General features: G+C 48.0%; 2 protein-coding genes across 6 annotated transcripts; both read left to right on the top strand.

Annotated features, from left to right (window-relative positions):
* Positions 1-37,890: 37,890 nt before the first annotated feature.
* Positions 37,891-42,364, top strand: MYCL (MYCL proto-oncogene, bHLH transcription factor). Of its 2 annotated transcripts, XM_040974434.1 has the most exons (3): positions 37,891-37,971; positions 38,327-38,831; positions 41,697-42,364. In XM_040974434.1, exons 1-3 carry the CDS (start codon positions 37,891-37,893, stop codon positions 42,308-42,310), a joined length of 1,200 nt encoding a protein of 399 aa, XP_040830368.1. In that variant the 3' UTR covers positions 42,311-42,364. The 2 variants fall into 2 exon arrangements, with proteins under 2 accessions (XP_040830368.1, XP_040830369.1); XM_040974435.1 differs by lacking the exon at positions 37,891-37,971 and having other exon boundaries at positions 38,088-38,831.
* Positions 42,365-59,233: 16,869 nt separating this feature from the next.
* Positions 59,234-104,673, top strand: TRIT1 (tRNA isopentenyltransferase 1). Of its 4 annotated transcripts, XM_040974283.1 has the most exons (11): positions 59,237-59,427; positions 80,618-80,758; positions 87,514-87,612; positions 88,330-88,475; positions 91,059-91,201; positions 94,665-94,776; positions 95,108-95,220; positions 95,453-95,530; positions 99,962-100,071; positions 100,382-100,499; positions 103,552-104,673. In XM_040974283.1, exons 1-11 carry the CDS (start codon positions 59,254-59,256, stop codon positions 103,716-103,718), a joined length of 1,401 nt encoding a protein of 466 aa, XP_040830217.1. In that variant the 5' UTR covers positions 59,237-59,253; the 3' UTR covers positions 103,719-104,673. The 4 variants fall into 4 exon arrangements, with proteins under 4 accessions (XP_040830218.1, XP_040830217.1, XP_040830220.1 ...); XM_040974284.1 differs by lacking the exon at positions 95,453-95,530 and having other exon boundaries at positions 59,234-59,427; XM_040974286.1 differs by lacking the exons at positions 99,962-100,071; positions 103,552-104,673 and having other exon boundaries at positions 100,382-100,822.
* The last annotated feature ends 37,168 nt before the right edge of the window (positions 104,674-141,841 follow it).

Here is a 141,841-nt window from a genome sequence, read left to right as displayed (position 1 = left end):
CTGGGGTCAAGTTAGGTCCCTTACCCCAGCCCCTGCTTTGTGTAATGTCTTGAAGCTACAACACAACAATGTCTAATGTCATCTGGCTCATTCCGGCCTGTTGAGATGGTTTTGAATGCCTGCTGTTTTCTCTCGCTGTAACTTTAAATCCAGCCTGTCCTTTGCAATGCCAACTCCACCGTCCATTTTATCTATCAGCCCCAAGCCCTGTGATGCGCCACTTTGTCCTCGTTGAACCGTATCAGGGTGCTGCTACTACAGCAATCGTTGAACATCCACTGTAAGCTGAGCAAAGTTTGCACTAAATGCTTTTCATATATCATCACATTCACTCCTGCCTTGTATTTTTTTTTACCCCCATTTTATAGATGAAAAGGCTGAGGCTAAAAGAAACAAAGCATGGTGTTCAATGTTATAAACTCCTTTTTCTGATGAACAGTATAGCAGTAGGCTTGTTACTGATTGGCGTCAGGTGTCTACTGATCAACCACAGCACCCTCTGCCCCCGCACCTCCCCCCCACTATCCTCCTGCCCACCTGCTTGCCCAAGCCAAGAGGCATTGCTGAGGTTTCAGACTATGGTGACAAGAGAGTAACTCTGCCAGTATTGTCCACCTTGGGCCTATCCTTTAGAGCAATGCTCTGTCTAGCTAGAGCATCGTGAGACCAAGGACTTGCACTGAAGGGGTAGTTAGCTCTCACTTATGAGGCGGAACCACCCTCCACCGTCTGTGACCCCTTCTGGGTCTAGCCTAGCCTCACCCTAGAGAATAAACAAACCTTAGAGCTCTTCTTCACTCTGTCCACCTCACTGTGCCCCTAGGGCACCCAGCCCAGCCTGGTAGACTTTTTCCTTTGCCGTCATCTACTCCTAGGATGGCCACTGAGGAGGCCACCAGGCCCTCTGAGCTTCCTGCCAGGCCTAGCAGTGAAATGTAAAGACCTCCCTACCTGCCCCTCCTAGCTGATTGCATAGCCTGTCACTACTAAGATAGTTTGTCCTTGGCAAGTACTGATTCTGTCTGAGCCTCAGGTCCCTACAGTCAAATGGGGGGAGGGGCAACATTGTGCCTGTCTACTAGGGTTGGCATGAGGATGAAGTGCTTGGCACACAGTGAGTTCTTGAGAAGATTATTGTTATGTTTGTTGTGCCTAGAATCCAAGGCCACTGGGATCAGAGGGGAGAAAATTTGCCAGTCAAAAGTTTGGGGCTAGCTTTGTGTGTGATCACTCATGGTGCTGTTTCCAAAGCAATGGGGTTGCTGCTGGGGCAGGATTATCAGGTAGAGCTGTTGGGATGTTGGTGCCGGGAAATCGTTGCTGAGTGAGTGTATTGCCAGAGTCAGTATTGTTAGGTGGGAAGATTTGAGGTCTCATCTAGTGATAACATTAAGGCTTTTGTAGAAAAGGAGGGACCAAGTCCAGGCCTTGGCACCTGCTGGGCAAAAAACAAATTTACATTTTGGCTTGTAGGGTACCAAGGGAATGGTCAAGTTAAAAAGGGAAGGGTTGGGTGGAGCCTGGAACGAGAGTTTTCCTGGAACAGCCACTATGATGGAGGATGCCTCACCTATTGCCATCTTGTATCTTTGTTTGCCCTGTGGGGAGGAAACAGGGCAAAAACAAAAAGTAAATAAAAATAATAGGATGGAGGGACTCTTGAAGGTCCCCAAAGAATCTCTGAGGGCCCTTGAGCTCACTAGAGGCTGCTCATTCCTCCCTGGATGTTGGTTGGGTAATTGTGAGGCAGAAAATGCTTCGAGGCTAACCCACCTGATCTGTAAGCTGTGGACCACTCCCCAGGGAGATCTCTGGTGGACAGAGCAGAGTGGTGGGTCTGACTGACTTCTGTGTCTTGGTTCTCAGGCAGAGTTATGGGACACAGAGAGTCCTTGAGACAGCTGCTACTGCCCCACCCCCGATGGCCAGAGTCCCAGCATCTTGGCAGCTTAGGCTTCACCAAGAGGTCAAGGTCCTCTGCAGGAGAGACAGCCACACTCTGGCAGGAAGGCACTGACTGCTAAAAGGTGAGAATGATAGCGTGCAAGAAATTGTGTGAGGTCAGCCTTGGCTCAAAGAGCCACGCTGTTCCAAGGTTGTAGAAGAGTTACACACACATACACACACACACACAAAAGGCACCGCAGGGTAGGACACAGCTGCCAGGTGGCCACAGGACCCATTAGGTCAGGTGAGGTACTCCTTGGGCAAGAGCCCGGTGCCTGGCCTCTGTGGAGAGGGTGGGGACAGATGCCTGAGCAATACCTCTCCATTCCTGGCTGGCCAGAATTCTGCCCTCCTCATGCTCACCCCATGTTCCTACAAGGAAGCTCTGCCTTGGCTTACTGGCTTCAAGCCTCTCAGAGTTGAAAGGGTCTTTCAGAGTAAGAGAGTTGCTGGTCTTGCGCCAGAGTACCAGTAGCAGAACCTGCCTTGGGCAACCTTGGAGTCCTGCCCCACTTTGGGCTTACTTTCACTCATCTGCATTAAAGAGCATGCTGGCCCACCTGTGCTACGTGATGCTGCTTCTGCTTCCACTCTGGCTGGACCAGGACCTCCGGCTTTGAGAGGCTGGCTTTAGACCTGCCGGCTTCAGACCTGCCTAGTAATGCTGTGATCTCAGACTGATTAAGAGTCACAGATAACAGGACAGCCAAGATTCTTCACGAGTCTGGGCTTGGAGTCAGGCTTCCAAATGTATTTATTTATTTTTAAAGATTTACATATTGGGCCCGGCACAATGGCGCAGTGGTTAAGGTCCTCGCCTTGCACGCCTGGGATCCCATATGGGCGCAGGTTCTAATCCTGGTGGCCCCACTTCCCTTTCAGCTCCCTGACTGTTGCCCGGGAAAGCAGCAGAGGACAGCCCAAAGCTTTGGGACCCTGCACCCGCGTGGGAGACCCGGAAGAGGCTCCTGGCTTCGGATCAGAATAGCATCGGCCCGTTGTGCTCACTTGGGGAGTGAATCATCGCACGGAAGATCTTCCTCTCTGTCTCTCCTCTCTGTATATCTGCCTTTCCAATGAAAATAAAATAAATCTTTAAAAAAAAAAAGATTTACATATTTATTTGAAAGGTAGGGTTCCAAAAAAAGAGAAAGAGATCTTTCATCTATTGGTTCATTCCCCCAATGGTCACAATGGCTAGAACTGGGGCAGGCCAAAGCCAGCAGCCAGGATGCAGGGACCCAAACACTTGGGTTATCTTCTGTTGCTATCTCCTGCACATTAATAGGGAGCTGGATTGGATGCAAACCACCTTGGCTTTGAATCTGTGTCCATGTGCATGGGCTGGCTTTACTTGCTAAACCACAATACCAGACCCTGCCCCCAACCCACATAAAGTTTTAATCCAGTTGTGTCTCTAGCTAGCGAGGTGACCTTGGATATCTCACTTCACTTCTCTAACTCTCATGTATCTAATTTGTAATAATACCTCCCAGTGCTATTGTGAAGACACAGAGAGTCAATGTGTGTATTTAAAACAACCTTCACTTGATCAGGACCATCGGAGCATGCCCCACATCGGGGACCTGGGATGGTAGGGAAGCTGGGTGTGACTTCTCCCTTTATCTCTCCCCTCTCCCCAGATACAGGAAGGAAAAAAGAGAATGTCAAAACAATATTGTCACCTACTTTCCTGTAGCCCTTGACCCTTCACACCCTAATGAAATATGTAAAAATTATAAAAAATAAAATTTATACAATTAAAAAACTAATAAAAAATAAAACAAACTTCATGGTGGGATTGCTACATACCTTCCCTCTGATTGGCAGGCTATAGGATGATGAGAAATAAACTCTGACTGCATTCTGAGATTGAAAACTTAAAACACAAGGCTCTTATCCTTAAAAACAAAGCTTGCTTATCAAGAAAGCCTTGTCATTGCATTCCTTGACCCTACTCCAGGCTTCCCCAGCAACTCGGAGATGAACTAGACATAAATATTCTTGTCCACTGGGAGGTGGGAGACATCCAGTCATGGAGACAAATTCAGACAGACTGTTACAAAATGATGTGGCAGGTGCCTGAGATCTGCCTACGTGCAACATGGAGAGCATCAGAGTCTGAGGGAAGCAGTTCAAGGAGGGTCTCATAGAATGCGAGAGAATGGAGCCAGTTTCCACGGGCAGTGTGGGAAAGGGCACAGCACAGATGTGGTGGTGTCTGGCAGGAAGGTGGGTACAGAACCAGTGAGCCCCTTGCACTGGCTAGGCACGTTCTGGGTGAGAATCAGTAGGACTGAGGAGACCGGAGACCCTGGATTCACATTGGGGTGATAGTGGGCATCTCAGGCCAGAAGGAGACTACCTACCTCTGTGCTTTATAAGAAAAGACACGGTGAGGGGTGTTTATAAAGCTGCCTCTTACATAGTAGCATGCAAATTCAAGTCCTGACTGATCCACTTTGATCCAGTTAATGTGGGAAGGTTTAAGTACTTGGGCCCCTGCCACCCACGCGGGAGTTCCTGGCTCTGGCCTGGCCCAGACCTGGCTGTTACAGCCATCTGGGGAGTGAATCAGCCAATGGAAGACCTGTCTCTCTGTGTCTCTTCCCTGTGTGTTGTTCTGCCTTTAAAATACATAAATTTAAAAAAAAAAAAAAAAGAGAGAGAGAGAGAGGGAGACACTGAGAGTTGGGTAATGTGACAGAGTAGGTTAAGCTGCCCATGTTCCGAATCAGAATGCCCAGGATCAAGTCCCACATCCACTTCCAATCCAGCTTCCTGTTAATGTGTATCCTGTGGGGCAGCAGATGATGGATCAAGCACTTGAGTCTCTGCCACTCATGTGGGAGACCCAGATGGAGTTCCAGGCTCCTGGCTGTGCCCCGGCATGCCTTGGCTGTAATAGACATTTGGGGAATAAACTAATAGATGGAAGATTTTCTCTGTCCTTCTCTTTCTCTCTGCCTTTCAAATAAATGAAAAAGAAAACTTTCATCCTCTTTGGCATAATCTCTGGGTCCTCTGTTGCAGGTGGCAGTGGACAGCCTGCCTGCTCAGCTTTGTCATATTCTTCTGGAAGGCACGCTTGTGTGGGTTACTGCAGGTGGTGGAGATGGCAGCAGCTCCAGCCCACCTCCATTGTGTCCCCTCACTGTCCCTGCCACTGCAGCCGTCAGTCAATGCTTGGCGACTAGGAGAAGCAATGAGAAAAGGGGCTGCCAGAAGCCATGCTTTCCCCTGTATTTCTGGGTCTTTGGGGCCAAAGTACCTCTCTAGTTCTCTTCTGTGAAGAATAAGAGTCAAGAGGGAAAGGGACTTGCCCAAGATCACACAACAAATCAGTAGCAGCAGCAGCTGAACTCAGCCTTCGATCCTACTGGGGTTCTGAGAGCCAGCCCTTATAGAGCCAGCCCGGGGCTACTATGTTTTGCTTCATCTCTGAGGCCCCACAGACCAGAGCTAGACGGCCCACAGGAAACTCCCTTTGCCCCATACAGCTCTTTGTCTCCTCCCCCAGGCAGTCTGACTTTTAGCTTAGGGATGTCAGGGTATGAACTGGGTGTAGGGTATGGACCCCAAGTGCAAGTAAGCTGAGCTGGGGTGCTGGGTTGCCCTGGGCTCTAAGCTTTGGGTCAGGGTTAGAGCTTTGTGGTTCTCTAGGTTCTGGGTCTGTGAGCTAGGCCTGGCTCTGTGAGCTCTTGTCTTTGGCTCTGGCTGAGTTCAGGCTTGGCCTAAGACATGCCTCACTTTTTTGAGCTCCACTCTGTAGTTCTTTTGGTTCTGAACTGGACCCCCAATGAACATTGATCTGGCTCAGGCTCTGGGCTGTGTTGTGAGCCATGGGTTGGGTCTTGAACTCTGGGTGTAGGCTTAGGCTGGGCATGGAGCTGGGCTAGGTTCTAGAGCTAAAGCTGGAGCTGTGGTTTCCTTTCTTTTCTTTCTTTCTTTCTTTCTTTCTTTCTTTCTTTCTTTCTTTCTTTCTTTCTTTCTTTCTTTCAAGATTTATTTATTTTTATCACAAAGTCAGATATATAGAGAGGAGAGAGAGAGAGAGGAAGATCTTCCATCCGATGATTTACTCCCCAAGTGAGCGTAATGGCCAGTGCTGTGCCAATCTGGAGCCAGGAGCCAGAAACTTCCTCCAGGTCTCTCCCACACGGATGCAAGATCCCAAAGCATTGGGCCGTCCTCGACTGCTTTCCCAGGCCACAAGCAGGGAGCTGGATGGGAAGTGGAGCTGCCGGGATTAGAACCAGTGGCCATAGGGGATCCTGGCACGTTCAAGGCAAGAACTTTAGCCACTAGGCCACGCTGCCATGCCCATAGACTGGAGTTGTGGTTTCTGAACTCTGGGTTTTCCCAGTGAGGGGAGGACTGTAACAAGAGAGGAGCAATTTGTCGAGGCTCTCCCGTAGGACCTGTAGCTTTGATGAGAGGACAGAGAGAAGGAGGCAGTAGGCTTCCTTGACCTGCCCGAGGCCATTCTTGGCCACCAGGAAGAAGTGAGCAGGGAAGGGTGGAACAGGTGGCACATGGGGTCTCATCCTGCTTATACCAAGACCTTTCTCCCCAGCAGAGAGCTGCCAGGAAGCTCAGGCATGGCCACCAGCTGGCTTTCCCGGGGAAAGGCATGACAAGGGGAGATGGGGTGGCTGGGCAGTGGCCTCCAAAACCTGGGCCCCCCACCTCTCCTACCTCATCCCCCTTTATCCCACCATCCCTTTCAGCCAGAAGTTGGGTTGTAAGCCCTAGGACCCCAGAAGCAGCCCCTGGCTGGGGGCTCACCCTGACTGCATGAGGTTTTATCACCTTCCATCCAGACCCCATCCATGTTAGCTTCCCTTCAAGGTTCCCTTCCTCCCCCTGCCTGCTCTCAACCCAGCAAGAGCCTTCCACAGCCTGACCACCATGGTACTTCCTCAACAGTGACCTCCCAGAAGCTTCCCGGCCAGGCTACCCCTCTTCACTTGCCTCCACCCCCTCCTTGGCCTCCTCCAGCCCTGGGAACCCCAGGCCCAGGACGTATGTGTAGCCAACTTCACCGAAGGGACAGGAATTCCTGTAGGGAAATACAACTGTAAGAAATCATATAAATGGTAGCGTCTCACATAACTGCCCCAGGGGAAAACAATCAAACCTGTCCAGCTTTTTCACAGGATGTCCCTCATGAGTACACTCAGTTCCTACCTTTATTCTTCTGTCTCAGATCCTCCTTCCCTCCACTGCCAGAACGAGACCACCTTGTCAGCTCTCCCCTGAGCAAAACCTCCATGAGGTTTTTTGCCGGAAACCTCACCCCCAAAGCCACATGGGATAGGATCAACAGGATAAGGAACAGTAAGAACATTTCCGCAAGTCTGGGTCCCTTGGTCTAGAATAGCACCCAGCAGGGGGATGGAGGGAGGGGCCCAGGACGCCCAGGCTTTAGCTCAATAGCCTAAAATGGGCTTGGTCATTTGGATTCTTGAGGTCCTTTCCCTTTAAAGTCTTCCCATCAATGGGAAGTGATTAACTATGCCTCCACCTCACTGTCCAGAATTGGAGCAAGTGGTATTGACAGTAGGGTGGTTAAATGTGGATCAAGTATACACACTTGGGTCGGGCGGCGTGGCCTAGCGGCTAAAGTCCTCGCCTTCAACATGCCAGGATCCCATATGGGCACCAGTTCTAATCCCAGCAGCTCCATTTCCCATCCAGCTCCCTGCTTGTGGCCTGGGAAAGCAGTCGAGGACGGCCCAAAGCTTTGGGACCCTGCACCCGTGTGGGATACCCGGAAGAAATTCCTGGATCCAGGCTTCAGATTGGCATAGCATCAGCCGTCATGCTCACTTGGGGAGTGAATCATCGAACGGAAGATTTTCCTCTCTACCTCTCCTCCTCTCTGTATATCTGACTTTCCAATAAATAAATAAATCTTTAAAAAAAAAAAAAGAGTGCAGCATCATTGAACTCAAATGCTCTGTTATGGGACATGGGTATCTTCACCTTTGGGCCACATGCCTCTGCCAAATTATTTTTTAAAGCCATGTCCAGCCTTCTGGGTATGTTTTTGAGCTTCCAGCCTGTACCCCTGGCTCCCCTGCATGAAAGAGAGGCCTCGTTAGAGCTGTGGTATAGCAGGTAAAACTGCTGCCCGTGATGCTAACATTCCACGTGGGTGCTACTACACTTTCCATCCAACTCCCTGCTAATGGCCGGGGAAAGCAATGGAGGATAGCCCAAGCCCTTCGATTCCTGCACTCACATGGAAGACCCAGAAGACACTCCTGGCTTTGCTTCAAACAGTCCCAGCTCAGTCCAACAGATGAGAGTTAACCAGCAGATGGAATCTTTCTCTCTGTCTTTCTTCTTCTTCTTCCCTCCCTCCCTCTCTCCCTGTCTCTGTAACTCCAGGAATTCCGAACAAGCCTGGCAAGGAGCATCTGTCTATGAGATCCTATAGGAACTATGAAACAATGAGTCCTTCACTCTAGATCAGATGAAAATTTTGGGTTGAAGGCCAGAATTCAACCAACTTCTAAGCAGAGCACTGTAGGAACAGGGAGCCCTGGATCTTCCAAAGACATTCTCATTATTTCCATCTCCATTCCGAGCCTCACTCTGAGTACTACATCCTCCCTCAGAGCTCTGTTGGTCTCTTCTGGAAAAAGCCTGGCTCGCGTGAACTTGTGGTCATGCTTCAAACACGTTTGACGTGGGTTCACTCTGTTTCCCAAGCCAGGCTGGGAGTCTTGGGGATGCAGGAATTAGGCCACACTCCCTCCACGTCAGGCCCGACTCTGGGTCAGGCGAGGTCCTGGAGGAGTTCAGAGTCTGAAAAAGCAACAGTAAATCAGTGATTACAATAAAAGTATGATAAAAATGACGACAGAGGGGAATGGCAAAGATATGAGCAAAATGGCCACGTGGCACAACTCCAGGGGGTCCATGTGACTGTCCCCTCTGTGATTGTGCAATGAGATGGCTCTGGTCATAGATAAACTCGGAGAAGGACTCATCAGACAAGTGCCTTTAGGAAACCAGGCCTGAACCAAACCTCAAAGGGTAAGTTCACTAGGCTAAGGAGACACGAAGGGCAAGCCAGGCTGAGCACAGCTCATGTGCAGAGCCACTGAGGGGTGAGGGAACACGGGAAGTGTTGGGAAATCTCAGGAAATACATGTTGGCTGACGTGCTGGGCCCATGTGGGGGGAATGCCTAGAGGTTGTTTGTTAAATAAAAGTTAATGAATGCAAGGACTGTAATAACAAAAGTCATAATCATCAACATTTGTTAATACCCACTGTAGGCTAGGCAGTGTGCTAAGTGGCTTGCGTTCATTTTCTTATTTTAGCTTCATAATAAACTCAGGAAGTAGGCTCTTTTTTTATCCTCCTCCATGCACCCAAGGAAACTGAGGCTCAGCTGAGTGAATCAACTTGCTCAGAGTCACAGAGCTAGTGACCAGCTGTGCAAGGAAAGAAACCCACATCTCCAGAACCTGGAACCCTGAGCCCTGGTTCGCTGCTTCCTACTTCCCTTCAATGAGTGTTTTTGACCTTGGCCATTAGTGCAGACCAGAGGACCATGAGTAGTCCTGTCACCTCCCCCTGCTTCAAGCTTGGTCAGCAGCCATACCTTCCCTGGATCTTGGCATTGACATGGATCAGGCCTTCTGAGATCTTGAACACAGGGGTACATGGGGAGAGTGCTGCAAGCCAGTTTTCCAATGAAGAAGCCTCCCCACCCCCCAGGTTTCCAAGGTTTCCTGAAGGAATCTGAGGGAGACAGAGACACTGCAAAGCCAGGAATGCACTCGCCAGTGACTTGAATCTCCTTGTGTGTTGTGGCTAGGTTTCTCCCCAAATGGCAATCTCCTGAGCTCTTCCCATCTGCATTCTTTCCCACACCACCTGCTCTCCAGGACTTCCCATCTCTCCGTCAGCCTCCCTCAGCCTAGCACCTTCCCTGATTCTACTCCATTTTCCCTCTTGTGGAGCTGGTATACACTGTCCGCTACCCTCATCCTGGCTCAGGCCCAGCCAATTCTTTTCTGTTCCTGTCCCAGGCTGTTTGTGGGCTGAAGGAGGAGGCCAGGTCCTCACAGAAAGGGGCGTCTGGGCACAGGTGTCCACCAGCCCTTTGCCTGCTTCTTGCTGCCTGTCTGAGCTTTTCTGAGCCTTCTTTCAGGGTTTTTCCTTCTCCACATGACCTTAAATGGTAGAGTTCAGAAGGATCTCTTCTTTGAACCCATTTTTCCCTTCACCCCCTCTTCTTCCACTTTAATGACCATAATTATCCCAATAACTCCAAATGTGTGTCTCCACCCACCTCTGCATGCCTGAATCTGTATCCCTCCCGCTTGTTCACGTACCTGGAATTTTTTTTTTTTTTCAGTTTGTTAGACACACCGTGCTTACAAGGTGACAATGGCCTTGCCCTTGTGAGTTCACAGTCAAGTGAGCACAGGGAACCAAGCAATTAGAAAGCAGTGTGTTGGCAGAGGGCGCTGAGATGACAAGACAGCTGATCCCAGCAAACTGTGTCATTTCAGCTTTGATTTGCCTGTGGGTGGCAGAAAATCCCACATCACAGACACTACAGCCAGTTACAAGCCCAGAAATAATCAATCCAGAGCCAGTGGGCTGGGTCCCTGATGAGCGCCCTGGTGCTTCCCATTTCATTGCTGTACCGTCCTCAAACAGTGTTCCTAGCTCATGGTCCAAGGTGGTCGCTTCGTATCCACGTTCTGGTCACCCCAGCTGAGCAAAGAGTGGGAAAAAAGTAGCACCTGAACAGTTCCTGAAAGTTACACAAGACACTGCTGGCAACAGGCTGTGGGCCAGCACTTAGTCATATAACCACACCTAGCTGCAAGGAATTCTGGCTGTAACCAAAAATGGGGCCTCTATGACTAAGGGAAAACAAGAAAATGAACAATGGGGGACACCATAGTTGCAGCCACAGAAGGCATGCACATTGTGCTGAATCCTGGGTTAGCACACATTTCAAGAGATGGCTCCATTTGGCCAGGCAGGGCTGGGTGTCTTGGGCAAGAGTACATTCTTGAGAAGGCCAGTGGTTCAGGGCAGCTCCAACATGGAGTGCAGATGGGAGTGTGGTTAAGAGGCCCGGAATGGATGAGGAGCCAATCCTAGAATGTGAGGGAGCGGAAAGGGAAGGAGGGGAGACAGAGAAAAGGCACAACCGCACACCTAGAGATGGAGTGGGGAGGTGCCAGCCTAGGTTAAAATCAGTTTCCTTTGGGCTCGGCAGTGTGGCCTAGTGGCTAAAGTCCTTGCCTTGAACATTCCAGGATCCCATATGGGCACCAGTTCTAATCCCAGCAGCTCCACTTCCCATCCAGCTCCCTGCTTGTGGCCTGGGAAAGCAGTCGAGGATGGCCCAGAGCCTTGGGACCCTGCACCCATGTGGGAGACCTGGAAGAGCTTCCTGGCTCCTGGCTCTGGATCGGCACAGCACCAACCGTTGCTTTCACTTGGACGAAATCATTGGACGGAAGATCTTCCTCTCTCTCTCTCTCTATCTCTCTCTCTCCTCCTCTCTATATATCTGACTTTGTAATAAAAATAAATCTTAAAAAAAATTAGTTTCCTTTGAATGGGGAGCCTAGGTGTTTCTTGATCCTAGAAGTCCCCAAACTCCCTCCTAGCTGGCAGAGGTGTCCCCAGAGGTGCTGATTTGCCTGTAGGCCAAGTCTCCTGTGCTGGCAGGCATTAGAGGCCGTGGAGGCAAGCTGAGTTGTGGAGGTCATGGGCCCCACCAGCTGCAGTTGTTGGTCAATGGCAGGAAAGCAGGGGCAGTTGATCCCACAGAAGTGACCAGCTGGGGCCTCCCCTGAGACACGTTACCAGGCCTTCCAAAGGTTGTGTTTATTTCCCTTGAGCATTCACAGACGCGGGGGGGCAGGGCAGTCAGCTGGGTGTGGGGTGTCTGGCTCTCGGGAAGAAGGGACTCAGTCGCCTTAGCTCTGCCCCAACTGCCCTTGCCTCTGTTTCTGAGGCAAGTAAACAGTGACCTCTGCCCAGGCCAGCTCAGAGAGTTCAACAGAGAGTCCCAAGTGTTCCAGCACCTCTTGACTCCCCACTCCGAGCTTCCTTCCTCTGTCCTGGAGTTCCCCTCCAAGAAACACACATGGACTCCCAATAAATGCTGCTTATACCACATACTCAGTCCTCATTGGTCTCTATTCACATATCACATGCCTGCTACATGTAAGCAAAGCCTTCCCGCTACACACATATAGACAAGCAGACTATACACATGATATCCTAACACACATGCTCTCCATAATGCGATGCCATACATACACACCTCACACATACATCCATACCTATTCGCTCACCTACATACCACACTTAGGCTCTATCAGTGTTGATATTTATGTTTGGAGGGCAAAGTCCCCAAGTTCTCTGAAGACTTTGCCTGCTAAGCTTGGACAGAACAGAGACCCAAACAAACAGTTGAGGTAGAGAAGGAAGTGCCATTGTATCCCCAGTCCAAAGGCTCAGGCTCCAGCAAGGAGAGGAGACTGGCCTTTCCCCCACTACCCTGTGGACCCATATTTGCCCCTGACGTCAGGGACGTGCAGTCCTGGCCAGGGGATCCAGTATGATGTCCTGGCTTTGCCCCCACTGCCTAAGATGCCCTAGGGATAACACGCCTGGCTAGCAGGCCAGCCACACCAGGCCTCCCTGAGTTATTGTGGTAAGAGAAGCACTTATATAACAGATACTACAGAATACACAGGGCACCTGCAGCAGCCGACCCCAACAGACCTCTGGAAAGGGTGAAAGGGAAAGGCCTTTGTGGTTACTGACATCTACGGTGTGCCAAGTACTGCTCAAACAACTCTACAGTTGTCATCTGTCATGCTCACATGTGTGAACAAGCACACTGGGACCCAAAGCCACACACCCAGGGAATGGGAGGGGTAGCTTTGAACCTGGAACTCTTTGTTCCCACAGCACAGGCCAGCACCCTGAGGATGGGCTGTGATGCTGTAGCAGGGTAGTTCTGGATGAAGGACAATGATCCTGGACTTCCTGGGGCTCTGTCCTATGCTGCTCCTTCCCTCCCTCTCTCCCACTGATTGAGAACACTGAGACAGAAAAGAGAGAGACATTTGCTGACTTGCCAGTTGACACCCAGTACCACAGGCTAACCCTGTATTAGTCCTAGATATTGAACCAAAGCTGTCTGTAAGCCAAGAGTTAGAGCTATAGTTTGAGACAACTCAAGGCTAGAGATCAGAGGTGGAACTGAGCCAGGCACTAAGTCAGAAATTGCTGCTGCCACCACTGGAACAGATCCAAGCCAGGGCAAGGGGTTGGCCCTGAAGCCAGGGTCTCTGTGGAGGGGAGGGCAGATAGAGAAACTCCCCAACATGCCAGGCATTATGTGGAAAGGGTCTACAGGACTCATACTGCTCCACAGGGAAGAGTGTGAGTCACACACACACACAAAAAAATGTTAATCCAAGGCCCGCCAGGCTCTGGCTAAAGGGCTCTCCGTAAGGGTAAGCTTTGGACAGTGGCCAGAACTCTCCATGGCAGGAATGACTAAGACCAGACTGTGGTAGGAAGAGTCAGTGGCCAGAACAAAGGCTGAGAAGCGGAAGAGCCCAGTCCTAGAGCTGACCAATGGAGGATGATTGAGCATGTTATCTGGCTTGAGTGCATGGCCAGCCAACAGAGCAGTGGGCATAAAGCTTCCGGCATTGGTGACAAGGGCCCACATGATCTGGTGACCTGCCTGGGAACTTGAATTGCATCCAGAGGGCAACAGGGCAGGAGTTCAGGACAGTGACGTGGTCAGTCTTGCGTTGTGGACAAGCCCTGGGGCTGCTGATGTGGAAGATGGCACTGAGCAGGGAACAGGGAGACAGAAGAAACTGGAGTGTTGGCTAAGATCAGGAGGCCCAAACTGGGAGAGGGAGCCAGGAATGCGGGGATGGGGACAGATGTAAGAGCTTAGATAAGACAGGCAGATTTGCTAAGCGTTTGGAGGCTAAGTGGGAAGGCAAAGGTAAAGGATGAGAAGACACCAGGGTAGAGCCCAGAGTGAGAGCAACTGAGAGCCAATTGCTTGGATGAGGTCACCCCAGTCTGAGCTCCAGCATGGTCCTCCCAACTCTGCCTCTCCCAGCTGTGAGCGCACAGCCTGTGACCAGCGCTCACTGGACACCAGTTTCACATCTGTAAAATGGGAAGTATAGGATTTCCAGGAAGATTAGCCCTAACATATATGGGGGTATCTAGAACATGGCAGGAGTCACTACCTTAGATATCTGGCTCCCAAGCAAGATGCTAACTTCTCTCTGTAGCACCAGCACCCACAGCCAGCCTAGCATCCTACCAGGGACAGTCTGAGGAGCTAATTAAGTACCCTTGGTCAGCTGGTCTCCCAGCTTCACCACAGCTAAGAGGGTCCTGTTTGCTCACTCTCCCGCTGGTGAGGCCCAACTGGTCCTTCCTCAAGCTCCCCTTCTCAGTACTGGCCCAGAGTCCCAGAGGCCTTCCAAATGGCTGCAGAGGGCAGGAAGGAGCTGTTGAAGGATACTTCAGAGCCTGAACTGGCCCCAGTTCACCTTTACCTGTGACTGCGGACTCTGGTCACAGCTATTCTTCCCTACCTGGTGCTCACTCTAGCTGTGTACTACCCAAGGTTCTGGGGAGGGGCCAGCCTACAGTGTGGAGGCTGGAGCCACCTGGGCAAGCTGGTACCTTTCAATCTCTCCTCTTCTGATCTCCTTCCCTCTCCCCTAAAGGCAATCTCTTAATCCCATAGATGTAAATGGATGCTCACAGTCTTTACAGCCTGTTCTGAACCTCTGGCTATGCCTAAAACATAGGATTCCTTCCACAACTCCTTGATCCCTGTCTTACCAGTGATGGATCTTAAGCCCAATCCCTCTTTTGAGGACCAGGCTCCAATATTTCACCCATCTCCTGAGGGCTGACCCAGGCTCTCAGCTCTCCTTAGATCAGTGAATGGGCCCACTTCCCATCATTTTCCCCAGTTCAAAACCCCAAAGTCAACCCTCTCCCCTTTCACTAGCAGACCTCACAGCCTGGCAAACTGATTTTCTGCACACTTGTCCCCGGTCCACTCCTCTCCATCACCTCTCCCTTCCAGGTGAGATGGCTACCTTCTGCCCCAGGCACTCACTCTTCTGGCCTCTGACTTAGCTGGGGCACACTTACAGGCCTACTGTGGTTCTGGGTGCTCAAATGGCATGAGCTGCTCCCCTCTGCCATGTTTGAGAACTCTTCTATTAGAAGTTGTCCCAGAAGGCAACATTTTAAAACTCAGGCAATCAAGAATCCCAATGAAATAAAATATCTGCCTTTCTGAATAAGCTTGCCTTTTAAATTCTCACAACAGGGGATTGCCCAAGATGGTTTTTTTTTCTTGTACAACAACAATTAACACCACTTTGCAAAAGGCATACAAAAATGCGTTATTGAAAAAAGAGATGGCCTCCAGCACAGTGCCGAGAGCTGTGTATAAAAAGCAAGCTTCCCAGAGCCTCAGTCTTTTCAAAAGGAGCCAAATCTGAGTTTTGATGAAATTTCACAACTTTTCAATGTTGGCAATCAATGTTACAAACATTTTTTTTCTAAGATTTATTTATTTTTTATTGGAATGTCAGAGAAAGAAGAAGATACACATAGAAAGATCTTCCATTCACTGGTTTACTCCCCAACTGGCCACAACAGCTGGAGCTGAGCTTATCCCGAAGCCAGGAGCCAGGAGCTTCTTCCTGGTCTCCCACATGTGTGCAGGGACCCAAGGCACTGCACCATTCTCTACTGCTTTCCCAGGTCACAAGCTCCCAGGGAGCTGGATGGGAACTGGCATCCATATGGGATCCCGGCGCTTCCAAAGTGAGGATTTAGCCAACTGAGCCATCGCCACCTCTCTCGGGTAGAATTCTTACCATCCAACACTCCACCAAAGAGTGGTAAAACGTTCCTGCTCACTCCCTGCTGAGACCCACCGCGAATTCCTAGAAGGGCCAGGACTGAAGATCCGTGGAATCACAGACTATTTGGTGCATTAATTGCTGCCGCAGCTCGACAACGGAAGCCAACATGAATAAGGGAACACAGGAAGAAATTAATTCAAGCGCATGTCCCGCCTGTAAACACCGGCCTGCTAGCCAGCTGCCCCCACCCCAGGAGAGCGCGCGCTGGGGACCGCGGCGACTCAGCAGGGAGCAAGGCTCGCACAATTGCAGGTGCCGGCCGCTCCCTCCCTTCCGCCGCTTTGAGGCTACTGCTTCCTGCTAGCATCCCCGGGCCTGCTACGTCCAGCTGCCGACCCTCCCGCCCGCCCGCCCCTCGCACCTTAAGCCGAGATAGGGAAGGAAGGCAGAGGGATGCGGAAGAAGCTCCGCTTGTCAGGCATCGAGTATTCTGGCGAGCACATGTGCCAACGGTGCCATGCAGATTTAGCTCCTTGTCCTTCTCCTCCTGCTCCCCAGGCTCCCAGCCTCCCTTCCTCCTCCACACCAGGGAATCAGGGAGTCAAGCAGCAGTAGGAGCCCATTGAAATTCAGCATCCTCCTGCTCCTCACCCCCACAACCGCAATGACCAGGAAGCCTTGCCTTGGCTGGACAACTTCTAGCTAGCTGGATGGAAACGCCCAGCTGAGAACTTGGTGGGGCGGATGCCTTTCATCTTCCCAGCAGCGAGGCAGGATGAATCCTGGTCTCCCTGTTCTACCCTTAGGAGACTGAAGACCAGAGAGGTTCAATGCCTTTCCCAGGGATGACAGCAGAAATCTAACTGCTGTACCTTGCCTGCTGCAGCCAGTAGGCTTGGCGATGCAGATCCAATCGGGTGCTTCTCTAGCCCTCAGGAAGCCCCTCCAGGTAAGAAGAGGCAAAGTTACTAGTGCTGGTTAGTCTAGTATCCACAGGTAAATGGAAACACAAACATGAAAAGATTTCAGGCAGAGGGAGCAGCTTAGTGCAACATTTCCAAGCCAGGATCCAACAGCAACCAGCAATGGTCTGCTCAGTTCCCCATGCACAGGGCAGCTGTGTGTGTGTGTGTGTGTGTGTGTAAACCCTACAACACCTGATATAGGCAAGGCCTGGGCAGTGATGTCGTGGTGAACATCTTGTAGCCTGCAGAGGAGGCACAGACTAATGTGGAGTGAGTGTAACTTTTTTTTTCAAGATTTATTTATTTTTTTATTGGAAAGGCGGATATATACAGAAAGGAGAGACAGAGAAGAAGACCTTCCGTCTGATGGTTCACTCCCCAAGCAGCCGCAACAGCTGGAGCTGAGCCAATCCAAAGCCAGGAGCTTCTTCCAGGTCTCCCATGCGGGTGCAGGGTCCCAAGGCTTTGGGCTGTCCTTGACTGCTTTCCCAGGCCACAAGCAGGGAGCTGGATGGAAAGTGGAGCAGCTGGGACATGAACAGGCACCCATATGGGATCCTGGCCCATTCAAGGCAAGGACCTTAACCACTACACTATCACACCAGGCCCATGAGTGTGACTTTCAATGGAGTAAGTATTCTGCATTGGCCCATTTCAAGACTCTGAAGTTCAAGTTGGACTGGGCCACACCATCATGTAGTCCTGCTAGAACAGACACAATAGACAGATGATAGTGAGATACTATCCAATAATCAGAGCATGATGGTTTGCAGTCTTTGTTTTTAATGCAGTTTAAGTGTAAGTTTATATAACTCAATTTCTACCAGGTTTACAGCCAGATCCCAAGGACCCCAACAATGTAACCCTAGACTTGTCAGTCAGATGCCAACACAGGACCCAGGTTACTTAGTGCCTAAGGCCGTCCTTCCACCTCTTCCTCCAGCCTCAGGGCTCGCAGGCCTAAGATGCCCCATCTCTCTAGCCTGGGTTTCCCTCTAGTGGACAGAAGAGTCAATTCCAGGTGATTGTCTCGCTCCACCTAGGCCCAGAGCTGAGCACGCAGAGGAGGGAGTGGACTGACTGCTGTGGCTCCCCGCAAGGATTTCACAGATTTCCTCAGGCACTGGATAGCTGGTGTGGTGAGCCTATGAGGGGCAGTGCCAGGAAGCCCCCCATCCCCGAGCTTCAGTCACTGTTACACTCTCAGCAATCTCATCTCATCCCCCATGGGAAGACTTGGGCTGGTAACATTAACCTTTCAGGTTTGGGGAACACCCTTCCTGACCGAGCATCAGATCTGTCTCCAAAAACGCAAACTGGAAGCCCCAGTTGAAACATTCATTCAACACACAAGGCACTGGGGAACAAGCTAGAAAATACGCAAGTGTTGGATGTTGAGGCGAAAATGGAGGTGTCAGATGCAGAGCCAGTGCTCAGGACCTGCTCTTCCTGAGTGACTCTCCTGGACTCTCTTAACCTGCTGGGATTGTCCACTGCTTTCAGCTGTAGTCTCTCCCAAGAAAAGAAAGAGAAAAAAATCTGACATTTGTATAACTCACCTGTGCATAGGTACCGCGTGGAGTACTTGGTGAACAGGTTCAATTCATTCTCCAGTAATGTGGCCAGCGATTGGAAAACTGAGGCATTAGTACCCACGGACTCGGGGACGCTGCTGCAAAGGGAGCACTCTCTGTGTTTCCAAGCTGCCCTGAGCTCGCAAGGCCTAATCCCTTCCCTTCCAGGTCAGCTGTAGAATAAAGTGCAAACTCGCTAGAAACCCTTTTTCACTACACTTAAGACAAGGCCACAGTCCTTAGGGTGCTATGCTAGGATTGCTTTTCAGCAAGGCCAGATTCACAGAGCCACAAAAAGGGAATAAGAAACCAGGTTTAAACTGGTTACATTCTTCTGGTGCTGACCCCAGAGTCCTCCCTCCCCCTCCCTTCCTCCTTTCTCATCCTCTCCACCTCCCCCACCCCCGCCCCCCACACTTCATCTTTGCTGCCCTGGAATCCCAGACATCTTTAAGGCTCAGATCAAATTTCCCTCCTCCAGCAAGCCCTCTCAGACCACCTGGCTCTGGGAGCTGGGGAATCAAAGTAAGACTTGTTGCAGTTTGAAAGGAAGGGCAGATTTCCGGCAAGGATTGATCGCATGTGTCGATCTCCACTCGCTCCCGAAATTCCACTAAAGCAACAGCAAATGGATTAGAAATAAAAATTTAAACTCACAAGGACACACACACACAAAGATGGAAAGTTGGACTTTCACTCCACATACTAAAACATTAACTCAAATGGATTAAAAACATTAATGTAAAAACTACAACTTTAGGGACCGAAGCCATGGTGTAGTAGACTAAACCTCTGGCTGTGGTGGTGGACATCCCGTACAGGTGCCAGTTTGTATCCCAACTACTTCACTTCCAATCCAACCCCCTGCTTATGGTCTGGAGAGCAAATGGAAGATGGCTCAAGTCCTTGGACCTCTGCACCCACATGGGAGACCCAGAAGAAACTCCTGGCTTTGGATTAGCTCAGTTCAGGGTGTTGTATTTCTGCAACTCTGCCTTTCAAATAAAAACAAATAAATCTTAAAAAAAAAAAAAAACAAGCTAAAATATTTTTCTGCCTCTCCTTCTCTCTGTAAATCTGCCTTTCTAATTTAAAAAAATTAATAAGTTTTTTTTTGAGGAGAAGGAGGGCGGTGTGATTGCTCAACTGGCTAATCCACCTTCAAGAGCCAGCATTCCATATGGGTGCCTGTTCATGTCCTACTTCTGATCCGGCTCCGTGTTTATGGCCTAGGAAAAAAAGCAGAGGATGGTCCAAAAGCCCTGGGACCCTGCACCCACATGGGAGACCCAGAAGAAGTTCCTGGCTTCAGATCTCCAGCCATTGTGGCCATTTGGGGAGCTGAACCAGTGGTTGGAAGATATCTTTCTCTGTAGCACCACCCCACCCCCCAACCAGTGAGAGTTGGAATGGGTTCAGGCCTGTCAGGCAAGGCCATAGCACCCACTGGTGATTGCCAAGACTGGAAGTGGGCCCTCTAAGGCTGGGCTGAGCACCCACCAGCACATGGAAATTGGGTAACTCAGCTCATGGCTCTTGATCATGAGCAGGAGACCCAATGCTAGGGACAGTCTAGGTCAAGGTGGACTACATCGTTTGTTGTCATATATGTGGACTAGGCCTGGGAGTGGACAGTCCACAGCACCTGTTGACAGGTATGAGAGCCAGGACAGGATGTAGACTGGGCTGGGTTGTGCCACAATACCTACCAGTTTGCATGAGAGCTGGAACTGGGAACTGGATGGGCTGGGCTATGCTGCAGCACCTGCCAACATAAGCTGCGACTGGGGACAGACTAGGTAGAGCCAGACTGCAACACCCACTGGTGAATGCCAAGGTGGAGAAGACCATGCCAGACTGGGCAGCAGCACCCACTGACAGTACAGGACCCAGGGCTGGGGCAAGCCTGTCAGTGGAACTTCAGGAACTCCCTTGCTAGGCTACTGCTTCCACTGGTGAGCATGAGAGCTAAGCCTGGGGGTGGTCCAGGCTGAGCAGGACTGCAAAAACCCATCAGCCTGCATATGAGCTGGTTTTGGGGGTGCGGGCTGGGCTAGGCCACTGTATCCATTGTCCCATGCAAGAGCCAGAATAAGTACAGGTCAGCTGGGCTTTACCATAACACCCACTGGCAAGTGCCAGATCTAGGTGCAAGTCATGGCAGGCTGGACCACAGTGCCCTCTAGCAAGCACAAGAACTGGGATTGAGAATGGGCCTAGTAGTGGAACTCTGAGCATTCCTCAGCTGGGCTGCGATTCCTGCTGGTGAGCATGAGAGACAGACCTGGGAACAGGTCAGGTTGGACAAGGTGACAGCACCTGTCAACATATGTACGTGCTAGGTCTGGGGGTGGGTTGGGCTGAGCTAAGCTGCAACACCCATGGGTATGTATAAGAGCCAGATGGCATGTGGGACAGATCAGACTAGACTTGTGCACATGCCAGGGCTGGGGGCAGGCCTGGTGGGAGGTTATTAGGGGTTGCTCCAACTAGGCAACAGTTCCTGAGAGTATGTATAAAAGTTGGACTTGTGGCAGGCTGCACTGGATGAGGCTACAGTGCTTGTGAGTTTGTATGGAAGGTGGGATTGGAAGCAGAACTGACTAAGCAGCTGCATCCACCTGTATCCATGTTGACTGGTGCAGGTGACAACTGAACCTGACCCTGCATCAACTGGCATACACAAGAATCAAGTCTGAGATCACTCCATGCAAGATTTCTTGAGGGACTTCCTGATCAAATTGCTGAACTCAAACTCCAGCCACAGGGAAAACCACAGTATATATGGTCCAACTTGAAGTGCATGTAACACAACTGGATCTCCTCAATTGATGATGCCTGTGCAGTGAAGAGCAGGCTCAGATGAGCATGGGAAACATGTCCCAGCTCATTTGTGACTTCAGAGAATGTCAAGTGCCTCTTCAGAAGATGGAAAACAGAATAGGTTGGACAACTCTCTTGGCAAAGCTTTACATCAAGTATCTGAGTCTGTGGATGCACTAAGGTGGCCTTTGTTAATCATTAGACTTGGAAAGATATTTCCAACCCTGGAAATTTTTTCAACATTTCAGAACTGTCAAAACCACTCAAGTAACATCCTTGGAACATTCTCCCCCATATTGAGGTCTCTAAGATGACATCAAGGGCCAGGCGCAATAGCGTAGTGGTTAAAATCCTCACCTGGCATTCACCAGGATCCCATATGGTCGCTGGTTGTAATCCTGGTGGCCCCGCTTCCCATTCAGCTCCCTGCTTGTGGCCTGGGAAAGCAGTCAAGGACAGCCCAAAGCTTTGGGACCCTGCACCCAAGTGGGAGACCTGGAGGAAGAGGCTCCTGGCTCCTGGCTCTGGATTGGCTCAGCTCCAACTGTTGTGGCCACTTGGGGAGTGAATCATCAGATGGAATATCTTCCTCTCTGTCTCTCCTCCTCTCTGTGTATCTGACTTTGCAGTAAAAATAAATAAATCTTAAAAAAAAAAAAAGAAATACACATTTTTTTTAAAAAAGGTGACATCAAATAACCATTCCCAGGTGTTGCTGTAGTTTGGCAGCAAGAAGTGGCCCCCTCCGCTTTCACCTGCTCTTGCAGACATAGGAGGAAAAAAAGAGAGGAAAAACATTTGTCACATCCTCCTTCCTCCATATCTGAACCCTCCCCACATGGGCATTTATCACCCTCAACTATATATACAACATTAAAAATAAATTAATTTTTAAACCAATTTTTCCATAAAAAAGAAACAAATTACCCAATTAAAAAATGAGCAAAAGGTTTGAATGGCTATTTCATCAAACAAGATGTACAATTAGTGGTTAAATATTCAGGTGAAAAGATATTCAACATTATTAATTGTTAGAGAAATCCAAACCAGTCTCACATTCATTGAAGGTGGCGATAATAATAAACCTGAAAATAACACATAATGGTGAGGATGTGCAGAAACGGAAGCTCTCAGGGTGGGCATTTGGCATGGTGGTGAAAACATCATTTGGGATACCCTCATCTCTTACCAGTAATAGCAGTTCCAATTTCTTTTTTTTGTTTTTTAGATTTATTTATTTATTAATTTTATTTGAAATAAATATACAGAGAGAAGAGACAGAAAGATCTTTTATTTTCTGGCTCACACCCCAGTGGCCACAATGGCCAGAGCTGAGCCTATCTGAAGCCAGGAGTTTCCTCCAGGTCTCCCACATGAGTGCAGGATCCCAAAGTCTTGGGCTGTCCTCCACTGCTTTCCCAGGCCACAAGCAGGGAACTGGAAGGGAAGTGGAGCAGCCAGGATACAAACCAGCACCCATTTCAGATCCTAGCGCACACGAGGCAAGGACTTCAGCCTCTAGGCTATTGCACTGGGCCCAGCAGCTTCACTTTTGACCCAACTTCCTGCTAATTCATAACCCAGGAAGCAGCAAATAATGGTTCAGTACTTAGATGCCTGCCACCTGTGAGGGTGGTCTTTGCACTGAGTTCCCAGCTTCTGATTTGGACCCAGTCCAACCTAGCTGTGTATGATATTTAGGAAAAGAACCAGCAGATGGAAGATCTCTCTTTGTCTTGCTACCTTTCAAATAAATACATACTTTGGAAGGCAGCTATGCTCACCACTATACCACCAACGCTTCCTTATAAATACATACTTTTAATTAAAAAAAGAAATTGGAATCCTTATAAATTGCTCATTGAAGGTAAAATGGTAGAGCCACTGTGGAAAAGACTGGTCATATTATCCACAATTCCAGCACTTCAAGAGAGTTGAAAATATAGATCTAGATATTTTAAAGATTGGTTTATTTTTATTTAAAAAGCAGATTTACAGAAAGAGAAGGGGAGGTAGGAAGTGAGAGAGAGAGATTTTCCACCAGCTAATTCACTCCCGCAATGGCTGCAAATCACAGCGGAGCTGATCCAAAAACAGGAACAAGCAAATTTTTTTTTTTAAGATATATTTATTTTTATTACAAAGTCAGATATACAGAGAGGAGGTGAGACAGAGAGGAAGGTCTTCCGTCCAATGATTCACTCCCCAAGTGGCCGCAATGGCCAGAACTGCGCCGATCTGAAGCTAGGAGCCAGGAACTTACTCTAGTGCAGGATCCCAAGGCTTTGGGCCATCCTCAACTGCTTTCCCAGGCCATAAGCAGGGAGCTGGATGGGAAGTGGAGCTGCCGGGATTAGAACCGGCAACCATATGGGGATCCTGGCGTGTTGAAGGTGAAGACTTTAGCTGCTAGGCCAACGCGCCAGGCCTGTAACAAGCAACTTCTTTCAGATCTTCCACATGGGTGCAAGGACCCAAACGCTTGGGTGCAAGGACCCAAACCCATGGGTGCAAGGACCCAAACGCTTGGGTCCTTGTCCACTACCTTCCCATGACCTAGCAGGGAGCTAGATTGGAAGTGGGACAGCTAGGACTAGAACCTGAGCCCATGTGGGATACCAGTGCTGCAGACAGAAGCTTGCTAAGCCATTGTGCCATCCCCGAACACATATTCAAACAAAAACTTGTACACTGAGGTTGACAGCAGCATTATTGATAAGAGCCAAAATGCAGAATCTATCCAAATGTCCATCTGTGGATGAATGGATAAGAACATGTCATCCACATGTTCAAGAGCTAAATGACATGTGGGATAGACTGAACAAGTCTGTGGTACATACTGGCAAGGGGGAACCAGGGTAGGGGGGCCAGGCCTGGTGGGGGTTATGGGAAGTCACCCCAACTAGGCTGCAGCTCCCACTGGTTTGCATGAGGGCCGAGCATGAAGTGGGCAGGATTGGGGTGGACTACAACACCCATTGGTTTACGTGGAAGACAGGGCTAGAAACAGAACTGACCCAGTAATTGCAACCACCAGCATGTGCATAAGCTGATTGGGGTAACGGACTGTGCCGGACTCTGTACTGGCAAGCACACACAAGAATCGGGTATGGGATCACCTCAGACGAAGTTTCTTTGGGGATCCCTCCAACTGAACTGCTGATCTCAGAACTCCAACCATGAAGAGACTGTCAGCAAGTAGATTCTGAAGAGATTTCATCAGCTTGGAGCGGCGAGATTGGCAGCAATTCAGAACTGTTAAAGTATCAAAACTGCTTGTGCAGGTTCCTCAGAGCATGCCCCATGTTGGGGACCTGGGATGGGTGAGAAGCTGGGTGGGGCTTTTCCCTTTATCACTTTCCTTATCCCAGATAGAGAAAAAAATATATTAATATGGAAACAATGGTCCCATCCACTGCCCTGTAGTCTTTGACCCTTTGTGCCCTAATCAACTATGTAAAGATTCCCAAAATACAAGAATAAAAAAAGAATATGTCATCCCTTCACAGTGGCATCAATATTCACCCACCAAAAGAAATGAAATTGTGGACGCAGCATGGTGGTTTAAAGTCCTCACCCTGAACGTACCGGGATTCCATATGGGCGCTGGTTCTAATCCCGGTAGCCTTGCTTCCCAACCAGCTCCCTGCTTGTGGCCTGGAAAAACAGGAGAGGATGGCCCAAAGCTTTGGGACCCTGCATCCATGTGGGAGACCCAGAATAGGATTCAGACTCCTGGCTTCGGATTGTCACAACTCCGGACATAGCTGCCGTTTGGGTAGTGATTCGGTGGACAGAAGATCTTCCTCTCTGTCTCTCCTCCTCTCTGTATATCTGACTTTGCAATAAAAATAAAATAAATCTTAAAAAAAATCTAGGACTTGGCCAGACTGAAGCCAGAAACCTGGTATTCAATCTGGAGTTCTGTCACCAGTGGCAGAGACCTGCGTACCTGAGCCAGCGTCTGCTATTTTCCAGTGTGCACAGTAGCAGGAAGCTGGAATCAGGAGCATACAGGACTTGAACCCAGGCACTCTAATATGGGAAATAGGCCCCCACGCAGCATCCCAATCGCTGCTCCAAACTCCCACCCCACCTCATTCTGTAATACAAATAAGAACCAACACCCTGGGACCACAGATATCCTACTAGAACTTATTACAGGGCCCAGCGTGGTGGCCTAGCGGCTAGAGTCCTCACCTTGAACGTGTCAGGATCCCACATTGGCACTCTACTTCCCTTCCAGCTCCCTGCTTGTGGCCTGGGAGAGTAGTCGAGGACGGCCCAAAGCCTTGGAACCCTGCACCCACGTGCGAGACCTGGAGGAGATTCCCAGCTCCTGACTCCGGGTCGGCACAGCACCGGCCATTGTGGAAGATCTTCCCCTCTGTCTCTCTTCCTCTCTGTTTATCTGACTTTGCAATAAAAATTAATAAATCTCTTTTTTTGCTATTTTTTTTTTTCATTTCATTTTATGACATCGTTTCATAGGCTCTGGGATTTCCCCAACCCCTCCCCATGCCCTCTCCCCCATGGTGGATTCCTCCACCTTATTGCAGTATTACAGTTCAAATTCAGTCAGGATTCTTTGATTGCAAGCATGTACCATGCATAGAGTCCAGCATCTTATTGTCCAGATCAATTCAGCGATTTCTTGGGGAGATCATCTCTGGGCAGAATATTGTCCTGACCAATTAAAAGCCATAACATAGCATCAACAACAATTTACAACATTATGCAATTATTTGACATGGTATTGAGTAACCAATATGTTAGAAAATGCAAGTTCTTAACCACATCCTGTGACTACTTTATTGACATTTCAATTTTAGTTTATATACAACTGGCTTCTATCCACCTTAAAGGGTACTATTCAGCTGACTCATGTCTATTTTCATTTTTTGTATTTAGCTGTTTATAGTGTTAAAGCATAATTTTTACTGAACTTGGCAGATTTTAGGATAGTTTAAACTGGCTTATAACTTTAACAAGGCATATGTCAACAGTTGAGGCACAGAACAGTTTTAGAAGGGGTGTGCAGAGAAATCTTCAATACCCCAGTTATGAGTAACTTATTTTCGTTTCCTATCTTTCGTGGTCACTTGAGGGATGAATCATCAGATGGAAGGTCTTTCCTCTGTCTCTCCTCCTCTCTGTGTATCTGACTTTGCAATAAAAATTAATAAATCTTTTTTTTTAAAAAAAAAAAAAAGAACATATTACAAAAACAAAGAGCAAAGCGATGGGGAAGAATCCAGAGGAAACAGAAAACAAGGAGCAGAAAAAAACTAAAATACAGCCTTGTCTGAAAATGTCAAATCAATAGAAGGGCTGGAAGTTACAAAACATTACTGGAAAATTCAAACAAAACATAAAGGAGCTGTATTTAGGTGCCATAACGGGTAAGCCACTGCCTGCCACCTCAGAGCTCCATACAGGTACCAGTCCGAGTCTCAGCTGCTACACTTCATATTGAGCTCCCTGTTAATGTGCCTGTTTTCACGACAGAGAATAAGCCAAGTGCAAGGGGCCCTGGTCCCAAGTGAGATACTTAGATGAAGCTCCTGGCTCCTGGCTTTGGCCTGGCCCAGCCCCAGTCAGTGTAGCCATTTGGGGAATGAACCAGTGGATGGAAGAGCTCTCTCTGTGTGTCTTAGATGGGTAGGCATTGTGGTCCAGCAAGGTAAGCTACTACGTGGGATGCACACATCCTGTGTCAGGGTGCTGGTTTGATTCCCAGCTACTCTGCTTCTTTCTTCTTTATTTATTTAGTTTTTATCTGAAAGGCAGAGTTACAGAGAGAAGGAGAGACAGAGAGATTTCCAACCACTGATTAACTCCCCAAATGGCCACAATAGTTGGAGCTGAGCCAGTCTGAAGCCAAGAGCCGGGAACTACTTCTAATCCAGCTCCCTGTTCATGCATCCAGGGAGGCAGTGGATGACAGCTGAAGTGCTTGGCACCCTGCCACCCATGTGGGAGATCTAGATGGGGCTTAAGCCTCTCAGCTTCTGCCTGGTCCACCCAGGCAGGCATTTGGGAAATAAACCAGTAGATGGAAGATTTCCTGTCTGTCTCTCCCTCTCTCTGCTTCTCAAGTAGACAAAAAGATTTATTTTTTTGAAAAGCACAGTTAGGCAGGGAGTGAGAGAGTGATATTCCATCTGGTAGTTCACCTCCCAAATGACCACAATATCCAGGGCTGAGCCAGACTAAAGCCAGCAGCCATTAGCTTTTTCTGGGTCTCCCATATGGGCACAAAGGCCCAAACAATTGGGACTTCTTGCATTGCTTTTCCAGGCATATTGCCAGGAAAATGAGAAGTGGAGCAGCCAAGACTTGAACTGCCACCCATTTGGCATGTTAATGTCACAGGCAGTGACTTTACCCACTATACTACAATGACAGCTCAGGTAATTACCTTTATTCTAGTATTCTATACCCAACCAAACTATCAAAGGCTGGGGTCCAGTAAAAATCATTTCAAGAATGCGAGGTCTCCAATTATTTTTCTTCTTGAGACAAGTGCTGTGATGCAATGGGTTAAACTGCTGCTCAGAACATCCCTTTCCCAAGCTGGAGTGCCTGGTTCAAGGCTCTGTTCTTCTGACCAGCTTCCTGCTAATGTGCCCACGACAGTGTTCAAAGTACTTCAGTCCCTGCCATCCATGTGCGAGACTCAGATGAAGTTCCTGGTTTTTAGCTTTGGTCTGACTCTGCCCCAGTTGTTGCAGGCATTTGGAAAGTAAAGCAACAGATGAAAGATGCATCTTTCTTTCTTAATCTCTCTCTCTCCAAACAAACAAATAAGTCTTTTTGAAAATGTACTTCACAAGCACATTTTCTCAGGAAGCTTTTGGAAGATGTGTTCCACCAAATGAGGAAGTCGGTCAAGGAAATGGAAGAAGCGAGCTGAACTCCAGAGAACAAGGGATCCAACATGGCAGACAAGCAGAGGGAATTTCCAGAACGGTGGTTTGCAGGATGACAATTATAGAGCAGGACAAGAGAGATCCTAAGTTCAAATTGCAGCAGGAAGAGGCAATTGCAAGAGGTACTGTTCCAAGTAAAAAAAAAAAAAAAAAAAAAAAAAAGGAGAGAGAGAGAGAGAGAATGTAGGGCAGGCTTCATGGTGCAGAGGACTAAGCTGCCTCTTTGGACACCTAAATCCCATAACAGAATTCCTACTACAAGTTCTGGCTACTCTATGCTTCCAAGCCAGCTTTTTGCTAATGTGCCTGATTGGCAGTACATGATGGCTAGACTACTTGGGCCCCTGCCACGCACATAGGAAATCTGGATAAAGCTCCAGTCTCCTGGCTTTGGTCTGGTGCAGCATTGTCTATTGTAAGCATTTGTGGAGTGAACTAGGAGATAGAATATCTGTGGGTGTGTCCCTCCATTTCTGTCACCCTGCCTTTCATAGAAATAAATCTTAGGAGCCAGTGCTGTGGCATAATGTGTAGAGCTGCTACCTGCAATACTATCATTCCATATGGGTGACTTATTCGAGTCCTGACTGTTCCACTTCTGCACCAGTTCCCTGCTAATGGCCTGGGGAAAACATCAAAAGATAGTCCAGATGTTGGACCCCTGTCACTCATGTAGACTAGTACTAGATGAAGCTGTACTGGACCCAATAAATGAAATTTTTTGAAAATGTAGTTGATAGATCGATTTTCTGGCATATTTGACTATATGGAGTAATCGTTGTAGTTCTGGTGGAAATGTGTAGCGTTAGATTTGTAATAGATATTTTTAAATCTAAACAAAAGTAGAAAAGTGAGACAACTTAACTGTGAAAAGTTTTTATATAAGAAGGAAAATGTGGGGCCCAGCACAATGTTTCACAATTGGTTAATCCTCCACCTCCAAGGGTTGGGATCCCACATGGGTGCTGGTTCATGTCCCAGCCACCTCGCTTCCCATCCAGCTCCCTGCTTGTGGCCTGGGAAAACAGTAAAGGACAGCCCAAAGCCTTGGGACCCTGCACCTGCGTGGGACTCCCGGAGGAAATTCCAGGCTCCTGGCTTCAGATTGGCTCAGCTCCAGCCATTGCAGTCATTTGGGGAGTGAGCCAGTGGATGAACTTCTCTCTGTTTATCTACCTTTCCAATAAAATTAAATAAATCTTTTTTTTCAAATAAAGAAAATGTGGTCATGGTACATCATGCTATGAACATTTTATATTTATTCATATTTATGTTTTAAAGCTTTATTTATTTTTATTGGAAAGGCAGATTTGAATAGAGAGAGAGAGCAGAGAGAAACAGAAACCTTCCATCTGCTGATTCATTCCCCCAAAATGGTCACAACAGCTGGAGCTGTCCAAAGCCAGGAGCCTGGAGCTTCCTCTGGATTTCCCAAATGGGTTCCAGGGCCCAAGGACTTGAACCATCTTTCACAGCTTTCCCAGCACATTAGCAGGGAGCTGGATTGGAAGTGGAGCAATTGGAACTTAATAAAATAATATCAATGCCTTTTTATTTTTATTTTAAAATTTTATTTTATGATACAGTTGCATAGGTTCTGGGATCTCCCCGCTCCTCAATTAAAATAACTAATTAATTAATTTAAAAAACCATACACAACAACTCTTGTCATATACCTAGTTGATTTTTTTAAAAGTTTATGTATTTATTTGAACATCAGAATTACAGAGAGAGAAGGAAAGCCAGGGAGAGAGACAGCAAGATCACCCATTCTCTGATTCATTCCCCAGATGGCCACAATGACCAGCACTCAGCCAGGTTAAGGCAAGAAACCAGCAGCTTCATTTGGGTCTCCCTCACAGGTGGCAAGCGCCCAAGTGTCTGAGCTATCCTCTGTTGCTTTTCTCAGGCCATTAGCAGGGAGCTGGATTAGAAGCAGAGTAACTGGGACTCAAAAAGCACCCAAATGGGATTCTGGCTTTGAAGACAGCAGCCCTACCTGCTATGCCCAAATCTCTTTGATTAAAAAAAAAATTCTCTAAAGAGTTATTTGTTTTTATTGGAAATGCATATTGACAGAGAGGAAGATCTTCCACCCACTGGTTCACTCTCCAAATGGCCCCAGCAGCCAAAGCTGAGAGAAGCTGAAGCCTGGATCCAGCAGCCTCTTCTGGGTCTCCCATTTGCTGGCAGGGTCTCAAGGCTTTTTGAGCCATCCTCCTCCTCTGTTTTCCCAGGCCATAAGCAGGGGACCAGATTAGAATGAGGTGATTGACTCAGCTATTAAAAAAAAAAATGCAGTGCTTTGTGGCCAAATGGACCCAACTGGAAACCATTATGCTAGGGGAAATGAGCCAATCCCAAAAGGTTAGATACCACATGTTTGCCTTAATTTAAGATGAAATTATGTCAATCCCAAAAAACAGTACCTGTAAACTGTAATATTACTTCAACCCCAAACAGCCTGTATCTCCTACAATAAGATATTGTGATGGAACCAATGAACCAACGATCAATGTGAGTCAGACTGCTTATGATCAACACCAAAGCATTGTAAAACTTAATATACTTTTAAGACCCTCTGCTACTTACAGACAACAGACTCAAATCAGCATTGGACAATAGTGAAACTACAAAAACATACAGGGGGAATCAAGAGTGATCCTGACAGCCTCTTAACAGGAGGTCATATGCACAGAGCAGGAGGGGACCCCAGAGTGGAGCAGGTGGACAGGAGGAGGCTTGTATTCTAACCCTGGAGACTCCTGGATCCTCACCAAGGGCTATCAGTACGGGCACCGAGGACTACATCCCAACTGCCAAGGAGACCACGTGGAATTGGAGTGCCTTCAAGGGCTGAGAACTCTGAGGTCATCCACCCTCATTTGGATCTCCCACATGGGATGGAAGAAGCCCCAATCCTTCCTCACAGGATCCAAGGTCATCGGAACAACAGCCAGGAGCCCTGAGCGGTCCACAGAAACAGAAGAACAGTAAACTTCCTACGGACCAGGGAGAGGAGCTTTCACTGGTCCTTACTTAGTTCCAACTTTGGATCCCCACCCTCTCTTGCAATGACCATCAGGGTCGTTCTGGAAGCCCTCCCCCTAAAAAACCACACACACACACACACACACACACACACACACACACACACACACACACACACACAAATTAGAATAGATAGAGAACAACAAAGAAAGCTTAGAACCAGACAGGAAACAGTCAACGTGGACTCACACATACCTTACTAGGTAGCACACAAAGATTAGTTTCTCCTCACTAAGGTATTGAAGATTTCTCTGCACACCCCTCCTAAAACTTCTCTGTGCCTCAACTGTTGACATATGCCTTGTTAAAGTTATAAACCAGTTTGGACTATCCTAAAATCTGCCAAGTTCAGTAAAAATTATGTTTCAATACAATAAACAGCTAAATACAAAAATTGAAATAGACAGGCCCGGCAGCGTGGCCTAGCGGCTAAAGCACTTGCCTTGAACATGCCGGGATCCCATATGGGCCGGTTCTTATCCCAGCAGCTCCACTTCCCATCCAGCTCCCTGCTTGTGGCCTGGGAAAGCAGTTAGAGCGGCCCAAAGCCTTGGGACCATGTACCCGTGTGGGAGACCAGAAGAGGCTCCTGGTTCCAGGCCCTGGATCGGCACAGCACCTGCCGTTGTGCTCACTTGTGGAGTGAATCATCGGATGGAAGATCTTCCTCTCTGTCCCTCCTCCTCCCTGTATATCTGGCTTTGTAATAAAAATAAATAAATAATTTTTAAAAAAACTTAAAAAAAAATGAAAATAGACATGAGACAGCTGAATAGTACCCTATAGCCATTTTAAGGTGGATAGAAGCCAGTTGTATATAAACTAAAATTGAAATGTCAATGAAGTAGTCACAGGATGTGGTTAAGAACTTGCATTTTCTAACATATTGGTTACTCAATACCATGTCAAATAATTGCATAATGTTGTAAATTGTTGTTGATGCTATGTTATGGCTTTTAATTGATCAGGATGATATTCTACTAGCTCTGCCTTCAGACCAGAGTTGATCTCCCCAAGAAACTGTTGAATTTATCTGGACAATAAGATGCTGAACTATATGCTTGGAACATGCTTGCAATCAAAGAATCCTGACTGAATTTGAACTGTAATACTGCAATAAGGTGGAGGAATCCACCATGGGGGAGAGGGCATGGGGAGGGGTTGGGGGAATCCCAGAGCCTAGGAAACTGTGTCACATAATGCAATGTAATTAATTAAAAAAATAATAATAAAGAAAAAAAAGTGAGACAATTGGAACATGAAGTGGCATTCTATAGGGGGTAAAAGTAAATATTAAAAACTATAGCAATAAAAGCAAGTACACATATTGGTGCTGATATTGTGGCATCGTAGGTTAAGGAACTGCTTGTGATGGTTGCATCCCATATGGGGTGCCATTTCAAGTTCCAGGTGTTCTACTTGTGATCCAGTTCCCTGCTGAAGGCAAAGGAAGATAACGATAGTACTTCAACATCTGCCGCCCACATGGGAGATGTTAAGGGAGTTCCTGGCTCTTGGCTTCAGCCTCATCCCCCTGGCTCCTGGAGCAATATAAAGAATGAACCAGCAGAAAGAAGATCTCTTTGTCTCTTCCCCTGTCTACGTCACTCTGCCTTTCAAAAGCAATACATACAAGAATAAAAATTATGTACATAATTATTGTGATTAAGATATATTTGTTTGAGGTCCCAGTCGGTAGCCTAGTGGCTAAAATCCTCACCTTGCACACACTAGGATCCCATTTGGGTGCTGGTTCATGTCCCAGCCACCTTGCTTCCCATCCAGCTCCCTGCTTGTGGCCTGAGAAAGCTTTCGAGGACGGTCCAAAGCCTTGGGACCCTGTACCTGCCTGAGAGAACCAGAAGAAGCTCCTGGCTCCTGGCTTCGGATCGGCTCAGCTCCAGCCGTTGTGGCTGCTTGGGGAGTGAATCAATGGACGGTATATCTTCCTCTCTGTCTCCTCATCTCTGTATATCTCACTTTCCAATACAATTTTTTAAAAAAAGATGTTTTTGTTTGAAAGGCAGAGACAGAGCTCTCGCCAGTCATTTCGCTCCTCCAAATGTCTGCATTGGCAACGGCTCGACCAGACGGAAGCCGGGAGGCAGGAACAATCCAGGTCTCTTTTATGACAGGGACACAATGACCGAGTCATCACCTGCCACCTCCCAGGATGTGAATTAACAAGAAACTGGGATTTAATGAAAGCAAAGCTGGATTCCTGAGACTCTGATGTCGGCACGCACGTGTCTTAACCACTATGTTTTCAGAATAATAACAGAGGGGACACTGTTGTAGCACAGTGTGTAAAGCCACTGCCTGTGATGTCAGCATCTTAGGGATGTTGATTTGCTTCACTTCCAATTGAGTTCCCTGCTAATGGCCTGGGAAAAACAGCGAAAGATGGCCCAAGTGCTTGGGTCCCTGTTGTCCACTTGAGAGACTTGGATAAAGGTCCTTGCTCCTGGCTTTAGCTTGGCCCAGTCCTGGTTGGTGTGGCCCTCTGGGGAGTGAGCCAGCAGATGGAAGATCTCTGCCTCTGTCCCTGTGCACATCCCTTGACTTACATTTAAATGCACAATCTTTTAAAAAATAATAATAGCAAAAAAAAAAAAAAATAGGGTCAGATGGCGTGTCCCTAGTGTAGCATTTGTTGCCTGGGTGCGTTTAGCTCTGTTCTGGGCCCAGACATTAGCTCAGAGACCAGAGCTGTGAGTCCTAAGAGCGACAGCATCTCCCAGAACAGACAGACGCACGTTCACCACGCTCATGAGACTGATATTTCAAATCAGATGCCACTTCACTCATTTCCAAGGGGAAGCAGGACTTGAAGCAGACAGGAAGCTGTTCACCCGAGTGCATTCTCTCCCTGTGGGTGGATCTGCAGGGGAAGCAGAATGGTTTTTGGAGGGTTGCCTGGTGATCCAGTGTGTGACTAAGAAGGGATCTGAACTGACTGGCTTCAGAGGGATGTGTCCTTCTTCCTGCCAGCATCTCTGTCCCAGGATGGTAACAGGATGGATACTGCTGATTACCTTGGCAACTCACCATGGTCTCTGGTTTCCTTGGCTACCCTGACCATCCCTGCTGCGTGAACAACCTTCACCAGGTTACAGCGTGCACTGGGTCTGACGGTTATCCTGACATACATTGGTAAGTCTCTACATTTTTTATTTAGTTTTTTGTTTTTTAGATGAATTTCTTTGAAAGGCATAGTGACAAAGAGAGGGAATGGGAGAGAATAAGAGATTCTCCCATCTGCTGTCTCAAATAGCCACAAGGTCTGTCAAGGCCGAGCACTGGGCTCTCCAACTTGGGGGGCCAAAGCCCCTGTACTTGGGTCATCTTCCATGACCGAGCTGGACTGCAAGAGGAGACATCTGGACTGTATCTGGCACTGGAATGCTGGTGTTGCGAGCTGCAGCACTGGTGACCTAGTCTGTTGTGCCCCAGGGACAGCTCTGCCACCTCTCTACCTCAGTATTAGGGGCCTTGTTCAGCCAGGCAGCACATTTCCTAACCACTCAGGCTGTGATGGGCTCTGTTCTAAGCCCCAGGCTGACGGTGAGAAACAAGACTAATGTTTGGCCTTGCTGCCTGGAGCTTGTGGTCTGCTGAGGAAGACAGACCTCACACAAATAATTAATAAGTATGCAAAGTGAAGGAGCAGCCTGACTCTCAGAAGACAATGTAATTTCCTTTTTCCTGTCTTTTAAGGGGGCATATCTTGGTGTTCCTAGAAATCACCTATAATCTTGAACTCATAAGCCTGCACTCCTGAAGCAGAACCAGTTCTCCAAGCACAAATCTCCAACCTCCCATAAAATCTGTACTCTCAGATTCCCCTAATAAAGTTGCTTTCTGCTTGAAAATTTTTTTCTTTTTATTAGAAAGGCAGATTTAGGTAGGGCCCAGCACAGTGGCCTAGCAGCTTAAGTCCTTGCCTTGAACGCACTGAAATTTGATATGGGTCGGTTCTAATCCCAACGCCCCCACTTCCCGCCCATCCAGCTCCCTGCTTGAGGCCTGGGAAAGCAGTCGAGGATGGCCCAAAGCCTCGGGATCCTAAACCCACATGGGAGACCTGGAAGGGCTCCTGGCTTCGGATTGGCTCAGCTCCAGCTGTTGCGGTCACCTGGGGAGTGAACCATCGGAAGGAAGATCTTCCTGTCTCTCCTCCTCTCTATATATCTGACTTTGAAATAAAAATAAATAAACCGTTAAAAAAAAGAAAGGCAGATTTACAGAGAAAGATCTTTCATCCATTGATTCATTCCCAATATGGCCACAATAGTTACAGCTGAGCTGACCCAAAGCCAGGTCTCCCAGGTGGCTGCAGGATCTCAAGGCTTTGGATCATCCTCCTTTGCTTTCCAGGGTCATAAGCAGGGAGCTGGATGGGAAGTGGAGCAGCTGGGCTATGAAATGGTGCCCTTAAGGGATGCCAATGCTTGGAGGTGGAAGATTTGCCAATTTAGCCATTGTACCAGGCCCCACATTTTCTTTTTTATACAACTCTTCAGAGTTAAATTGTTTCATTTTCCCCCTCTTTTGTTTAGATTTTTGTGTATCTATTTACAAATCTAACCCTATACATTCCCATCATAACTAACAGTATTATTCCATATAGTTAAGGACTTGGGCCATCCTCCACTGCCTTCCAAGGCCACAAGCAGGAGCTGGGTGGGAAATGGAGCAGTACAGACATGAACCGGTGCCTATATGGGATACTGATGCTTGCAGGTGGAGGATCAGTCTGTTGAGCCACCGCGTCAGCACTGGGCTTTGCAATTTGTTACCAAGAGCAGTACCAGTTACCCTAGCGATTCAGATATCTCTGAACCGCAGAATAAGTCACTAAAATTTGCTGAGAGCCTCTGCCTCTGAATTCTAAAGCTAGAACCCTTCTGATACGTGCCTTCTATTCAGGTTACAATGGGCAGCACAGTCAAGGACAAACTTGAGGCCAGTTCACCAATATTTACCCAAAGCTACCACAGGTCCTGAGCTTGTTGTGACTGAGGGTGTCCCACATGCACCTGAGACCCAGCCAGTCCCAAACTCAGGGTACCAGCTCCCCTCCCACCTGCATTCCATAGTCTAACAACCTGTATTGACTCACCTTCTACACTTGTTTCGGTATCTTTTAAAAAAAGGTTTATTTACTTTTTTATTTGAAAAGCAAATGAAAGAAATGACCACAGAGGGCAGAATCAATCTGAAGCCAGGAGATTCTTGCAGGTCTTCCATGTGGGAGCAGGGGTCCAAGGTCTTGAGCCATCCTCCGCTGCTTTCATAGGTCATAAGCTGGATTGGAAGTGGAGCAGCCAGGACACGAACCAGTGCCCTATGGGATGCCAGCGCCATGGTGGCGGATTAGCCTATTATGCCACCAGACCAAGCCCCTAGTTTGTCTAAAAGGGTCGGAGGAAAACACAGCCAACGGGCACCCTGGAGAGGGTTAGACAGACACCAGAACATTCTAGATGTATTGGCTGCTATCCCCGGTTATTTTCCTTAAGCCTAAATCTCCGACTGGCAGTAGAGTTTCAGTTTTTCCTCTTTTACCAAAGGCAGTCTATGCACGGAAGACGCAAGGAGTTGCAGTCTGTCCTGGCTACTCACAGAAAGTTTAGATGTCTACCACGCTGCCTTGGTGTGAGTCAAAGCTTCGGACAACTTAATAACTTGATCCACAGGGAGCAAGTGGCTACGCAAGGATGTGTAGGAAGCTTCCAGATTCCCGCTGTGCCATTTCCTCTCCTTGGCTAGCAAGCCCTTGACCAGTGCTAGTTGTGGCAGGCGAGGGTCTTAGCCCTGTCCATGCCTTGGAGGAAATGCTCCTTCCTGGCCCCATCAGCATCACCACGCCCCTTCCCCAGACAAAATCCAGACACCAACGCTGCGACGCCAGCTTTACCAACCCTTCGCCTTCCAGAGGAGACTGAGCCCCCTAAAGGTCTCGGCTCTGGTTCGCAAGTCCGCAATTTCCCTCCACCTAGCTGTGGTCCAGGTTTGGGCCACAAAGCTCAAGAAATGGACCGAAGGAAGATCAGGCAGACATTGCCACGAGCCTCGAGGCCGAGAGCCGCCAGGTGGCGCGGTGGAGGTGCGGCTGCCCCCCGCCGCGGGCCGGACGCACCTGAGCCCAGCCGGGCGCGCCAGGGGAAGCCGGGTTCGCGGGACTCGGCGGGGAGGAGCTCGGGTACCCAGCCCAGAGGTGGCATTATTCAGGGACTGGATCTGCCCGCGCCTCGCTAGAACCACGCTTCAGCCAGGCGAGGGACTGCCCGGCTCCCCAGCTCTCCTCCTGCTCCGCGCTCGCCAGGGTGCAATTTATTTGGGGCGGGGGGTTGGAGGGAGGCCGAAGGGAGGGCTGCCGGCGGGGGGTGGATGGAATCCGGCGGGCGAGTCCAGCCAGGAGGTGGGGCCTGCCCCACCTGTCCACCGCCGGGGGCGGGGCGGGGGGCGGGGCTCGTCCCCTAGGACCCGCCCCTCGGTCCCTGGGCTCGGGGCGCGCGACGAGATATAAGGCAGCCGGGAAACAATGCGCCTGTAGCTCGCGCTCCCGCGCCGATCCCGGTAGCGTCCGGGCCGCCGTGCGCGAGCTGGGGGGCGGGGGGCGCGCGCGCTCGGGAGTGCGGGCCGCGCGCTCGGTGGCGCGCATGTGCGTGTGTGCGGGCTGCCGGGCTGCCCCGAGCCGGCGGGGAGCCGCTCCGCTCCAGGTGGCGGGAGGCGGGAGCGTGGTGAGGCTGCGGGTGGCCAGGGCACGAGCGCTGGTCCTCGAGGGGCGGGCGGACTGCGGGCTGCCTTCAGGGCACGGCGCGCCCCCGCCCGGCCCGGCCGGACCCTGGGAGCCGCGCTCCGGGCGGCGCTGGCAAAGTTTGCTTTGAACTCGCTTCCCCCGCAGCCGGGTCCGCGCACGGTGAGCGGCTTCTCCCGGCTCTCCAAGCCGCGGCCAGGCTGCCCGGGTCCAGGGAGGGACCGGAGCCCGGCGGCCGCCGTGTTCAGGCACCCGGGGACGCTCCTCTTCCCTCCCCACCACCACCACCACCACCCCCGGCCCGCACCCCGGTCGGCACGTCCCCTCCCCTCCCGCAGGGAGCGGACATGGACTTCGACTCGTACCAGCACTATTTCTACGACTACGACTGCGGGGAGGATTTCCACCGCTCCACGGCGCCCAGCGAGGACATCTGGAAGAAATTCGAGCTGGTGCCGTCGCCCCCCACGTCGCCGCCCTGGGGCTCCGGTCCCGGCGCCGGGGACCCAGCCTCTGGGATAGGGCCCCCCGAGCCCTGGCCCGGAGGGGGCTTCGGGGACGAAGCGGAATCTCGGGGCCACTCGAAAGCTTGGGGCAGGAACTACGCCTCCATCATTCGCCGCGACTGCATGTGGAGTGGCTTTTCGGCCAGGGAGCGGCTGGAGCGAGTGGTGAGCGACCGGCTCGCCCCCGGAACCCCTCGCGGCAACCCTCCCAAGGCGCCCGCTGCGCCGGACTGCACTCCCACTCTCGAAGCCGCCAACCCGCCGCCCGCCGCCCCTTGTCAGCTAGGCGAACCCAAGACCCAGGCCTGCTCGGGGTCCGAAAGCCCCAGCGACTCGGGTAAGGACTGCCCCGGGGCCATCCTAGAGGAGGTGGGCATCCCCTGGGTGGCCCCAGCTCAGCCGCCGCCTGAGGTCATTGCCGGGCGCATCTCAAGCCTGCGGTGGCGGCTGCCTCCCCCTTTTTTTTCTGACCGGAGCTGCCGGTGTAGCCCTCGGCACTGTCTGTCTGACACGTGCGTGTGTTGGTAAACAGTTTGGAGAAGTGGGGAGGGAGCCGGCGGCCCTTTGACGGTGATTGGAGCCCCAGGGGACAAGAGAGGCTTGGGGAGGGTCGGTGATTAGAGAGGACAATACTCGGGTTGGACAGCAGGGGATTTCTGTCCTTGCAAGGTTAGAAGAGGTCCCTTCTGAGTCGCTGAGCTGGAAGCTTTTTTTTGTTGCTGCCTTTTTCTCTGGGAAACTCACACTCCTAGGAAAAGCCTTTTGTGCAAAGCCAAAGCCTTCCTCTCCCTAAAGCCCGGTCTCCAACCTAATTTACTTTCAATGACCAGGGTACCCCCTACCCCACTGCACCTCCCATCTCTTGCCACCGGTCCGTGCTGGTCATCCCGCCCCTCCCTCCCCCAAGAGGACAGTTAGGAGGGAGAAATGAGTGGTCCCCATGAACAGAGGGGAAGACTGAGGCTTGGAGAGAGGACATTACCTGCAGCGGGACCCCTGTGTCCTGCCGGCTAACCAGCTTTCCTCCATCCCTGCCCAGGCACCTCTTCCTTGACACCCGAGAGGGGTCGGCATGGTAGTTTGAGAAGCCTAGGTGGCAAGCTGTCCTTGGAGCTCCCTCTCAGTACACCTGCTCCTTTTCCATCAATAAACAGCTGGGCCAGGTGCTGAGTTCAGGACCATGGAGCCCCAGGCTGTCCTCCTGCAGTCTGAATGCTAGTGCAGGCTTGAGCCACTCGGAGCCGCTGGACACTGTGCTGACCCCAACCTCTGTAACCCATGACACATCCTGGAGAAAGCACTTTTGTGTAGGGGACTGATTCAGACCAGTGGCAAGTCGGTCAAAACGTAGGAAACGCACTGTCGGTTTAAAAAAACAACAACTTCCATGAGCTTTTGAGAAGGAACTGCGGAATGGGATGTGGCGGTTGTACACTTGGAAGGGAAGTGAAGACAACATGAGAATTAAAAGTCAGGTTCCTCTCCCCACCCCCCATCTGCTGTCTGTAAGGTCGTTTTTAACCTGTTTTCCCTCTACTCCAAGAACTTGTGTTCATTTAGTAGCTGGAATGAGAGTCTTGAAACTGAGAAACTGTAAAGATATATTCCTACAAAGGCTGGCCAAGTGCTAGAGAGGAGAGAGCATTGTTTTGGAAGTTAGGAATATTTAGTTTGCCCCCCCGGAATGTTACAAATGTGGACGTGATCCAACACCAGCTCAGGGTCTCCTTTTGCGTGTGAGGGGTTTTGAACTGCTGGGTCTTACAGTTAGACTGTACTCTGAAAAGAATAGGAATTTAGATTATTATTTTCTCCTTACACCATTCCTTCCCCAGCCATAATATTCCCCACTGAAAATGAAAGGTTTCGGGTATAGGAAAGCTTCCTGAATTATCTTCTGACCTGTTCTTTAACCTGAGCCTGTTTGTGGGCTCCCGGTTCACTCTCAGGCCACATGGCCTAGAACAAAATGCAACAGATTGCAAACAATGAGGGGGGGGTGGGGAGAGTGAGTGACGGCAGGGCTCAGCCAATAGGGTTAGGGGCTGGGTAAAACGGCAGTCCAAACACAGCTGAGCCAGCCAATCACAGGCTTTGAGGCCAGGAGGGCTGAATGGTCAGGTTTTATTAATGGAGAAATAATGCGATTGTCCACACAATGGAAGCCTTCCTGACAAAGGGGTTCAAGCTTCCTGATATGCAAAAGAGGCTGAGAACAGAGCGGTTCAGCTGTCAGGGGAACTGCACGAAGGTGGCCTTCTTGGGGCGGGGGAGTCTCAAATGTGTGCAGCAGGAGAGTCCCCCACCCCCTTTCCTCTCTTCTGCCTGAGTTAGCCTAGAAGAGCTGGAATCGGGATGGTAGGGACAGTTCTGGGTGTCTGCAGCTCCCTGCTGTTTTGCCCCTCGTGTTGGACTAATCCCCTGCCAGTTAGCCTGGGCCTGTGGGGCAGGTGGCTTGGAGGTGGTGACTCGGACCTTTGTGAAGTTCCTGCAGCTCTGCCAGGCCTGTAATTACAAATCCAATCTCTTGTGGTCCAGGGAAGGGGGTGGGGCAGGCGACCGATAAATGATGGATGACTTTGGAAACCCATTGAACCCAGGAGCAAAATGCTCCTAAGGGAAACCTTTTCCCTCCCCGCCCTGGGCCAGGAAGCATGGGTGGCAGCCCACCCTTCTCAGAATCTTCAGCTGAAAGGGATGGCAGAATAGAGAGGTGGGGGAATAATAGGATTTATAACTTGTGAAAAGTAACAATTCCCCAAGTGCAGGCTGTGCTGGGCAGGAACAAAGGGCAGCTCTGCCCACAGACCCCTCATTTACAATTCTGATGGGGCATGAAAGAGTCCGACCAGGGAAGATCTTTATAGCTAAACTTTGTCCCAGACCCGGTAGCTCTGTCTCTGCATCCCTTCAGCAGGGGGAGGGGAGAGCCTGTGCAGACTGGGGGCTTTTGGCTTGGGTCTGCCTTTTGTTCTTATCTAAGCCTTACTGTGCCAAAGGAAATGGGAGAATATTTTCCTTCTTGCTGATTTCCCTTCCTTTCCTCCTTTCAGTCCCTACCCTTTAGCAAACGCACCAGCCGATCTGCGATTTGTTTATAGCTAGCTTCCCCGGCCCCTGTGTAAAAACGCTGTGGTCTTGTGTGTGTGTGTGTGTGTGTGTTTTCTCACAGGAGGTGTGTCTTTTCTCTCTCCTTGGTTAGAAGGTGAGGAGATCGACGTGGTGACAGTGGAGAAGAGACAGTCTCTGGGTCTCCGGAAGCCGGTCACCATCACCGTGCGGGCAGACCCCCTGGACCCCTGCATGAAGCGTTTCCACATCTCCATCCACCAGCAGCAGCACAACTATGCTGCCCGCTTCCCCCCAGAAAGTCACTCCCAAGAAGGGGCTCCAGAGGGAGCACCCCCAGGAGAGTCTCTGCAGAGAGAGGCTGCAGAGGAGAAGGAGGAGGAAGATGAGGAAGAGGAGGAGGACGCAGAGATGGTGAGCCTCCCGCCGGCAGAAAACCAGGCTTCTCAGCCCTGCCACCCCAGACCCGTCAGTTCCGACATGGAGGACGTGACCAAGAGGAAGAACCACAACTTCCTGGAACGCAAGAGGCGAAATGATCTCCGATCGCGATTCTTGGCCTTGCGGGACCAGGTCCCCACCCTGGCTAGCTGCTCAAAAGCACCCAAGGTAGTGATCCTAAGCAAGGCCTTGGAATACTTGCAAGCCCTGGTGGGGGCCGAAAAGCGAATGGCCACAGAGAAAAGGCAACTCCGCTGTCGGCAGCAACAACTACAGAAAAGAATCGCGTACCTCAGCGGCTACTGACTGTCTCCCCAAGGCACGAGTTGATTTTGTAACCTGCTCTATCCCCTTTAGTAATTTGCACATTTGGGTTCTGGTGGGATGGTCTCAGCAGTAGCTCCCAAGATGCATTGCAGCTGGAGCATGCATGTGTGCGCGCACACACACACACACACACACACACACACACACACAATGAGAGCTTGCCTTCTTAGAAGCCTTAGAGCCCAGCTCTCCCCCTGACTCCGAGGGAGTGCTGTATCTTCTCTGGCGCCTTTGGTTTCTCTTTAGGCAGCTGACTGAGGAGCCTTGGGCTCTGTCTCCCTCATACGCTCGGAAGAAAAGGCTGACAGATGCTATGCAACAGGTGGCGGACGCTGAGGGAGGGGGACGCGGGCTCTGGCCTGCATGAAATCTCACACTGCAGGAGCGTTAGCTGGGAAAGGATGCTCTCACTGGTGTCTCCGGGGGTGAGGCAAGGACAGCTGGGCCTGGACACTCTCCCCGAGGCTCCTTTTTCCAGGAGACACTCGAGCTGTCGTGGTAAAGACGAGCTCGCAGACTCGATCCACAGGGACCGTTACCTCATCTTCAGACACTTTACAGGAGCCGAGGAGCCCAGACTTTTCATGGCCGTGTCCTGGTGCCGGAAGACACTCCTCCTCCCGCTCTCAGGCGTGCAATCCTGAGAGCGTGTACAGAACTTGGCTTCTCCCACCTTTATCTCAGAGTCCTTCTGTCCTCATGAGGGACTTTTTTGGTTTCCTCCTGCCTTCATTATGCAACGGCCCCTCCGGCACCCTTTCCCACAGGTCAGAAAGGGTTTGCCAAGACACAGGGAAGTGAGACTTAGACCAGGGCCTGGGGAAGGCTTGGAGTCCTGGCCCTAAATCTTGTTTCCTGTCCAGGTGTTTTCCAAGGGGCACATTCTTGGAATCTTTGCTCAGTGCAGGTGTAAGGCACCTCAGAAGGGAGAACCATACCACTTCCTCTTTCCCACCTGCCTCTTGTTTTATTCTCTGACTGGCAAGTCTGAAGTTCTAGTGGAACCATGCACACCAGTCCACATGCAACGCTAAGGAGCTTCCTGGCCTTGCAGCCACCAGCTTGGGTTCAGGCCAGCCTGCCGTGAGTCAGATCCCTTTCCCAGAGTCTGGGCCTAACTGAGGTTCTGGAGAGAGCACCTGGAATCTCATCCAGGGCCCCAGAAGGTAGATTCACTTCCCAGGGGGGTTTGAAGGAGGTCTCCAGTAGGTCTGCATAACCAACCACGACAGGTTTTGCCCCAGCTGGACTCTGTAGCTCCAAATCAAATCCAGGCACAGCCTGAAATCCTGGAAAGCCACCCAGCCAAGCAGGTGACATGTGGACCTTCGGAAGGAATCCCTAAGCCTTGCAAGGAACCAGGAGCAGCCCCCTTCAGACCCGTGCCCTGGACAGCAGCAGGTGCCTGCTGGCTTGAAGTTTGAAAGTGGGGGAGGGGAGATAATAGGCAGTACTCTGGCCCTGCAAAACCAGCTGATACACACAAAGCCTTTGGCCATGGCGGTGTGTTTTTGAGGCTGTGAGCTATCCTCGGAAAAGCGTCAATGGGAGTTTGGGACATAGACCCTCCACCTTCTGGAGCGCAGTTTTCAGGAGCCAGCTGACTTCTGGAATTGTTTTTTTGGAGGGCAGGTGGGGTGTAGGTGACTGATGGCTCAACTGAACAGCTTGTGTTTTATAAGCTGCTGTTGGGTGTTATGTTGGGGGGAGGTTTTTTTTAATATATATATATATATATACTGTATTTTTGTATGCCTTTTGCAAAGTGGTGTTAACTGTTTTTGTACAAGGAAAAAAACCCCCCTTGGGCAATTCCGTTGCAGAGGTCTGATTTATATTGAAAGGCAAGTTTAATTTCAATTTTGAATTTAGTTGTGATTATTGATTGCCTGATTTTAAAATGTTGCCTTCTGGGACATCTTCTAATAAAAGATTTCTCAAACATGTTGGAGTGGGGGCAGCTCATGCCATCTGGGTTCTCCTGAGGCAAGGAGAGCTACTTCTGGGGAGCTACAGGCAATCCAGAGAACTGCGTTTCTCTAACCCTGCCACTAACCTGGCCAAGCCACTCTGGGTTCCTGAAATGCCATTTCAGACATGTCCAAACAGCGTAAGCTCAGGACTGGGTGAACATGAAATTCTCTTGTGAATTGCAAAAGTGCCCAATTTGTAGAAGACTTGAAATCCCAGCTCTACCACTTCTTCGGGGACCTTTGGCTTTACCTTTTGGATGCTTGTTTTTCCTATCTGTAAAATGGGGATAAGTGCTATCTCGCAGGGTTGTCTTGCAGGTACTTAATGAAGTAGACTTTTCAAAACTCTAAAGCCTTATGTTCTTTAAGATGATGCTGTTCTCAATAATGCTGTGATGACATTTTACAGAGTCTTTTTCTGTTTTTTATGATATAGTTCCAAAGGCTCAGGGATTTTTTTTTTTTCCACATCCCCCTACTTCCCCACTGTTTTCCACAGGGTTTGTTTGTTTTTAATTTTTATTGAAAAGGCAGATATACAGAGAGGAGGAGAGACAGAGAGGAAGGTCTTCCGTCCCATGGTTCACTTCCCAAGTGACCGCAACGACTGGAGCTGAGCCAATCAGGAGCCTGGAGCCTATTCCTGGTCTCCCATGCAGGTGCAAGGTCCCACAGCTTTGGGCCATCCTCGCCTGCTTTTCAGGCCACATGCAGGGAGCTGGATGGGAAGCAGGGCTGCCAGGATTAGAACCGGTGACCATATGGGATCCCGGTGCATGCAAGGCGTGGACTTTAATCACTACACTATCGCACCAGGCCCAAGGTTTTTTTGTTTGTTTTTTTTTAAGATTCATTTATTTTTTGTTGGAAAGTCAGGTTTATAGGGAGGAAAAGAGTTATATCTTCCATCTGGAAGATCTCTTAATTCTTCCCTCTTGCATCTACAGCAAGTTATGGGAAAGACTTTTTTTCATTAATCAAGGGAGAAAGAAAAAAACTGCCTTTCAGTTAAAAAAGAAAAAAGAGGGAAGGAGAAACAGAAAAATCTTCTATCTGCTGGTTGGCTTCCCAAATGGCCACAAGAGCCAAAACTGAGCTGATCAGGAGCTTCTTCCAGGTCTCCCCCATGGGTGCAGGGACCCATGGTTTTGGAACATCCTCTACTGCTTTTCCAGGCCATCAGCAGGGAGCTAGATGAGAAGTGGACAGCCAGGGATACAAACGCGCCCATACGGGATCCTGGTGTGTATACAACATGAAGATTTAACCATTGAGCCATTGTATTGGGCCCTGTATCTTTTGAAAGTCAGATTTACAGAGAGAGGGAAAGACCAATCTTCATCAGCTGATTCACCGCTGAGATAGCTGCAATAGCCAGTACTGAGCCAGGCATTAGCCAGAAGTTAAGAGCTTTATCCAGGGCTGCCACAAGAGTGGCAGGGACCCGAACACTAGAATCCCAGGCCATTAGCAGGGAGCTAGATCAGAAGTGGAACAGCCAGGACACAAACTGGGATGCGAACACTAAAAGGCAGTGGCTTAAATTACTAATGTCACAATGCCAGCCTCCTAAGTGTTATCTTAACTGCTGTACGAAATGCTCAGCCCAGAGCTTAAGCATCATTTGACTGCTTGTTAGAACTGTTTCCAGTGCCGTTGTATGACCTACTTACTGGGATGAAAGGTAACAAATGGCCCATGCCCAGCTACCCTGCAGCATTGATGTGCTGGGATTGTCTTGTTCCAAAGAGGCTCCTTCTGGGACTGTAGAAAGAACATATCTGCTGTTGGGAAAGCCATGGGCATTGTGGTGTAAGAAGGCCACTCTGCCTCCATGTGTCCAGCTGGGGCTCGGGTTGGTATTGCCTACTAGCATTCCTATGGAGAACAAGAAGGCTTAAGAAAGGACCCTTAATTCCTTATGTTTCAAAGGCACCTGTACCACACCTGGTAAGTAAGTAAGCAGGGTTCAGCTTATGGTATTGGAACCCAAGTTGTTGTCTTGCTCAGAGTCAAGATTGCACACCCAGTCTCCTGGCAGGTATATACACCCTTTGATGCCCTTCTCCCCACTGCAACCACCAACTGTCCCTGAGTCACAAAACCCAGAACCCAAGTTGCTGTTTGATAAAACAGATTTGGATTACTGGAACTCTTTCCAAACTCCCCATGTGTTCATCTTCCTTTTTCCAAGACCATGTGTCAAGGGACTGACTCTAGAGCAGAGCGTCTTTCCTCCTTCCGTACTTTGGGAAGAATTACTGGACACTCAGAATGGTCAGAACCTGTGGCTACAGACATCCCGTGCTGGTTGTTTTGTTGATATTCACAATAACCTAGAGAGCTGAGTGGTGTCAGGCCCATTTCACACACAGGCAAATGAAGCATGGAGTCATGTAGGCCATCTGCCCAAGCCCACACCACTCAAAGCAGCTGCCACACTCCAAGCTTCAGCTCCTTTTAAGTCAACTCTGCCCAGAAAGCCACCTCCTGGGGGAAGGGAGGGTGTTTCTGGAATGTGAAGTATTTTAAGCTCCTTCCTACAGTCTCCTACCTCTGTCTTTGTCTGAAAACAGCCAGGAGTTTATTCCTGGATTTCAGGGAACAGTTTCCTACAAATGAGTTTCACTTCTGAATGGTGACCACACACAGCTAAGTTATGGACAATGAGGGCTGCAGAGAAACCACGCGTGGAGTGAGAAAAGCAGGCTGTCTTCTCCATTAGGTAATACTTGCCTAAAGCCCGGGCTTAACTCCTGCATCCCCTGGCAGTTATTCCCGGGAACTAAGACACATTGAATCACCTTAGAGAGGCTGCCTTTGAGTTGTTTCTATGGTCAGGATATTCTAGAATGTTCACCTTACGAGGGTAAACATGGACTGGAAGGTCTCTGGTGAACTGGAAGGTAACAAGATGGGGAGATAGAGAGGTATTCTTCCTAAGGAGACGATAACCAGTCAGGAGGTGACTGGGGAGGGGGCGAAATGGATCCATTAGCATCCCATTGACCTGTGGGCATTTCCTCTGTAAGTCCAGCAGGCAGCTTTAGTTAGTATCTGTTTATTTAGAATTGCTCAGGACAATCACCTGTATCAGTGTCACCATTCTTTTGGCAAGGAAATGTAAATGTGTTCTGCGGGTCTCTGCTCACAAGCATTAATAACCGACTAGGCTCAGTGCCAGGGGTCCAGTAGGTGCCCAGTAAACACCAAACTGCCCTTCAGTTAGCTGAGAGCAATTGTGGTGAAGTGGTCATTCACACCTGATAGATCTCAGTTGCAAGTCTTTGTAGCTGCATAACCTGTGGCAAGTTATTAACCTCTCCCACCCCATTTCCACATCTGTGAAATAGGTACACGTAATAGCACCTGCTTCACCTGGGTATTGTGACCAATAAGAAATGGTCCGGGTAAATGATTACTAACCATTAGTGCTATTTGTCAAGCATGTTAACAAGCCACACCTAGAATAAAGATTAGTCATATTTGAAAAGTGGTCCAGTGAAGGAATATTTGAGTACACACATTCACACCTCTAGGGTGAGAAAATCAGCACAGGAGGAGCAGTAAGGGCTCGGGGAGCTGGAGATGGGCAGAGGAAGAAGGGAGGGCAAAGAGCTGGGTCTGTTCCACAACATCCACAGTCACAGTGGGCTGAGGCCAGGGGTCTATATAATAAAGCAGTTGCATATGAAGACCTTCCATGTTCCCTCACTGGGCACCAGGATGCTTTTCAAACTGAGCTGGAATCCACTGGTCCCGGTCAGCAAGACCCCAACACGTGTCTTCTCAAGGCAGTGAATCCTCAACGTTGATCGTGACATGACAGTGACATCACCAGTTAGGATGTGTGCATCCACCAGGAGGATGCCTGTTCAGGCCTAGTTGTTCCATGCCTCCAATCCAGACTGGGAGGCTGGGGATGACAGCCCAAGTACTTGGGTTCCTGTTGCCCATGTGAGGGATCTAGGCTGTGCTCTTGATTTTGGCCTGGCCTAACCCTGACTCTTATGGGCATTTGGGGAAATGAAGCAGCAGATGGAAGATCTCTCTATTTCTCTTTTGCTCTGCCACTCTGCCTGTCAAATAATATGTCACACACATACATACACATTTTAAAATGTATTTTAAGAATCTACTTACCAGACCCAGTGCCATAGCCTAGTGGCTAAAGTCCTCACCTTGCATCCACTGGGAATCCACATGGGCAATGGGTCATGTCCTGGCAGCCCTACTTCCCATCCAGCTCCCTGCTTGTGGTCTAGGAAAGCAGTGGAGGACGGCCCAAAGCGTTAGGATCCTACACCCACGTGGGAGACCTGAAAGAGGCTCCAGGTTCCTAGCTTCAGATATGCGCAGCTACAGCTGTTACAGCCAATTGGGGAGTGAACCAGTAAATGGAAGTTCTTCCTCTGTCTCTCCTCCTCTCTGTATATCTGCCTTTCCAATCAAAACAAATCTCAGAAAAAAAAATACTACTTACCTTTAAAAAAAGAAAGAAATTGGAACTGGCATCATAGTAGACTAAGCCTCAGCCTGCATGCCAGCATCTTATACGAACACTGCTTCATTTCCCAGCCAGCTCCCTGGGAGAGCAGTAGAAGATGGCCCGAGAGCTTGGGCCCTGCACCACATGGGAAACCCAAAGGAGGCTCCTGAGTCCTGGCTTCGGATTGGCTCACTCCCAGCTGTTGAGATTTTGCGGGAGTGAACTAGCAGATGGAAGATCTCTCTCTCTCTCTCTCCCTCTGTCTCTCCTCTCTGTGAATCTGCCTTTTGAGAAAAGGAGAGAGACTTTTTTTTTAATAAAAGATTTATTTATTTTTGTTGGAAACTCAGATTTATAGAGAAGGATACACAGAAAGATCTTCCATGTGCTGATTCATTCTGCAAATGGCTGCAACGTCCAGAGCTGTGGCGATTCAAAGCCAGGAGCTTCTTCTGGGTCTCCCACATGGGCATAAGGTCCTAAGGTTTTGGGGATCCCGACTGTTGTAAGGCGAGGACTTTAGCCATTAGGCTACCGTGCTGGGCCTGAGAGAGACTTTTTGTTGGAGTCTGTGCTGTGGCACAGCAAGTTAAGCCATAGTTGTGACTCTGGTATTTCCATATGAAAGCCAGTTACAGACCAAGATACTTTGCTTCTGACCCAGCTCCCTGCTAATGTACGTGGGAGAACAACAAAAGATGAGTAAGAACTTGGGCCCCTACTTTCCCAGGTAGACCCTGATGGAGTTCCTGATCCCTGTCTTTGGTCTGGCTCTGTCCCATTGCTTTTCTCTTCTTTTTATAACTAAAGCTTTCATACAAACAAATACATCTTAAAAGAAAAAAAAAAAAATGTTCTTGTTGGAGAGTGTAACTTTAACTGGGACTGGAGGTACGGGCAGCAGTTGGCTGAGTGACGAGGAGGAAGATACCCTAGTTTAAGAGAATAGCTTTGGGGAAGAGTGGGTAGAAGGTTGTGTCAAATCTGCGGAGCAGGGAGGAATGTGGTCCTGTTAACTGCCTGTGTAGTCTCACTTTTACAAAATGAGAGGGTTGTGCTCCATTTCTAAAGCAAACATCCTCTTAGTAGTCTTTGAAACAGGGAAGTTTGTGTGTGTTGGGGGGGGGAGGACCAGGGGGCCTGTGGTTTGGAACACAACATTGAGGTGATAGGGTCACCCAAAGACACAGCCAACAGAAAGTTGGAAATGTGACATTGAAGTTTTAGAAACATGTTTGAATGGAATATAAGTGTTTTTTTTTTTTTTTAAAAAGAGGTATTTATTTGAAATAAATATGGTCAAATGACCACAATAGCTGGGATGGGGCCAGGCCAAAACAAGAATCCTGGAACAGCATCTGGGTCTCCCACGTAGGTAGTAGGTTTGCAAGCCTTTGAGCATCATCTACTCTCTTTTCTTTTTAATTTTTTTAAAGATAAATTTATTTTTCTTTTTTGGAAAGTCAGATTTACAAAGTGAAGTAGAGAAGGAGAAACATATCTTCCATCCGCAGATTCACTCCCCAAGTAGCCACAACGGCCAGAGCTGAGCTGATCTGAAACCAGCAGCCAGGAGCTTCTTCTGGGTCTCTGACACAGGTGCAGGGCCCCAAGCTGTTGAGCTGTCCTACACTGCTTTCCCAGGCCACAAGCAGGGAGCTGGATGGGAAGTCGAGCAGCCAGGGATACGAACTGGCAGCCAAAAGGGATCCTGGGTGTGCAAGGCAAGGACTTTAACCACTAGGCTACCGTGCACCAGGCCGCATCCGTTCCCTTTTCCAGAGCAATAGAAGGAAAGTAGATTAAAAGCAGAACAGGGCCCGGAGTGATAGCGTAGCAGCTAAAGTCCTCACCTTGAATACACTGGGCGCTGTTTCTAATCCCGGCAGTCCCGCTTCCCATCCAGCTCCCTGCTTGTGGCCTGGGAAAGCAGATGAGGGGACCCTGCACCCACGTGGGAGACCCAGAAGAAGTTCCTGGCTGCTGGTTTAGGATTGGCTCCACTCCAGCCGTTGCGGTTGCTTGGAGAGTGAACCATTGGATGGAAGATCTTCCTCTCTGTCTCTACTCTTCTGTGTATCTGCCTTTCTAATAAAAATAAATAAATCTTTAAAAAGAAAAAAAAAAAGCAGAACAGCTGGAACCCAAATCAGCACCTCGCTATGGGATGCAGGTGCCTTAAGAAGCAGCATAGTCCACTGTACTACAATGTCTGCCTTTGGCCAACGCAGATCTAAGACTCATCAAACATAAAGATGAGTGAACCAGCACATGGAAGATGTTTCTCTCCTTCTCTCTGTAAATCCAGCTTTCCAGAGGTGCAGAATGATATGCCAAGAAAGGGACAAGAGGCCAAAGATAGGAAGCAGAGGGCGTGAAAGAAGCATGAGGTTACAACTGGAAAGTGTCTTGAATACTTCTGCACCTCTTTCCTTTTTGATGTTTTCTCCACTCTGACATAGCTAACTTTAGGCGTCCCCGTTGGTGTATAGGTTGTTTCAGAGGGCTGAATAGGCTGGACATGAATCCTTCTGAAAACATACTGGTGTGTTCTGTAGAAATTTCTATACTCCACTGAAGGTATACCAGAGACCCTATAACAAGGTTATGTGCTCATTTTGTTGTTTACATTTTAAAAGTCTTTTCATTTTATTTGAAAGGCACACACACAGATTGGCCATCTGCTGACTGCAACTGCCAGGGCTGGGACAAGCTGAAGCTAGAAGTTGGGAACGCGTCTGGGTCTCCCACATGGGTGACCTGTACAACAACATTGACCCTGAAAATGTTTTTATTCAGGTACCTGTTTAACATGAGGGCTGGGCCTCCAAGGAATCTTGGGGTGCACCAAAATGCTAGGGTATGTCTTTGATCCACCTTTCTTTTCCTTTTTTTTTTTTTTTTGGTTGTTGGAAAGTTGGATTTACAGAGAGAAGGAGAGACACATCTTCCATGTGCTGATTCACTCCCCAAGTGGCCACAATGGCCGGAGCTGAGCTGATCTGAAGCCAAGAGCCAGGTGCTCCTTTTGGGTCTCCCACACGGGTTGCAGGGTCCCAAGGCTTTGGGTCATCTTTGTTTGCTTTCCCAGGCCACGAGCAGGGAGCTGGAAGGGAAGTAGTGCATCTAGAATACGAAATGACATCCACATGAGATCCCGGCACATACAAAGCAAGGACTTTAGCCACTAGGCTACCGTGCTGGGATCCCAACCCACCTTCCATCTCTTACTTTGGAGACAGGTGCTTCAAGCCTTCTCATGTCATGTTTCTTTTTCTGTCCTATCACAGTATCCCCTAGAATCCCACCTTGAATGTTTGGGATTTTAGGATGATCTGCTTTAAATGACCCGTCCGATCTAATGCCAGTATTTTCCCTTCTGTCTATATGCTTCTTTCTTGTTATAAATAAATAAGTGTAAGTTACTGGGGCATCACCGCGGGCGTCCCTCTTCCGTTGTGCACTCCTAGAATACAACTCTCAGAGGCAGTGGTTTTTTTTTTTTTCTTCTTTTTTTAAGATTTATTTTTATTGGATAGGCAGATATACAGAGAGGAGGAGAGACAAAGAGGAAGATCTTCTGTCTGATGATTCACTCCCAAAGCAGCCGCAATGGCTGGAGCTGAGCCAATCCTAAGTCAGGAGCCAGGAGCCTCTCCTGGGTCTCCCACATGGGGTACAGGGTCCCAGGGCTTTGGGCCGTCCTCGATTGCTTTCCCAGGCCACAAGCAGGGAGCTGGATGGGAAGTGGGGCTGCCAGGATTAGAACTGGCACCCATATGGGATCCCAGCACGTGCAGTGAGGACTTCAGCTGCTAGGCTATTGCACTAGGCCCCCTTTCTTCGTTTCTGCTATCAAGCTGTACCTATCCTACTCCCCGAACTGTTTTCAGTTTCCTAAAGAAAGAGGCAGGTGCAGAAAAAGGCAGCCTGATCATACCGCTAAGATATAGGACAAACAAATACAATAGGAGTGAGAATTAAGTAAATTGACTAAGACTTTTTTTTCTTTTTGACAATCTTTACATGGTTAATTAGGGCAAAAAGGTTCAAGGGCTACAGGAAAGTGGGTAAGGCTATTATTTCCACACTCTTTTCTCCTATATCTGGGGTAAAGCAGGAGGTAAAGGGAGAAGCCCCACCCAGTCTCCCACCCATCCCAGGTGTCTGATGTGGGGCATGCTCCGAGGGTCTTGCTCAAGTGGTTTTTTTTTTTTTTTTTTTTTTTTTTTTTTTTTTTTTACGGAGAAGAGATTTAGATTTTATTTTATTTTTTTTTATTATTATTTTTTTTTTTATTGGAAAGGCGGATATACAGAGAGGAGAGACAGAGAGGAAGATCTTCCGTCCGATGATTCACTCCCCAAGTGAGCCGCAACGGGTCGATACTATGCCGATCCGAAGCCAGGAGCCTCTTCCGGGTCTCCCACGCGGGTGCAGGGTCCCAAGGCTTTGGGCCGTCCTTGACTGCTTTCCCAGGCCACAGGCAGGGAGCTGGAAGGGAAGCGGGGCTGCCGGGATTAGAACCGGCGCCCATATGGGATCCCGGGCGTGCTAGGCGAGGACCTAACCGCTTGCGCCACCGCGCCGGGCCCGCTCAAGTGGTTTTGATAGTTCAACAGTTATGAATCACTGCCATTCTCGGACTGAGACTTTTCAAAATGGCAGTTCAATCAGGGAATTATTGTTTTAAAATTTTGTACTTATTTTCATTGTATCTGAAAAGCAGAGCCACAGAAAACAAGTGACAGTACAGACAGATATCTTCCATTTTCTGGTTCACTCCCCAAATGCCCACAGCAGCCAGGCATGCACCAAGCTAAAGCCTGGAACTCAACTGGAGTTTCCACTGTGTAACAGGGACCCAAGGTTTTCAGCCTTCACCATGTGCTGTCACCCAGGGTGTGCATTAGCAGGAAGCTGGAATCAGAAGAACTGGGTTTCTAACCCAGATGATCTTACGTAGGGTACAGGCACCATTATGGCAAAAACAAGCTCCAAACAAGAAATTATTTACCTCTGAGTAACTTGAGGATCCCTAATACCCCATTCCTAAACTGTGGAGTAAGTTCTTCTTAGCTGAAGCCATCCTGGAATTTTTTAATTTAAAGCTAGAATTCCTGGGTCCTGTGCCATGGCGTGTTGAGTTAAGCCTCTGCCTGTGGTGCCGGCAGCTCATATGGGAGCTGGTTCAAGTCTTAGCTGCTCTACTTGGCATCTAGCTCCCTGCTAGTGGCATGAGAAGCAGCAAAGGCCTTAGACCTCTGCTATCTATGTGGGAGACCCAGAGGAAGCTCTAGGCTCCTGGCTTTGAACCAGCCTAGCTCAGCCCATTGCAGGCATCTGGGGAATGAACCAGCGGATTGAAGATCTTTCTCTCTGTGTGTCTTTCCTCGCTTGCTGTCAAATTCATCTTTCAAATAAAAATAAATACATCTTTAGATAAAGTTAGAATTCCTTTGCCCGCAATAACCTGTGATAGTGAAGTACATTGAAGATGGCCTTTCACATGCTTACCTGTAAATACAGTCACACACTTTGAGAACCTTCCTGGACTTTGAGAACTTCTGGACCTTGCTTTCAGCATAGAGTGACCTATACCTCATCTGATCATATGGAAGATGGGGAAGAGCTTCAGGTCGATGCCTGGGCATGAGCACAGATGGCTTCTCTGATTCCCTTTTGCCTCCTTATTGCCGTGCAAAGCTTCCCATTAGAGGGCTGCACATTGTTTTTCTAGAAATGCTTATTAACTCTTGATCATAGACTGCGATTTTCTGATTGTCCCTTGAACTTAATGTCTCTAATTAGAATTTCAAGTCACGGAATATCTTGCAGGAACTATTTTTAGTGTCATGTGGAGTTCAGAAGATTATGAGGGAAGCAATTACAAATGCAGTAGCCTGAAGTATTTACGGGGTGGGGATCTGGCGCTGCAGTTAAGATCCCGTTTTGGGGGAGGTAGAGGAAGTTGCATGATGGTTCAACTGCCTAATTCTCCACCAGCAAGAGCTGGGATCTCATAAGAGCGCCAATTCATGCCCCAGCTGCTCCACGTCCATCCAGCTCCTTGCTTACGGGAAGCAGTGGAGAATGACCTAAAGCTTGGCCCCCGACACCCACATGAGAGACTCATAAGAAGCTCCTGGCTCCTGGCTTTGGATTGTCTCAGCTCCAGCCATTGTGGCCATTTGGAGAGTGAACCAGCAGATGGAAGACCTTTCTCGCTATTTCTCCTTTTCTCTGTAAATCTACCTTTCTAATAATACATACATACATACATAAACATTTTTAAAGACTCAAGATGTTTCCTCCCCCTTCTTTCCTTCCTCCCTCCTTTCCTCTTTCTTTTTAAAATATTTATTTATTTTTATTGCAAATTTTTATTACAGAGAGGAGGAGAGACAGAGAGGAAGATCTTCTGTCCAGTGATTCACTCCCCAGAGGATCACAATGCTGGAGCTGTGCCAATCCAAAGCCAGGAACCAGGAGCTTCTTCCTGGTTTTCACGCAGGAGCAGGGTCCCAAGGCTTTGGGTTGTCCTCAGTTGCTTTCCCAGGCCACAAGCAGGGGGCTGGATGGGAAACGGGGTTGCCAGGATTAGAACCAGTGCCCATATGTGCAAGACTTTAGACACTATGCTACTGCACCGGTGCCACCTTCCATTTCTTGAGTGGTTAGGTTTGTGCACTTCTGATTCCAGCTTGCTGCTAACAATACTCACCTTGGCACCAGCCGGTGATGGGTCAAGTAGCTGGGTCCTTGTCCTTCCATGGAGCTCCTGATTGAGTTCCTGGATCCTGACTTTAGCCTGACCCAGCCCTGGCTATTGAGGGCATTTGGAGAGTGAACCAGTAGGTAGGAGATGCCTAACTCTGTTTCTTTGTCTCGCTGTGTCTCTTTGCCTTTTGAATAAAATAAAACAAGAACAACAAAATACATAAAAATTTAAAAAGCGTTTTAAAAAAAAAAGCCTTTCTCCATTCTCTTTTGGAAGGAGATTGGCTGCATTACAATAGATGGAAATGGCACTGTGTTTTTCTCACTTCTCCTTTGGTTTGGACCACAGGCTCCGTTCTGATTTAAGAGTCTTTCCTGCTCAGTATTTCAGTGATAATTCTCCCCATGGTCTATAGGATCCCTGTTCTCTTTGTTTCCATAGCAACAGTCCTGTGTTGCTTGGCTAGAAGCAATTTTCTGCTGCTGTGGTGAAGCCCCATTTTTTCATTCCTTTCTTCCCAGTTGCCTTGGTAACCAGTCTCTTCCTCTTCTGGTCTCCCAGTGGTAAATTCCAACTTCTCCCCCCTCCCCAACTCCTTTTTTCCTCCCTGTCTGTAACAGTCACCTGCTCACGACTTGGACAGGGCTATCCCATCTGTGAGTGAGCCCACTCTGTCATAGTCAGATTGTCATCATGAAATCAACCCCCCCTCCCTTGCTTTATTTGCATCCTGTCTCTGCTCTGCCATCTTTCTAGTGGTTGTCATGGCAACTGTACCCTCTGAAAGTCTCCAGGCAAAGACTCTACAGCTAACAACCATCATGTGAATGCATCTGCCAATATGCAGCCACACATCTCCGTTTTAAACCTGGTCCCAGGCGGGTACTGCAAATGGGAGAGAACAGGGCATTTGATCAAAGGAGGCTGCATTGAGAAGCAGATACAAGGGACCAAGAACTGGGGTCTGGTGTTCTCCCAACAGGGGCCACTATCCCAGTGACAATTCAGGTGGCTGAAAAGATGTATTCATACTGGCAGTGATTCCCAGTATGCCCATCTAGAGACCCTCGTCTGACCCGAGAACTACACACAGCCAACCTCAGGAAGAAAGCAATTAGAACTCTTCAATTGACTAACAGGGAGTTAGCTCAATAGATACTTAAGCACTTTTACACATCACTGAAAATTTCTCTGCCCTTAGGCTATTGCTCTTACCTCTTCACCAAGGCAGACGGGATGCCACCATTATAATAAAACAAAGTATTCAACAAATGCTGGTGTGTGCATGTCAGGGCGTTGTGCGTGTCAGGCAGGCAGTTTTCACACCGCACTTCATTTTTTCTTTATAGCAGTCTGGGAGATAGTTTTAAAGATAAGAACTCCTGTGGTGGCATTGTGGCTTAGGGGCATCAATTCTGGCCCTGGCTGCTCTACTTCAGATTGCAGGGATCCAGCTCCTTGCTGATGTGTCTGCGATAGCAGCGGGCAATGGCCCAGGTGCTTGGGTCCCTAAACCCAGAAGAAAGTCCTGGCTGTTGGCTTTGGCCTGGCCCAGCCCTAGCTGTGTGGCCATGCGGAGGAGGTGAGCCAAAGAATGGAACCATCTCTCTCTCTTTTAAAATATTTTTTAAAAGATTAATTTTAAAGATTAATTTTATTTTTATTGGAAAGACAGATATACAGAAAGGAAGCGACACAAAGAGGAAGATGTTCCTTTTGTTGATTCACTCCCCAAGCGGCCACAATGACTGGTACTGTGCCGATTTGAAGCCAGGAGCCTGGAGCCTCTTCTGGGTCTCCCGCATGAGTGCAGGGTCCCAAGGCTTCGGACCATCCTTGACTGCCTTCCCAGGCTACAAGCAGGGAACTGGATGGGAAGCAGGGCTGCTGGGACACAAACCAGCGCCCATATGGGATCCTCACATGTGCAAGGCAAGGACTTTAGCCGCTAGGCTATGGCGCTGGGCCCAACCCTTCTCTTTCTCTGTGTCTCTCCCTCTCTCACTATAATTCTGTTTTTTAAATTAATACATAGATCTTAGGGAAAAAAAGCACTCTGAGGTTGGGGCAGAGGTTGTTGTGCTGCAAATTAGGCATCTCATGTTGGTGCATCCCAGAGACATTGCTTTTCATCCAGTTTCCTGCTAATTCCTCCTGGGATGCAGCAACGGATGTGCCCGAGTTCCTGTCACCCATGTGGGAGTCCAGGGACACTGGCTTTAGTCTGGCCCACACCTGGTCATTGTGAGCATTTGGGGAGTGAACAGTGGCATGAAAAACTCTGTTTTTCTCTTTCTGTCACTCCACCTCTCAAGTTGATGAAAAAAGTACACATTACAAACAGGAGCTCTGAGGCTGAGGTGCTGTTAACGGAAGTGACCCAGCTGGTAAGTCTCAGAGCTAAACTCTGAACCCAGATGCATTTGATTATGAAGACTTACTCTGTTTTCTTCCTTTTGGTTCATTAATTTCTTTTTACTTCTTTTTAAAAAAGATTTATTTATTTATTTATTTTTTAAAGATTTATTTATTTTTTATTACAAAGTCAGATATACAGAGAGGAGGAGAGACAGAGAGGAAGATCTTCTGTCTGATGATTCACTCCCCAAGTGAGCGCATTGGCCGGTGCTGCGCCGATCTGAAGCCGGGAACCAGGAACCTCTTCCAGGTCTCCCATGTGGGTGCAGGGTCCCAAAGCTTTGGGCCATCCTCGACTACTTTCCCCTCGACTATTTTCCCAGGCCACAGGCAGGGAGCCTGATGGGAAATGGAGCTGCCGGGATTAGAACTGGCGCCCATATGGGATCCTGGCGCGTTCAAGATGAGGACTTTAGCCGCTAGGCCACGCCGCCGGGCCCCAATTTCTTTTTCCTTCTCACAACACTTTCTTATTTGAAATGCAGAGCTAGACAGGAGAGAAAGAGAAAGAGTTCTTCCCTCCTGTGGTTCACTCCCTAAATGGTTATAACGGTCCATGCTGGATCAGGCAGAAACCAGGAGCTAGGAACTGCATCCCAGGTCCTAATGCCATGGTCAGTGCCTAAACACTTGGGTCATCTGCAGCTCACATGGGACTCAAATGGGCTCTCAGATATGGGATGTTAGTACCACAAACAACGGCGGGACCTAACACACTACAATGCTAGTCCCACAAAACCCGAGTCGCCTGAGCTTCAGTGTTCTCTGGTTCTAGGCCGACTGCACCGCGGAGTGAAAACTCAGCAGAGCTGAATGCCACACCCCAAACTCCTTGGCTCCAGGAGTGATAGGGAAGCCATTTTAAACATTCTAATTATATGGGTTTTTAGTCGGTACCAGGTACTGTGCTAAGCATTGGAAATAGAGTTATGATCTAGGGAAGAACTGACCTTTGCATTTATGGAACTAACAGCCCAGAGTAGAAGTTAGACCATCAACAAGAGGCTAATACATAATTTTGCATTGTAATTGGTGCTATGAAGAAAAATAGTTGGATACTGTGAAAGAACGAGTAGGAACAGATCTATTTTAGTTGGGGTTGTCATTCCCCTTTCCAGGCAGCAGGGAGTCGAGGTTCTGGCACTAGATCGTGAATAGCGGGGCAATGCGGAGCCTCCTAAGCCGCCAAGGACTTGCTGCTGTTGGCCGCCAGCCTCCTTTTGCACTTTAGTCCCCGCCCCTCCCGGGCTCCACCTCTACGCTTACGCACCGGGGTTGCCATGGGGACAGCTGCTCCTGCGCAAGCGCAGAGGCCTTCAAGATGGCAGCGGCTACGGCTGCACGAGCGCTGCCCAGGGGCCCAGGGCTCCGCGGCCTGCCACGAAGTTTGCCTCTGGTGGTGATTCTCGGGGCAACTGGCACTGGCAAATCGACCCTGGCGTTGCAGCTAGGCCAGCGGCTCGGGGGCGAGATCGTCAGCGCCGACTCCATGCAGGTATGGCGATGCTGCTGGCCTCAGGCCTGGGGAGCCCCGGGGCCGCGCGCAGGCCTCTGGTCGGTGGCCTCCCTGTCCTCCCTGTCGCGTGGCGGTCGTGAGTGATCTGAGAAGCCTGTGGGGGTCAGAGAGGGTAGGGGAGCGAACCTGTACCCAGCTCGGCGTCTTTATCATCTCACGAACTTCTCCTGACTTTACTGTTTGGGAGCCACTGTGAGTCTGTCCACTTATAAATGGAGGGACATTGGGGCCTTAGGGAGGTGGAGTGACATATAGGCACCCAGTAGGTAACTTCTGAATGACAGTGATTCCAGAGGTTTGCTGTATGTGGTCATTCTTCTAACCCAGACAGGCCAGGATGAATTGGATATTACATTTAAGTGTCTCGTGGGGGGAATAATGTTCCAAGGTGGACAGTCAGGAGACCCGGAGTCCAATCTGGAATCTGCCCCGACCACGTGCTTTAGATGAATCATGTCGTCTGGACGTTGTTGTGTCTATTTACCGAGTGGGGAAAATCCCTATTGTGGGGGTGTGATATTTAATAAGTGAGATCACAGATGTTGGAATGGAAAGTGGGGTGGCCAGTTGCCGACATAAATGCTTGCTGAAGTGGACTTTTTTTGAACTTTGACTGCTGTGAGTTAAGAGGCCTTTGTCCTCTTCTTTGAGCTGAAGGCCCAGAAGGGGTATAGTACTCCTGACATTTGGGAATGTTTGTGCAAGTGAGTGACATTTGGGTAAATTTCTGATGAAGGAACTGCAAAAGCTGTGTGTTGAGAATTACAGTTCCCAAACGACATAAATGAAATGTTAGATGTAAATTGCCCTGCGCTAAGGCCAGCTGGCACCTGTTGGGGTGTCGGCAGCAAAAGGGGCAGACTTGTCCCACACTACCTCACACTACCCCGGGGCCCGCAGGCAGTTTCTGCCCTCAGTAGTTGATTTGAAGGGGATTAGAGCATCTGCCTACGTCAGTTGAAAGGCAGAGTTCCTAGAAAGGGACAGAAGGATCTTCCAATTGCTCGTTCACTCCCCCATGGCTGCATCATTGGTTTGTAGCTGTAGCTGAGCCAATCCAAAGCCAGGAGCCAGGAGCCTCATGAGTGCAGGCTCAAGGAATTGGGCTGTCTTCTGTTGCTTTGCCAGGTACGTTAGTAAGGAGCTGGATCAGTAGTAGAGCTGGTAGTCCTGGCATGATGGCTCAGTGGCTAAATCCTCACCTTGTGTGTGCCAGGATCCCATATGGATGCCAGATCATGTCCTGATGGTCACTTGGGGAGTCAATCAGAGGACGAAGACCTTTCTGTATTTCCTTCTCCTGTAAATATGCCTTTCCAATAAAAATAAACAAATCTTTAAAAAGAGAAAGAATATTGGGCCCAGCACAGTGGTCTAGCGGCTAAAGTCCTCAGCTTGAACGCTCCAGGAACCCATATGGGGACCGGTTCTTATCCTGGCAGCTCCACTTCCCATCCAGCTCCCTGCTTGTGTTCTGGGAAAGCAGTTGAGGACAGACCAAGGCCTTGGGACCCTGCACGCGTGTGGGAGACCTGGAGGAAGTTCCAGGCTCCTGGCTTCGGATTAGCACGGCCAACGTTGGCTGTTGCGGTCACTTGGGGAGTGAATCATTGAATGGAGGATCTTCCTCTTTGTCTCTCCTCCTCTCTGTATATCTGACTTTGCAATTAAAAAAAAAAATAAATCTTAAAAAAAAAAAATAAAAAGAGAAAGAATATAAAGTGGAACTGCCAGAGCTCCAAGCAGCACCCTTATGAGATCCTGGTCCCGAGGCAGAGGCTTAACTTACTTTGTCTTGGAGCTGGCCCCACAGTTAAATATTTTCTGAGATAAGGACTTCAGCCTGACATCCTCTTGCCTTTGTTTCAAGTAGGAAGAGTATCAGCCACACCAGCTTCCTGTAGTGACTGAGTGAGGTAAAGTGTGTGAAGGTCTCTCTGTGGTAGCTGCTGTTTTCTATAAGGCCTCTTGGAAGAGTCAGAGTCAGAAGCCCTCTCCTCCAGGTGTGGTGCTGCTGACCTGGAAATGAGGCGGAGCTAGAGGTAACGCAGGGGACAGATAGTAATGGTGTTTTTTGTTTTTGTTTTTAATTTTTATTTTATTTTTATTGAAAGTCAGATATACAAAGACGAAGACAGAAAGAGAGGAAGATCTTCCATGTGATTCACCCCCGTAACAGTCAATCCAAAGCCAGGAGCCCGGAGCTTCTTCCAGGTCTCCCGTGTGGGTGTAGGGTTCCAAGGCTTTGGGCTGTCCTTTACTGTTTTCCCAGGCCACAGGCAGGGAGCTGAATGGGAAGCAGGGGCTTCTGGGACATGAACTGGTGCCCATATGGGATTCTGACACGTGCAAGGCAAGGACTTTAGTCACTAGGCTATGGTGCTGGGCCTGTACTGATGTTTTCAAGGCAGCTTGGATTAGGCAGGGTTGGGAGAGGCAAGACTACTGGCGCTAGATTTTATAAACTATGAAGTTTTATAGAATTTCTGAAGTGGAGACATCAATGTAGTTTGGTTAGTTGGGGGAAAGCTCTCTGTAAAAAGACTTGGAAACTAGATTGGTTTTGGATAGGTAAGATGAAAAAAAGGTCTGTCAAGATAGAAGGAACATGAATGCAGGTTTAAAAGGGGAAACAGGCATAGTGTGAATATAGGACAGCAAAAGGAGAGTGTTCAGGAGGGAGGTGTTGTAGGTGTTGTGGAAGAGTGATGAAGGCGTTCTGTCCAGAGCAATCCTTTGAGAGAAATGGGCATGATGGGTTGGACTGAGAATGGGTGGGAGGAGCATTTTAAAAATCCAGACACACCTGGTACTTCAACTGGAGTCCAGTGTCCCTCAGTGAGATGTAGTTACTTTGAGGGTATCCAAAATTGTCTTGTATTTCTGGTTGGTGTGGTGGTAGTAGGGATGGAAACCTGGAGAAAGATGTAGTATTTTGGCAGGTAGCATCATGTGGAACTATAATTTGGTTACTGGATTGGGAAATGAGAGTTTAAGTATACAGTGTGAGTCTGTATTCAAGTGCCTGGAGAGTATGGTGAACCCGGAAGTCAGGGAGACCCTGCTTGGCACGGTGGGAGTGAGACCTTGCTTGGCACGGTGGGAGTGGCAAAAGGACATGCAAGAAGTTCACACGTTGGGGGTGTGGGGAGTGCTGTAACAGGAACCCCCTCCTGGACCTGGGCACTTGCTCCTTTGGCCTGGTAGAGTCTTCCTCTCTGATACTGCGTAACCTGCTTGCATGTTCCCTTTCTTTGCTTGGGTCTTTCTTTCTTTCTTTCTTTCTTTCTTTCTTTCTTTCTTTCTTTCTTTCTTTCTTTCTTTCTTTCTTTCTTTCTTTCTTTCTTTTTGTTTTTTTTTTAAAGAATTGAGTCCTTTTATTCCATTTAAAAGTATTCTAACTTTAAAATAATTTATTTTTTTTTTTTTAAAGATTTATTTTTATTATTTTTTCATTGGAAAGGCGGATATACAGAGAGGAGAGACAGAGAGGAAGAGCTTCCGTCCGATGATTCACTCCCCAAGTGAGCGCAACGGGCCGATACTATGCCGATCCGAAGCCAGGAGCCAGGAGCCTCTTCCGGGTCTCCCACGCGGGTGCAGGTTCCCAAAGCTTTGGGCCGTCCTCAACTGCTTTCCCAGGCCACAGGCAGGGAGCTGGAAGGGAAGCGGGGCTGCCGGGATTAGAACCGGCGCCCATATGGGATCCCGGGCGTGCAAGGTGAGGACCTTTAACCACTTGTGCCACCGCGCCGGGCCCTAAAATAATTTATTTTTAATATTGAAAATTTAATAGTTGAGTGTGATACATGCCCATGTGAGCTTCTGATTAGGGTGGGGAGGACCAGGTATGGAGGAAGGTGGGTGGGACATATGTTTCAGTCCTTTTTTTCCCCCTCCTGTGTCTGCAGGGGAGGAGGGGGAGAGAGCCATTCCTTGCTGTCAGATTGCATCAGCACCCAGGGGTGGGCGATGTTCACGGATAACATCCTAGAGACCCCGAAGTGGGGAAGAGTGTTCCAAGGCTGTTTCTTGAATGGTTTCGATAGTTAGGAGAAGTTGTTGGTTTTGTTGCTACAAGGTTGGGAGAGAAATTAGACAAAGAGCTCCTACCTGTAACTTCAGTTCCCAAGTGCTTGTCCGTGGCTGGGGCTATTATGCCTGGGCCAGGCAGATGGGAGATGGGAATCAGCAGCTCAGTCACCTGTCTCGGATGGGGGTGGTGGAGGGAGGGCAAGCTGTTCCTGCTTGCAGTGGTTGCTGCCGCCTCCTGGAGTCTGCATTAGCAGGAAGCTGGAGTCAGGATCTGTAGGTGGGTATCACATGTGGGTACTCTGTGTGGGCTCTGAGCATGAGCTCATAACTGCCATGCCCATTCCCAGATCTTTGTGTAAGTTCTCATTATTGGGACCTTTTTCTGACTTCACACGCATCACCAATAGGCCCTGTCCAGAAAGTGTTCTCAACAACTTCATTTTGTTCATTTCTCAAACAATCTTCAGTAAACAAGTAAGTTAGTGGGTTCTGCGATGAGGCTTGTGTATAGCTCTGTAATAGTCACTCCATTCTCAGAACTACTTCCTGGGGTTACTGTTGAGGCCTGTGACATCCGCATCCCATAGGAGCACTAGTTTGGGTCCTGGTCATTCCATTTGTGATCCAGCTTCCTGCTAGTGGCCTGGGAAGGCATCAGAGGATGGCTTAAGTCCTTGGGCTTCTGCACCCAAGTGACAGACCTGGAGGGAGCTCCTGGCCTCGGGCCAGCCCAGTTTTGGCTGCTGTGGCTTTTGGGAGAGTAAAAAGCAGATGAAAGATATTTCTTTTTGTTTTTCCTTCTCTCTCTGCCACCATGCCTTTCAAATAAAAATAGGTAAATCTTTAAAATTTTATTTGGAATGCAGGGTGACTGATATAGGGAGAGAAAAATCTTCCAGCTGGTTCAGTCATATGACATATACCAGTTTCACCGGTGGCAGGTTTACGCACTGTGTCACAATGCTAACCTCTTGGCTTCTTCCTTCTTTCTTTCTTTCTTTTAATATTTTTTATTTCAAAGTCAGTTTTTTTTGAAATTTTAAATATTTATTTTATTTTTTATCTTAAACATTTACTTTTAAAAAAATTTTATTGGGGGCCTGCTGTGATAGTGTAGCGGTGAAAGTCCTCACCTTGCACATGCCAGATCCCATATGGTTGCCGGTTCTAATTCTGGTGGCCCTGCTTCCCATCCTGCTCCCTGCCTGTGGCCTGGGAAAGCAGTCAAGGACGGCCCAAAGCCTTGGGACCTGCACCTGTGTGGGAGACTGAGAAGAGACCCCAGGCTCCTGGCTTTGGATCAGCTTAGCTCTGACCGTTGCAGCCACTTGTGGAGCGAATCAGCAGACAGATCTTCCTCTCTGTCTTTCCTCCTCTCTGTATATGTAACTTTCCAATAAAATTTTTTTTTTTTTTTTTAAAGATTTATTTTTATTATTTTTTATTGGAAAGGCGGATATACAGAGAGGAGAGACAGAGAGGAAGATCTTCCATCCGATGATTCACTCCCCAAGTGAGCCGCAACGGGCCGATACTATGCCGATCCGAAGCCAGGAGCCTCTTCCGGGTCTCCCACGCGGGTGCAGGGTCCCAAAGCTTTGGGCCGTCCTCAACTGCCTTCCCAGGCCACAGGCAGGGAGCTGGAAGGGAAGAGGGGCTGCCGGGACTAGAACCGGCGCCCATATGGGATCCCGGGCGTGCAAGGCGAGGACTTAACCACTTGCGCCACCGCGCCGGGCCCATCCAATAAAATTTTTTTAAAAGATTTATTTATTTTTATTGGAAAGGCAGATTGACAGAAACAGAAGCAGAGAGAAAGATCTTCCATTTGTTGGTACACTCCTCCAAAATCCCAACTGCCAGAGCTGTGCCACGCCCAAGCAAGGTGAAGATTTAGTTATAGAGCCATCACACTAGGCCCTAAATCAATCTTTTAAAAAAAATTGTAAAGCATCTGCCTGAAATTATAAATTGCCTTGTATCTTGTACTTTGTCACCCTTTGTCCTGCTTTAACTGTGGGTTAATACTAGAGCAAGCCCTGCAGAGCACTTCCTTTGGAGAGAGAGTGTTGGTTTTTTTTATTTTTTTTTTTTTTAAAGATTGATTTATTTTTATTGGAAAGGCGAATATACAGAGAGGAAGATCTTCTGTCTGATGGTTCATCCCCCAAGTGACTGCAATGGCTCAAGCTGAGCCAACCCACAGCCAGGAGCTCTTCCAGGTCTCCCACACGGGTCCAGGGTCCCAGGGCTTTGGGCCGTCCTCGATTGCTTTCCCAGGCCACAAGCAGGGAGCTGGATGGGAAGCGGGGCCGCCGGGATTAGAACTGGTGCCCATATGGGATCCTGGAGCATGCAAGGCGAGGACCTTAACCACTGTGTTATCCTGCCGGCCCTGCTGGGTTTTGTAAACATTGAGTGTTAAGTGGTTTTAAGTGTTGAGGTAACTGCCGTGTGGTGGTGCAATGTAGCAGGTGCAGCATGGAGTTTTCTCCATGGAGCCTGCTATGCCGTGAAGTACCTCCAGAGCAACAACACTTCTCACCAGCTGGCCTCAGGTTCCTGGTGACTGGGTGGAAAGGAGGTCAGACCTGCAGGCTGACGGATCACTTCCTTCCTTGCTCCAAAACTCTGGCCTTTCCTGCCGATTTCTCCTAACCAGAATGAGAAACCTTTGTGCTTCATTTTCTGAACCCCAGTTCCTTCACAAATTGTAGAAACATCAATATTCTCCTTTAGTCATGAGAGTCTCAGTTCCAAGAGGGACAGGTAACACAACCCCTGTTTTCCAAGATGGAAAAACTGGGGTGCGGAAAGATTACAGAGCAGACCAGCGATCACACCGCTGACACTCACACCTGGGAATTGGATCTGGCTCTTCCAGCTCAGTTGTGGAGTCTGCTACATTTCAGGAAGATGATACTGGAGGTCTTCCTTTCAGCTCCAGCCTTCTCTTGGCAGATACGTTCAAAGTGCAGTGCATGGCCCTCAGTGGCTGGGTGAGACATTTTTCTGAGAATCTTGAAGGCACTGGTCACGCCTGGGCAATGACGACCTGCAAATACAGACCACAACAATATGCTGGGAGAAAATAAACACAAAGCTGGGTTTACAGAGGGAAGTGTCTCTAACACTGTGAATCTTACAAAGTATTATGGAGAAGCAGCAGTCAGACCCAGAAGTGCAGTGTTTGCCTAAACCTACCGCAGAAGCAATTGATGTTTGGCAGACTAGTAAGCAGGTTATGTGTCATCTACTAGGTGTGGAACTCTGTTGTTTTTTCTGCTCTGGGGCATAATTTAGGTACAGTGTTTTGTTCCAAAGAATGGTCTGCCTGACAGTGCTGCAGGAGACCTGGGATGCTGAGATAGGGGTGTGAAAGGAGAGGTGGGGTGGTGGGTCACGGAGGCTTACCTAGGGCATGAAACTGGTAAGGTGTTAGAGACCAGGCCTGTGCTGGGGGCTCTTTGACATAGCTGGCAGAGGTGATATTTAAATGGACAAGTCTGATGAAAGGAAATCTTTCTGATTCATAAAATTGTGTGACATTCAGGTCCTTAGGTGCTCCTCCATTGTAAATTCATCTTGTTTTCCTTTGGTTCCCTTGTTTAGTTGTGTAGTCACACATACATGGCCATTTTTTTGCAGCTAAGGGGAGAACTTGAAAGGAGAAATGATGACTGGCCTGCTGGGAAGGTGGAGGCCAGCGCACAGGAGGCCTGCGGACTCAGCTCTGAGTGGGAGGTGCTGCCATGATGCTTCAGGGCCCGAGGCAGGGTGTTGAGGCAGCTCCACTTCAGAAAGAAATGCTGGTTGTTGGTGGAAGGACAAATGGGACTTGAGTGTTATTTAATGGGATTGGCTGTAGTTTCAAGGTTGTGGGCTGGATTTTTCAGATACCTTTGATTCAGAGCAGAATCTTTTTTGTTTCCTTGCTTCTTTTGGGGCCTGCTTCCGAATGGAAGCCTCACCATTCCATCCTCATTGTGGCAGCTGGGATTCCAAGGCTTACTAGTGGGCCATGGAGGAGGAGGATGTGGTTTATAACATAAAACATACATAGGCACTGTTATTTTATTTTTTTTAAGATTTATTTGTATTGCAAAGTCAGATATACAGAGAGGAGGAGAGACGGAGAGAGATATCTTCCGTCCAATGATTCACTCCCCAAGTGACAGCAACAGCTGGAGTTGCACCAATCTAAAGCCAGGAACTGGGAACTCTTCCAGGTCTCCTAGGCGGATGCAGGGTCCCAAGGCTTTGGGCCATCCGCCACTGCTTTCCCAGGCCACAAGCAGGGAGCTGGATAGGAAGTGGAGCAGGGCTGCCGTTAGAGCTGGCACCCATACGGGATCCTGGTACGTTCAAGGTGAGGACTTTAGTCAGTAGGCCACTGCACCGGGCCCATATAGCCACTATTCTAAAAGTGATGTATCTTCATCACAATCTTTTGTGATGGGCCCTATCTCATTTCTACCAAAAATGACCTATTTTTATTTTTAAAGACATGTCTATCTGTGTATGTATATGAAAGGCAGAATGACAGAGAGGGAAGACACAATGCAGAACGAGACAGAGACAGAAAGGGGAGATCTTACATCTGCTGCTTCACTTCTCACGTGCTCCCAAGTCTGGGCTGGGCCAGGCTGGAGCCAGGAGCCTAGAATTCCACCCAGGAACCCAAGCACTTGGGTGGTCTTCTGCTGCTTTCCTGGTGCATCAGCACGAAGCTGGATCTGGAGTAGAACAGCTTGGATGTGAACTAGGCCTCTCTCCTGGGATGTGGGTGCCCCAAGTGGTGAGCAGCCCCAAAAGTTACTGGTTTTAGATCTCGTATTTGTATGTTGTTCTCTGTTTTCCCATCGCCTCCCTATGTTTATCCATTCATCCGCCATCTCATTTTTTTCCCTCTGTAACACTGTATATTTTATCAGGCAGAGAGGAGGAAAGAATATTTGTGACGGAACAGCATGAGCAAAGTCAAGGAAGGGTATAGTGTATATGCTTTTGCAACTCTAGCATATGGAGTCCTGGCGGATAGTTGTAGGAGGTGAAACTAAAAATATAGATCATGGGAACAGATTTTGGGGTTTTAAACAAGGAAGTGATAGTAAGTTTATTCATGGAGTAACTATTGGGTGGGGGCAAGTAGGCTAGAGAGGCAGACAATGGGATTCTCTTTCCTTACCTGGGTGAGAGGGGCTGGAGTTGAGTTGGCTCGTGCCTGGGAAGCAGAGATAACTTAGCACACTTTCAAGACAGAATCAGTGGTTGATGAATTGAGAACATTAGCTAAAAAGAATCAATGAAAAAAGCCTTTTTGTATTTGGGAAAAATGATACTTACTTACTGAAAAAATTCCGCTAGCGCTGAAAAGTATAGAATAACAACATATAGACTTCATATCCAGGGATAACCTTTTGACATCTTGGTGTACATATTCCTAGACATTTGTGTATGTATTTATGCTTATGTGTCCATTTTTGGCTTTTATTTTATTCATTTTTTTAAATGAGAAAGTCAGATATACAGAGAGGAAGAGATAGCGAGGAAGGTCTTCTATGTGCTGATTCACTCCCCAAGTGGCCACAATGGCCAGAGCTGAGCCAATCTGAAGCCAGGAGCCCAGAGCCTCTTCTGGGTCTCCTATGTGGGTGCAGGACCCAAGGCTTTGGGCCATCCTCTATTGCTATTTTCAGGCCACAGGCAGGAAGCTGGAAGGAAAGTGGAGCAGCCGGGATTAGAACTGGCACCCATATGGGATACTGGTTTGTGTAAGGCAAGGACTTTAGCCACTAGGCTATCATGCCAGGCCCTAGCCATTATCTCTTTTTTTGCCTGTGATTTATTTCTTTTGAAGGGGAGGTTGGTGAGCAGGATTTCAAATAGACAAATGTTAGACCTTCTCATTGTTTCTTTGATGTCTTGTATCTTCCTTCCTTCCTTCCTTCCTTCCTTCCTTCCTTCTTTCCTTCCTTCCTTCCTTCCTTCCTTCCTTCCTTCCTTCCTTCCTTCCTTTTTTTCTTTTAACAGCTTTACAGAAAGAAGGAGACACAGAGACAAAGAGCTTCCATCTACTTGTTCACTCTCCAACTGCCTGCATAGGTCACAGCTGAGCCGATCTGAATCCAGAAGCAGGAAGCTTCTCCTGGGTTTCACATGCAGTTGCAGAGTCCCAAGGCTTTAGGCCATTCTCTGCTGCTTTTCTCAGGTCATAAGTAGGGAGCTGGATGGAAAGTGGAGCAACTGGGACATAAACCAGCACCCATATGGGATGCTGATGCTTGTGTTGGGAGGTAGCCAATTGAGCCATTGTGCAGGGACCCTGTTTATTTAGAAAGAGTTATAGTAAGAGGGAGAGAGACCTTCCATCTATTGGGGATTAAGCCATCTTAATGGCTGGGCCAGGCTGAAATTAAGGCGTTTCATCAGGATTTTCCAAATGGGAGGCAGGGACCCAAACACTTGGACCATCTTCTGTTTTAGCATTAGTATGGAGCTGGGTTGGAAGTGAAGCAACTAGGACAGGAACCAACACCCATATAGGATTCTGACATCACAGACCATATTTAAGAAATATATTTATTTATTTTTATCTACTTGAAAGGTGGAGGAACACAGAAAGAAAGTTCTTCTGTCTGCTGGTTCATTTTCCAAATGCCCACACCAGCCAGGGATGGACCAGGCTCAAAGCAAAAGAGCTTAGAACTCTTTCTGGCTTTCCCGCATGGATGGCAGGGATCCAGGTACACGAGCTGTCAGCTGCTGCTTCCCAGGATGCATTAGCAGAAGTGGAATTTAAGAGTGGCTGGGACTAGAACTGGATGCAGCTGTCCCAAGTCATGGCTTAAGTCTCAGCTTCACAGTGCCTAACCTAACATTGTTAACTAAACCATAGACTTGAATTTCACGAGCTTTTTCGCTATTGTACTCTTTTTGCTTCAGAATCTAACTTAGAATCTCATATTACACTCAGTCATCATGTGTCCACACTCTTTTCCAATTTTATTATTTTATTTAGTATTATTTGAAAGACTGGGAGGCAGATCTTCCATCCACAAACAGCTTAGGCTGGGCCAGGCCAAAGCTAGGAGCTAGGAACCCACTTTAGGTCTTCTGTGTGGGTGGCAGGAACCCAAGCACCTGGGCCACCACCTTCTCTTTCCCAGTTTTGTTTAGTAGCAAGAAACTGGAATTGGAAGCAGAACTGGGACTCAAACTCAAGCACTCCCACAAAGGGTACAGGTGTCATGGATAGTGTCTTAACCACCGTGTCAAAAGCCTGCTGCCCCTCCCCACTCCGTGCTGCTGGTGATGTATTTATTTAAGAGGACTGGTCAGTTCTGTTTTAGAATGTCCCTCAATTACAGTTTCTCATGATTAGATGGATAGCATTGATTTTGGGAAAGTCACAAATGTGAAGTCTCCTTATTGCTTCAGTAAGGTTAGGATGTCAACATGACTTATTACTAGTGATGTTCAGAATTGTGTGGTTAAATTTGCATCTAGCTGTCAGGTTTCTTTGAAGTAAAACCATGCTTTTTCCCTTTCCATACTCTTTTCCTTTTCGCTTCCCTGATATGACAGATCCTGTCATTTGTTTTTCAGTTATTTTCTAATTGGCAGATAATAGGGTTCAATGTGGGTTTCTTTATTTCTTTTTTTTCCTCTCCCATTTGAAAGGTAGAGACATACACAGAGTCTTAGAAAGACTTCATATTTGCAGGTTAATTTCCCAGATGCCTGTAATAGTTAGGACTGGGCCAGGCTGAAACTGGGAGCTGAGAATTCGGTCTAGGTCTTCGCTGTGGGTGACAAGGACTCAAGTCTTGGAGCGAGCATCTGCTGCTTCCCAGGGTATACATTAGCAGGAAGTTGGAATCGGAAGCAGAGCCAGGACTTGAGCCAACCAGGTATTCTGATATAGGTTGTAGGTATCCCAAGCTGTGTCTAAACCACTGTATCAAACCCACCCCTCTCCAGTCATCTCTGTTAGAAGTGAGTTGCCGCCCCGGTGGCGTGGCCTAGCAGCTGAGGTCCTCCCCTTGAACGCCGGGATCCCATATAGGCGCCGGTTCTAATTTTGGCAACTCCACTTCCCATCCAGCTCCCTGCTTGTGACCTGGGAAAGCAATCGAGGACGGCCCAAAGCTTTGGGACCCTGCACCCACATGGGAGACCTGGAAGAGGTTCCTGGTTCCCGGCTTTGGACCGGCATAGCATCGGCCGTTGCACTCACTTGGGGAGTGAATCATCGAACGGAAGATCTTCCTCTCTGTCTCTCCTCCTCTCTGTATATCTGACTTTCCAATAAATAAATAAATCTTAAAAAAAAAAAAAAGTGAGTTGCCAATTTGACCCATACCAAGTGGGAGGAGAATGAAGCTCCACCTCCTGGAGGGAGAGATGTCAAAGATTTTGCAGGCTTAGTTAAAAGCACATAGCAATTAAACCAATATTTTAAGGCAGATCTTTAAGGTTATGCATTTTGTTTTGGTCCGTCCTTCCTTCTTCCTTCCTTCCTTCATTCCTTTCTTTTTAAGAATTTATTTGATTGAAAGAAAGATATTCTTCCATCTGCTGGTGCCTCATTCCTGGGCCAGGCTAATAATGCTAGCAGCCTGAACTGCATCGGGGTCTCATGTGGATGGCAGGGGCCTCTGCCCTTGGATTACTCTCTGCTGCCTTCCCAGGTCTAGCAGGAAGCTGGATCAGAAGCTGAGCAGAAGCTGGGCAACTCGAATTGATACTCTGACACTGGTGTCATAAGTGGTGTTTTAAGCAGCTGTGCCACAGTTGCATCCTCTGCCAGTGTCTACCTCAGATCCAGTACCACAGGATTCATTTTAGTCTTTCCTCCTTGCTTGTTTTGACAGAGAACAAGAAATCTGATTCTCATTGTTTACAATACAGTAATTTCTTGGTATGTCTTATAAAATATTTTCAGTAGTTAACTCCTGTGATAAATTTACCAATTGAGTACATTTGTGGGTTTATATATATATAATATCTAGCCATAACATTTTTTTTTACTTGTCTTAGTTGTAGCGTTGGTACATTATTCTTCCTAATGGTTGAATGTTACACACTGTGTATATGTGCTAAATTTTGTTTACTTGTTGATGAGCTTTAAAATCTTGAGTCTATAGTGGATAGTGTTGGGAACATGCGTGTGCATGTATTTGAGTACCTGTTTTCATTTCTTTTGGGTAATGTAATTGTCAAGTCATGTAGTGCTTCTATTTAACTTTTTGAGGAGCTGCCAGCTTTTTCCGCAGTGGCTGTGCTGTTTTACATTCTCTTCAGTAATGTATGGTGGTACATTACTGGAAAGAATGTTTTCCATCTCTTGGTTTTTGTTGTTGTTGTTAATAGCCACCCTACAGGTATCTAACTACATTTTTTTTTTTTAAGATTTATTTTTATTGCAAAGTCACATATACAGAGAGGAGGAGAGACAAAGAGGAAGATCCTCCATTCGAAGATTCACTCCCCAAGTGACCGCAATGACTGGAGCTGTTCCGATCCGAAGCCAGGAGCCCGGAACTTCCTCCAGGTCTCCCATGTGGGTGCAGGGTCCCAAAGCTTTGGGCCGTCCTCAACTGCCTTCCAAGGCCACAAGCAGGGAGCTGGATGGGAAGTGGAGCTACTGGGATTAGAACCGGCGTCCATATGGGATCCTGGCACATTCAAGGAGAAGACTTTAGCTTCTATGCTATCACACCAGGCCCTCACCACTTATTTTTAAAAGATGTATTTGTTTATTTGAAATGCAGTGTGGCAGAGAGAGTAGGAAAAACATCTTTTTTTTCAGTCCAGCATTGTCTCTGGCTCACTGTAACCCTGGACATGTTACTGACTCTGAGCTTACGTTTCCTTTTTCGATATATTGGGAAGGGAAACTCATTTGATTGGATCATGGGCTAGTAAATTTTTATAAGAGCTAGATAGCAAGAATTTTACGCTTTATGGGTCATGTAGTGTCTCAGTATTTAAGCCTCCGTCAGTTCTGGTCTTGTATGGTTCTTCAATTCCCTGGCGGGGTTTGAAGAACCAAGGACATTTTGTTTCTCCATTACCAATTAAATATAGATAATATCCAGTGCTTACTATTTGTCTGTAACTCTTTTAAAACATTTAAAAAATGTTTGCTTATTTTCACCTACTTAAAAGAACTAGAGAGAGAGAGGAAGAAGGAGGTAGGGGGAATTGAAATAGGGGAGAGAGTGATATCGAGATTTCCCATCTACTGGTTTAGTCTTCAAATGCCTAGAGGGCTAGGCCAAGCCAGACTGGGAGTCCAGATCTCCCACTGCCTCTTCAGCTTAAGTGACAGGACCAGACCTTGAGACGTTCACTCCCTTTCTCACGTGATTACCAGGAAGCTGGAGCTAATGTGGAGCAGCTGAGATTTGAACCTACACTCTGAGACGTGGCTATCCCAAGCTTACCTTGCCATGCCTGTGTTGTAAGCATTCTATATATGCGAACCCTAAGCCTCAGAATAAGCTAATGAAGAGTATAGGTGCTATTATTTCCAATTTATAGATGAGAAAACTTGACAAAAAAATATATATGGTCCCTGGCATGATGTCCTATTGGCTAAATCTCCTCCTTTCATCTGCGGGGATTCCATGTGAGCGCCAGTCCGTGTGCCAGTTTCCCCAGTTCCCATCCAGCTCCCTGATCTATGGCCTGGGAAAGCAGTAGAAGGTGGCTCAAAGCCTTGGTACCTGCATGGGAAACCCAGAAGAAGCTCCTGGCTCCTGCCTTTGCATCTGCTTAGCTCTGGCTGTTGTAGCCACTTGGGGAGTGAACCAGCGGATGGAAGAACTCTCTCTCTCTCTCCTTCTCTCTGTAAATCTGACTTTCCAATAAAATAGTAAATAAATCTTTAAAAATTAAGAATTAAAAAAATATATACTCTTAACCTGCCAAATGAAGGCCACAGCTGGCGGTAGAGCCATAATACAGACCCAGGCTGGCTTCCTTGTATCTTGCTGCCTCTCCTGACCTAGACACACACCTCCAAATGAGTAATGGAGCATTTCCGCTGTCATAATGCCTTAAGATAACATATCACTCAGACCATCAAAATGGGCCACAGAATGAAAGTTAATTATGAACTTGGTTTTCTCAAACAAGACCTTTGTTAGTTACAAAGCATTCTCTGTGGATATATTTCTGATGCATGCTTTCTCCTGAGAGCTTCGAAAGAGTTTTCAGTGTGTTGTAGCTGTCTTCTCTTCAGTTTCTGGAATTGAATTCCACTGCAGGAAGAATTCGTTTTTTCAGGCAGGCAAACAGATCAGAGCTAAATGGGGCTAAAAATTCTGCTAGTGAGAGCAGTAGAAAGAGAATAACTGATCCTGGCTCCTCCAGGTACAGGGCCAGAGGAGCCCTCCGAGAGAGCTCAGTGACTGACTGCATGTGTCGTTTCTTTTCTCTCACATCCATCTTCTTTGGATATTTGCAGTTAGACTTCTAAGCAGCCACCGTACAGGCTCTGCATTGTGGTTTCTTGTGTTTTAGCTTAAAAGCCAATTGTGCATTCTGTCCAAGATCTGTATTGCTGCGGATGCAAAGATGTGTCAGAATTTTTTTTCTTTTTTTATCATTTACTAAGCTTGATGCTGTGCAAGAGTGCATCACATACATATTATTTTGTCCATCACAGTTTGGAAAGCCTGGCTTCAAATGGTTGTGCTTCCCTTTCCCTTAAAAAGAGACAGCCATAGGAATACTACAAAACCTAATCTACCCTGTATATTCCAAACCACTCCTCTTGTCATACCGTTCTTTTTTTTTTTAATGAATTTCTTTTAATTCCATTTTTTTCCACACCTATTTTCGTTTGAAAGATTTTATTTTTGTTGAAAAGGCAGATTTGCAGAGAGAAGAAGAGATAGGGACAGAGAGGGAGAGAGAAATCTTCTGTTCACTGGTTTGTTCCTAAAATGACCACACACCCAGTACTGAGCTGATCTAAAGCTGGCAGCCAGAAGCAGGAGCGTGGTTTCCCACACGAGTGCAGGATTCCCAAGCAACTGGGCGATCCTCCCCTGCTTGCCCAGGCCATAACTAGAGAGCAGTATTGGAAGTGGAGCAACTGGGACATGAACTGGCATGCTTATGGAATACTGAAACGAGCAGGTGGAGGATTAGCTTGCTGCATCACTGTGCCAGCTCCCAAAGCTGTGATTTTCAAGGCAGGTGTAACATATAAAGGGCCAAATGTAGAGACTTTTCAAAATCTATTTTTAAATGAGAAGGAAATGAAATAAAAAAGGGGAAGATAACTTTAGGGGAAAGGAACAAACCTAGGAGGCAGGTTCCCTTGTTGCTTAACCCACTGTCCCACAGTGCCTGGTTCTGAATTCAGTATGATTGTAACTAATAAACTAATCCATACCTAAACATGTAATTTATAACTGGACAGCTCAATAAATGATCAGTGTTTAAGGTGCAACTTGGGGTTCCTATGTCCCACGTAAGATGGCTACATTCGATATTGGGGTGCCTGCTTCAGGTTTGCTGGTGCTGGCTCAAGTGCCAGGGCCATCTTTCACCATTACTTTCCCAGTTGAATTAGCAGAAAGCTGGCTTGAAGCAGAACAGTGGGATACCACTTGGTGTTCAGATACAGGCTGCTTGCATCTTGAGTAGTGAGTTAGCCTGCTGGGTCACGAAGCTGGGCCTGATTTTACTTTCTTTAAATCATTAGTACTCTTGTAGTATTTGCTGGCATTTTTATATATTAAAATCAGTATAGTAGGAAACTTTTGTAATAAGGTGAGCTTAGTTCTAGGCTTCCTTTGTCTGAATTCTATTTGTGCCTTATTTGTTTGTTAAAATTTGTGTTTTTTTAAAAAAAGATTTATTTATTTTTTGAAAGGAAGATTTATAGAGAAGGAGTGACAAAGGTCTTCCATCTGCTGATTAACTTTCCAAATGGGTACAACAACTAGAGCTGAGGAGCCACGAGTCTCTTCCTGGTTTTCCACATGGATGCAGGGTCCCAAGAACTTGGGCCATTTTCAGTTGCTTTCCCAGGCCACAATCAGGGAGCTGGATGGAAAGTGGAACAGCTGGGGCATGAGCTGGTTGCCCATATGGGAAGCCAGTGCTTGGAGTTGAAGGATTAAGCTGGTAAACCATTACACCGGCTCTGAAATTTATCATCTTAAGAGCCTCTAGAATACACATCTAAAAGCAAATGTCAGGATGACATTATCTAGTCATTTTGCATCACTGATAGAATGTGCTGGTAGAAATATTTCCACTTTTTCTTTTCCCGTGCTTTTTTGTTTATTTGCCTGGCTAGGGTGGGGATTGGCGGGAGGGGAGGAAATTGTTTCTTTGTTAACCTAATCAGGACATGTAAGAGACCCCAATATGGGGTCTCACATTCCGAGGGTGCTTCCCTAGGGGTTTTGATAGTTTGAAACATGGTCCGCTTCATTGCCCCAGGATTGAAAAATCTTTCCAAGGTTTATTGGCCAACCAAGTCCACCTCAGTGTGCATGCATAGACTCAGACGCTTGTTAGAAAGCTTATCCAGGAGAGTTGTCCAACCTGTTCTGCTTTCCATCCTCTACGGAGGAACTTGATGTCCTCTGCTGGCATAGGTGAGCTGGCTGTCATGTCCCCTGTGTGCATCTGGGCCTGCTGTTCACCACCAGGCTTCAGTAACTGAAGAGGCCCAATCCTGGTACATGCACTCCAAGGTTGGACCATTACATTTTGTGATTTTTCCCTGTGGCTGGCATATGAGTCCTCCAAACAGTCTTGTCTGAGGTGACATCAGACTTGACTCTTGTGCAGGGTCGAGTTTAGTCCATTACCCGCTCCAGTCAATGCACATAGCAGTAGAAATGTATGGTCAGTTCCTCCACCAGCCCCAACTCTCATGTGAATTGACAGACATTGTGGCCTAGCCCAGCCCAACCCACCACAGGCATGGTCTTCATTCACACAAGCAGGTGCCATGGCCTAGTTGGGGCAACCCCCCAGTAACTCCCACCAGGCCCACCTACACTCCATGTTTTACATGTACTGGCATGTGTTGTGTCTTTTTTTTTCTATTTTTAAATTTTTTTTATTGGAAAGGCGGATATACAGAGAGGAGAAACAGAGAGGAAGATCTTCCGTCCGATGATTCACTCCCCAAGTGAGCGCAATGGCTGATAGCCGATCCAAAGCCAGGAGCCTCTTCTGGGTCTCCCACGCGGGTGCAGGTTCCCAAAGCTTTGGGCCGTCCTCGACTGCTCTCCCAGGCTACAGGCAGGGAGCTGGAAAGGAAGCGGGGCCGCTGGGATTAGAACCGGCGCCCATATGGGATCCCAGCGTGCAAGACGAGGACCTTAACCACTATGCCACCGTGCCGGGCCCATGTGTTGTGGCTTAATCTGGTCCATATTGCATCCCATCTAGCTTTTGTGCACACCCGTGAGTGCTACAGCTTAGCACAGACTGACCTGCCTCCAGACCCAGCCCACATTTATGTCTATGGGTGCTGCCGCCTTGATCAACCTGGGCCTTCCCAGGCCTGGTTCTTATGCTCACCAATGGGAGCTGCAGGGAATCCTGCCATTGGTGGGCATTATATATTTGGTGCTATGCATTTCTTTAAAATTAATCTCAGTGTGAAAATATAAGAATCCCTTTTACTGTAAAGAACTTACCACATTTTAGAAATTCCATTGGTAAAATCTAGTTGTTGCTATGTAAGCTCTTTAATACTGGGTCATTTGGAATCCTAAACAATTGCAGAGCCAGTTAAGGGGTGGTAGGAAAAGAGAGAGGGCAACACCTAATTATTAATTCCTTTTCTTCTGTTAGTTTTCTGAAGTTGCATGATGGAAGACATCACTGTGTAATGTGTCCTATGAGTTTCATCAGCAGAACAGGAAAAGGAGACACTGTATCTTAGATTCCAGTTTTTTTTTAAGGCAGATTTACAGAGAGAAGGAGAGACAGAGAGAAAGATTTCCATCCCCTGGTTCACTCCCTAAGTGGCCACAACGGCCAGAACTGAGCCAGGAACCAGGAACTTTTCTGGACCTCCTACACGGGTGCAGGGTCCCAAGGCTTTGGACCATTCTCTGATGCTTTCCCAGACCACAGCAGGGAGCTGGGTGAGAACGGGAGCAGCCCAGACAGGGACTGGTGCCTTCATGGGATCCTGATGCTTGCAAGGCCAGATTCTGTCTATAGTTCTAGGGATTGGTGTGTGGCTCAACAGTCTTAATCCTCCACCTTCACGCTCCAGCATCCCATATGGGCTCCTGTGGTTTGTGTCGCAGCTGCTCCACTTCCAATTCCACTCCTTGCTTATACACTGGGAGGACAGCAGAGGATGGCCCAAGTCCTTGGGACACTGCGCTCTCCTGGAAGACCTGGAGAAGCTCCTGGCTTTGGATTGGTTGAGCTCTAGCCTTTGAGGCCATTTGGGGAGTGAAGCAGCAGTTGAAAAATCTTTTTGTCTCTCCTCTTCTGTAAATCTGCTTTTCAAGTAAAAATAAGTGAATCTTTTTGAAAAACAAAGTTCTGTTGTTAGACACAGATGTAGCTTAAAAGGCGGAGCCATATGGTTCTATTTATTGTTATTTTTTCTGTGTACTGTTTTGTTACTTAGCAGTTATATTTATTTGAATATAGCTTATGTCTTCGCAAGGTAACTAATCTTAGTAGCCAAGAGCACAGAAACTTCAGATTGTAAAGCAGTGACACTGAACTTATTATTTTTTGTCCTGATTGTCGTGGTAACTGTGATAGTCGTATTCATGTGGAGAGTGATATAATGACTTTTTTATAGCACTTGAAGTATGCCAGGCAAAACCAAAAAAGTGCTTTTATACTGATTGCCTCATTTAATTTTGTGACAATCCTGTTATTCCCATTTTACTTATGAAGACTTGAGACAGAGAGGTTCCTTTTAAAAAAAACAGATTTTATTTTAATTGGAAAGGCAGATTTACAGAGAGAAGGAAGAAAGAAAGCTCTTCCATCCACTGGTTTACTCCCCAAATGGCCACAGTGGCTGAAGTTGAGCTGATTTGAAGCTAGTAGCCAGAAGCTTCTTCCAGGTCTCACAGGTGGGTTCAGGGTCCCAAGGACTTGGGCCATCCTCTGCTGTTCTTCCAGGCCATAAGCAGGGAGCTGGATGAGAAGTGGAGCAGGTGGGAGATGAACCAGTGTCCATATGAGATCCCAGCATTTGCAAGGGGAAAGACTAGCCAATTGAGCTGTTGTGCTGGGCCCGAGATGCAGAGGTTCCTACCAGAGTATTCCAGGAACGAGTAGCAGAACTTGGAATTGATTTGAGGCAGCCTGGCGCCAGGGTTTTTCCTTCTAACTGTTACACTGTGCTGTACTTATTTGACACCCATATAAGTAAAGGGAAACATGAGATAAAAAATGCTTTTAACATCTTTGTGGGCTCTACGGAACTTATTATTTGTTCATTCAGTGCTCCCTGTAGAATCAGTGATTACAGAGAGAACATTTAATCCCAAAGCATTCATCCCTATTTTCAAACCAGTGTTTTCAGATCTGTTCTCCATCTGAGACCGTGCATTTAGAAAAAGTACACTTGAACTTTTTAGTTGAATTGGCAGATCAAGAGCTTACAGACAGGATATTGCTCTTGCATATTTAGACTGTATGTGTTGACCCCCTGAAGCAGTAATTTGGATAGATCACAATGTTTCCACTGGAGTACAGCAGCAATATTAGGGGTTCTGACTTCAAAGTGAGTATGTGTGCATTTTATATATGTGTCTTTGTAGGTTGGCCACTTCTCCACAAATGGAACCAATCTTACACAAATTCTAAAAACTTTTTAGAGTCAGTTAAATCCAAGAATATCTAAGCGTTTAGAACCCTGAGCAATGCTGAATCTTACTTTTCTAGAGAGTTGTGATAAGGAGAATAAATAAGACATCCTGCCCATTTTGAAAATGCTTACAGCTCAGTCCTGTAGAGCCTCATTTTAATGTTAAAGAATTAGTTCTTATTTGGCGTGAGTTTGCAAACCCTTCTTTAAGTCTGAGCTAACAAACTTTATGTGATAAAGTCAATGCTCTGTTTTCTTTTTGCTTTGTATGGTTTTGTGGATTTTCTTCTCCTGCAGGTCTATGATGGCTTGGACATCATCACCAACAAGGTTTCTGCCCAAGAACAGAAGATGTGCCAGCATCACATGATTAGCTTTGTAGATCCTCTCGTGACCAATTACACGGTGGTGGACTTCAGGAACAGAGCAACATCTCTGATATCCTTCAGAAATACACTAACCGGGCCTGATGTGTACAGAGCGGCCCATGCCAAAAAAGGAAGTTTTGTTTCTAGTGGCAATTTCTCTTTTGTTCTTCTTTTTCTTCTTTCTCTTCCCTTCTTCTTTTGAAAGATTTATGTTATTTTATCTGAAAAACAGTTACAGAAAAAGAAATTAAGAAAAAACTTCCATCTGGTTCACTCACTAAATGACCCCAGCTGGGCCAGGCTGAAACCAGGAGCCAGAAACTTCATCTGGGTTTCCCACTTGGGTACAAGGGCTTGAGCCATTTTCTGCTGTTTTCCCAGACTTGTTAACAGGGAACTGGATTAGAAGTAGGACAGCTGGAATTCAAACTGGTGTTCATATTGGGTGCCAGCATTGTCGGCAGCTGGTCGACCTGTGGTGCCACATTGCTGACCCCAGTAATTTCTTTTTTAAAAATGTATTTACTTACTTATTTGTTTGTTTGTTTGTTTAGAAAGGCAGGTGTACAGAGAGGAGAGAGAGAGATCTTCCATCTGCTGGTTCACTCCCCAAAAGGCCGCAAGGGCCAGAGCTTAGCCAGTCCCGAGTCAGGAGCCAAGACCTTCTTCTGGCTCTCTCACATGGGTGCAGAATCCAAGGATTTGGGTTGTTATTCTTTGCTGCTTTCCCAGTCCGTAAGCAGGGACTTGGATCATAAGTAGAGCATCTGAAACTCTAATCAGCAGCCCTGTGGGAAGCTGTAATTGCAGGCAGAGAATAAGCCTGCACACAGCACAGCCCCCCATCTCCAGTAATTTGTTCTAAGTGTGGATGCCCTAGACCTAATCAACAATAGGTAACATCTTCCATAGGCCAGAGTCCTCAGATCTACATCACATAAGAACACCACGTCATGTCCCAGCTGCTCCACTTGCAATCCAGCTCCCTGATAATGTGCCTGGCAAAGCAACAGAGGATGGTCTAAATACTGGGTCTTTTCACCCAAATGGGAAACCCTGAAAAAACTCCTGGCTTCTGGTTTCGAAACTGGCCCAGTTCTGGCCATTGTGGCCCTTTGGGAACGGAAGCAGTGAATGGAAAAATCTATCTTTATGACTCTGACTTTAAAATAAATAAATAAGTTTTCTAACTAAACAAAAAATACAACTTTAGGATGATGGATACTGTGTCCTTAAAGTCTTGACAGCTGCATCATCCCTTTGGAACTTATTAGAAATATTGAACCTTGGGTACGTATTATAACCAGAGGCCTGCATGGTTTATACATACATTAGACTCTGAGAAACACTATTTCAGTAAAACAGATGCTGACTTAGGGATCAGAAAATCTATTCCAGTCCTAGGACTGCCTCTTTGAACCCTGTGAATTAATTACTACCCTTACATTTAATATCCACACTGCTTTTATATCTGGACTGCCAGATACTGAAGCATATTAAAAAGTCATAGTAAAAATAGCATGCAGCATATATAATACTAGATAAATTTGTGGTACAGGATAGAAAACCCAGATATGTATTCTAATATCTGTATATATTTATGTTAGGATCAAGGTAGCATTTCAAAACAAAAAAAAAAATAGTGAAGTAATTAATAATTGTTCCTGGGGCAATTAATTGTTTTGGAAAAATTTTAAATTAGGCTTAAATTGTATATGATGCATTATGTACATATAATAAGCCCCAGATGGATTTGAAATTAAATGTATATAATGAAACTTCAGAACAAATTAGAGAATATATGATTGCATGAGTAATTACAAGAATGATTCCTTTGAGAGGTAGAGCAACAAAGAGTGAGGGAAAGACAGATCTTCTGTATGTTAGTTTATTCCTCAAATGGCCAGAACTGCCAGATCTGAGCTATACTGAAGCTAGCAGCCAGGAATTTCATGCTAGTCTCCCACGTGAGAGCTCTTAGACCATCATCTGTATCCTTCCCTGGTGCATTAGCAGGAAACTGGATCAGAAGTGAAGGCAGGACTTGATATAGGATACAAGGGTCCCAAGTAGCAGCTTAACCCATAGTACTACTATTTGCACCCTGTAGTAACTTTTTTTTTTTTTTTAAGATTATTTATTTGAAAGGCAGAGCAAGGGAGAGAGAAAGTCACTCTGTTCCCCAGATGGACACAGCAGCTAGGATTGGGTCAGGAGCCAGGAGCCAGGAACTCCATCCAGGTTTCGACATGGGTGGCAGGAACCAGAACACTTGGTCCATCTTCACTGCTTTCCCGGTGCGTTAGCAAGGAGGTGAATCATGAGCAGAGCATCCAGGATTTTCAATTGTGGCATGTAACAGCTTGACTTGGTGTATCACAACACCAACCCCTCAGAGCAACTGGGTTTTTTGTTTTGTTTTGTTTTGTAAAGGAAAATAGCAGGGGCCATCACATTGGTGCAGCAGGCTAATCCTTCTCTCTCTTGCTAGCATCCCATATGGGCACCAGTTTGTGTTCCAGCTGCACCATTTCTGATCCAGCTCTCTGCTTACCACCTGGGAAAGCAGCAGAGGATGGCCCTCCTCTACCCGTGTGGGAGACCCAGAAAGAAGCTCCTGGCTCCTTGGCTTTGGTTTGGATCGGTTCAACTCCATGGCAGCTGTTTGGGGAGTGAACTAGTAGATAGAGAACCTTATCTCTGTATATTTCCTTCTCTCTGTAAAATCTGCCTTTCAAATAAAAATAAATCCCCCCTTCTTTTGTAAAGGAAAGATCTAAATTTCAATATATAAGAATTAAGACTTTTTTTTAAAGATTTATTGATTTTTTTTTATCACAAAGTCAGATATACAGAGAAGAGACAGAGGAAGATCTTCCATCCAATGATTCACTCCCCAAGTGACTGCAACGGCCAGTGCTGTGCAGGAACTTCCTCCAGGTCTCCCATGTGGGTGCAGGGTCCCAAGACTTTGGGCCGTCCTCGAGTGTTTTCCCAGGCCACAGGCAGGGAGCTGGATGGGAAGTGGAGCTGCCGGGATTAGAACCGGTGCCCATATGGGATCCCAGAGTGTTGAAGGTAAGGACTTTAGCCACTAGGCCACCGCTGGGTCCAAGAATTAAGACTTTGAATTAGGAAGTCGTGTGTGTGTCCACCAAAATTTGTAGGTGTACACCTCAGAGAAACTCTTGCTACAGGTCTATAAGTTTATCAGGAGAGCTTTGATCCTATTTGTAGGATTTGTAGCATTGTATATGTACTTGAAAAATGTGTGCAGCTTGGTTTGTTCATGTAAGTTAGGTAGTTTTTAACATGAAAATGAATAAATTGCAGTTACCTGTCACAATCAGTGTGGAATGATCTTAGAAACAATGAGATATGTGGGAAATCGCAGAAGGATGCACACTTGTTTTTGCCATTGTATGTTACTACAAAGGTTAAAAGGCAGCTAGCCAGTGTATTGTGTAGGAATATGTATGTATCAGTAACACTATAAAGGCATGTGAGGAATGTTAAAAAACAAATCAAGATCCAAAAGCGGGTTCTGGATGGTGATTGCTTTGAGACGGGAAGTAGGGGTTGGGATAGGAATGAACACACAGGAGGCTTCAGGGGAGCAGATGACATTCAGTTCTTAGAATAGGTCCGTGAGTGTTTCTTGTTAAGTCTTCATAATTTACAGCCATTACATGTTCTTTTGTATATGGAAATATGCTATGACTTAAAAATGAAGGAAAAGAGCCCACTACAAACAAAATGTATGCATAGTTTACAAACATTGGAGAAAATACTTGTATCATAGCAGAGGCATATAGTAATATTCTTCAGTACGAAGAACTGTTATGAATCAATAAAAAAAATTGCAAGAGAATAGGGTTTGCCAGAGGTTGACACCTCTTGAGTTGTCTGTATCCCACATCAGAGTGCCTGGATTCGAGTCCTGGTTACTCTCCTGACTCCAGCTTCTTGCCAGTGCAGGCTCTGGGAGGCAACAGGTGGGCTCCTCACTTGGTAGACAGAAATAAGTTCTGGATTCCTAGCTTTGGTTGCCACAGTTGTTGGAGGGGTTTGGGGAATGAACTAGGCAATGGGAGATCTCTGTCTCTCTTTTCCATTCTTCACTCTTTCAAATAAGTAAAAAAATTAAAGTATTTATTTTGAAGGAAGAATTACATTCAGGGAGAGAGAGGTCTTCTATCTGCTGGTTTCAAATAGCTGCAACAGCCAAAGCTTGGCCAGGCTGAACCAGGAGCCAAGAGCTTTCTCTGGGTCTATCATGTGGGAACAGGGGCCCCAGTACTTCGACCATCCTCTCCTCTTTCTTAGGTGGTTAGCAGGGAGCTGGATTAGAAGTGGAGCTGCTAGATAAGGTTTATCCTTTCTGTTAAACAGGAGCATGCAAATCAAATAATGTAATAATGCTTTTTGCCCTCTCTGTTTGCTCTATAAGACTGAGATACCGAATAAGATAATGTTTGTGAAAGCCCTTTGCACACTGACCAAATGTCAGCTATTGATATGACGCTGGGTGGTTCAGAAAGAACTGATATAAAATGAAGGGCTAAGATTTTCAACGGAAAACAGCAAGAGATGACTTAATCAGATGATGTAACAGTTAGAAGATTCTTCTGTTTTTTAAAAAAATATGAAGCCCAATTATCAGACTGAAAGTGCCTTCAGAAGTATTCAGCTTGCCTTCCTGATCTCCCAGGGAAAGGGGTTTTTGCCCAAGATCCCAGATGTGTCAAGGCTTGGGCCAACAAGATCAGCCTTGGCCCATCCAGTCCCTCCTATCACATCTCCTTCCCTCTTTTTGCTCTTCCCCTCTTCTGCTATCTCACCATTTCCCCCTTCCTCTTTTCCACTTGTTCCTTTTCCCTTTGTTAATCATCTTATATAATTGAAGTTTTGTTTTACTGTGTAATTTATGTGTTTCCTATACATAATTTAAGGGGGATATTGAGACTGTTTATCTTTTTAGAACAAGTAGGGTATTTACCATGGCAGTTAAGATGTCTGTATCTTGGATCAAAATGCTAGGTTTGATTGCTGGGCCTGGCTCTTGACCCTTGCTTTCTGTTAATGTGGCTCCTAGGGGGGAAACATGGATTGAGTTCTTAGTTCCCAGCTTTGGCCCTAGCCAGGAGCTGTGGCAGGTGGCTGAGAAGAAAACCAGCAGATGGAACTCTCTCTGGCTTTCAAATAAATCAAAACAAAAACAAGCAGTCATATTTTAAGAAGGTTTCTTTTTTTTTTTAATTTTAAAATTTATTTTATTTATTTATTTTTAAAGATTTATTTATTTTTATTGCAAAGTCAGATATACAGAGAGGAGAAGAGACAGAGAGGAAAATCTTCCATCCAATAGTTCATTCCCCAAGGGGCCACAACAGCAGGAGCTGAGCCAATCCAAAGCTAGGAGCCAGAAACTTCCCCCAGGTCTCCCATGTGGGTGCAGAGTCCCAAGGCTTTGGGCTGTCCTCGACTGCTTTTCCAGGCCACAAGCAGGGATCTGGATGGGAAACAGGGCTGCTGGGATTAGAACCAGTGCCCATATGGGATCCTGGTGTGTTCGAGGGGTGACTTTAGCTGCTAGGTCACTGGACTGGGCCTGTTTTTTTTTTAATGAACTTTGATTGGAGGCACCTTTTTTCCCACCCTACCCAAATGCCTTAAGGATTAGGGAGGGTTTCCTTCTTTTATAGAAAAGACATCTGTCTCAGTGCCCACAGATTGATTGGCAAGGAGAAATGTATAAATTTTTTTTTTAATTTATTCCAAAGACAAATTTACAGAGATGATTTATCTGCCAGTTTACTCCTCAGATAGCTGCAGCAGCCGGAACTAGGCAGCTCAGGGCTAGAAACTCCATTCTCATCTCCCTCATGGGTGAGAGGGGTCCAAGTATGTGAGCCATCTTCTGCTGCTTTCCCAGGTGCCTTAGAGGCTGGAACTTGAACTGACACTGATCGGGATGTCAGTGTTGCAAGGTTTGACTTAACCTGCTAAGCCACAGTACATAGCTTTTTGTCTAAGTATTGGAAGTATTTTTTTAAGGTCAATTATTTGAAGCAAAGCCCTTGTTAAAGCAGATAATCATTTCATCAACAGATTCTGAAGAGTAGAATTCAAAGTAACAGAGCCATCAAAACAATAGTGATGAATTGAATAGCTAGTACCATTTTTCAGGCATTGTGACAGGGGCTTTTTACACATTGTCATATTTAATGCCCGTGAGAACCCATGGGGATTTTAGAGCAGAAAAATTGAAGCTCAGGCAGATTGAGTAACTTGTAATGCTGGGCCGGGAAGTTGCAGCCCGTCTCTTCAGAACCTGTACTTCTGTCTTTCCAGTGAAGGCTCAAGTGACTAACATGTGCACTGTTAACACATAATGGTGGTCCGAGAGCAATCACTTAGAGAAAACTGCTTGTGTTTTGCCTTAGCAGGTGGAGTTAAGCCATGAATATCACCTTCTTGGCTTCCTAAGCACTGACGCTTGGTTCTGTGAGCATCCTTGGGCTTGGACTTATTACATTGATTTGGAATGCCCATAAAACTTTGAAACTTAGGAGAAACATCTAGAAAGTTCTAGAACTGGGAGCAATTACCATTATGCATTTGACTGTAATTTATGTAAATCCAGAACTGGAAATGATTCTGAGAACTTAGGAGAAATATTGAAGGCTGATATCAGTTGATTTTTGTGTCCGCCCTTTCTCCTTTGCTCTATGGACAAATAAATTCTGATTATTACTCTATTTGACTAAGGGTCTGGATCCTCTTCTTGATATTCAATACCGTGATGTCTTTCTTAATGTTCACATTGAAGATATATTTTCCCGAAACAAAATTCCTATTGTCGTGGGAGGAACCAATTACTACATCGAGTCTCTGCTCTGGAAAGTTCTTGTCAGTACCAAGGTATGTTTAATTTTTTTTTGTAACACTAAGGAGTGGTTGTTTCCTCTTTCTAGCTAGTAAATTTTAGTGAGAGGAGGGTTGGTTCTTACCTATTTCTTATACTCAGCAACTGTAATTTTCCCACTTAGGATTCTGAGGCAAATGCCACCTCCGTATGTATGTGAACTGCGCTCCCTCCAGCTGGCCTCAGGGCAGGGGCTGTGTGTGGGAAAGTGCTCCTGTGTGGCTTAATTAGCATCCCTCCGTGAGCGAACAGTGCTTTAGTCTGATTCAGCGTTTCTTGGCTGGCAGCACAAAGCATATGTCAGGGAGGAGGCCAGCACTGACCCTGTGTGCCTGCGGAGGGTGAACCTTTGCAACCGGGAAGGTGGCGGCACCTATGCCCCGCTCTTTGTTCACCTTGCTGAGAAGACCAGACTCTTGGAAATGTTCAAATAGGTGTGGTGGCTCCACTACCTGTTTGTGTTTCTGAGAAGGAAGCAGAGAAGCTGAATACTTCCCCATTCAGTAAATCCTCCTTCCTCTTTGTTTGCTGTGGCCTCACAGCACTTACCACAGCATATTGGAATTTGTTGTTTATGATTATGTCTCGCTGTATGACAAGATTGTCTGATTCACCTCTCTTCTGTATTCCCAAGCGTTAGCAGACGGCTGGGTGCATACATACTGTCTTAGTGTTCACTGAGTTAAGTTTACTTCTAAACCTTCATTTCATAGCCCCAGGAAATGGGCAGTGAGAACACAGTGGACCGGAAACTAGAGCTTGAAAAGGAGGATAGCCATGAACTACATAAGCGCCTAAGCCAGGTGGACCCAGAAATGGCCGCCAAGCTGCACCCACATGACAAGCGTAAAGTGGCCAGGTAAGAAAACCCTGGAGCACTGACCCTGGATTCCATTAGAGTTGGGGGCCAACAGCTCTTCTGTGTGCCTGGTTAATGAGAGAGCTTTGGTAATAGCAGTTAGAGGAGATTGATATGTTGTTCTGGCTCAGCAGGTTGGGAGGCCCTGAGTCCAACTCTCTCCATAAATAGTTGCACCCTACTTTGTTGTTACTTTTTAAATGCATAGTACAATATAGCTTTTACCCTAGGGCCTATGTAATCTTGCTTCATTTTCTGTTTGATCTTTGCTTGTATAACAGTTTTCATATAAATTTCTCTGGCACACAGTCCGTTTACATTGTGATTTGGGTTTCATAATTGGTTGTGCAATGCTTAGTTCTGCCCCAGCAGCTTTCCCAGTGGGAGGTGGATTTTATAAACTGTCTCATAGATCAGCTCCCCTTTGCACATGGAGATTTTCTTGTAAGGCTGAGAGGTAATGAATGAACTCATCAGGTCATGTTTGCTTAGGTTGTTTTGACATTGCAGCCTCATGTTAATTTTGGTTTTCTGCAGTATTGGAAGTGAGACCACATCTGACATAGCAAAGCGTCTTAAGAACCTGCTGTATGGACGATTGTACAGGATAAATGTTGTAACATATATTATTGATAGAGGTTGTAAAGTATTCCATTCAGATGAATTTCCTAGATCCTTTTTTCCTTAACCCTTTTTCCCCATCATTTCCCAATAAAATGTAGTACTAAAGTACTAAAGAGTGCAGTCTTTTCAGGTAGGGCTATGCTTTGGAGGACCATACACCATTGTCTCGGCTTTTTTTTTTTTTTTTTTTTGTTAGCTCTTTTACAAGAGACCCCAAACTTAGTAAAAGAATGCATACTCTAGACTAATACAGATTATGCTTTTTATAGCATTCAGCATTGAAAAAAAAGAGAGAGAGAGAGATTTGTTTATTTTTACTGGAGAAGCATATCAGGTCTACAGAAAGAGACAGAGAGAAGGATCTTACATCTGCTGGTTTGCTTCCCAAATGGCCACAATGGCTGAAGCTGAGCTGATCCAGAGCCAGGAGCCAGAAATTTCTTCTGGATCCCCCTAGTGGGTGAGGGTCCCACTGCTTTGAGCCATCCTCCACTGTTTTCCCAGGCCATAAACAGGGAGCTGAATGGGAATGGAGCGGCCAGGACAGGAACTGGTACCCATATGGGATCCTGGCGCATGCAAGGTGAGGATTTAGCCATATTGCTGCTCCCCTTACCCCGCCAGGCATTTTATCTGAAACAATTTACTAGAAACCTTCAAAAACTCTTTGAAGAATTTCTTTATTTTTGTATTATGACAGGATGCCAGAGCTTGGTCTGGTGTTATTCTCTCTCCTTTTCCTACTTGATTTTTTTTTTCTTATTCCCTCTCCTTGTTTTGATGCATGTAAATGAACTGCAGTGCTTGAGAGTGGTGTCTTTAGTGAGAGGCGGGAGGATCCAAGCAGTGGAGAAGATTAGAAGGCCTTTTCTGTTTTCCTTTGGGTTTGAGGCTGTATTGTAACCCCCAGATGAGTGAGATAGCCACTATTGTATTTTTTTTTTCTCATAGATCCTCTTTGAGTGACCAGTGATACTGAAAGACAAGGGGTCTCTACTCCTGTGTTAGGGTTTCAGGAAGTAGAATTGGGTCAGGAAGAGAAAGATCAACTTTCCAGCTGATAAGTTGCAATCACCCAGAGTGGTGAAGTATAGATTTGGGCATTAAATTACCTGGGGCTGTTTAATATAGTAGATAGCGACAGAAGTAGATTGTGGCTTAGGAGTAAGTGGGTGAGTTCTTTCCTCGGTGATCATGAGCCAGTAGAGCAGTGGATTGGTCAGAAATATTCTTCATTAATTTTAGACATATTTAAAAAGAAAGTTGAGGAGCTGGATATGCAACATACTTTTCTACTGTGGGAAAGGCACGCCAGCGAGCCCAGGCTTGTTGGCTTCTAACAAAGTGTCCCAAACAAGCTCTTTTAACTGCTTACCTGAAAATTCTGTTTGTGTAGAAGCAGCCAGTTTCTGAACGTATTTAACTGTTTTCAGGAAGATTTATATATGTTTACAAGAATAATGTTTTTATTTTACCCAACATTTTCTTTAGTTCCTTTCAGAAGAAAACTAAGAGCGCAGTAACCCTGGACATGCATGTCTTTGGGACCTTAGGCAATAAAAGTGACAATGAAGTTTCTTTTTTCGTTTCTCTCTTTATCCCTTCCTCTCTCTTTCTCTCTTTCTCTCCTTCCCTCCTGCCCTTCCTTCCTTCTTACAGCTACAGTTGGGCTAGTCTGAAGCAAGGAGCCAGTAGCTTCTTACTGGTCTCTGTGTGGGTGACAGAGTCCCAAGTGCTTAGACCATCCTCTGCTGCTTTCCCAGGCACATGAGTAGGGAGGGAGCTGGGTCGGAAGTGGTGCAGCTACTATCTAACCAGTACCGAGATGGTGGCTACACCACAGCACTGGCCCTGATAATGAGTAACTTCATCCTTGTTTCACTTCAATACAAATATTCCTAATGGCTTATGTGCCTGAATCACCTGTGCTTCTCATACCTCTCCTTTTGAACACTTTAGGAGCTTGCAAGTGTTTGAAGAAACAGGAATCTCTCACAGTGAATTTCTTCATCGACAGCACACAGAAGAAGGTGGTGGTCCTCTTGGGGGCCCACTGAAGTTTCCTAACCCCTGTATCCTCTGGCTCCATGCTGACCAGACAGGTAAAAGCCCTCTGATGTCCTGGAGTATGTCTGGCAAAAACTGGGAAAGATGAGTTCTTTTATGAGGGGACTTCAAAAAAATGTGTTAAAAAGTGAAATTAGGGCCTGGCCTGGTAGCCTAGGGCTTAAGTACTTGTATTGTACACGCCAACATCTCATATAGATGCCAGTTTGTGTCCCAGCTGCTCCACTTCCCATCCAGCTTCCTGCCTGTGGCCTGGAAAAACACTTAAGGATGCCCCAAAGCCTTGGGACCCAGCACCCATGTGGGAGACCTGAAAGAAGCTCCTGGCTGTTGGCTTTGGACCAGCTTAGCTCTGGCCATTGTGGCCACTTGGGGAGAGCAGAAACCTAAGGCTTTGAGACGTCCTCTACTGCTTTCCTAGTCTACAAGCAGGGAGCTGGATGGAAAGTAGAGCAACCGGGATATGAACTGGCACCGATATGGGATCCCAGTGCATGCAAGGTGAGAATTTTAGCCACTAGACTACCACACCGGGCCTGAATTATTTATTTTTATTGAAAAGGCAGATTTACAGAAAGAAGGAGAGTTAGAGAGAAAGGTATTCCATCTGCTGGTTCATTCCTCAAGTGGCTGCAATGGCTGGAGCTGAACCATCTGAAACCTGGAGCCACGGGCTTCTTTCTGAGTCTCCCACTTGGGTGCAAGGTCCCAGGTCCCTGTGCTATCCTCTTCTGCTTTTCCAGTCCACAAGCAGGAACCTGGATGGGAAGTGGATAATCTGGGACATGAAACTGGCACCCATATGGGATCCCAGTGCATGGAAGGCAAGGATTTACTGAGCTGTTGCACTGGGCTTGAGGTTTTCTTTCTTTCTTTTTTTTTTTTAAACAAAAATTTTGAAGTATTCTTTATATATGAAATGTTTAGGATTATAGGTGGCTCACTAAACAATAAAGAAGTGTTAATTTTATTATGATGCCTTGGTCATTGACTAAGGCACATTGCCATTCCTGCAAGTATTTGTCTGAAAAGGGAGGAAGGGTGGTTTTTCCACAGGGTTAGTCAACCAAGAGTAGAGGAGTTGGATGGAAAGTGGAGCACCTGGAACTCAATCTGACTCCCATGTGGGATACTGGCACTCCAGGCAGAAATTAACAGGCTGAGCCGTGGTGCCAGACTTACTTTTTTTTTTTTTTTAAAGATTTATTTTTATTATTTTTTCATTGGAAAGGCGGATATACAGAGAGGAGAGACAGAGAGGAAGATCTTCCGTCCGATGATTCACTCCCAAAGTGAGCGCAACAGGCCGATACTATGCCGATCTGAAGCCAGGAGCCTCTTCCGGGTCTCCCACGCGGGTGCAGGTTCCCAAAGCTTTGGGACCTCGACTGCTTTCCCAGGCCACAGGCAGGGAGCTGGAAGGGAAGCGGGGCTGCCGGGATTAGAACCGGCGCCCATATGGGATCCCGGGCGTGCAAGGCGAGGACCTTTAACCACTTGCGCCACCGCGCCGGGCCCAGCCAGACTTACTTTTAAGGAGTTTCAGATACCTGACAGTGGCTAGATCTAGTTGGCTCTGTTGGCCATTTGGAAAGTGAACCAGCTAGATGGAAGATCTCTCTTTCTCTTGCTATTCCTTTTAAATAAACAAATCTTTTTTTTTTTTAATATTTGTTTATTTTTACTGCAAAGTCAGATATGCAGAGAGGAGGAGAGACAGAGAGGAAGGTCTTCTGTCCGATGGTTCACCCCCAAGTGACCGCAATGGCTGGAGCTGAATCAATCTGAAGCCAGGAACCAGGAACCTCTTCCAGGTCTTCCTCGTGGGTGCAGGGTCCCAAGGCTTTGGGCCGTCCTCGACTGCTTTCCCAGGCCACAAGCCAAGGATCTGGATGGGAAGTGGAGCTGCCGGGACTAGAACCAGCACCCATATGGGATTCCAGTGTATTCAAGGCCAGGACTTTAGCCACTAAATCTTAAAAAAAAAAAAATACAGACTGAGGCTGAGCATCTCATTTTAAGCTCTTTTTTTTATTGTCTGTAGCTGTATTAAAGTTTTTGTTTTGATTTGACTTATACTTTCATTTTATTTGCAAGGGTAGAAAGAGAGATCTTTAATCTACTAGTTCACTCTCAAATGCATATAGAAGCTAGAGCTGGACCAAGCCAAAGCCTGAAGTCTGGAACCCAAAACAAACATTCCATGTGAGTGATAGGGAGCCGAGTGCTTGAACCTTCATCTGTTGTCCCTCAGCAGGAAGCTGGCCTGGAAGTGGAGGATCTGGGACTCACACCAGGCACTCTGAGGTAGGATGGAGGCATCTGAAGGACAGGTCTGAATGTTGTAGCAAACACCCATCCTGACCTCATTATTATTCACTGTTCTGCTTGGTTTCATAGGTGAAAGTACACCTAGGATGGCTTTAGATTAAAATTCCTCATTCCTATCCATGGAAGAGGTTCTTAAAATAGAAAATTACACAAAGGGTAACAAATGTAATGACCAAGGACTGGTGAGACGGTTCAGTGGGTAAATCCTCACCCTGCATGCACCAGAATCCCATATGGGCACTGGTTTATATCCTGGCTGCTCCACATTCCATCCAGATCCTTGTGTATGGCCTGAGAAGGTAGTAGAGAATGACTCAAAGCCTTGGGATATTGCAACCATATGGGAGACTGAGGAAGCTGCTGGTTCCTGGTTCCCAATGGGCTCAGCTCCAACTTTGCAGCCATGTGGGGAGTGAATCAGTGCATGGAAGATCATTCTCTCTGTCTTCTCTCCATAAATCTAACCTGCCTTTCCAATAAAAATAGATGTATCTTCTTTTTTTTGTTTGTTTTAAGATTTATTTATGTTTATTGGAAAATTAGATATACAGAGAGGAGGAGACAGAGAGAAATATCTTCTGTCTGATGGTTCACTCCCCAAGTGACCACAATGGCCAGAGCTAAGCCAATCTGAAGCCAGGAGCTTCTTCCGGGTCTCCCACACAGATACAGGGTCCCAAAGCCTTGGGCAGTCCTCGACTGCTTTCCCAGGCCACAAGCAGGGAGCTGAATGGGAAGTGGAGCAGCTGGGACATGAACAGGCGCCCATATGGAATCCTGGCGCTTATAAGGCAAGGACTTTAGCCGCTAGGCTACCACACTGGGCCCAAAATAAATATATCTTTAAAAAAAATTTAATGTCCAAAGTTAGGTATGGTAGACCTGAAAAAGCAATGATCATATAGACCCTACAAGAATAAAATATTTCTCCTTCATAATAGCTGTAATTGTAAGTTCTTTCTTCATGTCTGTGCTTAATTCTGGCTGTTTTTATTTGGAGTTTACAATCTTAGTGTGAATAAATATACTATGAATTGTTATTCAGTCTTGTGAAATCTGAATCCTTTCTTCCGGTTGAATAAATTCTGTTTGTGGCAGTCTATTGGTTCACCATGAAGTATATGCAGTACCCACAATTTGTTGGTTGATGAACTGATTTAATTCCAGTTCTCGATGAGCGCTTGGATAAGAGAGTGGACGACATGCTTGCTGCCGGCCTCTTGGAAGAACTAAGAGATTTTCACAGGCGCTATAACCAGAAGTTTGTTTCAGAAAATAGGTGAGGCTTTGACTGTTCCCATGCCCTGCATCCCCTGCCCGTGGTTAGTTTCACGTCTACTTGTTCATGAACATTTGTCCTAGGGATTGGCAAGGCTTGGGGAAGGAGGTTTGATGTACTTACTGCAATTGTAGTTTTCTGATCTCCCAAGCAGTCACTTTTTAAGGAAGCCACCTAGGAGCTGGAAGGGAGAGAATTTCAAAGTCAGTAACTGAAAGCCAGGCTTTCAGTTTTCTCATCTGTGACCTGGAACGGCTTGACTAGATCCCCTCCAGGACCCTGTCAGCTTTCAGCAGCAATGGCTCATCTGCGGATGCTCTCCTGTTCCCAGCCAGGACTACCAACACGGTATCTTCCAGTCGATTGGCTTCAAGGAGTTCCACGAGTACCTGATCACTGAGGGAAAGTGCACACCTGAGACAAGTAACCAGCTTCTAAAGAAAGGTGTGAATTCCTCCATCGTACCTAGTCTTGGATCTCCTTGGGTGTCAGAGGACCCTGCTGGTGTGGTCTGAGAAAGGGCTGAGGCCAGAAGAGTTCCAAGTGGCCATCAGCTCGGAATCGACATTTTCATCCAACAAGTCTAACATGTACTGACTCTCTCTTCTGGGCTGGGAGGGCCTGCCCTTTTGGCAGAGTTAGAAGTGATTGTTCTTACCACTGCTGTATCTTTCAGGTGTTGAGGCTCTGAAACAAGTAACTAAGCGATATGCTCGGAAACAAATCCGGTGGATTAGAAACCGCTTTTTGAGCAGTAAGTTTCATTTTTCCTGCTATTCTCAGGTTTGTTTTCATTAGACTAAAGTCCTTGGCCAACCCAGAAAATGAACTTTGGTTTCTGAGCCATTTCTCAGATTTTAGATCTGCATAGGGAAGGATCTTCTTCAGGTGAAAACCATTGAGTTTTCATTGAGTCTTACTGCTTGACCGGATGGATACTGGCTGCAGACAAGCAAGATGGATGCACAAGTTTCATTTTCTTCTTTTTTAATTGGAGAGGAGAGACAGGAAGATCTTCTATCTGATAATTCACTCCCCAAGTGACAGCAACAGCCAGAGCTGCACCTGATCTGAAGCCAGGAGCCTGGATCCTCTTTTGTTTCTCCCATGTGGGTGCAGGGTCCCAAGGCCTTGGGCCGTCCTCGACTGCTTTCCCAGGCCACAATCAGGGAGCTGGATTAGAACCGGTGCCCTTATGGGATCCTGGAGCATTTAAGGCAAGGACTTTAGTAATTAGGCTACTGTGCCTGGCCCACAGCAGTTTTTTAGCAGAGTGGTGTTTCAGGCTGACTTGAGCGCCACTGGTTTTTTTGTTTGTTTTTGTTTGTTTTTGTTTTGTTTTGTTTTTTTTGGTCTTTTTTTTTTAAGATTTATTTATTTATTTGTAAGGGGTGCAGGCCTAGATATTCCAAGCTTTGGTTCACCCCCCAAATGGCTACAACAGCCAGGGCTGAGCTCCACCCAGGTCTCCCCACTGGATTGGCAAAGACCCAGGAACCGTGCTGTCTTCCATTGCTTTCCCAGGCACATTTTCAGGGAAGTAGATCAGAAATGGAGCAGTTAGGACTCAAACTAGCACTCTAATATGGGATGACAGCATCATAGGTGATAACTTAACCCTCTGAACCTTGGTTCTGGCCCCTGCTGATTTAGGCTTATATCTGAAGAGGAGTTAGATTTCTGTCAGGATGCTTTCCTAGTTCAGATGGTTTCAGGGTCACGTGATACCTGCACTGCTTCTCCCAGCATCTCCAATGCATGGTGCTTCATTTTGCTTGAAGTCAAAGTTTCATTAAGAAGTGGAAGGAACTTCTCATTCACTGACCTGTGCTGTCTTTGGCACTGACTTTGGTACTATATACTTACTATATACTTATAAATTGGGGGGGGCATTTTATTCTCTTTTTTATTTTGAATTTTATGGTACAATTCCATAGGGTGTGCTATTTGCCGCCCCCCCACACACACACACACTATATAGACTTTTTATTGAGTCTTTAAGGTAGGTGTTATTTCCTTTTGGATAAGAGAGTGAAGTAATTGATCGGGATTTTACTCTGTTGGCGCTACCTTCAGACCAGAGAAGGTCTCCCCAAGAAGCTGTTGAACTCATCTGGACAATAAGATGCTAGACTCTATGTCTGGTATATGCTTGCAATGAAGGAATCTCAACTGAACTTGAACTGTGGTTACACAACAAGGTGGAGGAATCCACCATGGGGAGAGGGTTGCGGGAGGGGTGGGGGAATCCCAGTACCTATAAAACTGTATCGCATAATACAATGTTAATTACCAATAAAAAAAAAAGAGAGAGTGAAGACCTAGAGAAGCTCAGTGACTTGCCCCCAGACCCTAGCTAGTAGTCAGGAAGAAGGAGTGAAGGCTGGCTCCAGAGTCTGCACTCTTTGCTTTATGCTGCCCTTTCTGTTTCTTTAACTGTAACATCAGCTAACCACCATTACTATTCGCATTGGATAAGAAATTGTATTTATTGGGGCCCAGAGAGGTGGCCTAGTGGCTAAAGTCCTCACCTTGAACACTCCAGGATCCCCTATGGGCGCTGGTTCTAATCCAGCTCCCTGCTTGTGGCCTGGGAAAGCAGTCGAGGACAGCCCAAAGCCTTGGGACCCTGCACCCGTGTGGGAGACCTGGAGGAGGCTCCTGGCTTCAGATTAGCTCAGCTCTGGCTGTTGTGGCCACTTGAGGATCGAATCATTGGACAAAAGATCTTCCTCTTTGTCTCTCTTCTTCCTCTCTGTATATCTGCCTTTCCAATAAAAATGGATCTTTTTAAAAAAAATTGTACTTATTGGATAGTTATGAGCTAATAGAAGATGAGTTTAAATGAAACTTCAATTTTATCTCATGAATGCATTGTAAATGTGCCTCTGAATCATCCCGTGTTTACCTTTTGCCAGTAGACTTCTGCTTTCAGTTATGGACAAGGCCAGCTGAAGCCTTCCCCTGTTCCTCACTGCCTGCTTTATGCTCTGGTCTGCCGTGCCACCACTGACGGCTGTCCTGGTTGTCCCCTGTCCCCCCTCTATCTGAGTTCCCCACTGGTTCTGGTGCCAAGAGGCTCTTTATACTTTTTTTTTTTTCGAAGCCTTCTTTCCTTGCATGTCCTGTTAGAGAAAAGTCTGAGTAGCAGCTGAAGTTGAAGTTCAATACTACAGATTTCTAATGCAGCTTCTCTTCTCCCCAAGTCTCTCTCACACAAAAGTCTAACAAAAGACTTTTTTGTAATAATTTGGAAGTTTTCTATTGTGGTCAAGCCACATAAACTTCCCCCATGTCTGAGCCTGGTGGTGGGGGTAGTTGTCCATGGCACAGTGTGTCAGAGTCCTATTCCTCACTCGGGTGTCTGCCGGCACAGTCCTGGTGCTAGAGTGAAAGGCACAGCTGCCCTGTAAATCAGGAGACGCATGTGATTGGTCAGGGCTGGTCTACTGGGATATGGCTCTGGCAAGGGGCCAGAGGGACTTCCCCACCCCGGCTTGGCCTTGGATTCTAGCCAGAAATAGCAGCTGGGAGCCGAGAACTTGTTGAAAGGTGCTTAGACAGGGCACAGAAGCCCAACAAAGGGCTTAGAGGAGAAAGGAAAATGTAGAGTGGCCTGGAAACAGGTGCAGAGCTTAGCCAAGGCCAGGTGTGCTGTGGATGCCGCCTGCACCCTCCTGGTCTCACCTTTCCGTGCGGTGGCAGATGCAGCCCAGTCCAGCCTATGAAGAATCTTATTTGTGGTTGGCACAATCCAAAGGCCAGCACCTGCCAGCCGTTGGCATCCCAATGCCTTTGATGCTTTGTCCATGGGGCGATGCTCTTTGCCTTTAAGCAACTGACTTAACCTAGCCATGAAGGCAATGGAGTGTCTGTAGGCTGCGACAGCTACCAGGAGAGGCTGAGCTCTTGGTATCGGTGATTGAAAAGGTATAAAGTGTTTTGCTATATCCAGGCTCATTCAGAAGTGATGACTACAGGGTGCTTCTTAGGTGCTGCTGTAGATCAGGTTCTTAAAAGAAGGGTTTCTGTCCTGTCATCTCCACCATCTCTTTGGTACTGTTGTTCCCAGCCTGTGATTTTTGGGATGTATTGAGGTCTTTTGTGAATGCCAGGGAACTGAAGGGGTGCATCCTTAGTCTCCTTTACCTTAAATGTCTCAGAGCAGAAAATTTTTTGACTTTTTTAAATCTTGGAATACTGTGTGTACATAATTAGATTTCTTAGGGATGTGACCCAAGTCTAAGCCCAAGTCTTCATAAACATTCATTTATGTAATAGACATGATCTTATATACATAGCTCAAAGAGAAGTTTTACACAGTCTTTTTGATGCATCTGCATTTTATTTATTTATTAGAAAGGCAGTTAGAAGCAAAACAGAGGGAAAGACAGAGCCTGCATTGGCCAGGACTGGGCCAGGCTGAAGCCAGGAACCAGGAACTTTACCCATATCTCTCACATGGATACCAGTGCTCCAAGCATTTGTGCCATCTTCACCTTCCTTCGCAGGCTCAGTAGCAGGGACCTGGATTGGAACTGGAGCAGTTAGGATTTCAATTGGATTGCAAATGTTGCAGAAGGCAGTCAAATTCAGTGTGCCACCACATCAGCTCCTAAACCTACAGTTTAAACTGTGACGTATCACGTGAGATCAGTTGAAAGTTTTTTCCACTAGTGATTTCACATCATTGCTCAAATTGTTTCAAATTTTGGAGCATTTCCAAAATTTGGGGGCATTTTGGGTTTTGTGTTTTCAGAGTAGGGATGCAAATCTGAGACTGGACTACTCTTAAATAAAGTTGGTAGATCTCTGGTCACAGCGTGCCGTTGCTCTAAGATGTAACCTAGAACACATACTTCTAGCAATGCTTTTCCTCCTGTGATGTATTACCTGCAAGTTGTAGCCCAAACAGTGGTCACTCAAGCTGTCATTACTCTATTCTGGTGTGCTGGTTGATCTGAAAGATATTGCACTTGAATCTAGATTACACCGTTGGGTTTACTGGTTACTCACTAGATCTTTCTTGGATTGTAGTTTATGTTTTTGGTTAGAATGACTAGCATGGTTGGGATGTTTATTCCCTGGGTCCTGTGTGTTTCCCTCGAGGAGTTTGAAATCTCAGAAGCAGAATAGATTGTGTTTGGGAAGTTGACCTCTCACAATGTTTCTTTGTCATCATTAGGACCTGGTCCTAGTGTGCCTCCAGTATATGGCTTAGAGGTATCTGACGTCTCCAAATGGGAAGAGTCTGTTCTGGAACCTGCTCTTGAAATTGTGCAAAGTTTCATCCAGGTGATTATCAATCATAGTACAGTCTGTGGTCTGATTTTCATAGCACTTTCCTTAGCTGACACCTTTGTTGCTATGTGGGGAAACAAAGCCTTCCTTTCTGTAGAGTAAAGCAGAAGGTCTGGCTGCTTTTAGATCCCTGGCAGCTGCATTTCTGCATTTTAAAAGGTTGTTGCTAAAATCTGTTCACAACCCACCTGCTCTGTAGGATGATTAAAAGGAATTCTGGGAAGGTCCCACTCCTCTGCATATCAGAAAAGTATACCCAAATCTTGGTCAATCAAATGCTTCCCTCCACTTGTTGTTCTTTTAGGGCCACACACCTGCTGCCACTCCAGTAAAGATGCCATACAATGAAACTGAGAATAAGAGGAGCTATCACATGTGCAACTTCTGTGATCGGATCATCATTGGGGACCGCGAATGGGCAGGTAGTATGTGATGAAAGCTGTGTGGAAGTCACATTGACTTCCTGAAATTTTAAGATTCTGAAAGGCCGAATGCTTATGTGTAAAGGGGCAGTCAGATTCTTCTAAGAGTCTGTGCATGAAATTTCTTGGAAGCTTTCTCGAACTGTTGGAGAGTTGTCTGTTCTGAAATTTGAAGGAAGATCATATGCCCTCTAGCTTCAGCACTCTCTGACTTCATGATTTTGGCCTTTCGTGTTTGCGCCTCAGTGGGGGTAAGACAGGCTTGGGAGGAAAACCAGGTGGTTCATCCCGGAGAAGTGGGGAGGGAAGCAAGAAGGAGTGCAAACACTCATGGGTTTGGCCTTCAGAAGCAGTGTCTCTTGGACCTGGCGTGTTGGCCTAGTGGCTTAAGTCCTCGCCTTGAACATTCCAGGATCCCTGTGGGCGCTGATTCTAATGCCAGCAGCTCCGCTTCCCATCCAGCTCCCTCAAGCAGTTGAGGATGGCCCAAAGCTTTGGGATTCCGCACCTGTGTGGGAGACCTGGAGGAAGTTCCTGGCTCCTGGCTCCTGGCTTCGGATCGGCACAACACCGGCCATTGTGGTCACTCGGGGAGTTAATCATCACTCCCCAACAGAATATCTTCCTCTCTGTCTCTCTTGCTCTCTTTATATCTGACTTTGTAATAAAAATAAATAAATCTTAAAAAAAGAAAAAGAAATAGTGTCTCTTCCAGGAAGTTTTAAGCTAGGAGGTTGAGGTAGTGATAGTTGCTCAAGCTGTGATGGAAGGACATTAACGCAGACTGTGAGAGTCTATTGGACATGTGTATTGAGGGGGTGCCCCATCACTCTGCTCCCCGCCCTATGCTGAGGTTTCGTGTGGCTACTCTAGGACCTGGCTCTGCCCCTGTCGCAGTTGCACTGCACTCCGCTGTCTGATTTCTGCCATTGCCCAGTCAAATCCCAAAGGCTTCTTCCCTGAGCCGTGGATTTATGTCATATTTAGAAACACATGCGAGAGTCACTCATTTTAGGCACAGTAGGGTTTATAATTTACTCAGTGGCTGGAATCCTGTTCAGAGTTCTTCTTTGCATGGGATTCTCAGAGAAGTCGATTTTTCTCCCCATACCAACCAGTGGAATGATTAGGTCTATTAACTGGGAGCTCTGGCAAAATGAACTCCATTGTCAGCCCGGGGACGGCTGTGATCGCCCAGCTAGCAGAAGAAGCCTCGATTGTCGCTAGCTTATAATGATGAAAGGGGACGAGAAAGAGTGTCTGATTGTGTTTTCTGAAGGAAACTTAGTGCTTCGATTGCCTGAATGTGCTTCAAGGAGGGCCTCCGAGCAGCAGCCTGTGGGGGCCGTTGTGCGCTTAGCCTGTGTGAGCGCTTCTATAGTGCCATCTGTCCAGTCCTTGCTCCCTCGCCTGCTGCCAGGGTGAGCCAGGCTGGAGCCCCGTGCTCGCCTTAGGCGCTAGCTGGAGAACAAAGCTGATTTTTCTCCCCTGGTCTTTGACTTCTAACCTCTTCCATACCATCTTTTGTTTCTAACCCCTGAAGGAGTGACACTTTAGATACTTATAAAGGATAGTTCAGTCTAGTCGTGTATCTGTTCAAGCATTCCCAGACAGGATTGCGTTGCAAAGAACAGGATGGTAGAAACGAGCTGCTCTGAGTCAGTCAGATGGTGGGGCTGCCTGGGGATGCGAGGAGGGCACTTGCTGTCTGACTCGCTGTCAGTGACCTTTCCACTTTCTGGCTTGTGTGGGCCTCGGCAGAGGTCTTCAGATGCAGATGCTCCTGATTCTGTTCAGCAGTGTGTGCTTGGAGAATGAGAGTCTCATGGGTCAGTCCTTCAAGAGGTTTCAAGGACACGGGACAGGACCACCTGGGAGATGAGGGAGGGAGAGGCAAAGCAGCTTTGTTCCTGGCATCTCTGTAGTGCTAGACACTGCAAGGTGAGGCACGACATGCCACCTGTCCTGCAGTAGAAATAGGATTTAAATTTCCAGCTTTGTAGCTTTACCCTTTGAAATGTACCTGAAACAGAGACCTGATTCTGGAAAGTGGGGTCTCTTTTTTTTAAAGGTTTATTTTTTTAAAGAACTTTTGTTTAAAAGATAGGATTACAGGGCCCGGCGCGGTGGCGCAAGTGGTTAAAGGTTCTCGCCTTGCACGCCCGGGATCCCATATGGGCGCCGGTTCTAATCCCGGCAGCCCCGCTTCCCTTCCAGCTCCCTGCCTGTGGCCTGGGAAAGCAGTCGAGGACAGCCCAAAGCTTTGGGAACCTGCACCCGCGTGGGAGACCCGGAAGAGGCTCCTGGCTTCGGATCGGCATGGTATCGGCCCGTTGCGCTCACTTGGGGAGTGAATCATCGGACGGAAGATCTTCCTCTCTGTCTCTCCTCTCTGTATATCCGCCTTTCCAATGAAAAAATAATAAAAATAAATCTTTAAAAAAAAAAAAAGATAGGATTACAAAGAGAAGGAGGTCTTCAGTTCACTGGTTCACTTCCCAGATGGGCCACAGAAGCATTAACTGAGCCAGTTTCAAGCTACAAGCTTCTTCCAGGTCTTCTCCATGGAAGGACTTAAGTCATTCTCTGTTGTTTTCCCATGCCATAAGCAGGGAACTGGATTGAAAGTGTGGAGCAGCCAGGGCACAAACAAGTGCCCATATGGGATGCCAGTGCCATGAGTAGAGGTTTAGGTTACTATGCCACAGCACCAGCCAAGTAGGATCTCTTTTAAGGAGCTGTATTGTAGATCAAAGCAAAGGAGTTTACCTGCTGTATGACCCTCAGCACATGGCGTAGACCTCTCTAAACTTAGAGGAATGTAAAAGGAGCACAAAGCCCCTTGATAACAGCAGTCTACACTAGTTTGCTAGCTAGCCGGTCTTATCGCATGTTCTTCCTTTAACATAACTAACCAACAGTGCCAGTACCATGTTGACACTATTATTTATTGTCAAAGAAAATGATTGTGTAGTTAATTGTATTTGCTTTCAGTATTAATCTTAGAAAATCCTAATGAGTCTTTTGTTTGACTTGATTTTTGTCTTATCAGCTCATATAAAATCCAAATCCCACTTGCATCAAGTGAAGAAAAGAAGATTGGATGCACAAGCTGTCAACACGAGTGAATGTCAAAGTGTTTCCCAAGACTGTAACAAAGAACTTAAAGAGGAGGGATGTCCAAGGCAGAATGGTCCAGAGCTGGTATCCAGCTCCTGAGAGATGCGCCCGGTAGCCGAGGCAAGGGGAAGCAGTGTGTCTGCCGTCGGGGGCTGAGAAGTGCTATGCACTGAGGCTCCTACCATTTTATTTTGGTTGGTGTTGTGAAGTTTCGTGTTCTCTGAAACGGGATCAGCAGGACTCGTGAGCTGCCTGTGTGGCTGGTGTGTCTGGCAGCGCTGTGGTTCCAGAAGGGATTTTTTTCCTTTAAACCTTAAAGGTTTAAAAAGAGGCACAGATTGCACATTTTTATACTTGCCGATCTTTTAAATGGTGAATGCCAGGATTCACTATATCCTTTAAAAGAATTTTTTTTCCCCTGATGCCAGCTAAAAATACCTCATTTCCAGATGCTTTTTGTAGATAACTGAAGTATTGTGAGCTGCAAATCAGGAGGTCTGGGTTTAAATGAATGGCAGGAAAGGACCAGCTCCAGCAAGGTGATCAAGTGAACAGAGCCAGGTCTTGGAATTGCAGGAAGGAATCCGAAGTGGCTGGGACTTGGGACTTAAACCAGGAGGACTAAAATTTCTTGAGCTGCTCTTATGTGATAATTACTATCACTGGTATCTTTCTGTTGATTTACAAATACATATTCTTACACAAAGTGAAAGAAAAAAACCTGCAGGAGCCTTCTTGAGCCTTAAAAAGATAGAAATGTTAATAGTCGGTCAATGTACAGTATGTTATTAAAATGATAGTTTTTCAGGCAGCCTGACCTTCTTCATAGATATCTTTATTCCTGTAGTAGGTGTTTATTGGGCAGTTAGTTCCTGGAAGGCTTCCATCCAGACAAGCTCTTTTTCAAGATTTGTTATTTCTTATTGAAGTGTCTTTTCTGGAATGACCAGAACTGCTGGTACTTTTAAGTACATATCTATTTATATAACATGAGTTTGAGCATTTCTGAATGTGTAATTCACAGCATTGATTAAATTCACAAAACTGTATAAGTCATGACCACTGTTTCCAAAACCTTTTCATCACTGTAAACAGGAACTCGGTACTTGTGTAAGAATTTCCCACTCAAATATGTTCTATTTGTTCAGAATTTGCTGCATGAGATCCCGAACTAAGCAAGAGGCTTAGATACGGAGCTGTGCTTCTTGCGTTCTTGGGGCTCACAAACTTCTTATGGAAACACAACCAGCCTAGGTAAGAGTACTGAAGGTCGTAGCAGTTGTGTAGGGGCAAGCTTTGGGTGCAGCGGTTCAGTTTCTGCCTGGGATGTCCACATTGTATCAGAGTGCCTGGTTGGAACCCCAGGGCAGCTTTCACATTCGGGGGAGGGGGCGGCAGATAATGCTTCCTGATTATGCCACTTGCCTGGGAGACCCAGATTGAATTCTAGCATTCTAGGTTAGGACCAACTTAGCCCTGGCTACTTTGAATGTTTGGATAGAGAACAATGGATGGAACATCTCTGTCTATAGCTGTGTCTCTGTTTCATAAATAATAAATAAACGAGGGGTTGGTATAATAGCTCAATTGGCTAATTCTCTACTGGCAAGCATCAGCATCCCACATGGGCACTGGTTCGTGTTCTGGCTGCTGCACTTTCCATCCAGCTCCCTGCTTGTGGCCTGGGAAATCGCAGGATGGCCCAAAGCCCTAGGACCCTGCACCCGTGTGGGAGACCTGGAAGAGGCTCCTGGCTTCTGGCTTCAGATTGGCTCAGCACTGGCCTTTGTGGCCGCTTGCAAAGTGAAATGGGATAGAAGATGTTCCTGTCTCTTCTTCTCTCTGTAAATCTACCTTTCCAAAAATAAATAAATAAATCCTTAATAATAATAAATACTTTAAGGATTTATTTATTCGAAAGGAAGAGTTAGAGTGAGAGCACTTCCATCTGCTGGTTCACTCCCCAGATAACCACAACAGCCAGGGCTGGGCCAGATGGAAGCATGGAGAGAGTGGTCATGTCTGCTGGTCGCTTCCCAGATGGCCATACAGCCAGGGCAGGCCAGGTGGAAACCAGGAACCTGGAATGTCATCTGGGTCTCCCACCCAGGTAACGAGAGCTCAGTTGTTCCAGCTATCTTCCACTGCTTTCCCAGGTACATAATCAGGGAGCTGGACTGGAAGTGGAGCAGTTGGGACTTAAACTAGTGTCCCTGTGGGATGCCAGTGTCACAAGCGGTAGCTTAAAGCCAGGTAGAATGGTATTTTAAAAGAGTTATGTAGCATTTTGTTGTAGAGGGGAGAGGAAGGGAATCATGGAACAGAGAACTTTTTTTTTTTTTCAAATTGGAAAGGCAGATGTACAGAGAGGAGAGAGGAAGATCTTCCGTCTGATGATTCACTCCCCAAGTGGCCATAATGGCCGGTGCTGTGCCAATCTGAAGCCAGGAGCCAGGAACCTCTTCAGGTCTCTCATGCGGGTGCAGGGTTCCAAGGTTTTGGGCCGTCCTCAACTGCTTTCCCAGACCACAAGCAGGGAGCTGGATGGGAAGTGGAGCTACTGGGATTAGAACCGGCGCCCATATTGGATCCCAGTGCGTTCAAGGAGAGGACCTTAACCATTACGCTATTGCACTGGGCCCGAGAGAACATTTCTGTTGGCCCTGAAAAAACTGGTTCCCAGGTGCTGCATGTTGAATGGAGGCAGCAGTGAAAGAACTACCTTAATTCACCTTTTAAAATCATGAAATTGCAGAGCCTTCCCAGCCTTGGGCTGATTGGACTCAGGAATAAAGTTGTGTTTTGGTCAAAGAAACCGCTTGTATCTAGTCCATCTTGTTCCCTGTGTGGTATAATTTTCCCTGTTCAGTCTCTGAGAGCTAATGGTGGGAGGCCTAATTTCCCCACGAGGAATGGAGATAGATATTTGCAAAGCGCTAAGCATTGCCAGGTGCTTCGCCACACAGCCCTGGGAGAGAGGTGCTGTTGCCATTGAGCTATTAGCCAAATGGGGAAACCAAGGCTCAGCAGGTGGCAGGGCTCGAACTGAGGGGAGGCCAGTGGATCTGAGCTCTTCAGCACTGTGCTCGACAGGCTGTTTTTAGAGGACGAACCTTAGTCTTTCTGAAATATTCTTCATTCAAATTGCTAAATATAGATTAAAGCATAAAAGAGATTTCAGTGGACAGGCAGGAAAAACGAGTTGTAGTAATCCTACCTCAGAAAGTCTATAATCCTTCCATCTGAAATACCTGGAGCAACAACTTCTCATGGGAATCGCTGCAATCTTTATGACATGGAAGGGAGGAATTTTTTTTTTTTAATAAACATAAAAAAAATCGTAGTGATTTGTATCTTTGAAGTGCATACTAAATTCAAGGCCCTGTGGGCAGGTCATTGCCCGTTTTTAGGAATCAGCTCTGGCAAGGTGGGATTCCTTCACCAGCAGGCAAGAGCCCAGGATGGTGAGAACAGCCACTAGGCACCTGCCTGCCATCCTGCTCTATTTCCCTTCTCTGACTTTGCAGTTACATATAAAGAGGGGCACCAGCTCTGCCTTGTCATTGTCCTAAGCATGCAGATGGGACCATCTTTGGGGCTTCTTGTGCATGTGGGGAAACAGGCTCAAAAACATGGTTCCCAGTCACAGAACAAGTTTTGACAAACTCCTCGGGACAAACCTCAGGTCAGCTGTCACGCTACCAGATCTCTTTGCAGGCTGCCCTGGGCTATCAGTCAGCCTTGAGTAAGGGTAAGGAGCACCTGTCTCAGAGCATCTGGCCTTAACTGATCTCCAGGCGAGCAGAGCACTTCAGTCCAGGTACCCAGCGCTTTAACTCTGTCACCAGCAGTGCTGTGTAAATGGCTTGGGTAAGTAATGTAGGGAATCCTAGCACTTGGCATGCTGTGAAGTTCATCTACCTCTATTAGCAGTAATCTTGATCATGTGTTGCATACTTTGCTCATTTCGATTCCCCCCACCCCACGTTTTTTTCACTTCTTATTAGAAAGGCAGATTTACAGAGAGAAGGGGAGACTAAGAGAAAGATCTTCTACCCACTGGTTCACTCCCCAAGCAGCCGCAATGGCCAGAGCTGAGCTGATCTGAAGCCGGGAGCTTCTTCTGGGTCTCCCACGTGGGTGCAGGGTCCCAAGGCTTTGGCCATCCTCTGTTGCTTCCTCAAACCACAGCAGGGAGCTGGAAGGGAAGTGGAGCAGCTGGGAAACGAAGTGGCACCCATATGGGATCCTGGCGCATGCAAGGCAGTGCCTTTATCTATCAAGCTACTGCGCCAGGCCCTGTTGTTTTAAGTGGATAAGCAGCACATTGAAAAGAACTTGAATTCCTAGTCTTTATGGTATTATATTTGAGTTTCAGGGCTAAGCAAGAGACAAGCTCCCCTGTAGTATCTGCTTTGAACCTTTGTAACTCAGTAATTATTTGTATTCTTATCCTCAGTTTAGTCTTCTACCAAGAGGATTTTTCTGCTGAAAACAAAAAATAAGGCAGAACACTGAAAACAAAACCATCACACACACACACACACGCAAGCTTTTGTGAATGCAGTGTCCTGCATCTGTCCCCAGCACCTAGAAACAAATATTTATGTATATTAATTGCACGAGTGCATAAAGTGTATCTCTACATAAGAAATCTGTTTCAATTATTAACTCCCCTTTAACCTGGATGAAGAAATCTTGGGATAGTAGCCACAGGCAGGAACTTCATTGTTTGATTATCACCTACTGGGGCAGTTTGGGCTGTTTTCTGAAATGTTGGCTTACTGGTCATCTGTAATGCTATTCTGAATTCACACAAAGCGAGCTGCGTGGTTGTGTCAGGGTAAAAGGCTAAGTTGCTGTAGCAAAGGGATTCAACAATGGCAGTGGCTTCAAGAACAAAGAACTTGATTCTTTCTCACCTCACAGCTCCGGGGGGAGTTAACCTTTCCAAGTGAGCTGTCCGGGTCAGTGGGGCAGCTGTACACCAAACGGTCATTCAAGGACACAGGGCCACTCGAATCCTGTTGCTTTTCCCTCTGGAGCCAGGGCCTCATCTGCATGCTTGAAGCTGGGTCACCGCCAGTCCCAGCCGGTGGAAAGGGAAAGGGAGAGCAAGCTGGGAGGAGACGCACCCATGGCCTGAAGGCCTCGCCCCTGCAGTGGCATGCATGCGTCTGCCCGCTCTCCATTGGCAAGGCCTGAGTCATATGGCCACACCTGCCTGCCAGCCAGGCTGTGAAATGTAGTCAAGCCATGTGCCAAGAAAAGACTGGGAGAACAGATTTCAGTGGACAACTTGCAGTCTCCACTAAATTGGTATCGTGGAATGAACACTGAATTCCAGGCTCATTTAGCTAATTAGCTCTGTTAGTTTGCTAGGGGCAGATCTCCCTATTTTCCCATCTGTGAAATTCATACATTGTGTGAGCTGACCTCTGAATTTTTTCAAAGCTTAACAAAATCCTGGCTGGTGGGACTTACAAAATGAGAAAAATGAAGCATTAAAGGGGCTGACTTTGTGGTACATAGGTTAAGCCACCATGTGCAATGCCAGCATCCCATATGGGTACCAGTTTGAGTCCTGTCTGCCTTACTTCCTATCCAGCTCCCTGCTTATGTACCTGCAAAAAAGCAGCAGAAGATGGCCCAAGTGTTTGGTCCCTGCCACCCACATAGGAGACCCAGATGGAGTTCCTAACTCCTGGCTTCCATCTGGCCCAGTCCTGGCTGTTGCAGCCATTTGGGGACTGAACCGGCAAATAATTCTCTATCTAGTTCTTTCAAATAAATAAATAAATAACTATAAAGCAGTTAGCATTACTGGCAGTGCTGAGACTGTGAGCCATGGTGGGGAAGAATATGACTGGTGATTGTCTATTCCCAGGCTATTTTTTTTAAGAGACACTCCAGTGGAAGCATGATGCCCTTCGGAAAATTCATGATGGGCATACATTGTGAATCTGGAGGGGAGGGGAAGGAACTTGGGAGAGAGGGAGGGGAAAAGCCCAGTGCCAACTATATTGTATATAAAAAAAAAAGTTATCCATCCATTTGAAAGGCTTAGTCTGTTAGTCTGGGCCTGATGCAATAGCATAGTGGCTAAAGTCCTCGCCTTGAATGTGTCAGGATCCCATATGGGCGCCGGTTCTAGTCCTGGCAGCTCCACTTCCCATCCAGCTCCCTGCTTGTGGCCTGGGAAAGCAGTTGAGGACGGCCCAAAACCTTGGGACCCTGCACCTGTGTGGGAGACCTGGAGGAAGTTCCTTGCTCCTGGCTTTGGATTGACACAGCACCGGCCATTGTGGCCACTTGGTGAGTGAGCCATCCTCTCTGTCTCTCCTTCTCTCTATATATCTGACTTCCCAATAAAAATAAATAAATCTTTAAGAAGAAAATAGGCTTAGGGCCTGGCGTTATAGTGTAATGGTTAAAGTTCTCACCTTGCACGCCCAGGATCCCATATGGGCACTGGTTCTAATCCTGGCAGCTCCACTTTCCATCCAGATCCCTGCTTGTGGCCTGGGAAAGCAGTTGAGGACAGCCCAAAGAGCTTTGGGATCCTGCACCCACGTAGGAGACCTGGAGGAAGTTCCTGGCTCCTGGCTTCAGATTGGCTCAGCTCTAGCCATTGCGGCTGCTTGCAAGGTGAATCATCGGACTAATGATCTTCCTCTGTCTCTCCTCTCTGTATATCTGACTTGCTAATAAAAATAAAATGAATGTTTAAAAAAAAACAAAAAAAGAAAATAGGCTTAGTCTATAGAGAGGGGGACAAACAAGAAACAATCTTCCACTGATTTAATCCTCATATGCTTTGTGCTGGGTTGGGCCAAAGCCAGGAGCCAGGAGCTTCTTCTGCCTCTCCAATATGAGTGCATGGACTCGAGGACTTGGGTTGTCTTCTGCTGCTTACGCAGGCATGTTAGCAGGGAGCTGAATAAAAAATGGAACAACAAGGACATGTACCATGGCCATAAGGGATGTTGGAACCATAGGCAGCAGCTTTACCCACTATGCCACAATGCTGGTCCCAGACTATTTTCTTGATGTGGTGGAAGAAAAACCCACACTACATGTATCTGAATACTTCCTGTCTAGTGTGCTGTCCTCTGTAACCTTTGGGGAATTGCTGGAACTGCTGCAGTTTCAATGTGTATAAAATAATGCTGTTAGCTCCATTCTAGGGTACAGTTCGAGTTCGTGAGGTCATTTTGTAAAAAGTCTAGCATTTTGGGGCCCTGCATGGTAGCCTAATGGCTAAAGTCCTCACCTTGTAAGCGCCGGGATCCCATATGGGCACTGGTTCTAATTCTGGCAGTCCTGCTTCCCATCCCGCTTGTGGCCTGGGAAAGCAGTCCCGGATGGCCCAAAGCTTTGGGACCCTGCACCCACGTGGAAGACCTGGAGGAAGCTCCTGGCTCCTAGCTTTGGATTGGCTTAGTTTCATGCACTGTGGCCACTTGGGGAGTAAATCCGCGGTCAGGAGACCTTCAATCTTAAAGAAGAAAAGTCTAGCATTGGTACTGTGATACCTAGAATGTGGTCGGTTATAAATCGGATTTTTCTGCTTCACTGGAGCAAGGTTGTTAATGGTACTATACTAATGTATGGGTTAAGTTTGGGTAAGTTATCAGTTCTCAGAAGTCACCTGGGCAAGCTGTGACTTAAAACTGACTCGTGTATACTGCAGAAGGCCGCAGTGGGAGCCTTGGGCTTTTCCCGCCACCCAGCTGGGCCTTTCGGTTTTGTTGGGATACAGGTGGTTTTTCTAGCTTTTGCTTGAACTCTTCACCTGCAATGCCCCAGTGCTGATTCCTCCCCTGGTGAGCTGTGCATCCTTCACCTGGATCTCCTGTCCTCCACTGCTTCGAGAAAGCTCGCTCAGTTCCTCCGGGAGGCTCAGTGTCTCCTTCCCACGTGTGTGCCCCACGCTCTGTACCTGAGTGCTCATATTAGCGAGTAGCTGCATAGCGCTGTGCACCAGGCTCTCTTCCAGTGCTTTTACACATTAACTCACTTAATCCACGCTGCAGCAGACGAGTGGCTCTCGTCATTGTTATTATTAGCCCTGTGTTAGAATTGAAGTGAGCAGAGTGGTTCAGTGATTTTCTTTTCCCCCAAGGGCAAGCCGGGATTTCAAACAAGGTGGGTGGCTCCACAGGCTGCGTTCTGCCTCATGATTCTGCCCCATGACATCGTACCTGCGCCTCCTCTTGCTCCCAGTGGAGGGGAAGTTAGGACAGGATGCAAGTCCTGCCTTAATGCTAAGGCGGAACAGAGAGGCTGTTTATTTGGACATGGTGGACTTCTGTGAACATAGACGCAGCTACTCTTCACTGTCTGCTTCCTTCACATAATATGCCTTAAGACAGGTGGGCCAAATAATTTCTAATGGATGTTCTATAAACAGGCACACATATTTAGCTTCATTAAAACAGTAGCTGACTGTGTCTGGACACACAGGTGCTTACTGGGCACTCAAAAGGACACTGAGGGTGAGTCGCTGTCCTTTGCGCGTTTCTTTCTCCCTGGCACCTGCAACGGAGAGCCTGCCCAAAAGGTACTTGGTCAACGTGTGTGTGTATGTTACTGTTTATGCCAGTCTTTTAAAAACTTTTGCCAGCTTTACTGAGGCATAATTGACAAAATTGTATGTAATTAAGGTATGTAATGCAATGATTGGGTACACGTATATATTGTGAAATGATTACCAAAACCAAGTTGGTTAGCACATCCAGTAACATTTGTTGAGCTTGGATCTGAAGCCAGTTTGGGCCAACTCCAAGCCCATGCTCTAATGACCTGTTCGGTTTCTCCTTGGACATTCCTTTAGAGCTTTTATTTTTTTCCTTAATTGGTGCTTATTTTTATTTTATTTGAAAGGCAGAGAGACAGATTTTCTGACTGCTAGTTTGCTCTCCCAGTGCCCATAACTGCTGGTACAGGGCCAGGTCAGAACCATCCAGTTGTCCCATGTGCGTATCGGGGATCTGAGTACTTGAACCAGCGTTTGCAGCCTTCCGTGGTGCACAGTACCAGGAAGCTGGTTAGGAAGCCGCGTGGCCAGGACTGCAGCTCTCTGATATGGGAAATGTGATCTTCCCAAGTTGAAGGACTCAAGGGAAGGTATGTGGGGGGAAACATCTTGAAGAACCAATTCTCCTAAGGTGTTTGTGGAATGGGCATTTTGGAGCAGCTGATTAAGCTGCCATTTGGGTCATCCGCATTGCATGTCTAAGTGTCAGATCATGTCCCAGCTAACTCTGCTTCTGCTCCAGCTTCCTCCCAATGCACCTGAAGAGGCAGCAGGTGATGGCCCAAGTACTTGTGGCTCTGCCGTCCAAGTGGGAAATCTGGATTGAGTTCCAGACTCCTTGTCTCAGTCTGGTCCTGTTCTGACTGTTGTGGCCGTTTGGGAAATGAACCAGCAGATGGAAGATTCTTTTTGCCTCCTTTCTCTTCATCCCTTTCAAGATTTTATTTATTTGAAAGACAGGGAGGAAGAGGGCTTCATCCTCTGATTCACTCCCCAGATGGCTACAATGGCCAGGGTAGACCAGGCTGAAGCCAAGAGCCAGGTCGTCTGGGCATTCCATATATGTGCAGGGACCCAAGCACTTGGGTTATCCCTCTGCTGTTTTTCCAGGCACACCAACAGGAAGCTGGGTCAGTAGTAGAACAAGCTGGGACTTGAACCAGTGCCCATATGGGATGCTGGCCTTGCAGGAGGTGGCCCAACCCACTGTGCCACAATACTTTCTTTATTTCTTCTTCCCTTTTTTCCTCATTCCCTCCCTTCCTTCCAGTCATTCAACCTTTCAAATAAATATTCTTTAAAGATGTTAGTTAGGACTCAAGGTAGAAATGAGACAAGCGTAACTAACTTAAGTAAAATGATGAATTTGTGGTTGGGTTTCTGAAGTGTTTCATACTCAAGGACAGAAAAGTGTGCATTCCGGACTCAATTTATACCATTTAATCTGCAGCTTCAAAGACTCTCCCTCTTTGCACATCACCTCCCTCATCTCCCATTGCAAGCAGCCTTGTCTATGTGGCCTTATGAAGAAAGGGGTTATTGGCATGTGCTTGCTACAACATGATGTACTGGACGGAGGTTATGCTGAATGAAATAAGCAAGTCCCCCAAATGACAAGTGCTGTATGCTGCCACCTCTCTGAGGTCTCTGGAGCAGCTCCATTCATAGAGACAGAAAAGGATGGTGGTTGCCAGGGAGAGAGGCAAATGAAGAGTTGTTTCATGGGATAGAGTTTCCATTTTGCAAGATGGGAATGTTTGGAGATTGGTTACACAACAGGGTGAATGCACTTAACACTACTCAACTATGCACTTACAAATAGTTCTCTGGTAAGATTGATTTACATCACAGTTAAAATCCCAGGAAAGGACTCCATTAGCCCAGCTTGGGTTCGGTGCTTTCTCTGCAGCCCATCAGCTAGACAAGGGGACGGATTCCTAAAAGGACATGACAGTTCTCATGGAAACCAAATGGATGCAGAGGAGGCAGCAGGAGTCCCAGAAAGAGGGGAGGGCAACTGGACAGACCAGTCAGGTATACCTACTGTGGACTGCCTGAGGGTCATTACAGCACATGGGTTCCTAAGCAGCAGGGCAGTGCTTAGGCTAAATCCAGACTCCATCTGGGTATCACCTGCTAGTAACCTCATCATCCGCTATTGGCAACGGTCATGTCACACAGGGGGCTGGCTCAGCACAGTTCTTGCAAAGCTACATGCCTCGCTGGTCCTTTCCAGAAGCCTCTCCATTACTTTCTACCAGTGAAGAAACAAACTCTGAACTGTTTAAGCAACTTAAAGCAGGGTAGGTGGTGGTAATTAGTTTGAGCTGTTTAGCTGTGAAGGAAGATTGATTGGTTCATGGTATCCAAAGGAAAGAATAGTACTTGAACCTACTCAGATGGCAGGTAGGTGGCTGCTGGGCCTCAGGAACCACTGCCACTGTGGGCCCAGTCACCGCCAGCCCTGTCTGCCTTGTTTCCCTTCTCTGCCTGCTGACTTTGCCTTTTTAATTTTTTTTTTTCCCCCTCCTCACCAACCAACCTTCTCCAAATGGTCCCTGGAAGAAGACTTTACACCTCACACCTTACTGCTTCCCTCACTCTAAAAAAGTTGACCTTGAGTCCCAAGTTTAAAATCCCAGAGAGAGTCAAGAAGATTTACCCTCTCTACCCTCGGGGGAAGCAGGAGAGCCTGTCATGTAAGACTGTGACAACTCCCTGCAAACAGGAATAGAATGGGTTTAGATATTTGGCAGATATTTTCCCAAACAGGGAGTGAGGATAGAGTGGGCCAAATGATTGGTGCTCACAGCAGGGACACAAAGTGGCAGGTCAGGGAGGAAGTCACACGGTCCTCTTGTCCCTCTGACTTGGTCTGCTCCCCTGGTTGACATTCACCTCTTTGTTTAGCAAGCAAGTGGAGAAACTGAGTCCCAGGGAGGTCTATGGGTCATCCAAAGCAGCGCGGAGTTGAAGTGGCAGAGCAGTGGCTGCTACTCTGTCTCCTGGTTTAGAAATGATTTTTTTTTAATTAAAGTTTATGTATTTGAAAAGAGATCTTCCATTCTCTGGTTCATGTTCCAAATGTGCGCAGCAGCTGGTAGGGAGGGCAGGGCCGGGCTAAAGCCAGGAGCTTGGCAATCCATTCAGGTCTCCTGTTGTGGGTGGCAGGGACCCAGGCACTTGAGCCATCACCTGCTGTTTCTCAGGGTGCACATTAGCGGAAGCTGCATCCAAAGTGGAAGCTGGACTGGATTCCAGGTGTTGCCTTATGGGATTTGGGTGGCCCAAAGCGTGGCTTAACCTACTGTACCCTATTACCTGCCCCAAGAGGAGTGTATGTGCTGCTGCCAGCTATTTTGAATGAGCAAGGCAACGAAAATAGTTCTGTTTTTCTTGAGGTTCATGGTAACTTGACCTGGACTAACATGAAGGCAAATAGAGGACTTGGGGAGCTTAACACGGTCAACAGATAAGAGCTTTGTAATTAGGAATGTCTAGTTAATTTATTCAACAGTTAATGAGTGCTGACTGTTCATCATGCTAGGTGCTAGTGATAGTGGCAGACAAGATAATGCCTGTCTTCAAAGAGTTTAAGGCTCTCAAGCTATTTCAGCGGCTGTGATCACAGCTGGAGTAGAGGTGTTTCAAGAACACACACAGGATCCTACCAGACTTGGCCAGAAGAGCCTGGGGAAATAGCACCCAGGGAGACGTGGGAACACACCAAGGGAGGGGAACCTTAAGAGGGGTGGGTGGGAGTGAGGTAGGACAGTGAAGTATAGTGGAGGGCAGAGCACACTGATGCAACGATCCTTAGGACCCTTAGCAGGTGGATGTCACGGGAGCTGGCTAGGTGAGATACTGAGGGAAAGGCTAAGAGGTCCAGTGTGAGAGGCCTCGGTGGGAGTGCTTGGTGGGCAGTGGCCAGGATAACAGAGGGAGGGGGAGCAGGAGTTCAGCATGGGTCAGGCAGGGCTGGAGTGTCTGCGGGGAATCCTGACGGAGCACCCAGGGAGGGACTGGCCACGCAGGTGGAGCCCAGACTGCATTCCGGGCTGCAGATAGGAATCTCCAAGTCCCAGCACTAATGGTATTTGCCACAGTGGAATGTGAAGTCACTGGGCCAAGGGCCATGGTGAGAATAGAGCAGCTTGGAGCAGCGGTTTGAGGAGCATCCACCTGGCATCAGAGCTCCAAGGAAGCAGGAAATGGTGTATGACCCAGTCTGGGAAGTCTACATTTTGGGTCAATGTACCTAGGTTCAAGTCCCAGCTCTATTTCCAAACCCAGCTTCCTACTAATGTGCACCCGGGGAAGAAGCAGGTAGGCAGGGGCTCCAGTCATGGGGTCCCTGCTGCTCACGTGAGAGACCCAGCTGGGTTCCATACTCCTGGCTTTGGCCTAGCCCAGCCTCAGCTTTTGGGGGACATTTGGAGAGCGAACCAGCAAATGAGAGATTCTCTCTGCCCTTCATGAAATGAAAATGCATTTAAAACATGAGGAGTGTGTTGTTGGACAGGTGCATTCAGTTGGAATGAACGTGGAACAGAAAGGATCCCATTGGATTTTTAGTGCACTGTGGGGACCTTGGCAGACAAAGCTTCAGCAAAGGGTCAGAGCACGGAGCTGCGCTGTTTGGTGAGATGTCTGCTCTTTGAAGTTAGGACAGAGAGTGGGTGGTTCTCTGGAAGGTGCTCTGGGTGAAAGAAGCTATTCCTTTATTTCCAAGAGGCTCTCACAGGTTTTTGTGCCACTTGGCAGCAGCTGTGGTTCTGAACACCAGAAAGGGGCTTCTTTGTCTTGTGAGAGATGTGGTGGACGAGCATCTACACCAATGCCGTGCAGCTCCTCCTGCACGCTGGCTACAGGTATTCAGGTAGCTAGCAACTCATCCTGCTTTGGCTTTGTTTCAAAGATTTATTGTTTTATTTGAAAGCCAGAGCTATAGAGAAAGAAGAGACAGAGTGATAATCCACCTGCTGGTTCACTTCCTACATAGCCAAATGGCTGGAGGTGGGCCAGTCTGAAGCTCGGAGTCATGAACTTCTGAGCCTCCCACATGGGTGGCAGAGGCCCAAGTGTGTGAATCATTCTCTGCTGCTTTCTCAGACACATTAGCAGGGAGATGGATGGGAAGGAAGTGAAGCAGTGGGACTAGAATTGACACCTATAAGGGATGCCAGCACAGCAGGTAGAGTCCTAACTTGCCATGCCACAGGACTCGTTCTGTTTTGACTTAAATTTTCTTGGCCTTAGCATTGAATGCCCCATGCCCTGATAACAGCCATACCACCTGCCACCCCAAGAAGGGACAAACCAAATAACTGACTACCCTCTGTGAGGCTTTCCCTTCATTATGGGTAAGTGAGATATTTGATCCGTTAAGAATTAGAGGAACTGCCTAATTCAGAAAAAGATCTGTCCCAAGCAACAAAGAAAGTGTAGGTTAACCCTTGATTGATGTTTCAGGAGAGTTCAAAAGATGATCCATAATTAATTTAGAATCAGGATCCTGCAAATAGAATGACCTGAAGCAGGAAGGATCAGGAGATTACAGACAGGGTGATTGAAATAAAAACTGCACAGAGCACAGCCATTAATGTGTCTTGGGACATGTGCCTTGCATAGCAGGTGCCTGAGTCTGAGTCCTTGATCACTTGTGATTCAGCTTCCTGTTGCTGGCACCCGTGGAGGCAGCAGGTGATGGCTCAAGCATTTGGGTTCCTGCTACCCATGTGGGAGATCCAAACGGAGTTCCTCTCCCTCTCTGAGTTCTGTCACTCTGCCTTTCAAGAAATAAAAATGAGTAAGACTTTAAGACAAATGAGATGCGTAGGAACAATGAGTGCCAGGTTGAACAGAATAGATCCATTCAGATGGGTAACCACAACTCAGGAAACTGACAAAACTTGGGAAACAAGAGGAAAGAGGAGCTATGGAGGGTGCAGTCATGAAGGGTAGGTTTAGGAAATCTAAAGTGAATGGATTCCTGGTAAATAATGAGGCGTAAGAGAAGGCATGTTGAGTCCACACACATGGCAAGCTCTTTCTAAGTCTTTTTCTTGTATGAATTCATTTAGACCTAGCAATCTGGCTGACACCCTCCCCAGGCTGGAGCAAGGGTAAGTTAACAAATGTCTACACAAGCAGGCAGCTGGGGAGCCCAGGCCAGTTGCTCAGAAGCCTCAGCTTGCACATGCTGGGTGGCCCTGCCAGGGGATGTGACACAGGCCATGCTATTCCAGCCTCCACTTGAGCATTCGCTTTGAGCATCTAGGACTCAATTCTGCTTCCGGGAAGATAGCAAAAAACAGAAGACAAACCAGGTCGCTGCTTATATGGCACTTCTCTTCTAACAAGGACAGGAAGAAAATACGTAAAGAAATGAACAGGAGAGTCTTGAAGGGTTAAGTCTAGTGGAGACGCTGGACAGCAGCCAACACTGTGCCTCTTGAGGTGAGCACCATCATTTCAGATGGAGTAGTCGGACAGAGCCCTCTGAGCAGCTGACCCTGCCTGAGTCCACAGCAAGGTGCAGCTGGCCACGGGAGCATCTGGAGCAGAGCAACAGCAAGTACCAAAGTCCTGGGGTAGGGACGTACTCGCTCTGCTCAAAAGGTGAAAGAGGCAGGGTGGCTGCAGCAGAGTGACCGAGGGGGAGGACTGTGAAAGAAGTAGCCCAGAGCTTGAGCAGGTGACACCTGAGGCCCTGGTATGGATTGAGGGATTTTGTTCTGACTGCAACAGAAGGAGTTAGAGAATTGGGCGGGGGGGGGGGGGTTAGATTGTTTGCTAGCAGGAGAAGAATTTGATGTGATTTTCATGTTAGTAGATAAGGCCTGCTGCCTCATGGAGCATGCTGTAAAGGATGTGGATGCAGGGAAAAGTTTAACACGATGTTCTGGCTGCAGCCAGGGCCTGGAGCACAGAAGTTGTACCTCGGTTCATGTTAGCTGTCTCTGTCTGCCTTGGGGGAACTTGTCTCTAATTTGCCTTTACCATGTTCACTAATTTCCATTAAGATGAAGGATTCTCCTATGGGAAAAAGGATCAGAGATCTTGTAACCAGGATAAGCTGCCTGCCTTTGGGCCCTGGCCTAGCTAGCTCCTTGGAACACCAGACTGAACCAATCAGCCTCCTCCTTATGGGACTTTCATATTGTAATTTTTTAAAAAAGTATTTAATAGTTTAAAAAATTATTTTTGTTTATCTGAGATTCAGAGAGATTTTCCGTCAGCTGGTTCACTCCACAAATGACCACAACAGTCAGAGCTGAGCCAGGCTGGAGCTGGGAGTCAGCAGCTACATCCAGGTCTCCCCCCTGGGTACAGGGACCCAAACACTTGGGCCATCCTCTGCTGCCTCCCAGGCACAGTAGAAGGCAGTTGGATGGGAAGTGGGGCAGCCGAGAGCAGAACTGGTACTCAGGCATTCCTGAGACCCCTCTGTTTCCTTATATGAGACCCTCACTTTTACCTGTGTGGATTCTTTTCTGCACAGCCATGGGACCCTGGCTTGGGGGGTATACACCTTTGAAACTCCATCCTTCAACACGTGGTTCTCATCCATAGCTATTGTTGGCTCTCTGTAGCTGATTTTTGTTTCTCTGATTTTATGAGCTTAGATGGTCATCTTAAAGGTAATTGAGTTTATCTTCATTTAATTCATTGACCAGACTATCATTTTCCTTGTGGGTTACATTCTAAAGCCTTTCTGAGTGGAATTGATTCACCTTTAAGCACTTAATTCAGTTATTTTGGTCATAAATATGCATCTATTATTTTTTTTCTTAAGATTTATTTTTATTTCAAAGGCAGAGTTACAGAGAGAAGGAGGGACATATATCTTGACCCACTGGTCCACTTCCCAAATAGCCACTATGGTCAAAGCTGATATGGTCCAAAGCTAGGAACCAGGAGCTTCTTCTGGATGTCCCATATGGGTGTAGGGGTCCAAGGCTTTGGACCATCCCCCACTGATTTCCCAGACCATAAGCAGGGAGTTGGATTCGAAGTGGAACAGCCAGGACATGAACTGGTGCCCATCTGGGATGCCAGTGCTACAGACGGAAGCTTAACCTACTATGCCATGGTGCCAGCCCATTTTTCCTTTTAATTGGCACTCATCTTCCCCCACCCCCTTTTTCCCTGTAACAGGAGATGAAATATAAATAAATCATTGATCAAACATCCTTTGAATTGCTACTGTATGTTTGCCCTGTTGGTTATGCAAAGGTGAAGCTGGCTGGGCCTCCTTCCCTTACCTGTTCTCCCTGAAGTCAGGGGCATCTTGGCCATTGTCTCCAGGCCACAGGTCTCTTTGTGCAATATCATCCACTCTCAGGCCTCGGCCTTAGCTCCCGCCTGTTCTGCAGGGTGAGCTGGATTTTTCTTTTTTAAGTGATATGTGACTTTTGCCCCATGCCCTTTGTATTCAGTGTGTGAATATTCACTTTGGCCCATGGAAAATTCCACTGAGATAGTTCCATTCTTGTCAGAAACGCCTTGGTGCTGTCCACAGGTGGGGCTTGAATTAGACTGGCCTCTCCACCAGAGGATGCCTTCAGAAGCACTAGTGGGGCAGACAGGTCCTGGAGGGCAGGGTTGGTCTTCCAGGAACCCGGTTCCTCAAAGCAACAGCAGGTGCACAGCCATCTGTGTCCACGGAGAGGAGACACTGGGAACCTCTGTGGACAAGGCCGTTGTCTCGTGTCCTTTGTTGCCAGTCTGCCACTCGGTGCCCAGGACAGTGCGGGTAAGGGCAGGTTGGCACTCAGGTGCTCTTGACTGCAGGGAGGGAATGTTTGACATGTGTCGCATACTAGGAGCCCCTGCCCTGGCTGTGAAGATCTCTCAGCACTCTCACAGGAGCCTCTGCACACCCACGGCTCTCAGCTTCACCCCACGCGCTGTACCCCTCCTCCTGCATGTCCCAGACACTTCAAACCCATATGTCCAGGAACTCCTGCTTGGCAAGTTTTCTGTTTCCCCCCTTGAGTGCTCCATGAACCCATCCACCTCAGAATGTTCCACCTGCCCACCACTGCCCCTCCCACCCCCAACATGTGATTTCTCTCCCAGTCCTGGCTGTCACGGCCTCACTGTGACATCACACCTAGCCAAGATCTTGCCCATCATCCTCAATCCTTGTCTTGCCTTCCGGTCCTCGTTATCAGGTTGTAAGTTGTCTGTCTACATGCAGACACAGCATATACCTACAGACTTGCTGCTTGCTTTGTGTAAGACTTACTTATTTTTTATTGGAAAGGCAGAAGTGCAGAGGGAAGGAGAGACAGAGAAAAAGATCTTCCATCCACTTGTTCGTTCCCCAAGTGGCTGCAACAGCTGGAGCTGAGCTGAGCCGAGCCGAGCTCAGCTGAGTGGAAGCCAGGAGCCAAGAGCCAGGAGATTTTCGAGGTCTCCCACGTGGGTACAGGGTCCCAGGCTTTGGGTTATCCTTTACTGCTTTTCCAGGCTTTCAAGCAAGGAATTGGAGGGGAAGTGGAGCAGCTGGGACATGAGCTGGCGCCCATATGGGATGCTGGCATTTGGAAGTGCAGGATTAGCCAATACAGCCAACATGCCAGCTCCATAGACTTGGTGCTTTTAAAACTTGTGAATTCACTTGGCTAGCCTTGAGAAGGTCAGGAGTCCAAAGCAGGTTTTGCTGGCTGAGATCAAGGTGTGTGCAGGGCTGGTACTTCCAGGGGCTCGGTGGAGAATCTGTGTCCCTGGCTGCCCGGGGCTGCTTGCTTTCCTGTGCTTGTAGCTGCATTGCTTCTTGGCTTCGGTCAAGTTGCCTTCCTCCTCCTCCCTACCTTGGTGTCCTGACTTTGTGTCCCCCACCCACATAACCTAGAATAACCTCCTCATCTCAGAATCCTTAATTTGGTCATACCAATAGGTCCCTTTTGTCATAAAATGGCATTGCGTAAATTCTGGGGATTTCTTCTTCTAGAGAATCTGCTTTACTTTATATCCTTTTGGGGTTTTCAGGCCTAGTCATCTCATTTCATCGGTGAGAAGAGCCTCCTCATTGGCTTCTGCCTCGGGTTCCGCCCTCCAATCCATTACCCTCCAGACTACATCTTCTGGCTCTTGCTGTTGATTAAAAGCTTTTGCTGATTCTCTGTGCTGTTGGGATCAAATTTTGACTCCTTGGGTCTGGTGCGGTAGCCTCTAGGCTATCGTCCTCACCACTGGTTCTAATCCCAGTGGCCCCACTTCCCATCCAGCTCCCTGCTTGTGGCCTGGGAAAGCAGTTGAGGATGGCCCAAACCCTTGGGACCCTGCACCCATGTGAAGGATATGGAAAGAGGCTCCAAGCTCCTGGCTTTGAATTAACTCAACTCCAGCTGCTGTGGCCACTTGGAGTGACTCAGCGGACAGAAGGTTTTGCTTTCTTTCTTTCCTCCTCTCTGTATATCTGCCTTTCCATCCAAAAAAAAAAAAAAATCTTTAAAAAAATTTTTTTGACTCCACAGAGCTCTGACATTCTGAGGTCTTTCTCCCGCTCACGCCTTGGTTCAGTCTCCAAGCAGTTGTTACAGAACTGCTCTGGGGTGTCTCAGAGCTGCTTGGCGCCCATATGGGATCCCAGAGCATGGAAGGTGAGGATTTAGCCCCTGAGCCATTGCGTCCCCCACCCTTCCACCCCCAATCAGCTTTTTAACTACTGTACCCAGTGCCTGTTCTAGTTCCATCTTTTGAAAAATTTGACCCTTGGGGCACTGCACTATGGTGTGTAGTACATTAAGCTGCCCTGTGTGTGGAGGGAGGGCGGGGCGCATCCCATAAGGGAGTACAGATCCAGCAGAGTGAGTCCTGGCTGCTCTGCTTCCAATCCAGCTTTTTGTTAATGCATCCTGGGAGGCAGCAGAGGACAGCTTAAGGATTTGGGTGCCTGTCATGGATATAGGGTACCCAGATGGAATTCCAGGCTTCTGGCTTTGGCCTGGCCCGGCCCTGGCTTTTGCTGGTGTTGGGAGAGTGAGCCGACAGATGGATGGTCTCTTTATCTCCCTATGTGTCATTCTGCCTTTGAGAGAACTAAAGTGAAAATTGGTCCTCCAAGGCTGCTGTGGTGATCAAGCAGGTATTCCAACAGTGACGACCAGAACAGCCCTCAGCACGCAGTTAGCATCTCCTCCTTTTTCTCCTGTTCCCTCATCCCACGCTGCTGTCTGGAATGCTCACCCTGGAAATTCTCACCCATCACCTGCAGGCTCAGCTCTTGTCCCACCCCCCTCCTCCCCGGCCTCCTTGCCCGTCCTCCCCTCCTGCCGCAGCCAGGTGAGGTGGCTGTTCTCTGCAGCCCTTGAACTCCAGGAAGTTGGTGTCAACCCTCCCTAGAGACGCTATCGCATTGTATTTGCAAGTATTTGATTATGTGAGAAGGAGGAAAACGTCCCGAAATACTAATATTTGTGCATTTCTTACCCGTACTTCCTGGTACGTGACCCCCCCTAGTCAGCCTTCATGTTTGCCTATAAGAATTGTTGCTTTTATAGCAAGAATGCAAAAAGGAAGAAAGAGCAGCAATTTAGTTTCTCATTTTCCAAACCAGGCTTCAGGGTGGAGGTTCACACAAAGGTACGAGAGCCAAGGGCTGGGCTTTCTGGAGGGACATCCATGAAGGGCATAAGTCCATGTCTTAGCAGTGGACTGGAAGAAGCTCACTCTTGCTCATGGGGAGGCCAGGCGGAACTCCGGCAGACAACGGGTACACAGAGTTGAATCTGCGAGAGGTCAGAGCAGTCTGAGATGGAAGCAAAGATGCCAACGGAGCCAGGTCGGCCTCAGGAGCTTGCCTGGCTGCAGTGCTGGCTATGCAACACCGGCCTCCAGCTGTGGCTCCCCAGCAGCTCTGGGTCACCCTAGCCACCCAAGGAGCCATGGGCACAGCTCTGCTCCTCACATTAAGTGGTTCTCTGGCCAGCTGCCTCCTGTTGCCATCGGGGTGGTCCAGCAGCAGGGATGCCCACTTGTGCTACATTCAGCCCAGCCATTTTCTTTTTCTTTTTTCTTTCTTTTTTTTTTTTTTTCTTTATTGGAAAGGCGGATACAGAGAGGAGAGACAGAGAGGAAGATCTTCCGTCCAATGATTCACTCCCCAAGTGAGCACAACGGCCGATGCTATGCCAATCCGAAGCCAGGAGCCTCTTCCGGGTCTCCCACGCGGGTGCAGGGTCCCAAAGCTTTGGGCCGTCCTCGACTGCTTTCCCGGGCCACAGGCAGGGAGCTGGAAGGGAAGCGGGGCTGCCGGGATAGAACCGGCGCCCATATGGGACCCCGCGCGTACAAGGCGAGGACCTTAACCACTGTGCCATCGCGCCGGGCCCTGTCCAGCCATTTTCTGTGGACACATACACCTTCCCCAGCAGTTCTCGTCAGCCTCACCCAGCAAAGGATGGGATGGTAACACTTGCCGAGGGTGCAAGCAGGAAAGTGCCCAGCCCCTGAACCTGGGTGGCAGGACAGGGAGGCCAATTCATTTCACATGACTGCTGTCGGGCAGGGTGACCTGAGGGAGGGTGGCCAGCCCAGAGTCAGGTTCATGCTAATGTTCCTGACACTGGGCTGGTGATGGACAGATCATTACATTGAAAGAACCATGGAGGGAGACAGATGCATGAGCAGGTAATGATAACAACCTGAGGGCTGTTTATAGAATCGCCATGACCAGAGAAAAGGGGGCCTCTAGGCCCCGACCTCAGGATCAGTGCAGGGGTTCCTTGACCCCTGCTCCAAGGGCCATGCGAGCGGGTATTCTTGGGGACAGCAGACTAGCTCCATTGCTGTCTCTGGGCATCCTGGGGCAGGTTCCTGGCAGCCCCTCCAGTCACAGTTGGTGGGCACAATGGGTCCTTCCTCCTGCGATTTGCTGTTGGGATTCAGAGATGCTAGTTTGTCCGAGGACGTTTTTTGGTGATAAATCCCCGAGGCTGGGTAACTTACGAGGAAAAGAAGTTTATCTAATATACAATGCTGGAGATTTAAGAGTGTGGCACTATAGGGAGGCAAGAAGGTGGGAAGATTGGTTCTTGGGTGTCATGTTACAGTTAGGAGTAAAAAGTTCTGGATTCCACCGTACAGTGGCACTGGTGCGTGAGCGGGGAGCATGGGCCCTGTGGGTGCATGAACCATTTCTCTATTTAAAACACATGTGGTGGGGCCAGTGCCACGGCATAGTAGATTAAGCCTCTGCCTGTGGTTCAAATCCTGGCTGCTCCACTTCTGATCTAGCTCCCTGCTTATGGACTGGGAAAGCAGTGGAGGACGGCCCAGTCCTGCACCCATGTGTGGGAGAATCTGAAGAAGCTCCTGACTTCTGATCTGCCAATGCCACTGAAGAATCTCCAGCCATTGCCACCACTTGGGGAGTGAAGCAGTGGATGGAAGATCTCTCTGTCTCTTTGTCCTATAACTCTGCCTTTCAAGTAAAATAAATACATTAAAACAAAACAAAACAAAACAAACCTTGCCGAGGGGTTGTGAAGGTAGTTGCCATAGAGAAATGTCACACCTTTGGAGAGATGGGTGTGTTACTGCCCATATTACAGCAGTGCTCCACATGTGTCCAGCTATCCCACAAGACCCCATAAGTACCATTCCCAAGTGCTGGTTAAAACTGCTCTTTCAGAACAGGCAGAGGGAGGGCCTGGAGAGGTGGCCTAGTGGCTAAAATGCTCGCCTTGAATGTGTCAGGATCCCATATGGGCGCCAGTTCTAGTCCTGGCAGCTCCGCTTCCCATCCAGCTCCCTGCCTGTGGCCTGGGAAAGCAGTCGAGGACGGCTCAAAGCATTGGGTCCCTGCACCCTGGAGGAACTTCCCTGGAGGAAGTTCCTAGCTCCTGGCTTCGGATTGGCTCAGCTCTAGCCTTTGTGGTCACTTGGGGAGTGAACCATCAGACGGAAGATCTTATTCTCTGTCTCTCCTCTCTGTATATCTGACTTTGCAATAAAAATAAATAAATCCTTGGGAAAAAAAAAAACAGGCAGAGGGAAAAAGTGCTACCCTGACTTTGTGGGCCTCTGGTGAGCCCCCAGTGGCAGGTGGTGTAGGGCAGTGGAGGTGGAGACAAGAGGCAGGGGGCCAGGGAGCCAGGACAGGTGCTGTGCTCAGCAGGAACAGCCCTCCAGCAAGAACTAACCAAGGCCCAGAGACTGGCCAATGGGCAGTGCCCCCTGGGACCTAACTGCCCTGTGCCAGGCTCCACCTCTTCAAAAGTCCCCCCACATTGCCACTGCCATACTGGACTGAGCTTCCATAATGGGGGACCTTGAGAACCCGACTGAATCCTCTACAAATCCTGGCACAGAAGGGACCAGTGTCATGGTGCAGTGGGGTAAGCCACCGTGTTCAGTGAGCTAAGTCACTGCTTACAGCACCAGTAACCCACAGCTGATCTGAGCCTGGCTGCTCTGCTTCCAACCCAGCAACCTGCTACTTCCCCACCCTGCTACCCTCCTGGGAGACCCAGCTGGAGTTCCTGGCTCCTGGCTTTGGCCTGGCCCAGCCCCAGACATTACGGCCATCTGGGAAGTAGCCACCTAGAGCGTGAATGAGAGGATCCAAGAGCTCTCTCTTTTGCTCACTCCCTCTATCAGCCTTTCAAATAAATAAATGATTTTTTTATAAACATACACACACAGTCTCCTGTCATCTAAGCAGGGAGACACGCTGTGTTTGACCAGATGCTCCGAGATGTGTGAGAAGCAGTCCTGCCAAGAGGGAGACATGAAGGAAGGTGAGGAGGAGTCAGGGAGAAGTCTCCTGGCTGCCCAGTGGCTTTCGGGGTCCCAAGTCATGTTCCCTGCCCTTGGATTCCGAGCGACGCCTCTTAGGATGTGCTAGGCAGCTCACTGTTGACTTGATTTTCCATTCTGCGCACCCAAGACTCTTGACTAACATCCTCCACTTCCTCCCCACCCCACCACCTCTGCCACCTTCAGGGTGGCAGCAAATACACACCTGGCTCTTGCTGTGACCCAGGACTCAGCTCTAACAGTGGACATACCACCAAGTCCTCACCACAGTCCCCTGAGGTTGTGCACGTTCCTCAGATGGAGACATGGACGTACAGAAAGGGACTCTCCCATAGCCACGGAGCTGGAATTCCAGTCTGCACAGAGCCCACATCCAGCATTGCAACCCTGAGTAGAATCTGTGTTTTCCAACAACTTCTCCAGAAGGAAGAGATCCAAACACCAGGAGGACCTCTTGCTTGCTGTGAGGGTCTCTGTAGGCCTGGCCTGAGAGGCACAGGAAGGAGCTGCCACTGGGCCAGGTTCAGGGCTTGGCGGCAAAGCTGTGAGGGAGGCGGGAGGCCAGAGCCGCGCCCTGGCACCTGGCAGGCGGCCCGGCCCTACCGTTGAGAAAATACCTGTTACAAAGGTGTCCTCCCGCCATGCTGGCCGCCTTCCCTTGTCCCTGCAGCGCCTCGGCTGAGGAATCTGACCTCCCGGCCAGCCCGGCTCTGGTCCTCTCACGGCCTCAGTGGCTGCAGCAAAGTAACACCAACCCTCAGCCTAGCTGTCCCCTCGACCTTCCTTCCAGGGACCCTATTTCCACCCAGGGACTCTGGGGAGCTTTCTGCATATCCGGTCACCCCAGGATGCCCCGGGCTGGGAGCTTCACAGCTCCAGGGCCTGGAATTTGTCCAGACCACAGCTCCATCCCCAGCAGGTGCGCCTCAGAGGGGCACGGAAGGGTGTGCAGTGAATGGAGAAGGGCAGAAGGTATAGGAATTCAGTCATGATTCCCCCATGGGCATGTAGGTTGGGGACCCAGGAGAGTAAAAGCTGGAGGCCTCTGGGAACACTGGGAACTGTGTGGGTATGTGGGACATTAATGGAGGGAAATGCATGAGCCTTCTAGGCTTTGGAAGGGGCAGCTCCCCTACTCCTCCTGAGGGACAAAGTTTGCACAAGAAAATGGCTCAGGTACTGGCCGAGAGCACCAGGCCAGCAGCAAGCCTCACCCCAGCCCTGTGCCTCTGGTTCTGCTGTGGCTGGGCCATACTGGCCCATGTGGCACCCAGGACAGTCCGGAGCATGTAGCCCCATGCCAGGGCCCGGCGGTGCCAAGTAGGGCAAGGCATGGCACTGGACCTTGCCTGGCACATGGGGCCTGATGCAGACCCACCCTCCCTGGGGACAGTGCCTGTCAGCATGACTCAAAACATAACCCTTGGTGCCCGTCCTGGGGTCAGTCTCTGCCCCCTGACCTGGATATTCCCTGAGCCACGCCACAGGACGTTGGCTCACGGCCCTGGCCCAAATCAGCCTGCCACTCAGGAGGAGTCTTCCGGAAAGCGCCCTCTGGCCCTGGAGTAGACCTCAGCAGAGGGTGGCCTGCAGTCAGTCCAGGGGCTTCCTTGAGCTCTTGCTTCTGACTTTGTGGGCCGGAGATGAGGCCTAAGCCGGAGGCAGCTGGCCGGGCTTTCTGTCCCCCTGAGCTCACCAACACACGCCCAGTGCCGGGAGCACGGGTTCCAGACGGCACCTGCTGCTCACCCCACTGGACCCACTGGGCCTAGCTGTAACCCAGGGCCCAGGCGTGGCACCCGCATCCCCTGTCGTTGGCGCAAGTGCTCCTCCTCCCACGAAGCAGGGGACGGGGTCACCGACGCCGAGGCCCGGGACCCCCGACGTGCCCCAAGCTCCCCCTCTCCTCTCTCCTCTCTCGCCCTGCGCCCGCGCGATTCTTGAATAACTCGCGATGAAGAAGGATGTCCCGCCTTGCCGGACATCTACAGAATACTGATCCCCGGACTCGGCCTTCGCCTTCTCCGCGGTCCCAGCCGCCTGGCCTGGGAGCGGGCAGCTGCCCCCGGCGGCGCGGCTGAGGGCCGAGTCGGCCGGCCGGGCTCGAACTCACGTCCCCCCGGCGGCCGGGGACAAACGCCGGGAGGCGGGGAGTGCGCAGCTCGACCCTCCACCTGGGCCGGCCGCCGTGACTCGCTGCGCCTCAGCTCGCCCCGTGGGAAAGGGAGCCACGGGAGGCCTGGGCCCTTGACGGCCGGGGTGTCTCCCCACAAAGGCGGCTGAGGGATGTTCGGGAAAACCCGGGGCCGGCTGCATTGCCGGCTCGCCTCTGCCCCCTGGTGGCCATCAGCAGCCTAGCACCCGGGGGAGATGGGGCCGGGGGCGGCCTTCAGGGAAGTGGGGGGCGGGGCTGTAACCTGAGTCCTCATCTGTTAGGTGCGGGTGACAAAAGTGCCAGCTTCATCAGGATGCTGTGAAACCCTTGCGTCAAGAAACATCAAAAAGTTGGGAAAATAGAGTAAAACGTTAGGACTGACGTTTGGCGTATCATTTTAAGGCGCTGCTTGTGTACCAGCAGCCCCAATCGTAAGCCCAGTTAGAGTTCCAGCAACCATTTCTTTTTTTCAAGATTTATTTATTGCAAAGACAGATATACAGAGAGGAGGAGGAGGGAGAGAGGAAGATCTTTCGTCAGGTGAATCATTCCCCAAGTTGCCACAATGGCTGGAGCTGAGTCGATCTGAAGCCAGGAACCTGGAGCTTCTGGGTCTCCCATGCGGGTTTTGGAACCTGAAGTTTTGGGCCGTCCTTGACTGCTTTCTCAGGCTACAGGCAGGGAGCTGGATGGGAAGTGGGGCTGCTGGGGTTGGAACTGGCACATGGGCCCTGCGCGATGGCATAGTGGTTAAAGTCCTCGCCTTGAATGCACCAGGATCCCATATGGGTGCCAGTTCTAATCCCGGCAGCTCCACTTCCCATCCAGCTCCCCACTTCTGGCCTGGGAAAAACCTTGGGATCCTGCACCTGCATGGGAGGCCCGGAAGAGCTCCTGGCTCCTGGCTTCAGATTGGCTCAGATCCAGCTGTTGCGGCCGCTTGGGGAGTGAACCATAGAATGGAAGATCTTCTTCTCTGTCTCTCCTCCTCTCTGTATGTCTGCCTTTCCAATAAAAATAAATAAATCTAAAAGGAAGGAAGGAAGGAAGAAGAAAGAAAGAAAGAAAGAAAGAAAGAAAGAAAGAAAGAAAGAAAGAAAGAAAGAAAGAAAGAAAGAAAGAAAGAAAGAAAGAAAGAAAGAAAGAAAGAAAGAAAGAGGAACTGGCACCCATATGGGATTCCCGTGCATGGAAGGTGAGGACTTTAGCCACTAGGCTATTACGCTGGGCCCTCCAGCAGCTTTTCTTCCCACCCAGCTTCCTGCTAATGCAACTGGAAGCAGGGGGTGATAGCCTAAGAGCTTGGGCCCCTGCCATTAACTGGGGACATCCTGTGGGAGTTCCAGGCTCCTGGCTTCCAACTGGCTCAGGCCTGGCTGTTGTTGGGCGTTTGGGCAGTGAGCCATCAGATGATGAAATAGCTGTCTGTCCTTCAGCCTTTCAAATAAATATAGAGAATTTTAGTTTAAGTGAAGCTTGTTTTGACGTGAACAATTTTGAACTATGTGCATATTTTCCACCAAGTTTGGGAAGGCTCCTTGTACTGAGCCAATAAATGTTTCTCAGCATCATGACACTTCCTTCTGATGCCCAGCCAGTCAGTAGCCTGATGGTTCTCGCTCTTCTTGTAACCCGTCTGCTCCCTCACCCCGCTGCCCTGCCCGGCTTCACCTTCTCACCAAGCGCTCCTGCCCTCTACTCCACCAGCCCCCGCCACTCCCCTGAGGCCAGACCTGCAAATCCCCCCCTGTGCAGTGCTGCCTAAGCCCTTCACCTGGGCCTTCAAGAGCCTGGCCACCTGTGAGGCCTCAGCCGCCTTGTACCTTTCTGCTCTTGCCTCTCGATGAAGATCTGTTTATTTATTTAAAAGTGTTGCATAGAGAGAGAACAATCTTCCAGCTTCTGACTCACTACGCAAACGGCCCCAGTGGCCAGGGCTGAAGCCAGGAGCTTTGTCGGAGTTTCCCAAATCGGTGGCAGAGGCCCAAGCCCTTAGGTCATCTTCTTTTTGCTTTCCCAGGCTACAAGCAGGGAGTTGGATGGGAAGTGGAATAGTCAGAACATGAACTGGTACTCAGAAAGGATGCTGACACTTGCAGGTGGAGGATTAGCTAACTGAGCAATCATGCACCCAATCCACTATTATTTTAAAAGATTTATTTGAAAGGCAGAGTTACATATAGAGAGATGTGGGGTAGAGAGAGAGTGAAATCTTTCATCTATCGGCTCACTCTACAAATGGTCACAACAGGTGGGTCTGGGTCGGGGCAAGCCAGGAGCCTAGGACTCTGTTCTGGTGTCTCATGTGGGTGGCAGGTGCCCAAGTACTTTGGCCATTCTCCACTTCCTTCCCGGGTGCATTGGCAGGGAGCTGAATCGGAAGCAGAGCAGCCGGCCCTCCACCCAGCACACGTATGGGATATCAGTGTCACGGGCTACAAGCCCACCTGCGGCACCGTGTAGGCCTCAAGTCTTGTTCCTTCTGTAGCTGCCTGGTTATTCCATGCTGGGGATGTACCAGTGTTTATTGCATCTGTCCTTCCTTAGTAACAGGCACTTGGGTTGTTTCCAGTTTTATTATCATAAGTAATACTGTAATAACTAACCTTATGCCGATACACAAGGCAAGAATGTTTTAGTTTTTGAAAAAGTGAAAACAGGGGCCAGGATTGGGGCATATCAGGTAAGGCTACCACCTGCCATGCTGGCATCCCGTATGGACACTGGTTCAATCCTGGCTTCTCTACTTCTGACCCAGCTACCTGCCAGCATGCCTGGGGAAAGGAGCAGATGGCCAAACGGCTTGGGCCCTGCCACCCACATGGGAAACCCAGACAAAACTCCTGGTTTCAGTGTGGCTCAAACCTGGCCATTGTAGCCACCTGGGGAGTGAACCAAAAATGGAAGACCTCTCTCTGTCTCTCTCTCTCTCTCTCTTTCTGCAGCTCCAACTTTCCAATAAATAGATCAATCTTTAAAAATATGGAAATAATCTCATAGTGCTGAATAAAGAATACAAGGCAACATAACAGTTGATAAGCTTAATGTAGGATATGAATTCTGCTATAAGCCATTGTAGTTCAGGCCAGGATTATAGGATGTCCGGACTCTGGACATACAAGCATGTAAGAAACACAACAATCCACTTGGCATTTCAGCCCAGGCCAAGGGGGAGCAATGAGACTGACTGCACTGGGCCTTCTTTTGATTTATTTATTTGAAAGGCAGAGTAGGAGGGGGGTGGGGGAAGAGAGGGAGAGATATCTTCCATTCTCTGATTTGCTTCCCAAATGGTTTCAACAGCCAGGGCTGGGCTATTTTGAAGCTAGGAGCCAGGAGCTCCCTCTTGGTCTGTCACAGGGGCTGAGTACCTGGGCCGTCCTCTGCCACCTTCCTGGGTACAGCAGTAGGACCCTGGCTCAGACTTCAGAACCTGAAGCAGCTCTCAATTATAGGAGTGTCCCAAGCGTTGATTGAACCCTCTGCCCCACAGTGTCAGGCTCAATATCAGATCGTTGTCATGAGAGGGTGGTCTCTGCTGTGTGGCCCCAGGAGTCAAGCAGACTCTGAAAAGGACTGTCCTCTTCACACAGGGACCCATCAAGGGGACAGAGTCCTCGTCAGCAGTTACAGAGGACCCTGGGGTGACCAGAAAGCAAAATCTGTTTTTAATGAGAACATCCCATGGCTCTCTCTCTTTCTCTGCCATGTACAAATGTATGTTTCTAAGTCCCTCGGGGTGGCACAGTGGGTCCATGTGGAGGCCAGGTAAGTAGTTGTGGATTGCATCACAGCGGAGAATATCAGGGTTAAGGGCCCAGCATCTCTCCGGCTGGCAGTGAGCAAGCCACTTCCCCTGTCCCTCCCCACCCTCTGCCCACCTGCCAGGGATTTCTCCAGGGTCCTGTACCAACTTGGTTGCCCAGTGTTACCTGCAGGAATCGCCTAGCACTAAGGGACAGTCAGCCCTGGTGTTTGGCAGTTAGCAAGCGTCCACAGTGATGCCCGAGCCACACAGCCTGCCATTTCCAACAGAGGCAAGGACTCTGCTGTAAGGTCCGGTTCACCAGTGTAGCTCTGTGCAAGTCAGAACAAAGCCACCAAAGACCAAAGTCTGAACATTAGCGCCAGCCAAGGGGAAGAGCGGTGCACCTTTAAAGGAGGAGCAGGCAGAGAAAGTGGAAGCCAGGAGACCCTGAGACACGCCCTCTGAGCGCTGAGACAGCGTAGCGTGGCTGCCTATCCGGGCTTGCGCGCTTAGTAAAGAAGACGCCACGTGGCTTTGTCAGACATAAGTGAGTTGATGAAGACGTCACTTCAAGCTGCTTAGCATGGAAGGAGAAAATACAGGGTATTTCCTGACAGAAAGAAAAGAACCCCACTTGAAAGTTCAAGAATTCGGACAGGACTGGAAGCCATGGCAGTGGCTAACACAGGGCTTGAGCAACACTGAATGAGTACTCACGAGCATTGGCTTTGTACAGCAATAACAGCGGGTGCAGGCATCGTGGCAGAGCAGGTTAACCCCCAGCTCGTCTCAGTGCCATCCATACGCCTTATTGAGCTGCTGGCTCGCATCCTGCCTACTTGGCTTCTGATCCCTCTTCCTGCTGCTGCTCCTGGGAAGCAGCAAATAATGTCCCAAGTGCCTAGGATTCTGTCACTTACATGGGAGACCAGGATGGGCTCCAGGCTCCTGGCTTCAGCCTGTCCCAGTCCTAGCTAGTATGTCGCTCTGCCTTTCTAAATAAAAAACAATAAATAACTATATATATATATATATAAAAGGGCCCTGCACGGTAGCATAGCGGCTAAAGTCCTCACCTTGCACGTGCCAGGCTCCCATATGGGTGTTGGTTCTAATCCCAGCAGCTCCACTTCCCATCCAGCTCCCTGCTTGTGGCCTGGGAAAAACAGTAGAGGACGGCCCAAAACTTTGGGATTCTGCATCTGTGTGGGAGACCCGAAAGAGGCTTCTGGTTCCTGGCTTTGGATCTGCTCAGCTCCAGCCGCTGCGGTCACTTGGGGAGTAAATCATCAGACGGACGATCTTTCTCTCTATCTCTTCTCTGTATATCTGACTTTCCAATAAAATAAATAAATAAACCTTAAAAAAAAAACACTACAAGAGACATGCATAAAACATAAGAATGAAGTAAGACAGAAATAGAGGGAACCGTGGGGGGTGTGTTGTGCAGCGGGTCAAGCTGCCACTTGGAGTAACTGCCCCTCCTAGCAGTGTTACCTCCTCCGCTTGGATCCGACTTCCTGCTAATGCATCCGAGCAGGCAGCAGACTCAAGTTCTTGGGCCCCTGCCACTCCCGTGGGAGACCTGGGTGGAGTTACAGACTCCTGGCTTTGGCCAAAGTGAGCCTGGGGTTTGAGAGAACTCTCTCATCTTCCTCTCTTTCAGCCTTTCAAGTAGATGGAAATTAAAGGGGTGTAATTCCTCTTTCCCTTCCTCTTGATGTGGCAGCTCACTAGCAGGGAATTGCTGGGTGGAGGCATGGGCGGCCATGAGAAACCGACCCGCATAGCTCTGAAACTTGCTGCACCCAGAAAGACAAAGCAAAGTGAGTGGAGAGGAGGTGGAACACACTGGGAGCCCAGGTTCTCCTCACTAGAGGTGCGAACAACACATGCCATGCACGGGCTGAGATGGGCCCTGTGCTGTGGCTCAGCCTTGACGTCGCCGCATGAAGTCCCAGCTCTTGCCATATCCAGGTGATCTGTGGAGCTGGATGCGGCCGCAGAAGGGTCTGTGCGCATGCGTGCCTGTGTCTCCTGGGTCTGGCGGCTGAACCGAATCTTGGCTTGCAGATATCATTTTCTCCCTTGTACCCGTGGACACCACCAAGGAAGAATGCTTCAAGTGTCTCTTCTCACCGCCCAAGTCCTCTTCTTCTTTGTTTTAAAATATTTGTTGATTTTCATCTACTTAAAAGGTAGATGGACTAAGAGTGAGCGAGTGAGTGAATGAATTTCTGCCTGCTGGAACCCGCTGGACCAGACTGAAGCCAGAATTCTACCCAAGTCTCCTACATGGTGGCAGGTGTCTAAGCGCTCGGGCCGTCCTTGGCTGCCTCGCAGGATGCATTCTCAACAGTCAGACGGGAGTCGGCGCCCCCCACGGGAGGCAGTGTCCGGGAGACCACTTGTCTTGCTGCATCGCAACACTCAAGAGTATAACAGCTGCAGCTGCTCTTCCTTCCCCCTGGCGAGAGTCACAGGAGCCCTTTGAGCCACGTGGATGTCCTGGGCCGTGGGGATCCAGGGGCTTGAGGTTTGTCCCCATGGAGCAGGTGAACATGGCTGTGACCCGATAGCAAGATGGATGGGCGAGTTATGGCGCCAGAGAGGGCTGTCTCAAGAGAATACATTCAGCTGTGGGGTGCACCTGTGCGGGTGCTGGTGAAGACGACTCAGGAACACCTCACAGAGGCTCCTCCCCATAGCACGGGGACAGCCTGGGACTGGGATTGTGACTGGCCAAGGCAGTGGCAAGAAGAGGCTTGTTGTTATGGCTCAGCTGGTTAAGCCGCAGCTTTACAGCGCTGGCCTGGGAAAGCAATCGAGGATGATCCATGTGCTTGGGTCCCTGCCCCGACCTAGGAGACCTGGATGAAGCTCCTGGCTCCTGGCTTCGGTCGGGCCCTGCCCTGGCCATTGCAACCATTTGGAGAGTGATCCAATGAATACAGAATCAATCTCTCTCTCTCTCCTTTCTCCCTCTCTCTGTAATTCTGCCTTTCAAATGAATACATAAATCCTTTAGGAAATAAAATAAGAAGAAGGACTGGCTTCCTGTGACATTTGGTGACCAAAGGTCCGTGAATGGCGCTGTCATTCAGAAATCCCACACGCTGAATGGTCGCGACTGGGAGGAGGGCAGGCGGGCCCCGTGGAAGCAGAGCTTTGTCCGCCCAGAGCATGACAGTCATGTAGCCATTCTGGGGACACTGACAAGTTGATCCTGGAGGAAACCTCAGTGGTCCTGATGACTTTGGTAGCAGTCAAGGTGGCAGTGGATGTCGGGGTGGAGAGGATAGCTCCAATGCATCTGGAAATGGGGGAGTGGGTTGGGAAGCTGTAATTGTGGCAATGATAGCGATTCCTCTTCAAATTCTGGATCCACAAAAGGGGAATGTTGGAGGCAGCAGGCCTGGTCCCTGTGGAGTGGAGGCCAGGACTCAGCTGTGGCAGTGCCAGCAGCAGTAGCAGCCATGACCGTAGCCATGGTCAGGGTTACGCTTCTGTGGGCTCAGCCAAGTACAGCGGCAGTGGAGCCTGGTGGCCAGGAAAGACACATTTTGGATGATACTCATGAGCATGGCAAAAAGCCTGCAGGCTGTATTTGTGACTAATTGTACAACCGGTTCTTTTGGTTTCTGTTCTGTAGAAAGTGTACAGCATTCCTTCAAAGCATTTTAATGCTGTTTTTTTTTTTCCTGTACCAATGATACTTGCAATATATCAGTCTGATCATGACACTGAAGAAATACATCTTTTCAAAAATGTGCTGTATAGGATTGGCATGGTGGCATACCAGATAAAGCTGCCACCAGCAAGAATCCCCTGGGGGTTCCAGTACGGTAGCCTAGTGGCTAAGTCCTTGCCTTGTATGCGCCAGGATCCCAGAAGGGGACTGTTTCATGTCCTGACAGCCATGCTTCCCACCCAGCTCCTAGTCCCAACTCTCGCTGGTGGGTGCTGCAATTTGACCCTGCTCAGTCTGCTCTCATCCCTAGCTCAGCAAACCAGTAGGTGTGTCAGCCTAACCTGGCAGGACCTGCACTCCATCCTGGGTTCTGCAATGAGGGAGTTTCCCAGGTTCCCCTGCTGTGGTCACTCTCAGACCCAGATCTCACACAAGCCAGCGGGTGCTTGACCCTTACCTGATATGGCCTGCGGCATCCATCCATGCCTTTGTATGAGCTGGTGCTGCCTGGCCCACCCCACACACTGATTTAGGGTTTCCATGTGGGTGCTGCAGCCTGGACCTGCTCCAGTTGTTCCCAGGTCCAGTACTGGTGAGCACTGGTGAGTCCCATGGTCACTCCTAGCTCAGCCCATCACCATCCCAACTCTCAAGCTAACCAGCAGGACTTGTTCCGTAGCTTTGGCCCCACATATCCCCCACAGAATCCAACCCCAGACCTGGTTCTCTTGCGTGCTGGTTGGTGTCATGGCCCAGTCTAATGTGACCCATTCCCTGATCCAACACTCGCTGTCAGATACTGGGATCTAGCCCTGCCAGACAGGCCCCCAGCCATAGCTTGTATGTGTGCTGGCATGTGGTAGTCAGCCATGTTCCATGCTAACAAGCCCAACCCAGGACTTCCGTGTGGACTGGTGCATCAGTCCGACCCATCAATAGCTTCAGGTCTCTCCCCTCCAACCCACCAGGTCTCAGTTCCCTCGCTTGCCTGCAAGTACAGTGGCTCTGTTGTTGGGTGTCCCTCAGTATTCATTCCTCACCTACATGTACAGAGGCCTTATCCACGGATGTCCCTAGGCAGTAACTCCATACTCTTAAGACCCCAGAACTTGCAGCCAGGCAGCCAGTGGGCGGAGCCCGATGCCAGTTGGTGCTCTGGCCACCCACCAGCCCAGGACCCTCCCCATGCCCAGCAGGAAGCCTGGGCTGGCACGGGGGCCCGAAGCCACAGCCACGTGGTTGGGGGACCCAGACACCTGTCCTGCACTCAGACTTACCTGGACTCTGCCCACCAAATGGTGGTGATGGGCAGAGCCATGATCCTAGGCATGCCCAGAGCTGTCCAAGATCCGTCCCCAGTACGGTTGCTGTGGATAGAGGAAGTTCTTGGACCTTGGGCTTGGACAAGCCCAGGAGCCTTTCCCCAACAGCAGCTGTGGATGGGGTGCTAGGATCCACAGCAGGAAGCCTGGCCTGGCATGGGTACTCCTAGTGCCAGGCTGGGGGACCCAGACACCTTTGCCACTGCTCAGTATCCATGTGTTTCTACGGATAGAAATGGAGATGTGAATAAAGGAATGGAAGAAACTAAAGCTCTCCCTCATCTTAAAACACTAATAAATGTACAGTGATGACATTAGGAAATACTGTCATTTGCAGCAGTTTTTTCAACTATTCCACTTCTGATTCAGCTCCCTACTAATGCACCTGCCTACGGAAGTGGGAAGTAATGGAAAATGGTTCAAGTGGCTGCAACCATGTCAACCACGGGAGAGACCCAGACGGAGTCCAGGTTTCTGGCTTGGACCTGATCCAGTCCTGACTGTTGTGGCGAGTGAACCAGCGGATGAAAGATTCCTCTCTCTGTGTGTCTCTTCCTATCTCTGTCTTGCAAATAAATAAAATGAACCTTAAAAAAAAAAAAAGAAAGGAAAAGAAAAGACTTTTAGGTCTGGTGCAATGGACCAATGGCTAAACCCTTGCCTTGCATGTGCCAGGATCCCTTATGGGTGCTGGTTCATATTTTGGCTGCTCCACTTTCCATCCAGCTGCTGGCTGGTGACCTGGGAAAGCAGTAGAGGTTGGTCCAAAGCCTTGGGACCCTGCACCTGTGGAAAAAACCTGGAGGAGGCTCCTGGCTCCTGGCTTTGGATCGGCTCAGCTCCAGGAGTTGTGATCACTTGGGCAGTGAATCATCGGATGGAAGATCTTTCCCTGAAAACAAAACAAAACAAAAGCTTCCTTTCCAATAAAAAAATAAATAAATAAAGGGAGGAAGAAAAAAAACCAAAATCATGGCCAAAATCAAGCATATGAAAGAGAAGACTGAAACATCTATTCTGGCATAAAAGAATTGTAGTCCCATGACAACTGGGTAAGCTGCTGGCCCTAAAAAGACCAGTTTGGGAATAATTAGTAAATTTTGAATGGAATTAACATATGACTTATTGGAAGCATCATGTCAATATCAATTTCCTGACTGCTTTTTTGTAAAGGTTATGTAGGATACTAAGATTTTTGTGAAATACAAGCAAAGAAGTTAGGAGTAATGGTGTATATCTATAACTTTCTTTCAAATAGAACTGAAAAATAAATACATATGATCTTAATTTCTTGAAGTTTTATAGAGAGAATATGTATAAAAAGGTAGACCAGGAACAAGGCTAATGAATAGCCTGGGTTGGCTAGAGGTGTTGTGTTTGTATTACTTCACAGCTTTTCCTGCGAGGTTTGTTTGGGCAGCATCAACTGGAATCTGGGAGTGGGAGAGGCCTGGGAGGGAAATAGTGGGCTCATCCCTCTTGGGTTACCACTTCCATGGGAGGACATAAAACTAAGACAGCGGCTGGGGTGGAATGGGATGTGGGACAGACTGGATTACTGCTACACTTACTGGCAAACCAGGGTAGGGGGTGGGCCTGGTTGGGGTTATTGTGGGTCGCTCCAACCTAGGCTACAGCTCCTGCTGGTTTATGTGAGGGCCAAGTATGTGCTGGGCAGAACCAGGCTGGACTGCAACACCCATTGGTTCCAGTGGAAGTCGGGAGTGAAAACAGAACCAACCCAGGAATTGCAACCACCAGCTGATTGGAGCGATGGACGGTGCCAGGCCCTGTACTTGTTAGCACATACAAAAAGTTTCTTTGGAGATCTTCCTAATCTAAATGCTGGACTCAGAACCCTAACGAAGAAAAGAGAGAAGACAGAACAGGTCAACCAACCATCTCAGCTATGATGGACTATGTCAATCAGTGGATTTTTCAAAGATCTCATAGTGCTTGGAGTGGCAAGATTGACAGTGATTCATAACTGTGGCAATATCAAGACCACTTGAGCAAGAACCTCAGAGCATGCCCTATATCCGGGACCTGGGGAGGGTGGGAAATTGGGTGGGCTTCTCCCTTAAATACCCCCCTTTGAATATGAAGCTAACAATATGGAAAACATACTAGTATTATCCACTTTCCTGTAGCCCTTGAACCTTCTTACCCTAATTAACTATGTAAAGAATGTCAAAATAAAATTTATTAATAAGAAAAAAAAAGATTTATTTATTTTTATTGGAAAGGTAGATATGCAGAGAGGAGAGACAGAGAATAGGATCTTTCGTCCGATGATTCACTCCCCAAGTGACTGCAATGGCTGGAGCTGAACTGATCTGAAGCCAGGAGCCAGGAGCTCTTCTGGGTCTCCCATGTGGGTGCAGGATCCCAAAGCCTTGGGTCATCCTCAACTGCTTTCCCAGGCCACAAGCAGGGAGCTGGATGGGAAGCAGGGCTGCTGGGATTAGAACTGGCGCCCATATGGAATCCTGGCGCGTTAAAGATGAGGACTTTAACCGCTACACTATCGCGCCGGGCCCATCCTGCAGCTTTGATATTATTTCAAACTAGAATTTATGAGAATGATGATGAAAGAATAATATGTATACTAAACTAATCATAGCCAAAGAACACCATTGCAGCTCTAATGAGATCAGAAAAAGTAGCCTTTAGGGGAAGATCCTGTGGCACAGAGGACTAAGCCTCTGCTTGGGTTGCCCACATCAAAATTTGAGCATCAGCCACCCCACGTTCTATCTAGCTTCCTGCTAATTTGCTTGGAGGCAACAAATGCCGGCTCAAGTAATTGGATCCCTGCCAGCCATGTGGGAACCCAGACAGTTCCAAACTTCAGCCTGGCCCAGTCTTGGTTATTGTGGCCATGAGGAAGTGGAGCAGCAGGTGGAAGGTCTCCCCATCTCCATCATCTGTCAATCTTCCTGTCAAATAATAAATGAAAAAAAAAAAAAGTGGTTTAAAGCCCCAATCACTATCACAGATAAAGGATACTTTGTAATAAAAGTTTAATCCACCAAAAAGATAATAATAATTTGAATCCGATTTCCCCAACAATATAGTCTCAAAATAGTTAAGGAACTAACAGAACTTGGAGAAGAAATAGACAAACTTAGAATCACAGCGAGCAATGTCAACATATTTCTCAGTAAGGCACAAAATACATTTTAAAAAATGCTATGGAACTGGCACTGGGGTGTAGTGGGTTGAGCTACTGCCTGCTTCCCTTGTGGGCACAGGTTCATACCCCAGCTGCTCCACTTCAGATCCAGCGCCTTGCTATTGTGCCTGAGAAATTAGCGGAAGGGGGCCCGAGCCTGTGTGTGGCTCCTGCACTCCCATGGGGGAGTGAGTTCACAGGAAAACGTTCAGAGGGACACTTGATTTCATTTACCACATAGATAATTCTTCTATACAACTATACGTCTATACAACTTGATACTTTCAAAAAACTTTAATAATTTGATTTTCAAAAGTAAAAACTTTTTTTAAACTAATTTTTAATTTTTCTATCATTTTATGACATAGTTTCGTAAGTTCTGGGATTCTCCCAGTCCCTCCCCAAACCCTCCCCTCATATGGAATTCTTCCATATTGTTACAGTAGTACAGATCATATCCAGTCATGATTCCTTCACTGTGGGTATGGACCATGCAGACAGTCCAGCATCTTATTGTCCAGATAAATTCAACAGTTTCACTGGGAGACCATCCTTGGTCTGAAAGTAGAGCTGGTAGAATATCTCCTCCAATGAGATGTCACTACACAACTTCAACAACAGGAAGAAACATCAAAATTCACAGCATCATGAAGTTAATTAACATGGTATCGAGTGACCAATATGTTAGAAAATGCAAGTTCTTGGGCCTGGCGCGGTGGCGCAGTGGTTAAAGTCCTCATCTTGCACACCGGGGATCCCATTTGGACGCCGTTTCTAATCCCAGCGGCTCTGCTTCCCATCCAGCAGTCGAGGACAGCAA

This window comes from Ochotona curzoniae, unplaced genomic scaffold (genome assembly GCF_017591425.1).
Source record: "Ochotona curzoniae isolate NIBS_2020 unplaced genomic scaffold, NIBS_Ocur_1.0 contig_2404, whole genome shotgun sequence".
Classification (NCBI taxonomy): domain Eukaryota; kingdom Metazoa; phylum Chordata; class Mammalia; order Lagomorpha; family Ochotonidae; genus Ochotona; species Ochotona curzoniae.
The sequence above is the reverse complement of the archived record's forward strand: the minus strand, read 5'-3'. Positions and strand labels throughout refer to the sequence as shown.

Bases quoted from the DNA above. Each gene is read 5' to 3' on its own strand.
- MYCL (XM_040974434.1), top strand. From the start codon at position 37,891: ATGTGCGTGTGTGCGGGCTGCCGGGCTGCCCCGAGCCGGCGGGGAGCC. The intron at 37,972-38,326 runs GTGAGGCTGCGG...CCCCTCCCGCAG, and splicing joins TGGCGGGAGGCGGGAGCGTG to GGAGCGGACATGGACTTCGA. The intron at 38,832-41,696 runs GTAAGGACTGCC...CTCCTTGGTTAG, and splicing joins CGAAAGCCCCAGCGACTCGG to AAGGTGAGGAGATCGACGTG.
- TRIT1 (XM_040974283.1), top strand. From the start codon at position 59,254: ATGGCAGCGGCTACGGCTGCACGAGCGCTGCCCAGGGGCCCAGGGCTC. The intron at 59,428-80,617 runs GTATGGCGATGC...CTTCTCCTGCAG, and splicing joins TCAGCGCCGACTCCATGCAG to GTCTATGATGGCTTGGACAT. The intron at 94,777-95,107 runs GTGAGGCTTTGA...TCCTGTTCCCAG, and splicing joins AAGTTTGTTTCAGAAAATAG to CCAGGACTACCAACACGGTA.